This window comes from Sebastes fasciatus, chromosome 22 (genome assembly GCF_043250625.1).
Source record: "Sebastes fasciatus isolate fSebFas1 chromosome 22, fSebFas1.pri, whole genome shotgun sequence".
Lineage (NCBI taxonomy): Eukaryota > Metazoa > Chordata > Actinopteri > Perciformes > Sebastidae > Sebastes > Sebastes fasciatus.
The window spans coordinates 8,841,469-8,963,364 of record NC_133816.1 but is presented as its reverse complement, the minus strand read 5'-3'; the positions used below and the strand labels follow the sequence as shown (position 1 = coordinate 8,963,364).

The window sequence follows — 121,896 nt, the reverse complement described above, 5'->3', positions numbered from 1 at the left end:
TTAAACCAATTGAATGCTGTCAAAATACTCCTCCCGTCGCACGGATACCATAAAAAGAATATAATTTCCATGTGCTTCTTTTAATAAAAGCAGCAGATAATGGAGGCTTCATAATCTCCTTGAATGGCCGTATCAGGCCTTATCAGCCCCCATGTAAATGATATTTGCATCCACATTGCTGTCAGAGATGGTGCGATAACTTCCCAGACTGGGGGATGTTGCTATGGGAACATGACTCATCACAAGTCCGTCCTGCTTTACCTGTGGCAGCTGCACAGTACTCATGAAAGCTATTTCATGCTCCTTTTGTTTGCCAACCAGCAGTGCCGAGTCTCAATTTTCAATAACATCTCAGAGCAGATGTCAGGGAAGACACAGTGACACACACAGAGCTACTAAAAAGGTTGTTTCTTTTTTTAATGCACAGGAGGTACTGTATATTTAGGAGCACTTTTTATGTGAGGCTGTGATTGAATGAAAATCAGTCAATCACAGCCTCACATAAAAAGTCACATTAAACCCTGATTGTGTGAGGACGACATTGCATGTGGTTGCTGTATGTATCGATGCTAATTCACATGAAAATCATATGAGAACTCGTTGACCTTAATGTGGTGCGTTATAGATGCAAATGGAGGCTTTAGTGTATTATGATAATAAAACTCATAAACTGTCCTCATATTGATCCTAAATACAGTTTATCAATGTGCAGGAGGGAGTATTTTTTTGTTTGAATGTAGTTTGCACTCGTGTTATACTAAATACAGTGGGAGTGAATGGGCCGCCATAGATTTTAATGCATTATCTAACTCATAATAACTTATAACTTATACTGTACATGTCATCGTAACAGCTTAAGTACAGTTAATCAGTGGGTGATAGAGAGCATTTTGAAATGTGGGTGAAGTTTGTACTGTATACAGTTGTTGAGTTATAAATACAATGGGAGTGAATGGGCCACCACAGATTTTACTGCATTATCTAACTCAAAATAACTCATAACCTATACATGTCACCATAATCAGCTTAAGAACAGTTAATCAGTGTTTAATAAAGAGCATTTTTAAATTAGGGTCAAGTTTGTACTGTATACAGTTGTTGGGTTGTAAATACAATGGGAGTGAATGGGCCTCCATAGACTTTAATGCATTCTCTAACTTACAATAACTCATAACCTATACATGTCATCATAACGAGCTTAAATACAGTTGATCAGTGTGTGATAGAGAACATTACAAAATTCGAGTGAAGTTTGTATTGTATACAGTTGTTGAGTTAGAAATACAATGGGAGTGAATGGGCCTCCATAGACTTTAATGCATTATTTAACTTACAATAACTCAAAACCTATACATGTCATCATAACGAGCTTAAATACAGTTGATCGGTGTGTGATAGAGAGCATTACGAAATTTGGGTGAAGTTTGTATTGTATACAGTTAGTTGAGTTATAAACACAATGGAAGTGAATGGGCTGCCATAGACATTAATGCATGCAAAACATTAAAAAATTTATTAAATATGCAAATGTATGCAAATACTACTACTAATACAGAAGAAGAAGAAGAATCATGCATGACAACATGATTCACCTTAAATGTGAGGTGAGATAAACAGGGTTTAATCTCATATTTTTAGTTGCCAGTCTTTTCTAATTGTGCGTCATATAACACACACACACACACACACACACACACACACACACACACACACACACACACACACACACACACACACACAGCGTAAAGTGTGCGGCAGATGTTTGAGCCCAGTTTTGTCTCTGTGTGGTGCTTCAGGTCTGTTGTCACACACTGAGATGTGTGGAGGAGGCCATCTGTCACACCACTACTAACCCTGTAAACAGAATCCTGAGCTGTCATTCACGACGGGCCCACGTCTTTTCATCCTCACTGGTTACCGGGAAAATATATATCCGCAATAAAAACAAAATATAACTCAGGCAGTATGTCTGTTTTGGAATATGTCTTCATTATGATGTGCAAGCTGGGAGACTTCAGGTGGGGCTTGTTGTTGTAAGATGGATTGGTTGCTGCTGTTGACTGTTTTTCACAAATATCACTAAGATCAGATATTGATCTGTACATGATGGATCATTGGGGTATGAGTATGAGCTCAGCACGTTCGAAAGGTTAATGACTTCTGACCTTGTTTCTAACCCTTAGTGTATCTCAATCCTTATACTGACTCAATATGAGCTGACCTGGTCAACATGAACACAGTCTCACATAATTGGTTCCTTTCACAACCTGCTTGCAGTGACATTATTTTTACCTTGATTATTTTACCCTCTGATTCCTGTATGTTTTGTGTCTTTTGTGTCTGTGTTTAGGTATGTTTTTAGTTGTGATGTTATCTGTCCCTTCTTACTTTCTGTCCATCTTGACCCTGTCTGGTTAAATAAAGGATAAATAATTACAAAAAAGTAGATAACATTATATTTATGTGAGAATCTAGACAGACTGTATTAGTGTCCTTAATATTATAAGTAAAATCTCTTTTGAAAACGAAATGTCAGCGCAATATTTGAAGTTGCTGATGTATAATTAACATGAAGCATCACATTTAACTTTTAGTGCTATCACTATATTCACTGTGAATACGAAGATATCACATGTTTGCAAAGCTATTTATATGCAAGCTGACGAAGTGTGTGCTGAATTAGGAACATACTGGTGGTTTTTGCATGTTTTAGTTCATTTTCCAAAGCATTACGAATAGATTTTAGTGGTTAATTAATGTCAATATAATATGAAAATGAACTTGCAGAGTAGTGGAACTTGCTTGAAATAGATGATCCATCACATTTAGCTACCTTTATTATTTTAGTAAAGTTGTGTTATCCAAAACATTGTAATGTAGTTGCAAGCAGAAACTATTCTTAGCGGTGTAATTTTATATTTCTTATTGTCCACAAACCCACCATCAGTGCGACGGTCCTTTTGTCAATACTTTGGCACCCAGCTCCAAAGCCCATTTTGTTCCGACTTTAGAAGTAAGTCTTAAAAAAACATATCGCAAATATAGTTTCATTTTTCTTTTACACAAAGTCCACACTTGCTTTGTGTATCTTAGTTATTATTTCTCCGCGCTGGTGACAGGCATTATGTTTTTGGGTTGTCCGTCCGTACGTATGTATCATTATCGTGAACGCAATATCTCTGGAACACCTGGAGCAAATTGACTTCACATTTGTCACAAACGTCCACTTGGACTCAAGGATCAACTGATTTGATTTTGGTGGTCAAAGGTCAAGGTCACTGTGACCTCTCAAAACACGTTTTTGGCCATAACTCAAGAATTCATATGCTAATTATGACAATTTAACACAAATGTCTAACAGGATAAAATGATGAAGTGATGGCATTTTGGACAGACATGGACTTCAACTTGACTGGTTGGCGAAGGGATACAAACATGAGGTGGTAATTCTAGTTTAGAAATATTATGAATTGCATTATCACCCAATTTTGCTGTCACCCAATAATAACATAACTTATAAATACAGGAAGAAGTCAAACTAAACTAGGATTGACCAAAAAATATACATCAGTTCAGTTGGAAAATGGTTTGACAGTAACACAAATGACACACAATCAGTAGTAAATGGGCTACAATATGCAAAATAACTAGTGTAATCTATGAATGATTTAGTGGTTGAATAGCTCATGATAGAGTAGTAAGGATCTGTGCACTGCTTCAGAGTCTTTATTACACAAAGCTGTCCAAAGGCATCATGTTACCCACTACTGTATCTTGTGTTGTGACTCCGAGACAACCGCCAAGTTACCTAATGCATGACCTGAGACCTTCCTGGCCTCAGGCTGTACTGACCCTCAGGACACTGTAAAGGCAACGCAACGCAGGTACAAGCTCCAAGTGACATCCCAGGTACCTGGAGGGCCGCGGGGGCATTTCGCTACTGTGCTGAGATCACACTTTTCTTTCTGAACATCTGTCTCTTGCTGCCCGAAGGTGATCAGGATGTTGGTTTGTATGAAGGTCAGATGCTGTTATGTAAGATCATTGGTTAGAATGGACAGTTGAAAGCTTTCAGAGGAATCTTTGTTATGATGTTGAGGTCGTGAGGTGGCCACAAAGATCCATTTTGCTCTCAGTGTGCTCTGTTCCAGTCTCGTTCTCCCTGCAAAAACACCACATTTATTGTGTTGCTCTGTTTGTGCACACTGTACTCTCCTCAAGATTTAATTTGATCTAACAATCTGAGCCTGCTAGGACTGCAACTAACCATTATTTTCATTGTCGAGTACAACAGGACATTTTCAAATTGCTTATTTTAGCCAACCAACAGTCTAAAACTAAAGATATTCTGTTTACAATCATATAGAGCAACGCTGTAAATCCTCACATTTGAGAAGCTGGCGAATGATTGGCATTTTTCTTTGGTAATAACTTACAGTTTTCGTTGATGAACTAAGACAATGGTTCCCTGCCAAAACAAACACAAGACTTTCATCCAGGAGACCGCTGTTTGTGTACCGTGCGTTAAGTTTCACTTTCACTTTATCAGCTGTCAAATCACATTTTCACTGTACAAATGCAGTAATTTTAAGCCCAACCATGTTGTTTTCTCCTAAACCTAACTATAGCGGTTTTATTGCCTGAACCTAAGCAAGTATTTTTGTTTAATTCACAAAATGAATCACGTGTTTACTGTAACCGAAAATTGACGGCGAGGGGTCTGACAAAGCATCAGTATATGACGAGTTGGGATGAGAACATGTTGAATGTTGGTCTGACATTAAAGGAACAGTGTGTAGCATTTTGGGGGGCTCTATTGGCAGAAATGGAATATGTTATTATTAAGTATGTTTTCATTAGTGTATAACCACCTGAAACTAAGAATTGTTGTGTTTTCGTTAGCTTAGAATGAGCCCTTCACATATAGGGAGCGGGTCCTCTTCATGGAGTCCGCCATGTTGCTGCGCCATGTTTCTACAGTAGCCCAGAACGGACAAACCAAACACTGTCTCTAGAGAGAGCCTTTCATGTTTTCACGTTACCTGAAGGCCACCGTAGTTCTCTGACACACTTGTGAAACTGCGGAAACGTGAGCCGCAGAGTGCAAAACCATGGTACCATCAGCCACTGTCTGACTCTGCCGTCTGACTTCCGTTGCTCCTAAAGTAGTGTTATTATGGTAAGGATGGCCTCTGAGCGAGGTGAACGGCGTTACCGCAGTTTTGCACACGGCGGCTCACGTTACCGCAGTCTTGGAAAGGGAGGAGTGAGCGGATGGGTACTCTGTTGGTTGCAATCTGCAACCACACCATTAGATGCTGCCAAATCCTACACACTGCACCTTTAAATACAAATGTAATATGATTTTTGGCTACCTTTCACTATTTTCGGGACATGTTATGAACAGATAAGTCAAAATAACCGTTAGTTGCATCCCTAATGTGAATTGGTGGGGCATCTTACGATCACATTTAGGGCATTTATTCCAGCTATACTGCGCATCTCTGGCTCTTACCTCTAAAGATCTGCTTCCTTACTTTCCCTCTGTGTTTGACTCTGACTCATAATGAATTGGCATATTTTACCCAAACTCAGAGGTCCTTGAGGCATTTTAGATGGAAACCTAAAACTGCGGCGGCTGATTACTCAACACACATAAAAGCATCCCCTAAAAGCAATCTCATTTGCCGTTCTGATGCTGCTTCGCTCTGATACCTCGGTTAGGTAACACACCGGCGCTGAGAGTTATATTGGAGGTGACACCCCATCACGCCTATAAATAGCTTTGCACGTGTCCCCCGGGGCCCCAGCTGTAGCTTTCTCCCAGGCATTTGATCACTTAATTGTAGGGGACTGACATCATCACCCACTGCTGCTTTGTCTCTCTGACTTTCTGACTCCTAAACACACACTGGCACACATTGCACACCTTCCATAGCTTCGCAGTATGTGAGACTTTCATCAGCTGCTGTGAATATGATGCTTTAAAGAGGCAGTCACTTCACGTGCAGTTTACCTCATGGGTTTCCCTAAACTACATTTAATGATGACTCACCTAATCACTGTAAATACTCAACTATCATCGCCACAAGCTCTGAGCAAAGTGAATTCTCTGACGCTGTATCACTCTTACATAAATAAAACACTTAATTGGAGGGGATGGTGGATTCAGGCACAAGCCCATAAGCTTCATAACAAGTGGGAGTAGGAAGCGAATGAAAACGAGAATATATACAAAACCCCTGCAGGCTGCGTCTGACCCCAGTGAGTCACTGTCTACACAGGCTTCTCCAGAACTGGACATGACTCAGTAACGAGCACAAACATTTTCTGAAGAGCACTTCTGCTGCCGGCTGCAGTGTGTTACTCCAGTTTGGATTTTAATGCTCAGTGTTTTGTGCCATGAATTAAAACAAACACTGGTGCTTTTCAATTCCTGAGCTAATTAGTTTTATAATGTAGTCCTTTTTTTTTTTTAGACTTTTGTTTATTCCACAAGGATGCGTCAAGGTATGGACATATAAACAAGAGAAACATAAGGAGCTAATTTTGGGGGACTGTGGTGAACATAATGGTTACCTTGTAAGAGCTGCCATTAAATAGGCGTTATCAGTCACTATAAGCACCGTAGATGTGGGTCAGTAGGGGCCTACTACACCCACTAGTAGGTTTTATCATCTATTCACGTGGTTGATCACAGAAAAAAGGTATAAAAGAAGACAACAGTGATTTCTACCAGATGTAGTAATTATGACAGGAGCAGAAGCGGAAGTCAGGCACTGTAGTGCAGCGTGAAAATCAATGTAGGGTGGAGGTCAGGGGCAATGGATATGACACAAAACACAGGGTTTTCACCCACAAGGCTGGGATTTACATCCTGTGTGAAAGCCAACAACAACAACGTAGTAGGCCCCTACTGACCCACATCTATGGTGCTTATAGCGACTGATAACGCCTATTTAATAGCCTGATAAGAGTCGAATAGGGTGCAATATCGGTGTGGGGGTCTACCTACTGCTAAATCAGAAATAAAAGTGGGTTTTGCAAACTTATTTTCTACTCTTTTGAACACTTGTAAATTATGGCTGGTATATCTGATGCCAAGAAATGATGTCTATTATTCGATATATATAATTAATAATGCTAATGATGCTAATGCTAATTAGTCAAATTCACCTTTAACTTTATTTACTGTGCGTTTTCCCTATATTTGGCAAATGAATTACACTTAAATTATGAGTGTAGGGAGGCGAAGAGAGAGTCTGGAACCATAACTGTATATATAAAATTATTTTATATAGGCGCTGGATTATTTATACGATATTATCATATGTGTATTATTAACATGATATCAATATTTAATTTTTTAAATATCACGGTTATAGTCAATACCAGTATATCGCGACACACCTATTTCAGAAGATGAAATAGTAGATGTGAAAGACTTTGCACTCACATTTTCTCTTTATGAGCACCTTTAAAAACAAACTTTCCATGCAGGGGTAGAGGGGATTGACTGTTGCGATGGGATTTTTGTTTTTGTTTTATTGATTGATGAGTTGCTTGATTAAACGGGATTTGGTTGGCAGTGGCACCGTTCAGTGTCCTTCCCAGTGGAGAAACTGAAGTAGAATACAACATAAGACATAGATAGATAGTAACTTTATTGATTCCGAGGGAAATTCAAGTTTCCAGCATCACAGTTCCATAGTGCAAAACATGTTAGTAAAAAGGCAGTAAAAAAGTTAGTAGTGCAAAGTACAAAAAAAATATACCAGATATAAAAATACAAGGAGATGAAGAAAACTTTTAAAAGTGATCATAGTGCAGAAGAGACTGTTAAAAGTGAATATAGTGCATTATTATCTGTCTAAGTTTCCTTATTAGTAATATATTTCTGTTGTCTGTAATTCACATTCCAGTCTTCATAACCACAAAATCAAATTACCCCAAAGATGAAAAAAAACAAAACTGTGATTTGAGGTCATAGTTTACCAACATCAATCTTGTTTATTTTTTGCTTACCAGACACAAATTATGATCGTGCACAGTGAATCTACAGTAACCACACGGTGGCTATAAATAATTCACTTCAGGAAAAAGGATCTATTTGCCCCCGCGTGCCTCTCTCCTTTGCGCGTGTGCACCTGGTGCCATTTGGTCACAGACAGACAGACGCGTATCTCCAATAATCCAGGAGGAGCACATCACTGGATTTCTCTGCGCACTCTTCTTTTTGCCTCCAGATCCAACATTGATTTTGCAAGAAACTGATTGATTTGTATTTTACGCACACAGTTTGCGCGCAGAAACCAAACAGCTGGGCAAAATCTCTAGAAGTTCTCCAAATATGTAGGAAAGAAGAAAATGTGAGTTTGGATGTTTTGTGACTTACTAGGACAAGCTGTTCCCGTGCGTGTGTCTCTGGGTGTGTGTGTGATTCTTCACGTGATTATGTAAAAGAGATCATTCATTTCAGTACACTGTAAAAAAGAAAAGAAAAAAAAAAGTGTAAAATAACGGAAACTTTCCGGGAGCAGGGGCGCCAGAAAATGTCTGTTAAAAAACGGAAAAATACTGTCCGTTAATTAACATAAATAAACTGTAAAAAATTATCTTTATATAATTAGCCTTTATTACTGTAATTTTACAAGAAATATTTTACTTTTAACATATATTTATTGTTAGAATAGAGTAATACACCGTAAATCTAAGACCATTTACCTATAAATCACAAATGAAACGTGTAATTTTACGTTGCAAAAGCCCAAATTTACATTAACTCTCAGAGTCAACATAACCCTTCTAACATAAATTAATTGTTAAAATAGAGTCATAAACATCTAAAAATATTAATTATACTTGTGATTGTGATTACAAAAAATATTGTAAATCCAAGACCATTTACACATAAATCACAAATGAAAATTTGTTTCTGTCATTTTGAAATACAGACAAAAAATTTAAAATTTCTTAAAAAAAATAATTTTTAAATGGTTTTTTTTACAGTGTAGGCATGCTGGTCCTCCTCAGTCCACATCCAGATCTGTGTGATGATGAGTGGGTCGCCTGCAGCACTTTAAAGCTCTGCACCTGTCGGATGTTAATGGGAAATAATCGGCAAGTTTGAGAAGAGAGAGAGAGAGAGAGAGAGAGATGATGGTGATGGTGAGGATCAGCACGCTGGACAGCGCTCGTGGAAGTTGGAGAAGCGCACGGACGCATGGAGGATTTTAATTGAAATATAATTTTGGGGTTGAAACTGCAGCAGGAGGATTTTAATTGATCATTTTTGTGTGTGAAACTGCATCAGGAGGATTTTAATTGATCATTTTTGTGTGAAACTGCATCAGGAGGTGAGATGAGCGACCATGGTTGATTATAAATGCTTTTTATGACCAACAACAGGCTTATCATCCTCTCTGAAGTGAGACATGGACTTTGCTGAAACCATCTTCGCTCTGTTCATCATCGTGGTTGCAATCGTCTCCCTGTTGTCCAACTTGTTGGTGCTGCTATGCTTCATCCACAGCACCGAGATCCGCAGACAGGTGCCCGGCGTCTTCACCATGAACTTGTCCTTCTGCAACATCCTCATCACCGTCCTCAACATGCCGGCCACTCTGTTTGGGATCATCAGAGACCAGCAGCCCTTTGCGGACTGCGTGTGCCACACGGTGAGCTTCCTGGAGACCTTCCTGACAGCCAACACCATGTTGAGCATGGCTGCTCTGAGCATCGACCGCTGGATAGCTGTGGTTTTCCCTCTCAGCTACTCCACCAAGATGCGCTACAAAGACGCGCTGATCATGGTGTGCTACTCGTGGCTCCACTCTTTCACCTTCTCGCTGACGGCGCTGCTCTTCTCCTGGGTGGACTACAGCCAGGTGTACGCGTCCTGCACCCTGCAGCCGAGTGGAGAGGCAGGAGACCGGATTAAGTTCACCGTGTTCACCGTGGTGTTCCACAGCACCAGCTTCATGCTCTCTCTGCTCACTTTGTGCTTCACCTACCTGAAAGTGCTCAAAGTGGCCAGGTTCCACTGCAAGAGGATTGATATCATCACCATGCAGACTCTTTTCCTGCTGGTCGACATTCACCCAAGGTATAGTTCATCTAATTGCATTTCTCATTTATGTGTTTTTTTCATACATTTATAATCTTAAAGTCTTTTTGTGTCATTTGTTGGTGCATGCACATATGGCCAAGGTATAGTTCACCCTAATGCATCCCTCATTTATGTGTTTTCCTCATGCATTTATAATCTGAAAGTCGTTTTGTGTCATTTGTGGTGCATGCACATATGGCCAAGGGGGAAGAGGAGGAGGACACATTAACAAGGGGGAAAAGTATCTGAGATATTGGAGTATAACCTCCTGACCTCTATACCCACTGGAGTAACTGGTGAAACCAAAAACATCTAATTACAATAATTCATGGATCTGTTCTGCATTTGCTGTTTTTTAGCGTGAAACAAAGATGTTTAGCAGAGCAAAAGAGGAGAAAGCAGAGAGCCACAAAGAAGATCAGCATCTTCATCGGCTCGTTCATCATCTGCTTTGCTCCTTATGTTATCACAAGGTAAGTTGATCATTTCATTTACTGCAAAGACTCCTGCTCAACAATTTAAAAAAGACCAATATAACATATGCAACCCTCATCTCTGCATCCAGACCCATTACAGTTGTTGTCCTAGAAGATGCACATCTGTCACACCCTCAGATCACATTAGACACAATTCAACACTTGGGAGTCACATTATAGTCTCTCTGAACCATGAGACGGCTCATTAGTCACCTCCATCATCGCCCTGTAAACAGGTGGCTTGCCATGCTGCTTCCACTGAAACACACACACAATACAATACAGTACAGTACAGACAACAAACAGTGGCTCCCAGAGAAAAGAGGAAATCCTTCCGAGGCCCACAAACCAGTTGTCAGCCAGATGTGGTGCCGATGATCCATCTCTTCTTTGACAGTTGTGGTGCATGCACATATGGGTGGGAAGAGGGAGGACACACTGAGGGGGAAAAAGCGTCTGAGATATTGGAGTATAACTCCCTGACCCCTATACCCACTGGAGTAACTGGTGAAAAATCGAATTACGATAATTCCTGGATCTGTTGTGCATTTAAATTAGCATTTATACACATTTACTGAAGGTAAAAGTGATAATATTGCTATTTTTGTTTTGTAACGTTACCTTAATTGGCTGAACATAAGGTACTGTACGTATATTATTATGAACCGTATGGTTAAATTTTTAAAAAGCCAAGGCTCTCTCCAGTGGTATTAAAAATTCAATGGATCTTCCCCTTGACATAAAAACAGTACATTATATAACATTATACTGTATATAGTATAAAACAGCGTTGAATTGGTATAATACTGAAATGTGCACATAAAACAAATCAAACAAAGAAATAAAGTAAAATACAATACACATTGTTATATATATTTCCTTTTTATGTATACTCTATGGAAGATTTAAAATGCCATTTCAAAAAAAGAAAAAGCTCCCCTGCACCTCCTCATGAAAACTAATGATATAGTGCTTTACATGTAATACTTGCAGGTTTGAGCTGTCTGCATTGAAATGCAATACGCCTCTTCACTTCTTTCTGTGTTGTGAACAGAAAATTCCCGTCACAATGAAAAACAATTAATTCAGTTATTAAAGACAAAAGCTCAATACTTATAGTTATGTTATGTTTAATTATGACATAAATGTACACAACGAAAGGAAATAGCCTACATATTAGAATGTGTGTTGTATTTAAATTTTTTAAAATTTGTTTTTAAGTTGGCATTTTGAATCTTCCATAACATTTGTTTAATTGTAAAAACTTAAGGGGCGTTCAAAATTTAATATAGTTTCAAATCCATTTTAAAAACTCATGTTAGTGGAGCACACAATATCCACATGAATGCATAACATTGCACATAAGAAATGATGATGAACATAGAATAGTGAGTCCTGTTTACTGGGGCTGTGTATTGGCAAGAATCTGGCGATACGATACGTATCATGATACAGGGGTTACCATTCAATATATTGCGATACTGTAAGCAGGGCGATATATTGCAATTTTTTAAAACCTAATTTGAGGAAAAAAGCCATAGTATAAATAACACATCGCCATGTGCTTAAAATCGGAGTAAAAAAAAGTCGCTAAAAAAATGTATACTGTGTTTTTGAGAATCGTTACAGTATCACGAAACATAATATCGCGATACTCGATATTTTCGATATTTTCTTACTGTTTACCAAATATTCCTGAACAATTATTACTACTGTCATTGACTGAATGAAGGCACATGCGACAACTTTGTGCAGCTCAAAGGAACAAATTAAATTCGGAAAAATTTCAGACTACCCTCCCTTCTAAAAAAAAGCACTTAAGCACCGCCCCCCTTTTTGACCTCCCCTTATAATTTCCTAATGTGTTAAAGTCTCTATAGGTTAGGTCTTACCTAATCATCTAACAACATGAACATATAGAAAAAAAAGATCTCTGACGTACTTTGCTTATTTATGTTTCTGCTGCCGCCCTTTCAGGTTGGCCGAGCTTCTACCCTTTGTGGACATCAACCGCCACTGGGGAATCATCAGTAAGTGCCTAACATACAGCAAGGCTGCATCCGACCCCTTTGCCTACTCCCTCCTACGTCAGCAGTACAAGAAAGTCTTGGTTACTGTCGTCAACAGGCTCCTCCGCCGTGACCTATACCCCTCGTCTGGCCATAACAGCTCTTTAGACACGGAGAACGACTACTGTCTCCAGAGGATCAGCTAATGGCAAACGCGCGGACATGGGCAGAATCACACCACGGGCCAAAATAAAGGTTGCCTCTTGGAAGGAGGTGGGAGGAGGAAAAGAATGAGACAGAGCGGACAGGATATTGTTATGAAGGGAACAGATTGTGGGTGGGGGGCGAAGAGAGAGCAAAAATAAGAAAGATGGTGGGTGGTGGAAAACGAGAAGACAGTAATGAGGGGGAGGATGAAGGGGTGAAGGAGAAGACGGACAGGGAGCGACGGGGACGATGTGGAGACGTTGGCCTCAGACAGTATCGGTAAACAGGAGATCTGTGATTCATCGGCGACGGCAAAACACACACGACCACGCAGATGCACACATGGATCAGACAAATCAATTTTATCGAATAAGTCCTGGGTTCAGATTAATCTCAAACTGAGGGACCACACAGCTGGACGCCGGCCCCCTCTTCTCTCGGAGCGACATGTATAAAGTGGCCTTTTGTACTGTACCGACCACTTTGTAATGATTTCGGCAAATCCACATGTCGTGACCTTTTCCTCTGCCACGAAATGCAGCGACAGAGATAAAAGCTGATGGTCGATAGGTGCTGGAGCAACGATGTGAAAAGAAGGAGAGACAGTGTTGCTCCTGCTTCTGGATTAATGTACTTTTAAGGTGTGGAGACTCAACTTGCTGCACATTATTGCCATGTTCTGTATTGACCTTGTTAGACTACTTTGTCAGTCACTGAATATTGATGCACTTTGTCTAATTCTCTCAGAGCTACAATAGTTACAGGAGCCAAAGGCAAATAACATTTACACCATGATATTAAAAGATAAGACTGGTGGTATTCTATATTTCTGTTATTGTCAACAAGTACGATGAGAAGACCAAAATCAACAATGTGTTACTCCCTCACTCAGCTCTTTCTTATGAAGATTTTGTTTTTTTATATATTGCCATCATTTTTGCCTTTATTGGAGGGGTATGACATGCAACACATGGGAACATTGGGAACATCATACCGCATGCATCTGAACTAGACGTAAATCTTAAACTACAATTACCGCCTCACAGTTGTATACCTCCTCCAACCAGTCAAGTTGCAGTTTACATCCATGTCCGTTCAAAATGTCATCATTTTAGCCCATAACATTTGTGTGAAATTATCATAATGAATTCTTGAGTTATGGCCAAAAACATGTTTTGTGAGGTCACAGTGACCTTTAACCTTTGACCACCAAAATCAAATCAGTTCATCCTTGAGTCTAAGTGGACGTTTGTGTCAAATTTGAAGAAATTCCCTGCTGGCGTTCCTGAGATATCGCATTCATGAGAATGGGAGGGACGTGAGGTCACATTGACCTTGACCTTTGACCTCTGATCACCAAAATTGAATCAGTTCATCCTTGAGTCCAAGTGGACGTTTGTGCCAAATTTTATGAAATTCCCTCTAGGCGTTCCGGAGATATAACGCTCACGAGAATGGACTGGACGGACGTACAACCTGAAAACATAATGCCCCATGGGCATTGTAGTTTTTAGCAAATGTTACTCAAACAGGAGAAAATTGTGCATTTTTTGGGACTATTTTCACACGTGGATTAATACACGTTTGGCGCATTGATGGGTATTTATGGCAGCAGTGCTGGGATGTTTGTTTGACCAAAAAGAAACTACAGTGCCCTGGTTCATGGTAATGAAGAAACATGTCACCCAGTGCAACAACGTGACTCATTGATGTGTTTTTAATAAGGACCACCCTAACTAAGTAAGCAAATTTGAATGCTATCTGTACTGTAATGTCCGTTTTACCATGCTCCAAGTTACTACACCACTTAGTCTGCAAAGCATCTCTCTTTTGGTGCGTGTTCCATTTAATTAAATCCAACTCTCTCGTGAATTAAACAAGGCCAGGAGGCAGAGATAATGTGATCACTGACTACACAGACAACACTTGTTAGCAGGATCAATTCATTATTGGTTTTGGTCTCGTCATGGGATTTGTTGACAACATAGAACATCACCAGACTTATCCTTTTAAAGGTGCAGTGTGAAGGATTTGGCGGCATCTAGCGGTGAGGTTGCAGATTGCAACCAAGTGAAACTTCTCCCGTGTGCCAGGTGTGTAGGAGAACTTGAAACGTGAATACACGAATGGCCCTCTCTAGAACCAGTGTTTGGTTTGTCTGTTCTGGGCTACTGTAAAAACATGGCGGCCGGCTCCGTGAAGAGAACCCGCTCCGTATATAGATATAAACGGCTCATTCTAAGCTAACGAAAACACACCGATTCATATTTTCAGGTGATTATACGCTACAGAAAACATACTTATTAATATTATATATTGCCAATAGATTCCCCAAAATGCTACACACTGTTCCTTTAAGTGTGAGTTTGTAACTGAATGTACTAGAGATAGCCCACTTTTGACTGAAATGCGTTTCTATGGATATTTACATGATGTTATTATATATTTTGCACTGTACAGGAACAACTTTTTTTGTCTAGATAAAAAGGGAAGCAATGTGATGTAGCATAGGAACGCTTTCAAAGTGCTTTAAACACACTGTTTTGTGTTTGTGCCAGATTTGAATATGTGACTTTTTCAGCGGTTCTATACTTTAACCAGAATAGCTTTATTATTATTAAAAAAATCTGTTTCTTTGGATGTACTTCATGCACATGTATTTTTCCTCCTGTAAGCCACTTGCTGTTCTTTGGCAGTGTGATTAGCTATTAGTGGAATATGTGCAATAAAAGCTGTCAATTATAAAGCTATTAGAAATATTAATGTTTTCACATTAATGTTATTGAATTTAGATAATGCCCTTGTAAGTTTGTAAATCAAATTCAAGCAGTTCGGTTAAAAGTCTTGGACACTAAATGACAAATAGGGCTTTTAATCAAACGATAGATGACGATAATGGGGAAATGATCTATTGAATATTAGATTGATGGATACAGGTAGACATGAAAGGAAACATAATTTGTTTTTCTCAAATAAAAGCTCTTTTGGTTCCTTGTTCACCACCAGCTAGTCGTCTGTTTCTGCATCGCATTGTTCCGTATCCATCTGCCTCGTGGCCCTCATTATATCATAGATGATATATGGTGTAAATGTCTCTGCAGCAGCATTATTGCCAAGTGTAATTAAAGAGACGGGTCAAAGATCATTTTTGCCAATTACTGATTCTGATTTATTCTGACTCAGACTTAATTTGATGCATGGAAACAGACCAACGGTAATTATTTGCAGCATGTTAAGTGGAGGAATCTCCATTGTTTTGTGGCTAACTCAACCACCGGCACCTCTTAATTTGAGCAGTTCACACTAAAAGCAGCTCAAGGTCGTACCGAAGCCGGGGTTATGGCTACATTAACAAATCATCTAATTAACCCCAATCATCAGAAAGTGCTAAAGGAGAAAGTGGTGATTAAAACTGCTCAAATGGAAAATGTATGCATAGAAAAATGTGTCACGGCTGCTGAAGTTTAAAAGGACAACAACTGAGTCAACTGAGTGAGTTTAAAGAGTGTCAACCAACTCTTCAAAGTATATTCTCAAGTATATATTGCCATTCACGCAATAATGTGCACAATAAATCACCATGTTAAGGATCTAATTCATATTCCTGATTTAGGATACAGTAGTATTTCTTGCTGGCACCACCCTCGACTCACTCCACTCATTACAGCCAGAGGGCCGAGCTCGCAATCGAGACGCTCTATCCAGTGTTGAACCCAGGGGTCCTGCGCCCGCCCGCCCGCCTGCGTGATGAATAATCATGCTTCCCATTATGCTAATTCAGATCAGCTCAGCTTGAAGGAGAGAAGACCCTATAATTAGGTGAATGGGTAAAACAAGCTCAATGTAATGAAGCCCTATGTAGGTAGCATGACAAAATGTTCTCTGTGTGTGTGAATAATTGTCTCCCGGCACATCAAATTAGGCTGTAGAGCGGTTCACTCGACGATGAAGTTTAGAAATCAGGTCAGGTGGCAATCACCTCGGCTGAGTCTTGAAGCAAATTAAGTGTTCTTTTGAGACAATCAAAGGTTTTGTTGTTTCACGACTATCTTGGTGGTAATTTTTTAGATTCATTGTTCTATTGTGTTTCATTTTAAGGCTTGTTTGCTTGATTGCCAGGTAGCCTATCAGAGCTAGTGGGATTATGGCTGCAGCTTCCACCCCCTCAGCTGCACCCAAGCTTCCTCCCTTTTGCTTAAATGTTGATTTTCTGTCTCTAAGATGGAGTTTAATGGCAAAGCTTGACCCAAAAAGAATCCAGACTTAGGTTATGCTCCAAATTGCATACTTTTTCATTTTACTTTTACATATTGAAGCTGCCCTTACAAAGTAGCCCACGTATTGTTGCATGCAGTATGCATACAATTGTGACATACTACTTTGCGCCATGAACTTTGACCCTCTTACTCATATATCTGGTGTTCAGAGGATTGTGGTTCAGAATAGCCAGAAACGCATTTTGGCTTGAATAAATGCGACCAGATGTAATAAGACATCCTGGTATTTATGGCATACTGCATTTGATATGCTATGCTACGTCGGAGTATTAGGGCCACATTGAGGAAAATAAATAAATCTTAGATTTCGAGAATAAAGTCAGAAGTTTACGAGAAAAATAGTAGTATTATTAGAATAAAGTCATTGTAAAGTTGTAATTTTACGTGTTATTTTAGAGGGGAAATAGAGCAACGTGCCGCCTGTGTGAAAAAGATTGTGCAAGAAACTGTGTTTATTCCGAAGAAAGAACCAAACGGACCTGGGGGAAATTGCCTCTTTTGTGGAGGAGGAAATTACTTTTTTCCTCCTAAAGTTATGACTTTATTCTCGTAATATTACAACTTTTTTCTTGTAACGTTATGACTTTATTCTCGTAATATTACAACTTTTTTCTCGTAAAGTTATGACTTTATTCTCGTAATATTACAACTTTTTTTCTCCTAAAGTTATGACTTTATTCTCGTAATATTACAACTTTTTTCTCGTAAAGTTATGACTTTATTCTCGTAATATTACGACTTTTTTTCTCCTAAAGTTATGACTTTATTCTCGTAATATTACGACTTTTTTCTCCTAAAGTTATGACTTTATTCATGTAATATTATAACTTTTTTCTTGTAACGTTATGACTTTATTCTCATAATATTACGACTTTTTTCTCGTTAAAATTATGACTTTATTCTCGTAATATTACGACTTTTTTCTCGTAAGGTTATGACTTTATTCTCGTAATATTACGACTTTTTTCTCCTAAAGTTATGACTTTATTCTCCTAATATTACAACTTTTTTCTCGTTAAGTTATGACTTTATTCTTGTAATATTACGACTTTTTCTTGAAATAGTAGGACTTTATCTCATAATATTACAACGTTTTTTTTCTTAAAATAGTATGACTTTATTCTCATAATATTACGACTTTATTCTCGAAATCTCTGATTTATTTTCTTTCCTCAATGTGGCCATATTAATCCGTCATAGGTTTTAACACTAACATACATCTAATTTTCAAAATTAAGCTAAGTAGCCCAAAGAGAGATAAAATGGGTGCAACAAAATTGCTAATATGAATTGAATAATGTTATCTTCATATAGCGGCCCCAAACAGGCATCTTTAATGACAATCATTTTCCCTCCCGCCAATTAAGGACCTGTTTGCCAAACAAGGTCACGTAACTCAAGAGGGCGACTATTGGAGGAAGGACGTCACTCCAATTAAGCCATGCAATTAAGACAGGTGAGAATATTAAATGAACATATCTAAGGGGACACTTTAATTAATTTTAAGTCAGAGTCAGAAATTCTTCTGGAGCAAAAAGTCAACAACTAAACTTAAAAGTGTGGAAAAAAACAAGAAATATGTCTGCATGCTGCCTTTTTTAATTTAACAAAACCTCCGTCGTTCTTATTTTCATTTCACAATGTCCCTACCTCACCTCGGAGCCACTTCCTCTGTAACTTGATAGTTGACCGTAATACGTGTAATAAAGTGGGAGAAGTTCAGGGGGAATTTGTGCTGCAGACTTTGGGACATTGACGCACACACACCCTCTGGCTGGCTGCTGCTGCTGCAGACTGTCTGTATGTGTGTGTGTGTGTGAGAGGTGCCACATCGAAACGGAATAGAATAAACTCTGGAAAATGCGCATCATGCTGCTGATCCTGCTGCAGATGTTGGTCCTTGTGTCGTCTGCTCCTCCACGGTGTGACCCAGGATTTAGAGGTAAAGTTATTTTTTTTAACTTTATATGATGATTTTATTATTATTATTATGCGTGCATCTGGAACCTGCTGCTGCAGGAGTTGGGACATATTTTCCTGTGCAGACTGTAGTTTTCTAGATCTATACTTTCATGCAGTAAATCTTATGAAAAATGCTTGTTTGTAACTTTTTTAAAGACACAAAATGATAGTGATTAGTTGGCCTATAGCTTGTCAAATGGTACTTCCAGATGAAAGCATGCTTTTCAACCTTAATGATGCATAATCCTGTATAATATGTTGAACTTAATGAAACTATTGTAGACAGATTTTAGAAAGTTGCTGAAGTATAACCAGAAGAAACAACATGGTATTTTTGTAGGCCACATTGAAGCATTTGCATTTGAGACCACTCTGCCATCTAGTGTCTGCTTTATTATGACTTGCTGATGTGTCTTTGCAGGACTGTGCAAGCCAATGGAAGTGGAAGAAAAAAAACGTAAGTACTCTTGGAGCTTGGAGGAAGAGTGAGTGATTACTTGCATTAGCTTTTTTGCCTCATATTGTGTATAGCGGCTGATCATCTCTCTGGACTCTTTAACTCCATAAATGGGAGCTTTTCCTTGACATTTGAGGTTATACTTTTTCCAACTGGAGAATGATCAGGCTCTAAATCTCCCTCTGACAGGTCAAGTGTTTTTACGGTTACATCCCTGTGAGTCAGTGTTTTTAACAACAACAAAAAAAAAGGATGAGATCATAAGTCTCACTGGGTGTAGTCTTAATGGAATCAGGCCCGAAAGCCATAAGAAAGACCATCATGTGTATTTTTAGATGATCAATTGCAGTATGAAATATTCAAATTCTAATTTCCAGAGATAATAGAAATATTTGGAGCAAGATGATTGAAGACAGCACAGTGAGGCTCATCATTAAGTGTGTGACAGATGGAGATACATGTCTTGATCCCTTAGAAATGAGATTGATAAAGTTAAAGCTACACTTTTTCATGTTTCTAAGTTTACTTTTAAAATGTTCCTCATTTCTACCTCAGCCAAATGCACAGATATGCTACTGTCCTACTGCGACGACATGTCCTACACTCAGACCATGTTCCCGAACATCCTCGGCCACAAGACCCGCGAGGACGCCGAGGCCGGCGCCGAGTACCTCCTCATGAGCGTGGTCGAGTCTCTCCTCGGCGGAGAGTGCAACCCGGAGATCCGCATGCTGGGCTGCTCCGTGTTGACGCCTCGCTGCGAGATGGGGAAGGTGCTGAAGCCCTGCCGCACCACCTGCGAGACGGTGCAGAAAAGATGCAGCCACGCTTTCGACGCGATAGAGATGGCGTGGCCCTACTTCCTGGACTGCGATCGCTTCTTCGTCGGAGAACAAGAGGGGTGTTATGATCCGCTGGAGGACCTCCGAGGTGAGAACTAACATCATTGGTATTGTGACCTTAGTTTTGTTCTGTTACTGTAATGCCTATTTGTCGCCTCAAATGTTTCCAGAAACATCTTGTAGTGCACGGTTTAGCTGTAAAATGAGAACGTTTTTGACCCGGCAACCATGTTGAGATCTCTTGAGGAAATACCAAGCAACGCCCACATGTCGAGAGCACAGCCAATAGGAACGCTCTCTCTCTGAAATGACCTGTGATTGGTCAAAGTCTCCCAATCACGGGCTAGATTTTTTAAAACCTGAAAACAGAGCCAAGAGGAGGTGCAGAAGTCTCTCAGAACACTTGAATTACAATATGCTAAAAGGTTATTATGGAATTTTTGCCCAATTATGCCAAAATAATTGTTGCCTACTGAAGCTTTAATATTTAATTTTTTTTTTTTTTTTAGCTTTTTATCTTCTTCTGCAAGAGAAAAGACAAGCCCTTGGAGTTTCAGTAGAGCATCTGGCATCTGGTTCGCACACACACATGCTCATGTGGCTCACCTCAAAATAAACTCCCCACTGCAACGCCTTATTTCTCCACATAAACCCTCACTCACACTGGGTCTCGTGGCTACTGTCATATGTGTTTATTAGCAGCCTATCCATATAAACGGCGCCTCAATGCACCACAGAAAAACAAACGTTGTCTGACGGTATTTCTTTAAAAAACTAATGTAAAGTCCAAAACTGGTTTCTAAAGATAAAAAAAAAGATACTCTGCTGCCACTCGCAGCAGAAATCATGTGTGAGCCATGTGAGAGAGCGAACAGCAGGAACTTATGCAGGACAGAAGGAACTCATTTTAGCATTTAGTCATATAATATGTGCGTTTTTGTACAGTAAAATTCGTACACGGAGTCTTAAAGTCGACCAATGAAATTAACTACTCTGTCTTAACCCGCTAGTGTTTCAATTTTTATTGTAGTGCAAAACCTTTTCAGCCGTGTCGAATTTAGTTCAGATGTCTGGCAGCAGGTTGGACCTGTGATTATTCCCATATTCACATTAATTTCAAACTGATGTCCTTGTTCCTGTTTTGATATCATGTGACCTGAATTTCTTCACACAGTAATCCTTTACAGTTCTGTATGCACCTAACTTTGCATGCTACACACAATACACACAAAAGTGGGTGTAATATTTCGCCTCACTTTATGTAAATGTTGTCATTTTTTAACATCTTAGATTAAGTGCGTCTGAACCTACAATTATATACTTATAATAATAGTTTTACAGCGTGCCAATCATTGCATTGAAACCAGTTGTTGTCTTCGAGGTCATTTGAATCTGGCAGCACGAAGGTTTAATGTGCTCCATGTGGTTTTATTGGTTTCTGCTAAGTGTGAATAAAGAAATAAGGGCAGACATCAGCCGGTTTACCAGTTGAACACGTCAGCTGAAATAAGCACATTTTGGTCTTACTGTATATCGTCTTTCCACTCTCTCTTTTTTGTCTCTGCCGTACATACCAGACTCTTCAAACGCTCTATTTATAGCCTGGCAGCCTCACAAGAATGTCGACAGCTTTTATAGATCTCGAACGTGGCCGGTCACGGTCAGATCCGTTGATCAAAACTGATAAGACTATGTTGTGTTTTTCTTTACAGCGGAGCAGGATGCCGAGGCCGTTGACAGCATGGAATTTCTTCCTGCCGAGGAGCCCGCCACCGCGATAAAGTTCACCTTTCACTCCAACGCTCAGATGAACAGCATCTTGAAGAAAACTGAGGAGCAATGCTCCGACATCGCGAGAACCTACAGCATCGGCCGCAGCATGGAGGGCAGGGAGCTGCTCGTGATCGAGTTCTCCAACAACCCCGGCCAACATGAACTGCGTGAGTAAAACTCGTCAATGTCTGCGTAAATCTTTTTCCTTATGAAGGAAGTTAAGACCAGTTCCTGTAAATGTGACCCTCTATAGTCGAGCCAGAGGTGAAGTACATCGGCAACATGCACGGAAATGAAGTCCTGGGCCGCCAGCTGCTGATCTACCTGGCTCAGTACATGTGCTCAGAGTATCTGCTGGGGAGCGAGCGCATCCAGACGCTCATCAACACCACCCGCATCCACATCCTGCCCTCCATGAACCCTGACGGATACGAGGTGGCAGTTTCTGGACTCGAGGACAATAACTACAATGATGATGAGGAGGAGGTCAGTTCTCCACAGTTACATCCATTTATCGCTGTGCAGTTTGAGCCATGTTTGTTTTTTTAATACATTTGGAAAAAGCAACCTAACACCCTAATAATCCACTCATCCTTGTTAACTGTTACAGTTAAACAGCACAGGGCTCCAGACCAACTTTTTACATTGGTTGCACTGGTGCGCCTAACTTTTTCATTTAGGTGTACCCAAAATTTTCCACCCTCCCTTTTGGCGCCGCAATTATACATTTTAAGCGTTACTTTTCTGTCAATTCCCATTGGTAATTTCTCAACACATTATGTAAAAATGATTGTAAACAGGAATAAAGGTGCAGATAAATGTTTTGGAGTCAGATGAGGCAACCACCGCCAAAGATGTTGGGTCAAAAGGGCACTGTAAGTAAGGGGTCCAAGAGGGTCCGCTTTATGCCTCTGTCCCACATTGCGAATGAGAGTACATGGAGAAAATGTGTAAAACCCCACGCCAGGCTTTGATGCTCGCAGTACAACTGTGTGAAAATGCCCCAAGGCCGGGTTTCAGTGCAATCCACATGTTTACATACCTTTGTTGGTATAAGAGTAGCAGTACTAGTAGTAGTAGTGTTATTAAATGTACACAGTGTCACACACACACTTTTTGCCCTCCCCATTTGTGACATGATTCCGGCGCCTCTAATCAGGATTAGGCATCTTACTGTGGACCGGGGAGACAGGTGGTGGAGCAGTTACCTCCACCGATGATGTCGGGTCTGGGCTTGGCCGTTCAGGGCTGGGTGGGGACAGGTGTAACGGGCCCCGCAGCATTTTTCTTGGTGAAAAAACAACCAATAGTTATTTTCATTTTGAATTACCGGTATGTTTTATGGTTGCTCGAGGAGGAGATCAGGGTGTTGTTTCACACATACACACACAGCAGACTGACCTGCTAAATGTCAGACACGACCAATGAAAATGTTTAGTCACACATGAAAAATATTTGGTCGCATGTGTGACTAAAGTGGTCGCACTCTGGAGCCCTAGATCATGTGGAACTTGTCAATATTTTCTCAGTTTTCTCAGAGTTTATAGACTAAACAATTCACTAATTGAAAAAAAAAATGGTTGTCTTGTAAGTGTTGTAAATATTCTCAAGCAGCAAGCGAGACAGTGTTGAAATTAATCCAGATATACATTGAAATCATTGAATAATATTTTTCTAATTTTCTAAAACACACATTTGTAACTTCCCTCAGGGTCCCAGATATGATACTTGGAACATCGGCCGAAGCAACGCTCAAAACCTCGACCTGAACAGAAACTTCCCCGATCTGACATCCGTCGCTTACGGCCGCCGCAGACAGAAGCGCTACCGCACCGACCACATCCCAATCCCAGACTATTACTGGTTTGGTAAGGTACAGTATGAATCCTTATCCATATTTGTCATGATGTCAGTGAATGATCTTTTATAGCCTGATGGGCTATAAAAGCTGAGGAACCGCTCTACCACTTTAAATAAACCTGATTTGTTTCATTTCTCGGTCCGAATAAGTCTTAATGCTGCAATCCAGGTTGCACCAGAGACTTACGCTGTCATGAAATGGATCCGCTCCATCCCGTTCGTGCTCTCTGCTAACTTCCACGGCGGGGACCTGGTGGCGTCCTACCCCTACGATCTGTCCAAGCACCCGCTGGAGCACAACATGTTCTCCGCAACACCGGACGACAAGGTGAATGGGCTCCTCGGAACACGTCACGAGTCAAAACTGCACAAAATAAAGGAAGAAAAACATGACATAAGTTTGATAATCTTTAAATGAATAACTTAAAATATGATGAAAGGGAATATGGCTTTTGACATACATCCAAATAATCTTGGACATATTTCAGAACTTAATGTTAGTATCTTCTCATCATCTGTAAAGAACTTTAAAGAAGAGAAAAATAACCCTCAGGTTTTTTGTTCTGTAGGTATTCAAGCTTCTTGCAAGAACATATGCAAACGCCCACGAGACAATGTCCAATGAAAACGCCCAGTGTGGACCGGCTCGTAGGCACAGTAAAAAAGGAACCGTCAATGGAGCCGAGTGGGCCAGCATCGCAGGTGGTGAGTTGAAAAACTGAACATTATTCCTCAGTAACAAGTGTTATTAATGTCTGACTCTGAAATGAAATGTTCGATGAAGCCACTAGAGGTCGCTGTAAGATCAGGGAAGCGGGTGAGGAGGAACCTCTGAGAGGTGTAGGGCAAAGGTCAGCACGCTTTCTCATGGCTTTCTGGGTAAAGAGGTTTTGTTTTTGTTTTTTGTCTCCGGTCAGGCATGCAAGACTTCAACTATCTTCACACCAACTGTTTTGAGATAACCGTGGAGCTGGGTTGTGATAAATTCCCCGCTGAAGAGGAACTGTTTATCGGCTGGCATGAAAACCACGAGGCTTTAATCGCATTCATTGAAGCGGTAAGAACATGATCAATGTTCCATTTTTCAGTTTTCTTATTTTTGTTGATATCGTGGTGTTTGGCTTAGGGATGCATCGATCCATCACCAATGTATTGGATCTTTTTCAAAAACACTTGGAGGCTATGAGCTACTATGTAGTAACATGAGCTCCTAGTAATGGGGCTTTTATGCTGTGAGAATTGAAATACAGAATATTAACTGCTGGCAAATATTGCTGAACAAGCAGTATTGTGGAGGGGGATTCAGCAGCCTGAAGCAGCTGGATAAATGTGTCACCACTGATTTTTTTTCATGACAGGGACTAAGAAACAGTTTCTAATGTCGGCGCCGACACCAATCCAACGTGTCAGATCGATGGATTCCTAAGTTTGGCTGCACAGATGTTAACAAAACCACGAGTAGATGATGATCTGTCATTATTTAATATAGTAAACTTGCATTTTAAAATGATGTTCCTCAGGCCCATCGAGGTATCAAAGGACTCGTAAAAGACGAGGAGGGAAATGTGGTCCAAGGTGCACGAATATCAGTCGGAGGAATACGGCACGACGTTACTACAGGTAATAAATATCAGCTGCTAACATGATGCACCATTTTTCCACAGATGAATTAGCCAAAGCTATGACAATAGATTTGTTTCCTTGGACATTTTCCAAGTTGTTGTGGCCAACATGACACAAATTTGTTCTGTTAAGGGGCACTCCCGCCATTTAGTATCACACTTCCATAACTCTGTAAACATGCAGCTGTTTTAGAGATATCCAATGAACACTTTGCAAGTTTCAAAAATGGGAGTCTTTCCCATTTCTACCATCCATCCTATTTAACATGAATGCTGCACTAGACCCTCCCTGCCTGGTATTACACCCGTGTCTGTCACATTTTGTAGCACAGGCTTTCCCAGTGATGAGTATATAGTGTCAAATTGGTGCAGTGCCCTTTCAAAAAAACAAACGCAGTCCTACTCAACTATAAGCATGTAAATGAAAGTCCCAAACACTCCGCCTCCTTCTTCCTGCCCAGCTCAAAACGGAGACTACTGGCGCCTCCTCACCCCTGGCATCCACATCGTCAGCGCCTCGGCCCCGGGCTACACCAAAGCCGTGAAGAAAGTCCATCTGCCTCGTAGCATGCAGGCAGCAGGCCGGGTGGACTTTGTGCTGCAGAAAGCTGCGTTTGAGCTCGACACGCAAGAGGAGGACGACGCCATCCTGGCAATGGGCACCTACGACCGCTTCGACCCTTATAACCAGTACGAGCGCTACACCCTGATGGCTGATTTGAGCCAAGACCGCGAGGAGAGAGCGGAGAAGCCCTGGTGGTGGAACTACTTTAACCTGCCGGGAGGCCTTGCGCCAACATGGCTGCTCAAGCACTATTAGAGCTTTCATGGTATCTCTTTCTACAGTATACACACAAACCGAGCTATATCGTCTAATGAATGTGCTGCTTTTTATTGATGTTACACCGCAGGAAAGTGTAAAAGCTCGCTGGCTGGCCTTCGTGTTAGCTTTTACACTTTTACCTACGTGTGCTCTGTTTTGGTCCCAAGTCAATTAACTTCACCATGATGTTTTATAACAATTTTACAGCAGAAATAAAGAACTTTTATGTCAATTATTGTATATAGTCACAATGTGAATCCTTCACACTCTTCTTTTAAATATCTTGAGGAAGTAAGTTTATTTGTACTGCTACTTTCAAACAAGAACAACCTAAAAAAAAGGAAAATAAATATGTTGAAAAAGCGTACTCTGATAATTTATTTTCCCCAAATAACCCATCTTCATTCAAGCATTAGACTTTTAGTATGTGATTAAACCAGGTGGCCACTAGGGGGCATGCTGAGTCAACGTCTGGCCCGAGTTACTGCAAACCATGAAGTCTGGTTATTCTTCCACACAGTGTGTACTATTTGTAAAATTAACTGAACTAGTTCTGTGTCTTGAGCGTTGTGCTGAGTCAGAGTTTTGTATTAAAGACTCCTGATTTCTTTTGCATTCCTTCTGGTCATTTGTTTCCCGTACCGTATAGGTTACACATCTTGAATGTATTTGAATTGAATGTATAACAACAAATAAGACCGTACAAAAGTTATACCTATTTTTAAGTATTTAAAAACCTTATGACCCCTTAAATTGAACCATTGTCAACTTGGAGTCCTTATTACATTAGACCTAGGTCAATAAGCGGTGAGCGGTTCCACTAAGGAATGATTATCTATCCCCTCTCTGGATGTTCTATTTGTAAAAAGTTTTAAGAGGTAAAAACGTCCAGTTGTTCGACAAAAAGCAGGCAAAGCAAAAAAAAAAAAATACAATTATATGTAACAGAAATATGTTTTGTCTTGTGACCCCTCAGCTTTATCTTCTGACTCCACTCTTATCTAAACTTTTAAAACTCTCTTTAAAACAATCTGCCCTCAACATTAATCCTTTTATGACCTGAATCATCTGTCGATATATAATTACATATCGTCCTCCCACACACCTGAGCAGGAAGGATGTTTTGTAAACTTTCAGCTAATTTCTGTTTGTGTATATTTCCAACCTTCAGCTGCATGGGGGAGCTAATCCACACCTTAAATACTTCCTGCTGTAGGAATCTCATCCGGCATGTTTTGACTTGTACAAGTTCCTATGATAACTTCTATAGCCTTAAAACCACTAGATCTACAAAATAATGACAGACAAGAAAGGAAACAACTAACTAAACACGGGGATATCGTTTATGATTGCCAAATAGAATAGGTCTATTTGCGGGATCTATTAAAAAAGGAAAGTAGCACGCTAAGTACCAAGTCGAGAACTGACAAAAAGCCCCTTTTCCACCGCAGGAACTTTCCCCCAGAACCAGGAACCTTTTGAGGAACTCATTGTGTTTCGACCACAGGGACCAGGGTCTAAATTAAGCTCCAGGGACATTTTCTGGGGACTTTTTGCCCCCCCAAAAAGGACCTGGTCGGGGGGGGGGGGGGTAGTATTTTCTGAAAGTACAGGAACTTTCAGGATGGAGTTTGCATCCAACGTGCATCAGTAAATACTATGCAGCAGTTAATGTCGTCGCAGTACGATTAAACCTATTTTTTTCAACCGCTATGGAAACGCAGAAAACATTGGGCTGAAGGAATCTTTTAGTTCCTTGAAAAGTAGTCCTGGGACTAAAATTACCAGGAACTTCTTGGTGAAACGGGGCTCAAGAGGCAGAAAAAGAGGGTGTGAGTGTGTTGTACTGCAACCACACTGGAGGATCTGCTTGATAGAATTGAGAATATAAGAAAAAGATAAAGAGCAAAGCCACATTTGTCACATGCAGCTAAAAATCAACCACCACAACAACAACAACGCAAGTTCACCTTAGTAAAGCCAAGCGGACACAAGATCGCCACAATGAAAAGTAGTACAAAATGGAGTGTAAGTGTGCAAGAGCGTTGCCAGCCTCGGGGTCCAGTGAAGTCCCAAATCTTATAAACAAACCAGCTTTTTCTGTAAGGTCATGAAAGAAGCATGGGAAAAGGAAATTGCCCCCGCACAAAGGTCGAGGAATACTATTGCACAATCGTAGAGAGAAAAGTCTGCTCGGTGAACTAGTTGATCCATGACGAGTCAGTGAAAAAAATACCAGGCTTCTCAGGGGATTTACAAAACACAAACACATGATTTGGCATCAAACCCGCTCAGCCAAACAGCAGAGGAGAGACCTCCATCTACATTAGAGCTGGATAATACTGTACATTGCCCCACTAACACATAAAGAGACTGTCAGATGGCATCAACAATGGCTTTTTCCATAACATACAAGCATTCATTATATACTGTAAAGGCATTACGGTGCCTGGAAATTGGTATTGTCATGGCTGGGAGGACAATCTCCCTCATGGTATAGTAGCGGAGGTAATATTAAAGGTACAACAGAGTCCTTTCAGCCTCATCTTGTAACCTTCCTCAGCTGACAGTGTTGCTCAGTTGCCATAGAGATTGTTTAGGCATTTCGCTCACGTGATAACAGGTGGTTGTACATACAGTATATAGGGCGAGTAAGTGTTGTAAGCCTTGTGTTGAGATTTTTTTTATTTTGCCGAACTGTTGCTTCCGAGCTCAAGAATGAACCTCAACTGTGCCAAAGTGGTTCTACCGGTGAGGACTGATGAGGTGTGGTTTTAAGTTTGGACTGTTTGAAGAGGCCAGATTGTGTAACAGGCTAGCAACTGACAGTGTTTGTATACATAGGCATCTTATCGTAATACCAGAGATAGATGTTTTTACCATCATGGCACAGGGCTGGAGTACTTGGGTCCGGTCTTGGTCTCTCAAGTCCACTTTTTTGAAGTCTTGAACTCGTCTTGGTCTCGTGTCTTGTTGAACTCGTAATAGTCTTGGTCTCGACTATCGAGAACTGGTCACGCTGTTGTTCTACAATTGTAGATTCGGCGTTTCTTTAACATTAAACTTGGTGAAATTACAGTTGAGTTCGACCAAAGCACACTTGGTGATTGTTGGAAAGAGTAACAACGACGGTTTAGGTGAATTTTATTTAGTTTCTGTCAAGTTTGAATGAAATGTTTTACGATGCTCCGCTACGTACAGCTGATCTCAACATAAAAAAAAATCTGTCTGCGCTCTCCGAGTGCCATTCTAGTTCTATATGTATATACAATATACGTTTTTGTACTGGAATTTTAATCCCTCTTTAAGTTTTGACCAATTTGTTGCTGCTTTTAAAAGGTTTATACTTGAACTGTAATTCCTGTTCATTTTGAAGATTTTTTACCAAGTTGCTGGTGTACAATTTATTATTTTAAGCCAAAGCCCAGATATTGCTATCGGTATCGGGACTGAAATATTCAGACCGGTGCATCCCTAATTGGCCCCCCCCACTTTACACCCCTGGCCCGATTTGGCGGCTGGTAAGACGCAAGATGGTCTCTAGTTCTTTCTGTTTCTAGGTCCATTGTTTTGCATTTTCTTTCCCTGTAGTGTCTGTATAAAGATCTTGAGAACAACAGGACACGATACAGAGTCTGCACTGGTTAGCTGGTTGAAAACTTAAGTAGAAATTTACTTTCTCCTGTTTTTCTTTGCACATAGTAATTTTATGAATCAGCCATACACTCACTTTAGAGTTACTTTACAATGTTTCTTTATGTCTTTTGTTGCTACAGTACGTTAGGGGTGTAAGAAAATATCAATACTCTCGAGTATGGCGATATTATGTTTTGTGATACTGTAGAGATCTCAAAAAACTGTATCCAGTTTTTAATTATTAGATTACATGCAAAGATTTGTGGCAGACAGTGGCTCAGATTGCACAAAAAGTGCTGCTACAGTATGATGTTGGATGTTACAGGGATTGTGACAAATGCAGATCAGGATCAGGTGTGATCTGTATACTACGACAGTTTTCCTCACAACATATTGAATCGTAACCATTGTATCATGATACGTATCGTATAGTAAATGTATAGTAAGTATGTGCACATTGACTCAATGCTTACAGATTACATTTAATCACATTATATGAGAGGAACAAAATGGGTTTACTCCTGATTCAAAAGCCATTTACTTCGATGTAGAGAATGCACTTAAGAATCAAATGAATATATGATGAGCTGTGTAATGCTGCGAGCATACATCTGGCATGAAGAGAGCCATAAGACTTTAAAGTTGCACATCAAGTGCCTGTCTAAAGATATCTGATATGCTCTTTTCGAATCTCACAGGTGGATCTTTTGTGACATTCTGAGATTTTATTAGAAAAATTGCACATTTAGGTGCAGGTGCAGGAAGTGTATATGTCAGTTAGCTAAGAAAAGGTTGCTCTATTGCTCCACAAATTAGCCTCTTTAAGGAATGTTGAAACTTGACGTTAGTGCCGCCACAATCCCTCCCACAGACGGTGGAGAGTGATGGGTCTGAAGTCGAACCCAAACCAAACACGGTGTCAAACAGGCCGGTGCCTCTCTCTCTGTATGAATGACTGGTTTTACTTGTCACATGCTTTTTTAGTGAACATACGACAATCCCCGCGTAGGATTGACCCTGTTTGCTTTTCTGGGACCGGTTCCTCGAGCCGCCCATGTCAGGTGGGGTGCCAGCTGGGTCACCAATTACTTGTTGAGGCTGAGAAAGTAGCATAGAGCCGCCCTGAGCTGCCATGTTGTATTAGCTTCATGCTGCTGGCAAGTAGGTAAGAAACGCCTCGTTTCAGTTCAGTGAAGCTGTTCTCAAAGGAGCTTTAATACGCTTATGTCCTACTCAAGATCAGTTTGTAACTATGACTATTTATGAACGCTTAGTCCACCATGTTAATATAGTGCCACCATATCACAGCAGTGGCTACTTTTATTTCATTCATTTTTTATTCTCTCATTAGCTGATTTGAATGTATGACCGACGTGTGCAAGTGTTAAATGCATGAAACTATTTTTCATTATTTTGAATATTTGTAAACAAAATTGGATGGTTTACCATAATTTGAACCAAGCAAACTTTATTTATATAGCACTCAGCACTTGTGAACAGAAGTTACAAAGTGCTTTAAATGAGGAAGAAAAGTGGAGAGAGGGCGATAGAAGAGACAGAGTGGACAATATACTGTATTGAAGATGAGAAAAAGTTATAAAATCTAGATAGAGACAAATATTAATGCATTAATTTCTGTCCGCAAATCTTGCGAATCACAAATTAACAACTAGCTTTACTGTAAATGGACAATATGCTGATTGGTTTGTGTTGAGGTTTAGGCGTTAAAACACTTCCCTCATGAATTCAATATAATCTAAAATAGTAATTAAAGGAACAGTGTGGAACATTTAAGGGAATCTATTGACAGAAATTGAATATAATATTAACTAGAATGGCACTCGGAGAGCGCAGACCTCTGCCAAGGTGCCCGAATACGATTGCCCCCCCTCTCCGTTCAGCTTGCGCCATCATCCACGTGTATTTTTGTTTATGTTGATATCAGCTGTACGTAGCGGAGCATTGTAGAACACTTCATTCAAACTGGACAGAAACAAAATAAAACTCACCTAAACTGTCGTTGTTACTCTTTCCAGCAATCACCAAGTGTGCTTTGGTCAAACTCAACTATAACTTCACAGAGATATATTTGAAAAAATGCCGAATCTACAGTTGTCCCCCCCCTCACCCGCTCTCTCTCTGTCTCTCTCTCTCTGAAGGAAAAAGGCGGGGTCATGTGTCATCAACGTGCCATCAGTTACACTGCGCCTGTGTTATACCCAGAGGTCTTAATGTTCTGGCTTATCCGAATCCTTAAAAAAATTCGCCACCAAAATCTAATGCATTGTTCATTGTGCCACACCCCACCCCTCCAAAACATTTCATTCAAATCCATTGAGAACTTTTGGAGTAATCCTGCTAACAGACAGACAAACAAACAAACAAACAAACAAACAAACAAACAAACAAACAAACAAACCAACGCCGGTGAAAACATAACCTTCAAGACCCTTGGCCTTGGCGGAGGTAATAAGTATGTTTTCTTTAGTGTATTTTCACCTGAAAATAAGAATCGAAGTGGTTTCGTTTATATCTACATACGGAGCGGGTCCTCTTCACGGAGCCGGTCGCCATGTTTCTACAGTAGCCCAGAAAGGACAAACCAAACACTGGCTCTAGATAGAGACATTCATGTTTTTGCGTTGGCCACCGTAGTTCTCCTACACACTTGGCACACGGGAGAAGTTTCAGTTGGTTGCAATCTGCAACCACACTGCACCTTTAAGAGGCTTAGAAATAAAAAAAAATGGGTGCCACCAAACCTGGTGGCACATGCCATCAACCAGCAATGTCTTTCAGTTTTTGTTGTTAAGTTTACGTCTTTCCTGTCAGCACTGTAAGACAATTATAAAACTGATATTTGAAGAATTTTATCATTATGCATAAATATGCCACAGAACAGTGAACACAGAGCAGTGTTTTCAGTGGGGTCAGGACCCCTCCAAGTCGCAAGATAGACCAACTTGAGGGAGATAAAGTATATAGTGCAGATTCAGTCACTCCATTCAAACATAAAACAACAAATGTATTTTCCCTCCACCCAACAACAGCACTTCAAATAAAGTTGTGCACAGATACAGAGTTTGTTCTTACAAATGCAAGCGGTAGAAATGAATTAGCAGTAGAAGCTGACTCTGCGGGGAACAGTATTTAAGACGATTTCAAAGACAAATTGTATTCCTTGTTAACAGCTGCAGGCTTTCTAACAGTATAAAATATAGATTGCAGTCTTCCTTCAGTTCTTTCTACTTTTGAGTTCCGCAAAGGAGCTTTCCATGTTAGCAAGTGCAAACTGGATCACTGTAGTAAATGTAATATTTAATAAGTATTTTACCTGCCAGCAAAGCGAGAATGCAAAAGTTTTGATACATGCTTATTATTTTGCTGTATGAGGACACTAATTAGCTCAGTTGATATCTCCATGTAGAACTGATTTGTAAGGTTGCACCTTCTTCTTTGTTTCTTTACAGCAGCCACAAGAACCAATTCCCTGCAACAGGTGTACACTTTAGAAAAGGCTATAACATCTTGCCATGAAGACAGGATTGTACTAATGCTGTCACTGATTCTGTGTAGCTAACAGCGATGTTTGAACATCAGCAAGTCTTCTTGATCCTCTAGCAGACAAAGTAGCAAGAGTCAGTCTGGTTTGAGTAACTCTTCCAGAAAAAAAGACCATGTCAGTGGAAAAAAACATCTCATAATCTCCTTTAATTCATAAATAACACCCAGGTTTATTGAACATCATCTTGTAATTTACTCTCAAACATCACACAGCACTTCTGCATCTTTGTGGATTGTAATTGAATTCTCTTTTTACGATCCTTAAAGGGGAGATTCCCTGGGCCCTGCCAAACTCCCATAATTGCAAAAACAGCATTTCATTTCCTAATAATGGCTCAATGTCAAGTCCAATTCAGTCTGCTTGTTAAGCGGCAGCAATTACCGAATCGTACATGTGCAGACAACTCCTCCGGTGGGTGATAATAAGCCACTTTCTTTGTTACAGACCCTGAACAAACTTGGAGGGGGAACACGTGAAGCAAAGATAATGCGACCAGTCGAGCGTGAGTGTATACAAAACCCCACCAATCGTTCTTGTAGAAAACCCCTCAGCTATGACAAAAGCTGGTCCAACTGGGTTAAGGTGATTCCACTTTAATAGTGCTGGGATCCCTAACCACAACAGAATATAACAATAGAAAATACAGCTGCCGGTTGGTGAAAGTCACTTCCTTTTGAAAGTAAAAGACTGCGTCCGGGTTGATTGACTACTGGTGTTTATGAACTTGGGAGGCACGTCGAGGATTGGAGAGTTTCTTTGTTGCGTTGCACTGTTGGTATATTTGGGGTTTCTCCTTCAGCGTGACGGTCAGAGGTCACCGTACAACAAGGCCACACAGGCTTTAATTTGACCTGCAGGCTCAGATGAAGAATCGTGTTTGTTGACATGTTCCTCCTGAGTTTGATTGTGTTCATTTGTTTTGATTTATTTTCCACAACGCTCGGATACTCTCTTATACTGAGGGATCAAAGGGGAGATCGGTACGGAGATGGAATCTGCTGGTTCAGTCCTTGTCAAGTCATAGGCCTTTGCTTGGTGGAATAGGGGCGGCACAGGCCCTCTGATTTTCAAAGAGTAAGCATGTTTCTTAACAGTGAACTTTGGCATACCATTTTGATAGTTGTAGCCTGGAATGTTAGAGAAGAAATGGTTAATAAAGTCGAAGACTCCTCTCATTTATTTGTGCGTGAAATGTCTTTCTGGGTATGACCCATAGACATTGTATATAAGACGTGGACGTAGTCACCGTGACGTCGCCCATTGGTTTGTGGACTACCGTTTTGAAGCCTCAAGTGACACGAGAAGGTGGAGCTAAATAAAACCGAACGCTGAATAAGACATTTTTAGGTGACCAAAATGTTAAAATTAACTTTCATGTACTGAAAACACATTGTGAAAGAGTTAAAGTTCTAAGACGAAAACACGGACCAGACAACGGCGAAGTAGCGACCTGTCAATCACAACGTAGCCACGCCCTAAAGCATACCCTGCTTTATGGTCTATTTGACTCTAAATGGATCCATAATTTACTAAAATGAACATCTTGCTGTTTTGAAGAAGACTTGAAACTAGCGATTGAGACCCTAAAGTCATGTTTACAATGTTTCCTGAGGGAATAAATCAAGTGAGAAGTAGGCTCATTTTCTCATAGACGTATTAGTTTTGCAGGTATTATGGCCATAAACCAAAGAAAATTTGACTGGGTGGTGGAGTGAAATGAAAAGTCAGGGGATCACCAGAGTTATTACAAATAATCCCGAGATGGACATGAATGTGTGCACCAAATTAATAATTTTAAAAATACAACATATGAGTATATGGATCAGTTGCATCAGACGCTTTGTATTTCAGTGTATCTACCAAACATATCTTCCCCGTCTCTAGCATAACTGAGTAAAAATGATTTGTACTCATATGATTTATTAGTTTAGTGATGATGATGTATTAGTTTTAATTAGTTAGTTATAGTGGTTAATCTGAGCCCATACAATATAATGATTTATTGCAAGGTCTTAATTCACCATCTTGTCTCATCTCGTACTTCTAGAGTGAACAGAAACAGGCCAGGTTCACACAATAGAGATGCACTGAAACATTAGACTGCTTTAAAAAAAATCCAAATATGAAAACAAATGAAACACCATCACTTTGGATAATACCAAACAAAGTTGTATTCTTTTATTATTATTTTTTGTGTTTAAAAAAAAAAAGAAGAAAAACAAGATGTGATATTGCCATTTTGGCTTTATAATACCTGGTTCACCATATTATATTTTAAATTTAACCATATTCCTGTTATAAGTTTTTTTTTTTTTTAAAAGAGCAAAGATTGTTTGAGAAACCATTTTTACATCACGTATTTTCTGTTAAAACAGGATTTTAAGGTAGGACATGGCACTGAATTGTAAGGTTAGATGGGTGTAATGGCTTCATTGGTTGGAGTTCCTGTTCACGCCCACCTGGGCATGACTATCCAGGAAGTAGTAGCTTTCCATGTGTTGAGGGTTGATCTCTTGAGGTCTTCAAACTTCTTTCAAAGAAAAAAAAGGGTCTTACTTTGGGAGTGCATGCACATGTCTCCTTACATTACAGGTAAGATAGTGTTGTCTTGAACAGCTTGGTGATATTCCAGTGCTCTGTTTGGAAGCACATGGGCCTGTATGGATGGCAGCATGGCTCAATTGTTTGTACAGATAACTCAAGTATGGTTTGGTGTAAAGCTGACAGTAGCAACAAGACAAATCTAGATGATTTTTGTCTATCAGTCTAATCATCAAACAATGTGTTGCTCTGATGAGATTTGAAATGAGAAGATTCCCGGGCTGTGGGATTGATTGATCAAGTTTGAAGGTGTGTGTGTTAGGTAATGTACCTAATACTGGAGCCTTTCCATGAATGTATGAATATTAATAGATATACTTTCCTACATGGAGTTAAATTCATTGTGTCAGAGAGTAGGAATATTTTTGGCACATTATTAGGTGTTGTATTACACTGCTTTTATATTCTGTGGTTCTTGTTGTTGGAACGACTTTGAAATGATGTTGGATGTTCTTGTGTGTTTCTTATTGTTGCATTACTGTAATTTTGAGATGGACTTTAATTGATGTCATCATCGTTAGTGTCTGAGTGCAGGAGTGTGTGAGGGCTCCAAACGCTGTAGAGGAGTAACACACTAAGCCTCCTCACCACATACTAAATGTATGTAGGTTTTGAGTTTATAGTGTGTTCACACTGGACAAGTGACAAAATTAAATGTACTCAACACTCAGTATGCATAGTAAAAAAAAAAAAAATTCATCTTTGAGTGGGCTGTTGATGTACACAATGTTCCCACAATGCAATGCATAAGGTAAATGTAGGAGCTACTCAACACTGCAAAAAAACTTGAAACAGGAATTTCGCCAAAAGTTAAGGAAAGGTGTTTCAATGCTTCTTTTATTATCTCATTTAGCATAGTGCCTGGAACATTCTTTACCAAAGGAAAGGAGATAATGCCATCCTACAGTATCTATAGCGACGAACCATTCGGTCGTCAATAACATCAGCCATCGCTGTTTGATTGTACACTATGGCACAATGGAAGTTGCCTTTAAAAAAAACAACCATCTAGTGTAAATGCAGTCAGAGTTCTCCTTCACATCTTCCCTTGACCTCATGAAGTTTTCCATCTCGGTCAAGGAAAAGTGGTTTGGAAAAGACATAGGATGGTTTTTTTTTACTATTCGACCGCAGCCCCCGTCTAGGAGACTATTCAAGCCACCATTTTACCATTTCGTCCGGAATTCGAACCTTCGAGAGTCTACCACAGCCTTTAAGAATACAGTACATGTACATTTTATAGCCTGAATAGATTTCACTCATGATTGGTTTTCAGGTTTATACAGTATGTACTCTACATTTTAGTTGTTGGTGTTTTAATATCAGAACCAGGTGTTCCAGGAAACCCAGACAGCCTTTTAGTGGTTTCCACAGGATCAGGATTTAAGTTGTATTGCATAGTTTAAGCAATGCTGTAGTAGTATAGTTTCCTTTGTGGCTGTAATAGTATCTTTTTTTTCCCCCTAGTGGTCGTTCAGAATCAACAGCATTACCTGTTGTCTGTGTGGCCAAACCCTGATACAGCTTATTCCTCTGAGCTCCATTATTCTCCAAAACACATCAGTGGGCCACATTGTTACACTGGGTGACATGTTACCTTCATTACAATACCATAGTTTATCTTGAGTTGATTCCACATACACTGCCCTGCTGCTGTAAATACTCATTAGAGCATCAAATCTATTTAATCCTGTATGAGTAACCTAGAGTGCCCAGTTATTTTAGGAAAGGATTTAGCATTTTATATATACTTGTGATCCGTTTTTAAATATTTACGTCTTAAGTAGAACCAATGGGCTTGGGGATGAGAGACACAGACAGGTTGGGGACGTTGAAAAGTGAATAACACCAGCCTTATCCTTTAAACCACTGACACACAATATGTCATTGATCAGTATACATATCTGTGTCAAGAGACTGAGTGAAGGATAATTCCTCTCTATAGTGTATATTCATACTATTAACATATGTTTATGGAATGAAATCATTTGGCTCTGCTTGTGCCTTTTTAACAGCTTAAAAAACAAATTCCTTCTTGCCAACAAAATGATGATAGCGAAGACAAATTTTAGCATACTTCCAGTCATGCGATCCTCCCCATGTGAGCTATTCTCAGCAAAGCACAGTCTAGACACTGCCGAATTTAAGGCCGGAATAAAACATAAAGCACAATTGAAATAAGTGTTCTTGATCTTAATGCACATTATCGCTGTGTCCCAGGGATAAAACACTTAAAAGTCAGTCATGAAGAAGAGAAAGCCCGAGGGCTCTTTAGGCTGGGTACATGTCCGTGATGCACCCAGCTACTTTAGCTGTCATGCGGCAATATCTCGGAGCCTTCGCCGGGTGCACTGATGCTTGGCTTAAGCCATTTAGCAGCGCCCTGGTTAACTGAAACCGACAAAACTTCTGATTCCAGCCTGATCTTAGAATAACACCCCTGGCGACTGTGAAGCTGTCTTTGCCCATTTCATCCAGCGCTCTCCCACAACTGCGTTTGTGGCTGACAGAGACGCAGAAGAAGATGCTTCGTGATGGTACAACTGTTACTCGGAGAATTAAATTAAATGGAAAACATTGCAATAAAAAAAGACAGATCTGGCTGACAGTTGCAGAGAGGAAAAGGGCTGAGACTATTGCTCCAAGAGAGTGCCAGGCTAAAGGGCGCAGAAGTGCCGTAACATGAATAAAATAAGATGGCCACTTAAAGCCAATGGGTGCTCCAAAGGGTAAAGTGTTGGATGATTCAAGTCGAATATTTGCCAAGGGTTGCTCTTTGCACATAGTGGTCGCCCAAAATCATGCAGAGCGAAAACACCGGGTGATGAGATGTTTACAGCTGAGTAGAAATGTGAACGCCGGGCATGTGAGGAGTCAAATTTGCTCATGACACTGGACGAAATTTCACTGAACATCACAATCACAACAACAAGAGCGTATATAGAGCTTAAAGATGGCTGCTTGTGCAACACAAAATTTTGAGCTGACAGTTTCACTTTTCCGTAGTAGTTTATGGCTTTTTCGGGAGTGGGGCTTAAAGAGACGGAGCGTTTCAGACAGAGGGTGAATACAGGTATATTCAGACAGACACTGTGAGAAAAATAATGTGTTTTTTAAACATTAACGCATGTAAACATGTTCTAGGAGAAATCCAAAATACAAGTATGAACCTGGAAATGAGCATGATAGGTCCCCTTTAAGGTCCACTTACTTGATGTTTCAGAGCTTTTAACTTAATCTCATGGTCTTTTTCAACAGGTGCAGTTTGCTCAGTTGTCATCACCTGACCAAAGACCTAAATGTTCATCACAGCACGATGCCAGAGTTATGGACCAGGAGCCAATGTTGGGTCGGACAAAGACCAAGGGGGCCATCATCCACTATCGGAACTCCGAGGAAGACCATGAGATGCCGTTGAAATTGAAGAAGAAACTTGTAAGTAAACCATTGAATTGAGATTTGTTTTTATTGTCGAACTACTGTACAATTAGTTTGTTCTATTAGTGCAATGTTGTACTATAATGTGCACCGACAAATGTGATCAATCTTTAGAAGGCCACCGTCAATAAAACATCTTTTTTATAAAAAATACTTTTTATTTTTTCTTATTGCCGTTACATTTGCAATTACTTTAAATGTAATGAATTGGCTTGCAAATTTTAAAGGGATAGTTTGGGTGTTTTAAAGTGGGGTTGTATGAGATACTTATCCATATTCGGTGTATAACCTACAGTAGATGATGCCCCCAGTTTGGGAAAACCAAAGCAATGTACTGCTGTGGACGGGGCCGGCAGCGAAATGTATTTTAGCCACCTAAAAGAAAGGTCCATCTAAAAAAAAAAAAATCAATATTAGCTCAAGTGTACGCTATATTTAGAATATTTTCACAGCTTTACCTTGCCGTGAGAGAGCTATACAGTCTATGTGTCAGACAGGGAACTGAAGACGTTATATATGCTCTCGTCAAAGCAACCAGACTCAGAACACGGGGGCTTGCTGTTCTACCGCTGCCTCGATCGGTTAGTGTTATTTTGTGACTTTGGTTAGTTCGGATTCACCACGCTGACTATAGATAAGAACCTCATACAACCGCACTTCAAAACACCCAAACTACCCCTCTAATTTGTGCGTTGCGTTGTGCAACAGCAGTGTCCCTCAACAACCCTGTCTCCTACATTTATATACAACAAATCAAAAAATGTTTTTAACTAATCCGGTCTGTATTATGTTTCCTATTAACATAATGAGGATTGTCATATTGAATGCATCAGTAAAATGTTCACTGACGATGTATTTCATTTGTTTTCCACCAAAATATCCAATCTTGCAATACAATAAACGCTCATAAGCAACTACAGCATTATTAAACTCTTTATGATTATATACAGTAGGCATTGGCAAGCACTTGGTTGAGGTAATGTATATTTCTGTACTGATGTATCAGTGTTGTCTGCAGCATCCAGCAGATATCCGACCCACTATACAGCACCCAGACAATTTGTAAAACAAATGCAGTTTCTAAAGGCCAGCGTTTCGTCACAGCATGCTCATGCTAACAAGTTAATTAAGCATAGTCCTCTGCACATGAACTTTAAGCTCGTATTAGCAGTCAAAAGAGATCTGCCGTTAGGTGCACCGAGCTAATTACGTGATGATAAGTCTTCTGTGGCATGAGGTAATTTCTCAGTGCTCTTTAAAGATAGTAGAGAATATGGCAGATAACTGCTTGAAGCCTTTGCGAGTCAGCAGCGGCGAAGCTAAATGTGGCAGCAAGTGTCAGGCCAAATCAATACACGCTTCCCAGGATTCCTTTGGTGCCATAATCCCGGCTGCGGTGGGCACTGACCCCGGGGAGGCTTGGCCTCTTGTTTTCTTGCCCTGTTTTTTCAAAAGCAGCTGCACTTATGGACATGACAGCGTTGAGCAGAAGCTAATTACCTAAAAAAAAAGAGTAGAATTTGTGCTATAAACCGCTTAGCTCGTATCTGAGACTAGTCGAGTCCTCGCTTCCCGACAGTGGGAAGCTGGCTAGCCCTTAGGAAGTGCAGAATTTACATGGAGGTGTTTCCAAAAATTGCTCAAAAGCTGTGTAATTTCCACTAGCTGTGAACTCCTAATGTGCGGTTGCACGGATGATTTATGTGTCAAATATTCCCTTTGGATATAGAGATTGTGGTCAACTATTTCACCTCACCAATTCTTTCTGTTTGACTAGCATGAACTGCATTTTGCAGATCTGTCTTTGAGAGAGGCCCCCCGGTGTTTTCTAGCTGATTTCACAGATCCCATTAAGTCATAATCTTGTATTATCTGCCTTAAAATAACAAGAGATAATCTTGGCATCAGGCTAATCAGCCATGAGATTGAGGAATCTCCTTGTATGGATTCCACTGCAGCAAGTTAGTGTGTGCAACAATGACATAATTATATAAAATGTAACATTTTTGAGTCACATCTCCGTCCTTCACTCAGCAGGAGAGATCGTCTTATCCAGGACGAGGAGTTGGAGGTGTGTGGAGGAGGATTTCCAGAACATCACATCTTCCCTTGTAAGCGGCACTCACTTACTTAAGCCATCAGCCCGGTCATTAAAAATGCAAAATTATCATCTTTTAAAGTGGAACATGATTCGGCTCTGTGCTCAGGAGGCAGTGGAGCGCGACGCTTGCATATGAAATGCATTCGGTCATCCCCCTGGCAACAGGGAAGGAAAAAGGTGCATTGAGTGAAAGGAGAGCAGATTGCTTTTATTCTTTATTTAGAGAGTTATTCTAGACGCCGAGTCACAGATGCCCCTGCCATCATAAAAATCCTTCCTGCTCAATTGAGGCTGAGGCAAAAATGTTGAAGGCTCAGGTCTCTGTGGGGAAAGTATGAAAAGCAATCATGTTTTTTTATTTGTCTCAAACATGTTTTTTTATTCGTAAATATGTCACAGATTTGGGCTACTGACATTATATTCCTCCTGAGACAGTCGGCGAGCAGGAAACAGACAAACTATAACATAAACAGGCCGCTTTGAGTGTGAATTTCTTCCTTTTCTTTCGATGTAAGCAATGAAAGTGTGTGAACTTTAATGCATCTGCTAACAGGCAGGATCCTTTATGAAATGTGCTCTCGTTCACACTAATGTTTGGCCATGGGGCTTGGCCATAACCCTAAATGTACTTGTATTAATGTGTTTCAGATGTGCGTCGGGGTGTAATGTGCTCCATATTGTCAATTTCCTGCACAAACAGTGTATCCAGTTTCCTTCATGTAGTTTAAATTGCCCTCTGTGTACTGGAGCTCGACCCACCATTAGCTGATATTAATGGCCAATATGAGCTATATCGGTATCTGCTCATAAGTAACTGGCATTTCTGTACTGCAATATCTTAAGATATGTTTGTCCACCAGAGAGGGTTTATCTTTAGCCAAAGTTATACTTTGCGCATCTGCAAGGGTCCGCTATAGGGTCCGTGTGACGTAAATTTCTTCATCAGAGGGTGTAAGCCTAGGCTCTGTGCGGATGGCAATTTGTTGTGCCACTAAGCTACAAGTGGTAGCGTAGCGATCTACTGCACATGTGGAGCGGGTCCTCCAAGCGGACAGTATAAACAGAACTACCATGTATCCGTGATGTCCGCAGCTGTCCGTGAACGCGTCTGTTCTGGAGTATAATCAAGGCTTCAGTCTTGCTCAATATATATCTTGGTCACAGTTCTTTAGATTAGAAAATTTGACAAAAAATTCCCTTTAGTGCTTGTAGGAAACGCACCAGGCTTTCAATTAACAAATGTAAACCCATCCGCGGCAATCATAAACACTTAGAGGAAGTACTCAGAGAGTGTGACGAAGTAGTTTAAAGATCAAAAAAGAAAAACCCACACTGGGTGGGTGGGAGGAAGGGGTGGTGGATGGGTCCAACAAACACAGGTCTTTCATCCAGGAGACCGCTGTTCGTGTCCCGTGCGTAAAGTTTCACTTTCACTTTACAATCAGCTGTTCGTTCGTGTCATTTTCACAATCATTTTAAGTCTAACCATGTTGTTTTTTTCCTAAACATAACTGGTTTAGTGGGTTTTGTTGCCTAAACCTAAGCAAGTGTTTTTGTTTAATTAACATTAACCACGGGGTTTACTGCGACGCCGAGGGGTCTGACAAAGCATGAGTATGCGACGAGTTGGGATGAGAACGGCTATTTTCAAGCTCAACTTCAAAAAACAATTTTTAATGATCTTTATCAACAGTGTTTATTATTAATGATTAAAAAAAAATCCTCCAGTGTTTTATGACCGTGTCTTTTAAACTCATATCAATTAACATATCGAAGCATCAGCGTCAAAAGTCCACTATCGGTTGGACTGTAGTGTGCACAAAATGTTCTACGAAGCTATAGATCTAAGCAACAGAAATGCTTATTGCCAGCCAGGAAGTTCACCACCCTCTCACTTTAAAAACACTACAGTAATTGTGACCTAAATAATAATAATGATAAAAGAAATGTTTAACTATTCATCAGCTGAATCTTCACATTTCATTACAGCTTCCTAAAGTTCCTACTGTGGACTTCTAACTAAGGAACAACTTCCTCTGAGAATTTAAAGGCACAGATCATTTCCCCTTTTTGTCATCATCAATCATAATTACGCCACAATTTCTTCACCTTGGATCAATTTGTGCCACTGAGATCAAACAGCGGTGTTAATAGGTGCCCAGATTTCTCTAAAGGTAATCTATATCATGTGGTGTGAGCAGTGGCCTTTCAAGCCTCAAGTTCGCTCACGCTCTATATTGTTTGTCACTGAAACCCTGCAGCTAACATGTAAATTCTTGGGTCGAGTCGATCCCCCTTTTGGTCAGCCTGTTAGATGATTATGGCTATTTGAAATGTGCTAAATAAACCAAATATGATTAACTATGATGATTAGATATGATGAGCTAATATTTAATATGGGATACTGAGTTTTGCACAATAGAAAGTTCTGCTTTTTGAATGTGATCGTTCTCCTGTTTGCCGTTGACAAGTGAACAAGCTCTAATCATCATTGTTTCAGTCACAAAGCAAACTGGGTCTTCAAAGGTTTCACCCGTGGTGCAATTACACCAAATTACTCTCATTTGGAGAGTCAGTCAGGGGCTCCGTTTTCAGCCCACGCTGCCTGTAAACAGGATGTTTCAAAATGTTATGAATGGATTTCGATTGAAACATTGTGGAAACAGTAGTTATATGAGCAAGGCGGAAAAAAATAAGATACAGTCGTTCCAGTTGGATTTTAGGGGACGTCTCAGCGGGCATGGCTTCACACAAAAAGGCAAACAATATTCCAAATAACAAAGTCACTGAAGAAGCTTCTTACAGCGATAGAAGGCAGCCTCGAAATTATTATTGTCCATGACAACTTAAACTATAATTATTAGCTTTTTCTTTGTTTTCTTCTTCAGGGCTTGAAATTTGTTCTCCCAGGAGAAAAGAGAAGAAGCGTATAACAGCAGAGAAGCATTGTTTTCACAGTAAAACAATAAAGCTACTCAAACAAAATCTAAAACAGAAGTAGTCAAATAGAAGACTACAATCTTGAAACAGTATATAAATAATTGTGGTTTGAAAAGTGGAACTAAAATGAACTTTGGAAGTCCTGATTTACTCTCAATAAATACTACTGTAAAAAGAAATCTGACAAATATTTAAAGGAACAGAGTGTAACATTAAGTGCAGGCCTATTCAATTACAATTTTTTTTTCGAAGAGCTAGATTTGAAAAACTGTGACGTTCCAAGGAGCCAGACATTTACATTTCCTGTTAACGTTGGTGAACCGGAATAAACTCATTAAGAAGAAATTATTATTATTATTTTAAATCCATTTTTCATATTTATAAATGATCAAAAGGCTGGCTTGAGGATGTTAAAGGGCCGGTTTCACATTATAGAAAATAGGTCTTTTTGCATTCTTTCTGAGAGTTTGAGAAGATTGATTCTCATGTTAGTACATTAAAGGGCCATATCAGGGTATCTATTGGCAGAAATGGAACATAATATTCATAACTATGTTTTCTTTAGTGTATAATCACCTGAAACTAAGAATCAATGTGTTTTTGTTAGCTTAGAATGAGTCCTTCTTATAGGGAGCGGGTCCTCTTCTGGGAGTTCACCATGCTGCTCCGCCATGTTTCTACAGTAGCCCAGAACAGACAAACCAAACACTGGCTCTAGAGAGAGCCTTTCGCCTTTTTATGTTACTCGAAGGCCACCGTAGTTCTCTGACACACTTGTGAAACTGCGGTAACGTGAGCCGCAGAGTGCAAAACCGTGGTACCGCCACTTCCGTCGCTCCTAAAGTAGTGTTATTATGGTAATTGGTAAGGATTAGACAAACGGCGTTACCATGGTTTTGCGCTCGGCGGCTCACGTTACAGCAGTCTTGGAAAGAGAGGAGTGAGCGGAGGGGTACTCAGTTGGTTGCAATCTGCAACCACACCATTAGATGCCGCCAAATCCTACACGCTGTACCTTTTAAAAGTGGCTTCAGTTTGAACAAATATGCAAATATGAACACTTCCACATAGAGCCGGCATATCCTGCATAGCACTGGTGAATTAATGTGCATGTGTGCGCATGATCTAAGTTGTTTTTCAGGCAGAGTAAGGCTTTAATAATAATAAAAGTGACTGTTTTCCATCAGACGAATTTGAATGGAAACAAGCCGAATGTACAGATACACGGCCAGCTTGAGTTAAACACTGGATCTTTACTTATCTTTGTTTTGCCCGAGTTAGACAAAACACTTGGACAATGAGTTAAAGATCAATTGTTGGACTCCTCGGCCATTCCATCACAGTATGCCGATCGCATAGAACCACATCATAAACTCACAGTGCTTAAAAGGCATTAATGCATGTCCATACCCAGGAGACGTAACACTATAGTGTTGGGAAATACTGTAAGAAACAGACTGTGCAGATGAAAGGGCACGAGCCTATCACTGCTCCTTACATAATGTGTTTGCAGTTAGCATGCGGCGGTTGTTTCTCACCCCCATCTACTGTAGTTTAAGCACCCTGTCACTTCAAACTAGTGTGATCTGAAATTTTTTTGGGTGACTGCTGAGAATGCTAATGCCTTGGAAGTTGTATCCTGTGGCTCTTTTGGCTCAAATCAAACCCAGAGAGGCACAAGGAAGAGCCAAAGCAGCAGCTATGCCCACTTGAGAAAGGCCGGTAATCGAATCCTTCAACAATTCGTTTGGTATCACAGAGTGGGTAATACAGGCCTGACACTCCAAACACTATTCATTTTTTCATCGCTAACTATAGTCATTAAGGAGTCTGTATCAAAGAGATGAGGATTGTTGAGGTCGGGGACTACAAACCGCAGAGTATTAGTGGTCGATTTGTACTTGTTTACATGCTGCCGAAATAGGGTGTCGACTTTTTGAAGCCCACAGAGCGCCTTGAAGCTGCAAGTTCTTCCTTTTTGTTTTCATTAATTCTTATCTGCTCTGAAATATTCTAACGCATCCTGACTGTTGAGCCGATTATGAATATTATTTGTGCGTGACTAATGGGGCCACGTTGCACCGGGTCTGTTCCAGTCTGGGTCAGTTGTTTCAGATAAAATCGTACAGCGTGTGATACAGTATGTTCAGATTCTTCAGATCCAGTGGCTGCCAGTCATTCTTATAAAGATTTCAACATGCACATGTTTGATATTTGCGACTAACGGGGACGACAGATGGCGTCACTTGTGTGTCGCCCAAGGGGGACAGACTATACAGTCTGAACTCCTCCTTTTTTGGCCGTGTTGCGCTGCATATAAACAGTGCAAGCTGCTGGTTGCCATCCTTGTTTGTCTTGGTGCAACAATTGGCGTCCTCACAGGATGTGCACGGATAGTTGCATAATTAGTACTATGATTCTTTTTTTTTTAAAGATGAAAAATTTGGGTCATCTAATTGCTTTTCAATTGTCCATGACATGAAATTTGAATAATGCCACATTGACTGATGCATTTGTGTCTTGCAAAATACAAATTCAATTCAGTTTTTTGTACTTAGATAATCCACGCTTTTCATAGAGTATAGTCTGTTAATCAAGTGCACTGCTTTCTGTTTGAAGGCCTGCATTTTGTTGCTGTGTAGACCCGTCCAGGTGGTTCCAGATACTTGCACCATAATACTGAAGGCTGCTCTTGAATGCAGCATTTTTGGCTGCAGGGATTTTTGAGGAGATATGGATCCCACCTCGTGAAACCTTTACATGCTTACCTTGTGTGACCATTAGGGGGTCTATAGCTATGAACATTAAGCTTTGAGATAAACCTTCATAGACGACATGTGTGCTGGCATTTTATGACAACATACACAGGTCTTTCAACCTTGTTTTGTAAGTTACTTTAGTGACGATTTCACATGATTTCGTATGTATTTTACTCAGTTTATGTACTTATTGTAAGTCCAACCATGATGTTTTTCCTAAACCTAACTTAGTGGTTTTGTTGCCTAAACCTAAGTGAGTGGTTTTGTTGCCCCCTACTGGTACTGCACCTTCATACTCATGTAATATTCCCGCCTCGCGAGACAAACGTGACACTGACACACTATCCTTTGGTGGACTGGCGGGTCTACTACATGTTTTAATGTGATATCGGGTAGTCCAGTGAGGTAGTTTGATTAAGTTAAGTATTTAACATGATTAATTTTCTCTTAGATTTCACAAATTTATTGTAAGATAAAGATTTTCAACCCTCACGCAGCAGACAGAGAGGACATTTTCCACATAACGACGGTTGCTGCCTTATAATTTACTAGCTGACAATGAAGAATTTGTTATTAATTCAGCAACTGGTCAAATATTCATGAGCAGCCACGCAAACTTTGGGCCACATATTCAGGAAACCACTTCTAAATATATGAAGAACATTAACATGACAGCATGCTCTTTTATAGCACGTTCACATGTACAGCAGAAAACATTATTGTTCTGTTTGCATCGGCTCCTGGCAAAGAAATATCTGTCAGAACAGCTTTAGTGTTTTACAGCTCAGAGGAAACACAATGAATTTTATGCACTTGATTGTCACTGTTTATCAGTATCAGAATCATTTCCAGTTTTGCTCTCAACACTATGACACATGCAAGCGATGCTCGTGAATCTGGCACCAGGGTGCAACAAAAAAAGGAAACCTATAGGACATGTTTTCTGTATTATTTTAGCTTGCAGTTATTTAAAAGCACCACACAAGCACATTCTATTTTTAAAGTTTAATTTGCCCTTTCACTGTTGATTTATGGGGAGTTTATAGCAAAGGTTTGCTCGTTATCACACAGCATTTTCATTAACAGCCCATCTCCTTGTAGCTTGTAAATAAACCACTTAATTTTGATATCCCTATTCCCATCCCAATGATGAATAACTGGTCTCTAATTTCCAAATGTGTGGGCGTTTAATGAGGCCTAAGATATTTTATTCTCCTGCTATAACGCTGTCTACAAAATTGTGCGCTGCTGAGTGTAATCATGCAACGCTATCTGGCACAGACACTCTCTGGCAGCAGCGAGGCAAAACCTGCAGCCCAGAACTGCTCCACTTAAGGGAGGCTGATGTGAGAGGAGCAGACAGGCGAGAGTGGAAGGCCCTCCAGTCATGCAAAATGCAAAAGAAATATGACTTTATTACAGCTCCCTAATGGTGACATAACAATCTGTTCAGCCACTTCCCTCTAAATCTCAAAGCATTTTTTGGAGAGTACTCCGGTCTACAGGAGAGGATGGGTTTGGAAATCTCTCAGTATGAATGAGTTTAAACACAATTGAGTTTGAAATAGGGCTTTGACCGGCTCTCATCTCTGACAGCTTTTATTTATTTATTATTTTGGCTTGTTCCTCATGTCAGAGTGGTAAATGTCCTGAGAGAGAGAAAAAAAACAATACACAAGATGATGTCATTGACCACTGAAAGGGTTCCTATTATACATCATGTGCTGACTTTTTAATATTAATTCTGTAACTGATTAAAGAAATACATTTTGTGAAAAATTTAATTTGTTTTCCAAGAGTGAGATGAGAAGATTTTCCACAAGCCTCGTGTCTGTGCGTTAGAGCCGGGAGGTGATTAGCCTAGCTTAGCATAAAGACAAGACAAAGAAAATGGCAACAAGTGTAAATAAGATCAACGCCGCTGTACAGGATGTTGTTGTTGTAAGGTGACTTACAGAAATAAAATGTCTTTGATCAATACGAGCATATTTAAGCTAACCAATCCTTGCAACCACTACTGCAGCTTCAGTGTCAACTGAGAATGATGTAGGGAGACGTCTAGGCTAGTTGTTTGTCAAGAAATAGTTTAGAGAGAGTTAGTTGTTTCCTCCTGCCTCCAGTTTTTATGCTAAGCTAGGTTAATTGCCTCCTGACTCCACAGTATGTAGGATTTGGTTGCAACTAGTGGTGTGGTTGCAGATTGCAACCAACTGAATACCCCTCCACTCACTCCTCCCTTTCCAAGACTGTGGTAACGTGAGCCGCCGAGCCGAGTGCACAACCGTGGTAACGCTGTTCGCCTCGCTCAGAGGCCGTCCTTACCATAATAATGCTACTTTAGGAGCAGCTGAAGACAGACGGCGGCTGGCGGTACCATGGTTTTGCACTCAGCGGTTCACGGTACTGTAGTTTCACAAGCATGTCGGAGGATTACGGTGGCCTTTAGGTAACGTAAAAATGTGAAAGGCTCTCTCTAGAGCCAGTGTTTGGTTTGTCTGTTCTGGGCTACTGTAGAAACGTGGCGGAGTAACATGGCGGAGTCTGAATTTTTGAACTTTAGAGAAAGTTAGGCTAGCTGTTTCCCCTTGCCTCCAGTGTTTATGCTAAGCTAGGCTAATCGCCTCCGGTCTCCAGCTCTGTACTATGAGAATGGTATCAATATTCTCATCGAACTCTCAGAAAGAGCGCAAATAAACCTATTTTCCAAAATGCGAAACTCCTTCCTTTTAATACTGAAATAAATTTGTGGATAGGAGTTGGTGGTTAATATTATCATATGTTCATCTCTATAGTGATATATGTACACCTATAATGAATTTCCTCTGAGGGGAGCAGATGCTTTGAAACTTAGACGCCAAACTATTAGTAAGTATGTTGGTATAAAAATACAACGGATATTTTATTTTAGGATTTCTTTCAGTTAAATTTAATTTTACCCTGAAAAAGTTTAAATATGAAAAAGATTTTTAGTTTAATTTCTCTTCATTGGCCGAGAGTTGTGACTTCTGATGAACAGAAACACTACAGATTTTGGTCATAACCCTTTCAGCGCAACACTAGCAGAGATTCACTATTTGATGCCTGTTCATAAATCTTTAACAAGCAACATTTTGCAGCTATCTATTTGTGGATTTAAGAGATGAATAAAATAAACACAATCTCCTCTGTTTTCTCTTTTGTAGGGTTGTGGAATTAAAGTGGTGAATAATGCATGGCTGAAAGCATCTGTCTCTCTGAGTTGCCTCTTCTGGACAGCAGGGGACCTGAAGGCAAGTAAGCACGGATATTTATGAAGTGTTGTTTGATTTCAGAACAAACCGATGCTATCAAATCACAACTCACCTGTTTTTAAAAGCACTGTAGACAAAATAACCCCGGAAATCAACTGACTTTGTAGTTTCCAACTGATGGCAAGACTTTGAATGACCCGCTGTTACAGTAAAAAACATATATAAAGAGTTACAATAGCAAAACTTTGACAGACTTTAATAGAAGCACTATTAGGATGGATAAGATCACACTGAATACCAGCGAGGTTGTACAAAATTGAATGAGGGCTCAGTAACTACCTTTTAGCTTTAGCTAGACAGTGAATGCACCACTCGTACTGTAGCTCTTGCCCTAAAATCCTAATTATTAAAGGAGCGCTGCACTGTTTTTACACATAAAGGTCAGTTTGCATGTCATGTTGAGAACTACTAAGTCTGTGAAAACAGTGTCTTCTGTGGCTGTGGAGGAGCATAACATCTGTACTTTACTAATGCCAGTTACAGTACGTAAACAAGCGTAGTTATTTTACGTAAGAGACATACTTATTTTAACCCAAACCACGATCTTTCCTATAAACCTAACCAAGTAGGTTGGTTGCGTAAGTAAACCTTAAAACTAAGTAAACCTATGTTGGAGGTTTATTTTGAAAATAGACTGTACGCATATAAGGGCCGGAAAATGGTTTCCTATGAACACGGAAGTTTATTTTGAAATGACACTATGCATGCTATGACTTTCAAATACATGGGCGTTCGCCAGGCACAGAGGCTCTAACAAAAAGATGCTATTAAGTTGCATTATGGGAAATGTAGGATCCAAGTCCTCTCACTTTAATAGCAGGTGGATGATGAAGTGAATGCACACTATTATCAGTTCTTGTTGTGCTTGCCTAAAATTAATATTATCTGAGAAAACCATTTTAAGTGCAATATGAAATACCGACTATCGATTCTCTGACTTTGCGCACATGTAAAGTATGTACCAGTGGCAATAATGTACGTGCCTAGAAAGTTAAATTCTATGATATTTTAAAAATCTGTTTGTTTCTGAGCTTTTGATTTATGAGAAAATAATCTCATAAAACGCACATAATAGATTGTTCATAATAGATTTGCAGGGCAAAAGTGAAATGTTTTAACATGAAATTCTGTGTCTTTTGACATCCAGCTGAATTGATTTAGACGTTTGTTGACAGTCTGAAGTGGCCGTGAACTGTGGCCTTTGCTGCACATCATTTATCTGAGCTGATGAGTAATGTCGACAGCCGTGTTAATAGCGGCTTGGATAGCAGATGACAGGATGTATGAGAGTCTTTTGAGCGTCCGATCATGATGAGAGTTCAACCTCGGGCTGCTGTCACGCTGGATCCATTTGTCGGCTGAGATGTACTGTGGAGAGGAGCTTCAAGCCTTCGTCACCAGCAGATATAGTAGTTCTGTATTATTTTTGTTGACATTTTCATAGTGTAGATGGTTGTTTTTCTACACACGCCATAGCTGAATGAATTAACAGAACAGTTAGTCGTGTTGCACCATCTGTATCTGCGTATCACCCAGAGCTACTGGATTTGTTTCAGATGAGTGGCTGAAACAGAAATAGCTGGACTGTTACAAATTATGTTTCACTTGGGATTGCAGCGAGGGCCAAAGAGCTGGTGAACAGGTCAGAGCTCTGGCACATCGCTGTTTAAGCTCTGATGTGACCAGTGCTGCTCCAGAGACCCGCCTTAGAGGGCAAGTGGAGCGGGAAACTGTTGATTAACTACTCACTCTGGGAAAAATCATATTGTAGCATCATGTCTCGATTATTGTCAAACAGTGCGACACATTCATGTTTGATCGAGTGTGATGCTTTTAACCCAGAGTGGCTTTCAGTGGGTGAACAGGTAGGAGTTCATGTCAGTCGATAGAATCAGACATCACTGGCTTTTTGTGTCACACACAGTTGAGATAAAAGCTACTAGATTTAAATTGTTGATAGTAATCAACAATGATCTCTTCATAAGAAATTAGTTTGAAGACTTACTAGTGCAATTGCTCCCAAAGTGGGTGCTGCAGGTCATGGGATAGACTAAGGGGACTGTATTTTTTTCTTCTTTTTAATAACATTTCAACACAGTATATGCTCAAAACAAGTCAACGTCTACATCGACTACATTTAATATGACCCTTTTCAAAAAATACATAACTAAAAAGCATTAAATATCAAAAACCACCTCATTATAAACCCCATAAAATATGCACTTGTGCCGCAGCTAATGGCATGAAAGCCCATGGTTGCTAGTTGTCATAGTAACGCGACACGCTTTCTGGCTTGTTCGTTTTTCAGGTGCAAAATATTGTCGGAGCAAGCGAGGCATCATTCCTATGAAGAGTTGCAGTTATTCAAAAAAGTATAGAATCCACTGGACAAACGTCATCACCATTTAAATAATATGGAGGAAGGATGTCATATCCTAGTCAGTGGGGACCAGGCAGCAACCTCCGGGTCTGAGAAGTGAAGGCAATGCTGAAGTGCTTTAAACTTGCATTCTTTCTAACAGCCAGCAGGGGGCGACTCCTCTGGTTGCAAAAAGAAATCTCATTGTATAGAAGTCTATGAGAAAATGAGCCTACTTCTCATTTGATTTATTACCTCAGTAAACATTGTAAACATGAGTTTATGGTCTCAATCACTAGTTTCAAGTCTTCTTCAATAGAGTATGATGTTCATTTAATAAATTATGGTTCCATTTAGAGTCAAATAGACCATAAATCATGGCTACATTGGATTGACATGTCGCTACCACAGCGTTGTCCGGCCTGGGAGTTGTCTTTGTGTTTTAGTCTTACAACTTTAACCCTTTCACAGTGTGTTTTCAGTTCATGTAAGTTAATTATTTTGGTCGCCTAAACATGTCTAATTCAGCGTTCAGTTGTACTTAGCTCCACCCTCTCGTGTTACTTCTGGTTTAAAAAAAAAAACAAGACGGCGACAGCCAAAAACCAAATGGCTTCAACAGCCAAATGTTGACACAAGGCTTCAAAACGGCACTCAAACACACACAAACCAATGGATGACATCACGGTGACTACGTCCACTTCTTATATACAGTCTATGGATGAAATCAAAGGGGTACGGTTAGTGTATCATAACTATATGGCTACAGGACGAACAATGTGTTGATATGGAACACTGTAAGAATAGATGAAATTGTTGTGGTTGTTTCTCAGCAGCTGTGAGTTAATGGTTCTCTTGGTACTCTTAAGCCATATGTAATGGTTTAACTGCAGTGATGGCACAGCCTGTTTAAGAGCCGCAGGTGCATCTACCTGGCAGGCTGCCACTCGGGCTATTAGCCCACAATCCAACGATCCCTATTCGGGGAGTAGTTGTCTTTTTCACTGCATCAACCACAGCTCGACTTGTATTCCACTCAGCCGCCGATTGCTCAGTGATATGTGTGTTTACCGATGATGAATTCCCACGACTGGGCTGTTGCACTTGTGATTTCGGGCTGTCACACTGGATGAGCTGAGCGATGCGCAGCTGCTCAGCCCTCGGGGAGCGGCGAGCCGGGAGCACATGCCGCCAATTCAGAAGGAAGCAAAATGGTTACAGAGCAGATTATGACATTTTAGTGGTGAGGAGATGAGGGTCAGGTTACCGTCCTGCCGCCAATTGCCTGTAAGAGGAGGTTAAATCGGCAGGAAATACACCAGCTGTCAATTAACTGTCACTTTCACACTGCAATTTCATATGGAGTCAGCAGTTATTTTCTGCAAACTGAAGCACACGCTTTCTTTTTTTTTTAGCCTTTTGCTCAATCATAATTGGACGATATGGGTGCAAACTGCTTGACATAAAGAATATATGGAATGGTGACCTAGAAAAATAAACTGCTCAGTATGTTTCTCCATTAACTTTGTGCTCCATGTGGTCATGAGCTACGGTCGAACGCGCTGCACTAGTATTTAAGAAGTACACTAAAACAGTGGTTCCTAGCCTTGGGGTCCGGACCCTGCCACTCAGTGACAAGATAAATCTGAGGGCTCATGAGATGATTGATTAATCAGAAAAGAAGACTAAAGACATTTCTGTTCTTATGTTAAACTTTTTTTCTTGTGGGATTTTGTATAGTTTATAGCCTGTAAAAGGTTTGGGTTTCTGCATCGCTCACTTATAAACATTCGTGTTGCAGTTAGGGATGCACTGATCCAACTTTTTTCATTCCTGTTACCGATAGCGATACCTGGGCTTTGGTTGTTTGCCGATACCGAGTACCGATCCGATACCAGTGTTTAATTAATAAGCGGTATGCCTCACTGTGGGGAAGTGACTGGGATCATTATTTTATATGTAAGACAACATCAGGCCTGACTTAAACACTGCTTTCCCAATAAATACATAGATATAATGTATTAAAATAATAACTTGTACACCAGCAACTTGGTAAAAAAATCTTCAAAATTAACATAAATTACAGTTGAAGTGTAAACCTTTTTAATACAGCAACAAATTGGTCAAAACTTAAACAGGAATTGGAACAGTGTAAAACTTGACAATTCTCCGAATTGGAAAGCTTCCTTTGCAGCTACATTATGACTGAGGAGCCTGCATATCATGCTGAGAAACATTAAACAGAGAGATTGTCATTTTCATATTTCAACATGTACACCATCCAGATCCTGAGCCGAAAAAGGTATTATTGAGCGACTAAGAACCTCAGGACTGTCAAGAAACTGATATGTCTGCATTCACACACATATAAGGTGCACATGTACTCATACAGACACATTTATTCTAGTGCAGCCACACGCAGACTCTGTGCCTCCCAGTTAGTCACAGTAGCTTCTTCCCAATTCAGTCGATAGGCCTCCATTAGGAGGGGGTAGGCTGTCAAAGCAACCTGTGACCTCCTCTCGCCCCCTTGGAGCCCACTGGCCTGTGATGTCCGTATCAATATGAATTTCAGCCCTTTGCGCCCATCAGCCGCAATTCCCAGTGTCCATTAGTCTCAAGTATCTGTTTCCTCCAACTTGTACTATTGATTTCGGTGTGTCTTTTGTAACAGAGCATGTACGCTGATCTTAAAGACGAGGACGGCTTGATAGGCCGGGTGGAGTCTGTCATCTGGGGCGTCGGAGTTCCTCCGTTTTCTACTTATTAAATGATTTTCATAACTTCTGTCACTCTGAATGGCACTGCCGCTCGTTTTTTTCTCTGCTCATACTCGCCTTACCGCCGTGTGGTTGTGTGAAGCAGCGGACCATCTGATCCTGGATCAAATGTCATCTAGTTTAAAGTTGACCGGTGCCCTCGAAGGTCAAGGCTTTTCATCTCAGAGGCCACAATGAAATGACCTGTTGTTGCCGTACACAGAGGGATATCACAGCAAACACTGAGGGCACAATATGGTCTCATGTCTCCGGAGACGGCGTTTTTTTTCTTTTTCTAACACTCGCCTACATCTGTTACTGAAAGGTGTCACGCCAGTGTGATGTTAGTCATATCAAAATTATAAGAGTTATGGCTAAATTAGATGTGTTTTATTGATTCTCAGAAGGGAAATTAATGTGAAATGAGTCAAATAAATGAGTTAATGATAAAATAAAATAAGAAATTAAGGAAGTTACATCGAAAAGATGTATATGCTTGTCATATACAAGATTTGTTCATTGTGCAAACAGCTTTCCAAATATATATGTATGTATAGAGTGTGAGTGCAGCCTTATTGAGGTTGTGACTCATTAAGAGTCGAGTTTATTATTGCAATATCTATAGAAAAAAAAAATAAAAAATTGGTCAAATTCATCTTGTACTTTTTGTCTCTTTTTGGCAAATGAATTACACTCAAAATACAAGTGTAGGGAGGTGGAGAGAGAAACATGACTGGAACCATAACTATATATATATATTTAAAATGATTTTAAGAGGCGCTGGATTATTTACACGATATTATCATTTGTGTATTATTAACACAATATCAATATTTAATTTTAAAATATCCTGACAATCGTCAAAACCAGTATATTGTGACACTAATTTATATACATGCAACTTTAGTGGATTAAAGGGTTTTTGCCTGGTTTGGTTAGAAAAGTAACCAACTAGTGGATATAGGATTTAAGGAATATGTCTAGAAATGATTAAAGTGAGTGAAGCTATCTGAATGTAAATGTGACTCAAAGAAAACGGGCTCCAAAACACAAAGTTGTTTGTGAATTATTATTCATTGTTCATCTTATTGTATTAGTCAAATGTGTCGTTTGTGAGCATTTTCTTTCCAAACGCACCATGGAAAAATTATTGTGTTAGCCCTTATACACCACAGGATGTGACATACTGGTGGTGATGATCTCACCACTTTTGATTTGATCACACATAATCTCCTGCAGCAGATGAAGTTTGTGGTGAGATTATTATTTTTGTTGTTTCCAAGGTCAAGAATGAACTTTCGATCTCAATTTTTAAGACCACATAGACAAAGACATTAGCTATTTGCTCACCCAATTTCCACCAAAATTGAAAGTTACTCAGGCTTATTCCTCAGACATGACCTCAGTGTCCTCACTGGTAGCTTTGGCTCGATTTGATATAAAAGGGAGTAACATTTATTGGTGGAAATAGCCTGGTGCAGTTAGTATTAATCACAGTAATAACATATTTTTACAACCGTTAACCTTAATTAGTGGAAATAATACAAACATAAATGCATAAATAGCCTCCCCGAGGTGTCTTCCTCCCCACTGTGCATCTCCAAAGTGTGAAGAGCATATGCTGACATTTGGCCGCTCTTCACCGCTGTGGCATATTTGCCACTAGGGGGCCTTCGGGGCTGAGATGAGATCCCCCCCTCGACACAGCAGAGCGGCTCCTGAGAGAGGAAGATGGATGACCTTTGGCTTTATTTATGTCGTCGCCACTCATGCAGGACCTTTTCATCAGATACGGTCATTGTAATCCCTCAGCCCCCATTCAATTTACAGAGGCACTCTGTCACTGCAGACCACTAAAGTCGACCAAATTAATGGATCAATAAGCCCTCTGAAAGCCTGGCGGGAGGATCCAGATCACCCCCCGGTCGCTATCAAGTTACGGGTCATAATGAATGGGGTGTTGTTTATGTTGTAAAGTGCAGCGTCACCGAGTCCTTTGAACAAACCAGCCTCTTGGCCGGAGCTTTGCACACCACTGCAGAGAGTTTTCAGAGATGTGATGAGAAAATGTGTAAAAATGGTACCACTTTTTGATGATGCAACCATTATAAAAAGTTGTAACGGTCGTTATTAATAGTTAATACATCTTTATACATGATTTATAAGCCATTAATCAGTACTTTTTTTTTCTGTTGCCAGGTTGGTGTTGATCCTCCTGCATGACATGATGTAAAACCCTTTTATTAATGACTTACTAGGCATATATTTACAGTTTTATCATCAACATTTATGAGGATTAACACCAGACAAAGGGATATTTTTTACAATTTGGCATCCCAAATGGCGTTTTTATTAATCGCTTATAACTAACCTACAGTATATATCATTAGAAAATGATTTATTAGAAATACTAAAACCATTTTTTACAACTTTTAAACCATTTATGAAGGGTGCCTTTGTTGTAATGTGGTTCCACAAAGATGAGAGAAAACCTCTAATAATTTATCAGTATGTTGGTGAAAGTCTAAAACAGGTACGCAAACTTCACATTTCACAGAATTAATTGATTGTTTTAAAAAATGCATAAAAACCTGATAAACCTTTGATACCCTAAGAAATATAACTGAAAAAATGCGGCAGCAGAACAACAAATCCCTCTGGGTGTCGTCTCAAAATGTGTCATGTTTTCCATCTTTACCAGTTAATTCACTTCCTGTTGAGTTTTGTATTAGTGGGAAAGCACAGCATTTGGTTTGGAGCAAGTTATTCTTTGTTCTGCTTTTATTGCTCATTATTTGCAAATTTCAGCAGAATTGTTCTGAGGCACCTGAAATTTAATTTCACTTTAGGATGATGTCACAACTATTGAACATTTTGCTTTGGGTGAGAATGAAATTAAGGATAAAAATCCGACTATTTCCTGGTGGATTAGTGGGTCAAGTGAAACCATCTAAACACCACGATGGGTTTGATTCCAGTTCATGCGCTGCGTGTTGTTCATTCTAGTTGTGGTTGGCCAGCAGCAGTCTGGAGGAGGTTAGAGAGATGATTTTGTGACCTGATGCTGTTCTCTAATGTGATTTTAGGTTGTTTCCCTGGAGTCTTTCAGGTGTCATGTATCAAAAAAAAATTCACTCCTTAATAGGGCGGTTCTCCATCAAAGAAACTTGACTACTCATACGATTTTATCGACTAATCGCTTTGTTGATTTAATCGACAGATCTGTGAAACTGAGTTTCTCCACAAAGAATCACATAAAAGCACCACTTTAAATCTTGTGTTTACCAGAGATGTGCTCATAAGTTTCTTGTAAATAAGTCATTCAGAATGAAAAAAGTATAAAAAACTACTAGTCGACTAAAGAAATCTTAGTAGACTAGGACCAAAGCGACCGATCAGTCGACTAATGGACTAAGAGGGGGCAGCCCTAGTGACAGCTGAGCGGTGGGATGAAAGAAAAGATCATTAAATGTAGTGATGCGTCCTTGTATTCAAATTATTCAATAACTACAAAGCCTGACTAAAACTGAAACTGATATAAAGTAGCCTCTACTGTATACATCAAAATACGTTAGTTTCAGCGTCTAAACATTTGACTATTTTTTTTTTAAATTCCGACATATAAAGTTACAAACCGGGAGAATCTATTTCGAGGTGCTCACTTCTATGGATTATTAGATGGGTGTAAAAATCTCCCAATTGTATCTTCAGTACAAAAGATTAACAACAGCTTCAGCTAAATATCTTGCTCTTCGATAAGCCTGAGTACACAAAAACATAAATGTGAGAACTACGACTCCAAGGTGCATTTTGGGTAAAGGCCTTTACACACACGGGATTATTTGTCGCACCTCAACACATTTTTATCGAACTGTTGTTTTTGTCATGAATACTTTCATACAGAACGCAGATAAACGCCGCGAAAAAGCAAACCTTTTTTCCGGAACAACGTTGACTTTCTGAGCTTTCGCACCGCGAATAAAGGCATCAACCAATCACGTTATTGTTTCTTAGAAATAAGTTATCAGCATGAAAAAGCATAAACAAAATGACTAATCGACTAAAGAAATCTTAGTCAACTAAGACAAAAACGTCCGATTAGTTGACTAAGAGAAGGCAGCCCATTAACCTTGAAATATTTCAGTAATTACAGTAAGTATGTGACACGTGTTCACTGCAGCTGTTGTGAGGCTGGATTAGCTAAACCCTAAACTAGGCCTGACAAAAAACTACTTAAAGCAGCTCTAATCAATGTTTTTATATTAACAATGGGTCAAATGACTACTTCTAACGTAAAAGGAGGCACTTGTAGTGATGAACCCATCGAAAATCACCCGACTCTGTAGTTCACCTCAGCTCTACGGAGCTCTACAAAGCAAAGTGTTTGCTCATACACTTCTACAACAGGGTTTATACATGAACAAACCACTGTTATGGCTGTATCTTGTCTTCTGGCAGCTTTTAAAATACTGATTCTCCGGCTCATTTGCCAACTCTCCACTGTTAACTATCTGCTACTAGTATTTCCCAGCTGTTCCAGCTCACTTCTAATGCATCATGTTAAGAAAATGAAGCTCAGCCTTCACAGTTAGTGGCTTCTCCAGAACCAGCCTGCCTCGAGGCAGCTCTAGAGGTAATTGGCAGTAATTATAAATCCCATCTGAGAATGCACAAAGAACGCTCACGGCAAAACAGGCCTGTTTTTCAGCGTAGAGCGCCAAGTAGTGTGAACAAAGATTTAATGGCTCCTTAAACAACTATTCAGACGTTCGGGTCTAGTTACGAACAAGGCCAGTGGTGAATGATCGATGTGGAAATCTCAATCAAAGTTGTCACTCTGTGCTAAGGAGATGAAATGAGACATGACAACCTGTCAACCTCTTTGAGACGAAGACGAGATGATGATGATCCTTTAGCTAACACGTGCTCAAGTGTAGAACACATAATACAAAGCAGTGATATGCAGTGCCGGGCTCAGGCTGTCTGAGCGGCAGGGGCGGAAAATATAAAAAGGGGTACCAGCTGCACACTTTGTGGCACTATAGCGCGCAAAAAGTTTTCTAACAGCCTTTATGGCTTTAAGGACACCCTAGAGTGGACTTTGTCACATTTTCTCTATTGGAGGGCACTCTAGTGGGCACTTAATCACGTTTTCTCCATTTAAGGGCGCCCTAGAAGGCATTTCATCACATTTTTCTCTACTGGAAGGGCACTCTAGAGGGCACTTGATTATGTTTTCTCCATTTAAGGGCACCCTAGTGGGCACTTGATTATGTTTTCTCCATCTAAGGGCACCCCTAAAGGGCACTTTATCACGTTTTCTCCATTTAATGGCATCCTAGAGGGCACTTTGTCATGTTTTCTCCATTTAAGGGCACCCTAGAGGGCACTTGATCATGTTTTCTCCATTTAAGGGCACTCTAGAAGGCACTTTGTCATGTCTTCTCTACTGGAAGAGCACTCTAGAGGACACTTTGTCATGTTTTCTCTACTGGAAGAGCACTCTAGAGGACACTTTGTCATGTTTTCTCTACTGGAAGAGCACTCTAGAGGGCACTTTGTCATGTTTTCTCCATTTAAGGGCACTCTAGAAGGCACTTTGTCATGTTTTCTCCATTTAAGGGCACTCTAGAAGGCACTTTGTCATGTTTTCTCTACTGGAAGAGCACTCTAGAGGGCACTTTGTCATGTTTTCTCCATTTAAGGGCACCCAAGAGGGCACAGCATCATGTTTTATCTATCATAGGGGCATCCAACAAGACACTTTTGCGGCGTTATTTCCAACATGGAGGCACCAAGGGGGGGCGGTAGGACCCCCACCCACTGAGCCCACCAGTGCTAATATGATTGCAGTATGTACAAACATTGGTCTCCATTCACTCTCTGTGATCTAAAATGACTTCACAGGGACGTCTGATGGTAAAACGAAGCCATAGCAGTCGGGTCACATCTCCATATTTGCATGCTAATGGCATGAGAGAAACTCCCACCACAATCATTCAGTGGGACCACATCATCACTTGCAATTTGGGGATCAATGATTTCAAACAATAGCGCTCGGCATTCATGCATTTAACACAGAATGGAAACCATGTGCCGTGTGGTTCACTGATGGTCAAACTGGAGGAACGTGCTGACAGCTCTGGATGGCCTTGAGGTGCACATCAGCCCGGAATAACTCTGCCAGACTCGCAGCTCTATTTCTTTGTAGAAAAACAGTCTTTGTTGCCACTGTTGGCAGTAAGTCAATCGCATGTATTAAGCTACCCCACAATGCTCGCCAGTCATCGATAGCCCTAAATGAGTGCATATGGTGTCTTGGCTTTGGGCGTCTTTTTGATCAGGTTGAGATTTTAATGGATTTTTCTTCGCCTCTGACAGACGAGGGTGGGGGGGCAGCCCAGCCCGGGGCAGACTGCAGGCAGCCGGTGGGGTCACTTGAACCTTGTGGTTGCAGAGCAAAGTGCTGAGACACAAAGAGCCAACGCTGCGCTCACAAGTGTCCGACAGCGGGAGAGTCAGGAAGTCTGGCGACTGTAAACCCCACCCGACCCCACCACACCCCCCCGCCCATCTCAGACACACTCCAAGACACGCCAAGCGGGCACTTCTGCACACGAACCTGTACTACTGCACTTGTGAGGACATTTGTATTGACTTACACTCATCCTCTGCAGACTAATTTTAACTATAACGGCTCGATGTACAACCGCGACCTTTAACCCTTAATCCATAATTTAGAATTTAAAGGCACAATCTGTGATCCAACAAAAGTGTTACCCCACCACCCGAAAAAACACAGAATTATCACGAGAAGGAATCTGAATTATTGGTGTTTTATTATTAACTATTAGTGTTACATCATTAATGTTTGTAAAGGTCATTACACACCGGTGGTGTTTTTTTTCGTGCAATTAATTCACACGTCAACATAGTTTTTGGAACTGCTGTTTATATCATGAATTTCTTTTGGAACTCAGCCGGTTTTCTGAGTTTCGCACCACAAATAAAGGCGTCAACCAATCACGTTGTGCGGAACGGGTTGAGTTACGCCGATATTTATTAAACAACAACACGGAGGCTCCGTAGTTTGATCAAAGACGGCAGACTCCTTTCAACCTTGACAAATGATGCGCAGACTAGATCCACTCCTTCCGTTCTCTCCTTTCACAATAAAAGCCCTACAGACATGTAGTATTCACAGGCGACTTTTGCATTTTTGTGACGTTAATCATCACGCCCCAAAGCCTTAAAATTAGCCTTTATTTTAAAATATAATCAGATTAGAAATGCACAAAATGTTGATTTTCCCATCAATGATTAAAACTATAATTATTTAGGTGAAAATACTTTAAATCTATATGGTTGAAAAAAATACCGATCGGCCCTTTAACCCTAAAACCAAAAACACTATATTATGCACTAATATATCAGATTTAGTGATGTGCTTGAAAATAAAGTTTTTATAGTTTCTACATTATAAATCTGTAAACACAGGCACGCGCGCACACACACACACACACACACACACACACGCACATTCATACCTATAAACTAACTATTCTTTTCTGTGCTTGAAGGCTCAATTTTTGAAGTTGGAACATTTAAGTTTTTGCGTGTAAAACATTTTGTAAGTTTTTGCATTCATAATAAATTTACATGCAGAAACTTCAATACTTAAACTTTAACCAATTTAAGATCAGACATGCCAGCTTACAACACAGAGTTTGCAAGTAGAAACTTAATTGTGCAAACTCACTAAACTTAGATTACAGGTACAAAACTCTATTTTCAAGCACTACAACTTTGACTGCATTTTTGTCCCAGATGTGACGATGGAAACAGGTTTTTGTCTCTACAACGTGATGAATGTACACCACATAGTATATTCACAGATCTCCCAGTACACTCTCTATGAGGTCTCAGTGCATTATGGAAAAAAATATTTGACTTAAGACTTAAATTGTATCATGTTACTACCAAGAAGTCAACAATAATTGGCATGGTTCAAAATACATCTCACAATTAACACTATTATAGAGTTTCTGTAATTTTAATTGACAGTATATTCTACACCAGTTTTACTATATATCACTTATTTAAATACACTGTTTATTTCATGTCCTCAGTTATTCAGTATAAAGTGACTACAGTATAATAAATGCTATAAATCTAAATAGGATTAATGTGAATGGTGGTAAAGCCGGGAGATAATCGCTGTCCGAGTTGGATTATTGACATTTTAAAGGGCGTCCTGCGTGTCTGTTGGACAATAAGACGCTACAATCCAATTTAACTGTGTAGCATTAAAGGCTTAGAGGGATCTGCAATAGTTTACAGTTGGTACCATGCTATTAAATATGTAAAAATATATACTGCTAATTAGATATTATAGCTCTGTAATTACAAGGTTGCTCTCACTTAAATGTCACTTTGATTTGTTGAAATACACTGGTGCAAAAAAAATAGTATTAAAAAGAGAATTGCCCATGTTTAAACTTTTTTTTTTACTAGTTTTTTTATTTAAAAAGTGTCACTATTATTCTTCTTTTCTTTTAATATTTCAGATTTTTAGACAGACAAGATGAAATCAATATCATATCAATGCGTAAAAGATCCAAAGTGTTAAAGAGTAACTCCTTTCTTTCAATTTTTTGCATTTTATACTACAACATATTCAACAACAACTCATTTCCTTCTGAGTGTAATAATGTAGATACAGTAGAAACTCACCGTGCACTGCGAAGGTGGACAGGAATTTAGTAGAGAAAACAACAGATTTGCAGGCAGACTAAGTGGTTGAGTGAACAGGTTAACAGCGACGGGGCCTTGAATGGCTGTGACAGGGAGAAAGCAGCGAGAGGCTCCAGCTCTGAAGGGGGAAGTGACCCGGAAACGGTGTGTAAGTGCAGCTTGCTGGGCCCTTTAGGAGAAATCTCTCCAGAAGCACTGATGCAGGTCCACCTAAACACACATTTCTCTTATTTCTCTCACTTTTCTCTGCAGAGATGCATTACTCAGCTACACTCCTGCACGCTCATGCTCTCTAAAGAAAACCAGATAGTGGTTGAGCCTCTGACTGTTCATCACCAGACCTGTAACAAAAACGTGTAATTCTCTGATGAGAGCAGATTTTCAGCACTCGGTTGAGGAGAAAGAAAGAAAGAGCTTCTTGATGGTCAAGAACTGAAGTTGTCAGTCTAAACAGTGTGAATGCAAGTGACATTAGTCACATTGTAAATCTTGCTACACAAAGCTGATGATGTGTAAACTGTTCGACAATCAGTGCTCAGTGTTACGCAGTAGCCTGGTCTGTCATTGGTTGTTTCTGTTTTTCTACTCGTGTTAAGAAGCATTTTGCAACTTTATTTGTTCTTTGATTTAAATTGTGATTCAAGTAACGAAGTTTCCACGATATATAAAAGACTCACCAAGAGACTCACAGTCCAGTGGACCCAAAGACTGTGATTTTTGGTGTTGTTGTTGTTATAATAATATACTTATTGTCACGTTGAACAGAACATTTACAAGCAGTTGGCCGAACTTTGTCCCGTATAGCCTGACCTTTCTTTTATCTTATGATATCTTATCATCCATCCAGTCCAAATTATAAACGTATTGTGTTTCATATCAATTAGTTGTCCATATGTTTAAAAGCAGTAACTCAGGGTGTGATGGGAACTTTCTGTGACCGGCATATAAATGTTGATTTTCTACCACTTTTCTTTCTCATCCAGTGTTTTCTTTAATGCACTAAAGATTAACTACTGTCCAAAACATACCAGTAGATAATCTTAAGGGAACAAACCTTAACATATATCTATTTTTTCAATGTTAAATTTAATTTTAGAGGGGTAGATGTTCTTAAAGAATATGTCGTGAAGTTCTTCATTGGTCGAATGAAACACTACAAACATTAACCAACCTGATATGGTACATTTTACTACATTCTGTTAATTAATACAGTCATAAATTGTTGTGGACATTTTTTCTTTTCTTTTGTTTCTCCCCTCACTTGCGTAAAAAAAAGTCCCTCTGCTGTCTTTATAGATGTTGATCTGAAATTAGGCTATTTGTACCTGTTTTTAGCAGAAATGCCTTCAGTGGTAAAAACTAAAACTAAAAAAATCTTCTGTCCCACCACATGATATTTCACCTCACACTGCTGCTGCAATACTTTTAACAATCCAAACTGTATTCACTATATGTGTATAGGTATATCATTTAAGAATAGTCATATTTTAGTTTAGTTAAAGGCGAGATTTTGCCCCATTGTTTCCAGTTTTATTAACGTTAAGGGCAGTTTCTAATGAAATGAATGTCAGAGTAGAAAATGCTGAACAAAGTTACTTATGAAGCTACATGTAAATGGTTTCAACAGATTTGGTCTTTCGATAGATGGAGCAGGAAAATACAGACAAAAATGTCTAAATGCAGTTTTAAGAGATAAATGATCCAGTTTGCAAGTATTTGATTTTAAAAACACAGTTCAGGATGGAAACAATAATCAGACAGGCAGCAAAAAGGGACCATTGTGAGTTATTAAAAGTGAACATTTTACGCTTTGGTGACGACGAAGATGCTGATCACTAAAACAAAAAGTTTTATAAAGTTCTCTGTTTATGCAAGTAGGCTGAAGTACACTAAGTACATTTACTCAAGTAGTGTGATTCAGTCCAATTTTGAGGTACTTTACTTGAATATTTCCATTGTATTCCATTTTTTACTACACATTTCTGAGGCAAATATATTGTACTTTTTACTTAATTTATTTGATAGATTGAGTTACTTTGCATTTTTAGATTATTAACACAAAATATAAATCAACTAATAGATTATGATATATTATTATAGGTTAAACTACACAGCAATTTATAAAGTAGTTAAAAAATAGCCCGAACCTTTATACCAGCTGCAACATTAAAGTGCACATTAATGCATCAATAATCCATTAATCCAATATTCTGAAATTGACTATTCTGCATAATAAGTACTTTTACTTTTGGTACTTTAAGTATATTTTGATGCTAATACTTTTGTACTTTTAGTTAAGTAATATTTAGGATGCAGGACTTTTACTTGTAATACAGTATTTTTTCTACAGTGTGGTATTGCTACTTTTATTTAAGTAAAATATCTGAATACGTCATCCACCACTGTTTAGACACTATGATGCAATTAGCCTACAAGGTAAAAGTGAATAAATTAAAACTCAGAGAAGTGAACTATTGCTGTAATTTATATTCTGTGATAAAAAGCTAGGATTATTTCACAATGCACTTCATGACTCTCGACTTTGGCTCTGCAGAGGAAAAATCTTAACTTGAACTTTGTTGTTGCCTCTGATGACAGAATTGTATGCTTTCTAAACTGTCTTTGATTTATTACTCCCGACCAAATGCACAAAAAAAGGGGAAAAAATATCATGAAACACAATGAAAAGTCCAATGCGGAAATCGATTTGTTACTTTTGTCCAAATTCAGCTCGAGTCGACACACTGTCATTGCAAATATTACACTTTTTATTGCAAAATTCGTCATCATGATATACTAATAACTGTATTCACAGTTTAACAGTCCGTCATATGAAAAGGTCACGTGAAAACAAACGATAAGTGTTTAGATCATTAAAAACAACAACACCAATAATAAGGCCATATAAATACAAATGAAGTGTTGCCCCAAAGAAACTAATTTTTGTTTGAAAATTATTATTATTGCGTAGTAATAAAGTTGATGCAACATTAAGGTACATTCATTCAGATGACATTATACTGCGCGAAATAAAAAAAAAACTGCTCGGAGGAACTTTAATGCATGCACGTTTTTTCTTTCTATTCAAAATGCCCTAAGGAATAATAATGATAATGATAATGATAATAATTACAATAATAATAATAATAATGGTAATAACAATAATAATAATTATTATAATAATAATAATGATAATACAAATAATGATGATAATATAATAATAATAATAATAATAATAATAATAATAATAATAATAATATAAAAACAATTTGGAGAAGGACAAAAAGTGGCACATGCATGTCTTGGATTAGTTGATATGTTGACATCAAAATTGGGAGGATTTTTATGAAGTTAAAAAAACAAAACAAGAGAGAGTGTTTGTGTCCGACACTGTCATCTGATCCCAAAAAACCTCAGTCTGCGTCAAACAGGCCAAAGTATTTGCCAGTGTTGGAGAAGTAGATGTAAGGCGCTGCGGTCGCAGTCGGGTACACCACGGGGAAATGCATGGGTAACAAACATCCGCCCTGCAGCAGGCTGCTGCTGTCTTTGTAAAAAGTCTGTAATTGCACGTTTTTGCCCTGCTCTGAGAGCTGCTGCTCCTCCATGTCCGTGGACAGCAGCTGCCTCTTCAGCTTGTTGCGCCGGTTCTGGAACCAGATCTTCACCTGCGTCTCGGTGAGCTGCAGCGAGCCGGCGAGGCACGCTCTCTCCGAGCTGCTCAGGTAGCGCTTCAGGTCAAACGTGGCCTCCAGCTGGAAGATCTGTCTCTTGGAGAAGATGGTGCGCGTTTTCTTCTTCACCATGGCTTTAGAGTCCTCCACGGTGTTGGTTTGCTGCTGCTGCTGCTGCTGCTGCTGCTGGGACTTGTCCTCCTCGGCGGTGTGCTGCGCGCTTTGCACCCCGGGACAGGAGCCTCTGGTGTCGGTCAGAGGCGGGCTGTTCTCCCGATGCACTCTGCTGGGCTTCGTTTGCGCTGTGAAAGAAGTCATAGTATAGTAATTGAAAAAAAGTCAGTATAGTTTGTCGAACAAATATCATAAAAAAAGTCATAGTAAAGTATGGAAAAATAAAACGGCATAGTATAATATGTCGGAAAAAAAGTCATAGTATAGTATGTTGGAAAAGAGTCATAGTATAGTATGTCGAAAAAAAGAGAGCTTTGATGCAACGAAAAAAAAAGTCAAACTTGTTTTCTTTTCTGCGTGCAAACACATACACAAATAAAAATATAATCAGCGACTTATGATCCTCGATCTTCACCCCTATAATTTGATCCATCTTCATCTTTACGCACAACTCATGCAGGACACAAGTCATCCAGCATATAGTCTTTTCTCTTATCTCCCTTCAGGGTATGTTTATAGGCAAAGTTGTTTCAAGTTTCAAGTTTATTTGTCATATGCATTGAAAAGTACAGTGTACAGTGAAATGCAATGAAATGCAATGAAATGCCAATTTTACCCTGGCTCTCTCTCACAGCCCTTAAAATCTATAAATAGTACACTAGATAAATACTACAGTTAATAAGACAATACCTGAGAATAAAATTATAAAACAACCTAAAAACATCCATAAAACAATCCACAGCTCGGCATTCATTTAGTGCTACTGTTCAGTAGTCTGACCGCCTGTCTGAGGGTAAAAACTGTCTCTGAGGCGAGAGGTCCGAGCTCTAATGCTCTGTAGGCGCTTCCATAAAGGGAGATAAGAGAAAAGAGTATATATAGAATGAAACGACAAAACGAGCTTTGATGCAACGAAAAAAAAAGTCTAACTTGTTTTCTTTTCTGCGTGCAAACACATGCACAAATAAAAATAATCAGCTACTTATGATCCGCGATCTACACCCCTACAGTGTAATAAATCATGATCCATCTTCATCGTATTTATTGTCATCGTATTAAATACAACGAGGTTCACAGTTGACACTTCTGGTCAGTGCTTTAAAACAAATACTTGACAAGACTAAACGAGGCAGATAAAAAACATAAAACAGGTAAAAACACAAACACAGTTATAAAGCAAATAAAACAGCTAAAGTAGATGTAATAAATAAATATAAACCGAAGTGTCACACTAGAGGTATACAAATAGATGTAATGTAAACAGAGGTAATTGCACTTGTAAAATAGGTAGTTAATAAATAAAATGTAAACAAAGTTGCATTTGAGGTGTATATTGCATCAAAGGATATATTGCACAGATAAATTATGCACAATATTGCACAGAACTTTACGCACAGTTCTGCCTTCAAACATATCAGCCTAAAATTAAATAGTAAATACTTTCTTTATGTGTATAAATTCCCAGTTACCTGTCTCATCCCTCCTCCGGACGTCCCACACCTCCTCACATTGTAAATCCCCCTTCCATCCTCGGTCTCTCCGCTCCTCCTTGGACGCGTCGCGGTCCTTCAGGTTCAGGATGCTGTCAATAGTGAAGGTCAAAGAAGCGCTCCGACCCGGACCCGGACCCGGACCCGGGGCGTCCTCCTTGTTCATGCTCCCCGGCATTTCATCCGCTCGACCTCCGAGATATCCCCGAAACACCGACGCGCTCGTCTCCGTACGCTCCGAGCAGCATCGCGCCTCAGCTGCGACTATTGCGCGCAAGAGGAAGAGGTTGGAGAGCGAGGAGCGACCCGGAAGACTGCGGTTTCGCAGCTTGTGATTGGAGAGGGTTGTGGGGCAGGATGAGGGCGGGATGCAGATTTATACGTCTGGCTGCCATATTGGAGCTTTAAAGGTCCCATATCGTGCTCATTTTCAGGTTCATACTTGTATTTTGTGTTTCTACTAGAACATACATTCATGCTGTAATGTTAAAAAAACAACTTTATTTTCCTCATACTGTCGACCTGAATATGCCTGTATTTACCCTCTGTCTGAAACGCTCAGTTTTAGTGCATTTCAACGGAATTGCAACAGAATTGCTTTGCCCGGTAACAGTTTGGGTCCATGTTTACTTCCTGTCAGCTGATGTCATTCATATACACTGCAACAGGAATTAAACTGGGACACATTTAGAATGTTTATGTTTAAAACCGTGTAATGGTCTAAATATTGTATATTTGTGACATCACAAATGGACAGAAATCCTAACGGCTTGTTTCAAACGCACAATTACTGAATACGGGTTGTGTGTATTTCTCTGTATATTGAGCACTTCGATACTTTCACAGTATTTATATATCACTTAAACCTGTCTCACTTTTTACAATATGGGATCTTTAAACACTTTTCTGTCAGCGGAATTCACGCCTGCTGGTTTCATGCAGCCATACTGAGCAAACTGGAGACGTTTGAGCTGCTTTTATTTAGAGTTGGAGTCAGTAACACTACAGGGCTGCTTGATATCCATCTTTTTTCACATGACAAGCTTGACAACTCTTCAGGTCATGAGAATTAAAGGACCTAAAATATGTCTTTAAAACATTGTTTAACTTCCTCAAGTTCTCTAATGCTTCTATATTTCTTGAGACATGTAAACTTTCTTTATTCCAACATCTGAATTGGTTCATAGCCCTTTCTTAACTTATACAAGCTACCTTTCTTTGCAAATAAGGGCAGAAAACACTTTTAAAAAAGTTGCCTCGAAACCACCAAACACTTTGTGCATACATTTTTATTCACACGTGAACATATCGGTGTACAAAGCTCTGTATTAAAATCCTCTTAAATAAGAAATATGTGTCAAAGAATATTGCTTGTTTGTGACTTTTGATAGCTTCGAGCATGGGTACTGTACGTACCCATGCTCGAAGCTATCAAAAGTCACAAACGCATCTTTCAAAAACAATGTTGTAGATCAGTCCGAGGACACGGTGCTTAATATTCCCAAATTATGTGTGTATTGGGCTCAAATAAGTGTCACAAAGATTCAGGGCTTCTGTTATCATGTTGAGCCCTCATCCTCATCCTCATCTGCAACCGCTTATCCCGTTAGGGGTCGCGGGGGGGCTGGAGCCGATCCCAGCCGACATTGGGCGAAGGCGGGGTACACCCTGGACAGGTCGCCAGTCCATCACAGGGTTATCATGTTGAGGAAGAATTTAAATACCTCTGACTGTATATCACCCTGTGTAGCGACGACCTGAAGTACACATTAAAAGCAGAAATATACATTGTACACATTTACAATTTGAAAATGGAAATTTTGGCCCAGATTTTGACTGTAAAGCACACACACACACACACACACACACACACACACACACACACACACACACACACACACACTGAATTTGTGCTCAGATGTTCACGAACATCCGTTTTCTTGGTGTTGAACATTGAAATAGTTTGTGCACTAATTCTTATTTTTACGTTCTCAATTATTTTTTTACAACTAAAACGATTAGTTGTCAACTATTAAATTAATCGCCAACAATTTTGATAATCGATTCATCGGTTTGAGTAATTTTTTTTAAGAAAACAAAAGTCAAAATTCTCTGATTCCAGCTTCTTAAATGTGAATATTTTCTGGTTTCTTTTCTCCTCTATGACAGTAAACTGAATATCTTTGAGTCGTGGACAAAACAAGACATTTGAGGACGTCATCTTGGGCTTTGGGTAACACTGATCGACATTTTTCAGCATTTTCTGACATTTTATAGACCAAACAACTAATCGATTAATTGAGAAGATAATCGACAGATGAATTGACAATGGCAGATTGTTAGTTGCAGCCCTGGCTGATATACAGTACGTCATAGGTTTGCTTCACAAGCTCAAAATCTCATTGACCCTTATTTGACCCCACATGTGTGGGTCATCCATACAATATCTGTGAAAAATAATCACATAATAGAGCTCTGCTTGAAAGCTGTGTGACCTGGTGTGACACGTCCTCCATGTAGGCCGGAGGACTGCAGGACTGTGGGCAGCTCAAACAGCCAAAAACATCCGTCATAGTCACTACACTGAATGCCCAAATCACTTAAGGGGAAAACAACAGTGGGGGAGAAATAGTCTTGTTTTCAGGGTTTTAAAGCAGCCATTCAAGGATCTTTATGACCCACATCATGATCGTGATCCACCTTTAGTTGCTTCTAACTTGAACACAGGATAAATTGAGTTTATTTTCTGACTTTACAGGATCTGAAACTGAACTAAAATCGATATTTTTGCAGCATCTTTATTTGATTCATTGGTGTTTAAAGAGTCACAAGTAGGCTCGGCCTCCGCCCTTAAAGTCACACCAGTCCGGTCATCTGTGGCGTTATGAACGACACCGGGTGGCTGAAGTGGGAAGTCAATGGATAGCTAATAGAGCTGGAGAAGCCCACCACCGGTGACGTCACTTGAGGCAGGCCGGAAAGCGTCACGGCCGAGGCGACGTTTTCGCGATACAACACGGGAACTCTGACGACCCTCTGGGTGGCGGCGTAGGGGATGGCGTTGGCGCCACTGCCGCTGGCCTCCATGTCTGCGGTGATCTGCCTCTTCCACTTGTTCCTGCGGTTCTGGAACCAGATCTTGACCTGGGTCTCGGTGAGCTGCAGCGAGGCGGCCAGCCCCGCTCGCTCTGAGCTGCTCAGGTAGCGCTTCAGGTCGAAAGTGGACTCCAGCTGGAACACCTGACTCCGGCTGAACACGGTGCGGGTCTTCTTCTTTCGTGACGCTTTAATGTCACCTGAGAGGAGGAAGAGATTTGACTCAGTGGAACTGGATACAACTCCTCTAACAGTGCAGCTTTAAGGGTGTATCGATATCTGTATATATTGTGATAAAGTCTAAACTGTAACGTTTCTGGAAAGTCAATTGAGTATTGATAAAAAGATCAGTTTTGGGCCAATCCAGGGAATCAAATACCTGAAAAAATGAAGGTGTATACTGATTAATATTACCCACAATGCCTCTGTGATCCCAGGAACTCTTAGCTACACCCCTGCAATTTATATCCTCCTGAGACCCAGCCCATTGACATGTGTCCTCTGTAGTGGACATTTTGTGCACATGCATATCCTCTTACTCTTTTGACCTACTCCATCAACCCCTGGTGTATTGTAAAGAGGACATCCCAGGCTTTCCAGTGATATGGCATGTGTTTTTTGTTTTTTTTAATCAATTTGAAAGTATTCTTGGTTTAATATCACTCTACAGCCATAATCTGTTCATTTTTTTAGTCTTTCCACACTGAAATAGTCCTGTAGTCCACTACAGTGGACAATAAAAATAAAGTTTAACAACCCTAAATAGGAAGGAAATCATAAAAAAAGTAATTGGAAGACACTTTTTAACTCGGTTCCCAGGAGGATATATAAAACTTATATGGACTTTTGTTGCTGATATCCTGTGTAAAACGAATCAAACTCCATCAAACTAAAAAGTTCTGGAAACCTAAATCTTATATTTTTGGATGAGAACAACTATTATGCACAAGGAAGCGTTTCAGGAGGAGAGCGCATGCGTAGTGGACTATATTTTAGTGGACTATATTTGGTGTTGGATGTTTTTCATTCTAGATTTTTAACTGAAGACATGAGAGCCAAAGTGCATTAAGTGAAATTACCAGCACACTGTAGTGATGATCATTGTTGGATAACTTCAGGAACTGCACAGTACCAAAAAGGCAGGAGGCTTCTTGTTAAACGTCAGATTATATTTTAGATGGTGATTGATAAATGGGTTTTATGAAGAGCTTGAATTTGAGTAAACAGGCTAAAAACAACCAGATAGCACAGTATTTTACAAAAATGATGCTGCAGTTGACAATTTCAAAGATCCCCAGGAGAAGAGACCTGTTTTCAACATGAGAACTTACTATCAAAAGTGTAATTAAAGCAAAAAGTCAAACCTCAAACCAAAACGCTAATCTTTAATGTACTTTTTGACATTGAATACAGTTGTTGAACATTTTGCTCAGTGACAATAAACTAAGATACTGACATTTACAGTCACAATAGGACTATTGTTTGAATAATGCTTAAGTCAACATGTAGTGTGCTCTGACCTCACCTGTATCACAGCTGTCTTCTCGCGAGAAGCAGGAGGAGCGCGCGTCGTCCTCCTCTCTGTCATCCGTCAGACTCTCGTCCTCCTTCTCCTTGTCCGTGTGTTCATCCTTGTACGGTGGACCTACAAGGAACGTGGAGAAAATGTCCAGTAGCACATTCTGCACCGAAATGTGCACTTCCACGCTCCAAGATGATAAATAGGCATCAGAATGAGATTGCTGTGTGGATGCCCAACACTGTTGGTTCACTCTATAGGCTGATAATTGAAGTTGTCTGGGTGTTTTACGCACTGAGTAAGGGACAGTAAAACGTGCCACAGCCCATGTGTCATGTCCTCTTGTGGCCTATAAGAACCAGAGTGAGATGTTTTTTTATGAAAATTATAAATAAATGCTGGATTCTGATGTGTAGCCTCATTCTGGTTCAGGTGGTCAATTTAGACCTTTTACGCACGGATAGGTACAAGTTTTATATATACATTTGAGATAATTGTTGTCACGATCTTTATATCCAACCCTGTAAAACAGGTTATCATAAATTATCAGGCGAAATGAGAGCAATGATATACTCTTTTCACATTTTTTTTGTGGTAATTTAAGTGCTCTTTATTTATTTTTTTCACTAATATGTTTATTGGATTTACTTATTTTCACAATAACAATAAAAAACAAACAAAACAACAAACACTGGTAAAGCTCAGATGAAAAAAAAATGAATATAGGAGGTCATAGGAAATAGTCCATATAGTACAGGGAAGTCACAGGATATATGAATTCATGTTCAAGAGACTCCTTGTGAGATAATAAGGAAGAGAGTTCAGGTCCAATATAATTCAGATAAGGCTGCCAACATATTGTGGAACTGATCTACTTTGGCATGTAGAATATTTGTGAGATATTCCAAAGGGACCATCTCAAATATCACTTTTCGCCAGCCTTGGACAGAGGGTTTCTTATCACTGATCCACTGTTGGAATATATTTTTTCTAGCATATTTTTTCATCTGATGAGGACAAAAATAGAAATCTGAACAGGTGCACTCACTTCCTGAGTTGTCGTCCTCTGTGTTTGGTGATGTCCCTCTCCAGTTCAACACTTCACCGCCGTCCAGTCGGTGTGTCTCCGGTACCGGACAGACCACCGAGCTGTGGACGGTAACTTTGTCCTCAGATGGAGTCCTTCTGTGCACAGTCCTCAGCAGGTTCTCTATGAAAAAAGACGAACCTCTCGTCTCCAGCTTGGATCTCGGTGCTTCATCGTCAAGCATGTTTACTTTTTCTCTCCTTCTCCAAGCATGCAGCTTTCACCTTTTAAAAAAACAAACAAAAAAAAGTAAAATTCCCTGATCTGGATTTTTATAAAATCCTCATCCTCATCAATGCGTCTCGTTGTTTCCATCCAGATGTGTCTTCTTCTTCTGCTGCGCGTGAAACATCCCGACGCATTCCATGCGTTCCACCGAGAGCTCGAGCCTCCGCTGTATAAAAGAGATCCAGACTAAAATATAAGGAATTAACTCCAGAAGAGGAACTGTCTCGTTGTCCGGATCTTGTGGTGTCTGCTGTGTGATAGTCTGCCTGCAGGGACCGGAGAGATGCTGTCTGTATTTAGGTCAATTAGAGGAGCAGAGATGCAGCTCTGTGCTCGGGGCTGGAGATGGAGATGGAGGAGAAAAGCTTCATGGAGAATGGCACAGTACCGCCTATTGGTTACATCTGTCCATGCACACTTTACATTCACTATGCGCACTGTAAAAACCTCTTATTCTCTCACTTCTGACTCTTATTTCTAGCCACAAAAATCATTCAAATCCATATTTGTTCATAAAAATGCACTTGCTTTACTTACTTTTAATTAATTATTAATATAAGCTTGATTATTTCCATTATAGAGGAAAAAAGTATTTTTCTTTATCGTAATGAAAATGTAACGAAAACTGATTCTGATTCCTTTTTTTCATCTGCTCAATTGACAAAGACGAGCACAAAAATAGCGTGAATAAAAATAAATTATATAAAAAGAAGTGAAAACATTAAGGAAAAAAAGCTTGGTTTGTGCTACAAATTATTATTATTATAAATATTATTTTTGTTGGACTTTAGAATATGCCTTTTAAAAAAGAGCAACTGTGCATTATGAAGCATTATATGGCCAGTCACATTTTAACCCTTTACAGCTGAATATATTTTTTTATTTAATATCTGTTATATTGATTCTATAAGCCTAAGTTGTTTAATTTGTATTATTTTATTTTTGTTAAGTTAGTCAGCTCTATAAGGTCTATAAATCTGCTGTAGGGTGTGATTTAATATCTACCTCTTGCATAAAAAAAAAAAAAAAGATTAGGCCTACATTGTTTAAAGATCCCCTAAAGACATGCTTTAAGAAGTGTAAAAATAGGCTACTAATTAATCATTTGTGTCTGGAATTTTTTTAAAATTTTTAATTAAATCACATCTGCTCCTATCTATCAACATGCAAATATTAAGTACTATACACCAGATGTCTTCTATTTCCATATCATGTTTACGTTGCATACCGGATCATGATTGGCTTACAAACTAGTTGTGATGTCACAAATTATGCTCTTATGACTCATCTAAAACTCAGATTTAAGGTGAGCACACAGAAACTTTACACCTTTTTAGCAGTTGTATGTAAAAAAAACAATGGTTTTCTACTGTTAAATGCTGCACAAAGTCAATATAACAATAAACAAAACACATTTTTGAGTAGGCTTTAATAGTTCATCACTTGCACAAAGACATTCTCCTGTAAAAAAAACAACATACTAGTTCACAAAATAATTTATGTTTATGAGCGATTTGTTTGTTTGCAACACGCATCAACACTGGGAACATGTTATATTTCCCTCCCAGGCCTCAAAATACTGTCACTTTCACACTGACTGGCAGGCTGAGACAGAAATCTTTATAAAGCCTAATATGAACACTCAAGTTTAGCTTATCCTTGAAAAATAAATGTCTTTTTCTTTTCTTGGAAAGAGCCTCTGCCACCTTAAATGTCCGTAGATGGACTGCCAGCGTGTTCCAGCTTAACATGAGTTAATTAATGCTGAAGGTGGAGAATGCTTGGTCAGCTCCGAAGCTGTGAATGCTGGAGTGAAACACCACTTCCTTTGGAGTTGTAATAGGATTTAAACACTGCGAAAAGCTTACTTTCATCTGTAAGTAGCCTTGAACAAAATGCTCAGAACATTCCAGGACAACATGTTGATCAACCTTCATTGAATCAAACTCTTTTCCTACTTCTCTTTTGTGAAGAAAACATCTCACAACACTGCAAGAAACACAAATTAAAGTATCATAAAAGAGGAAAGTGAACAGAGTGTTAATCTGTCAGTGGATGAAATCCCTGTACAGCTGACCAGAGAACAACAAACCGTTTGTTTTCTCAGAGGAGAGTTAGTGGCACAATCGTTCTCCATTGTGCCACTAAATTGACTTTATTTAAGCCTCTTTTGCAAGTAATAGCCCATCAACCTAATACTCTGGGTGTAACACACACACACACACACACACACGCGTTTTTACACAAATTCCCAAATTACAAGAGGACTGAACATAAACGTTTAAGACATAAACTCATTAGTCAACATGCTTTATGTATATGTATCATTGTCTGTTCTATGTAGCCTGAAGTATAAATGCAGTATGGTGCTTAGTTATAGCTGTTTGTAATTCATAATAAGGGTTATTTATAGTATTATATTGTGGAAATTGTATCCTAATCTGGTGTTTGTGCTCACTGTTTTGAGGCTGTTTTTTGTTAAAGTTGAAAGAATTTGGTTTATAATGAAAACACTCCAGCAAAACTATTTAATTATTTAAAGCAATGTACACACAGGATAAATAACATAAAGATTAAGACAATAATCTCCAACCTTTTTGGTTTTTGACCCCTTAAAGCCTCTGAAAACGTGGTTTCAAATATTAAGAATTTCTCTATAAAATTAGATATTCATAACTGAATAAGTAACAATTAAGTTTTTAAAAAAAAGAGTTTAACACTCACAAGCTAATCAGCTTCGTCAGGGCTGTGTTGGTGTGTTTTTTATCAGATTTGATTGACGGTAACCAAACAACCTCCAACTGTTGTCAATTTCTGGTTCAAACGTTGCTGAATCCTGATTGGTGCATGGAAGTACGTGACATCACATTCTTCCCAAATGAAGCCCCGCCCACCTCACACCAGTGTTTAAAAGCACAGAGACCAAATGAAATGTGTTAATCTCTCGTGTGAAATATCCAAAACCGTTGTAACTTTTGCATAAAACAGCGTGTTCGTGTAGGAACCATCACTCGTAGCGAGAAGCTGATGGAGGTAAATATAGTTTTCAGGGCCTTTAAAGTAAAACGGTGTCCATTTTCAACCCCTCATCATAGGTTGTGATTTCTGATTTCTTGACGTTTTTCATTTTAATAATTTTTATTGGCTTCAAGAGCTACACCTATCCAATATTTAAAAAGAAAAGAACAAAGATAAGAGAAAAGCCTGAGGAAACTAAATAGACTTTTTTTGTGTATGTGTAGCAGAAATGCAACTTTTCTTCTTCTTTCCTATCTTCACGTGACCCCTCAGATTTATTTGATGACCCCATTGGGGTATCGTGACCCCCAGGTTGGGAACCACTGGTTTAAGATGATCCAGATGTGATTTCCAGCCATGTTGACAACTTTTTTTATTTAGTATTCAGATGTTGGTTGGAAATAAGTCCCAAAATGATTTGATATCTGGTTGTTTGATTGGTCTCTGATGAAGTTCACTACTTTTTTTTGCAGTGTTTTTCACTGATTTTGTGCACTTTTGTAACTGAAGTGTTTTTCGCCTGCTTTTTAAGTGCACAGTAATTTGTCTGTGGTCTTTCTATCTGGCTTTAGTGGAAGTATATTGTGTCATTACACAGTTATTGGTCAGCAGTTCATAAAGTCATACAGAGAGAGAAATGTTATCAAAGGCAACAATCACTTCAACTGACCTCACATCCTATTAATCTGGAACTATTTTGCAGGCTGTAAAAAAAATAGTGGCGAGCCCCATGTTACAGATGCTTGCATGCAGTTGAGGTGTATTTAAAATATGCAGAATGATGGAAAATGTTGCTTTCTGCTGCAACAATAATTCAGACTGACATGTTTTTGTGTCACTTTTGAAGCAAAGACGATCTCGTGCCACAATAACAGAACACTTCCTCTCCTGTCTGGCCTCGTTGTGCAGCATTGCATGGAGGCATGTTCAGGATCTCTTAATTAATGGTGGCAGTGCAGCTTCACAAGGGTAGATATGATGCAATGAAGGACTTAACCTCAACATTTCCTGCCGCACAAACGATCAGGATAAGGACTCTTTTCTAGTACTTATTGTTTAGAAATGCAGTCAAACTTCTAATTCATTTGATTTAAAAATAAACTCACAGTTGAGGAAGGAAAAGCAGGTTTGTTTACTAAATGTTCACCTAGACTCACTTCATGCATTTTTACCTACTTTTAGGGTTGTACGATATGGCCGAAATCTTCTATCCCGATATAGGTCATTTTATATCTCGATACCGATATATATCGCAATACAGAGTGTTTTCTGTAATTCAATAAATAAATAGTCTACATGAAATAAACCCACGGTAAAGCCTATTTTTGTATACTCCTGTGGGAATTAAATACTTGACAATTGAAAAGTATTTTCTCATTTTAAGAACTTTTGTGCAAAATGAACATAACCGTTTCAAGTGTAATTATAGAGGAAAAAAAATATTTCCAGATATACACTGACTATGTTTACATGCATGCACACAAATACAGAGTTATCAGATCAAAACAATAGTTTGATTTAACGGAGTTTGATCAGATGTTCTGAGAGATTTCAGTTAGTGTGTGCTTGTTATTATCAATTTCGACGGAGTAATCTTGTATCACGATATCTCGATATTTGATTTCATCACGATACGATTCCAATGAAAGATGATAAATTATCATATTGAATTATCGCACAGCCCTACCTACTTTGTTAAGAATTATTTCTTGTGATGGAAGAAGAAAGTAGATCCTTTTCATAAGTAAAAAATAGCACAATGTTAAAAATACTTTATTTTACTTTGTTAAAAGTACAAAAGTGTCATCTGCAAAATGCACTTAATGTATAAAAGGTGAAAGCACTCATAAAGCAGAGAATATATTATTATTATATATATAAAATTATTATATTATCATTGCTGATGCATTAACATGTAAGCAGCATATTAATGTTGTAGCTTGAGGTGCACTATTTTATTTTTATTGGGTATTTAATAAAAATGCATGATATTTTATAGACTATATGTTTTGTCGGTAAAAGTATAGTTGTACAATATTTCCTTCTAAAATGTAGTGGAGTGCAAGTTTAAAATGCATTTTAAATGCAAACTGCACATTATTTAAATACTTTTTTCTTTCCACCACTGACTATTTAACTATTTTTGACTCTTTGAACAACATAAATAGTTAATTAAACATTAGCTCTATAATGAAATAAGGACAGAAAATCTCATCCCGGTCCTTCTCGCTGATTACTTTGATTTCCTGACGACAACTCGTCCAAAACAAAAGCATCATGACTCCAATACATATGGGATCATTATCAGTGTGTATATATGTTTGTCTTCCTGCAGGATGGGAATCACTGTATTAATGGGGGAATCCCCCACATCATTACTGATGGCACTATAATGGGCCTCTGTGGCGACGCGAGCTGTAGAGGTTAAAGCCATGGCCTACAATGCAATAGTGTATATGAGGTCAGCGAGGGCCAGACATCTTAGGTCGGCCCTAAACAGAGCCAGTCAACCAGAAGGCCCCTTTAAGCCACATCAAGCGTGGAGCTATTGACGAATCGGTCTGAGCTCTCCTGCAAACTCACCGTCTCTGTTGTTGTTTTTACTTCACCACTAGCACTCCCTTTTTTAATTTTTCTTACTCTAAATGCTGAACTAGTTCCCATCAGATGAGATGTGTTTCCCTGGCTGTTTGTGTCAAATAGGTCAACATTGGACCCTGCGTGAAAACAGACCTCCAGGCTCCTGCTGTCACTTATCAGAAATGCCTTTTAATCTGCGTTTTATACCTGCTCACAAACTCCAAAAAGAACACTCCACATTACGAGCATTGAAACTGACACATACTTCTCCTGCTTAATCCCTATTAGCCCTCACCTTACTGCATCCGGAGCCCTAACTCATCTGGACGAACCAAAAAGGCATTCTGGGAGTGTTTGGTTTATTGTAAAAAAAAAAAAAAGCCTCTGCGGCATTTTAACAAAACTAATGTTGTTTTTCGGTTGTTTTTCTGTTAGAATTTTATCTCTCAAGCCTGGAAAGAAAACACATTAGAGCCTTGGCTGGAATAAACTATTAATGCCTGTTTGTTTAACCCTTGAACGGCAAATTAACCCCTGTTAGAGCCACCTTGTCAGCTCAGCACAAAGGAGGGAAAAGGCTTGATATTTTAACCACATTATGGCCTAATGCCACACATCCCCACCCCTTTCTTTGTGCCTGCAAAACATTTTCCCCCTTTTTAAAAGCTAAAAACCCTTCATTATAACACAATTTAAAAGGGTTTTGCTTAATTTCCATGCACTTATTTACCTTTATTATCAGGAAAAAAGTCAATCTTTGGCTCTTTCCCATGCATGTTAAAGTGATCAAGGTTAATCACATAAGATAAGTGCAGCCGCCAGCAGGTATACCTACACAGGAAACATGTTTTATCCCTGTGGGTGCGGGGTGGGAACTAAGGAGCACTTCTGATGGATTACAGGCCCACCACAAATACCGGGGCTTATGGGACATCAGATCAATGAGAACACATCAGCAGCTTCCCTGTAATACCACTAATGTCTTTAGCTGTGCCAGGAACTGGGGTCAAATGTTAACATATAGCACTTGATTCTTTGGGATAATTTCAGTTGAATAACAATAATTGAAGGTTATTGATAATGCTCAAACTTTAAAGGCTTTTTCTTGATGTCTAATAATAGAGCCTTTTTTCCTCCCTGGTGTCCCGAGCACACACTATCTGACCCCCCGAGGTTCAGATCGTTCTTACATGCAAACTTAAATAAATCTGCAGAAAAAGATGCTCAAATAGAGGAATCGCGTGAGAAAGAAGCACGCTGAAAGGTAGCAGCTGACTGCCGAGGAGAGTGCACTGCCCCCCAAGGTCAAAGCACTTCTGTCATATTAGCTTATACATAGGGTCCATATTTTTTAATAAATCATGGCCCTGAAGATGTAGCTGGGAGCACACGACGGGCTATTAGAGCTGTAGTAAAGCATGCCTGTGGGCTTCCTCCTGTATTACTGCTGAATTACACCTAATGAGGGAAGTTAAAGTGTCTCATTTGGATCATATGCAGTTTGGAGATGCAGTATATTATTGTCAACCTCTTGAAATTAAAATTACTCAATTTTATAAAGTTATAAATCTACTGAAAGAGCTATACTATTACTGTTAATTAAGCAAACTTATAAAATTATGTAGGCCTAATGTTTACTAGATAAGGGTTTGTATAAAAAAAAAAAGTATTTATAATAATATTTATAATGATGATTTAGACCTATAGGAAACAAAGCCTATATAGGTTATAAATAACCATTTTTTTCTCCACTGAAAACATAAAAAAAAGATTGTATATGTCCATTTATTCTCTTTGATTATGGGCATTTGATATGATTAAACATAAATGCAGAGGGGCAGGGCCAGAAAAAGAGTCCACTTTAATGTTTGCCTGCAGGACACAGTCGTGTTTTCACTCCTCTTGTCACGCGAGTCCTCCGCGCACTGAATGCGGCTGCATCGAGAGTCACTGTCGAGTCACTGTGGCACGTTGTAGTATGCAAAAGAAGCTTTTTTTTTAACTCCTTATCCATTAAACTTCAACAAAAGTTTTTGAGCAGATTTAAAATGCGCCTGTTGTGCAAGTTTTTGTTGCGTTATACTGGAATAAAATCTATATACACCCTTAAAAACACTGAACCTATAGGGACTATATTTCGAGGAAAGTATATACCTATAGTAAAATTAGATTTATTTTTGTGAAGATTTATTTAGTAGATTCTCTATTTATTTTATATAATAAAATAATTCACATGATTTAATTAATGTATAAATATATATATAAAGTCTATTGTATTCTTTATGTTCTTTAAATTAGATTGGTAACTATATAACATGGTGGCTGTAATTTTAGTAATTAACGTCGGCGGAATGATATGATAATGAGGTGATGTGTCACGTTCGTTGTAAAAAGTTATCGTCAAGAAGCTTAATTCGGTAACTACAAGTTTATAGTTAGCACTATGAGTAACCAGCGTTACACCATTTATTTTATTATTATTATTATTTATTTTTTAAATATATATTTTTAAATATATATTTAATTTATATATTTTTTAATTTTAATTAGAGTATATATCACGTAATTTTTTATTAAAAACAACTTTTTTTTTTTAGGGATGAGGCCTACAGGCTATTTTAACATAAACTCTGATCCCTATAACCAGCAGTCGGTCCACCTTCACAAACTTATCTTTTGCGGCCAAACTTTTCTCAAACTCAAACTCAAACCTCACTTTAAAAGTGCAGTGAAGTTGAGATGAAGTGTCAGAGTTATTATCCTACATTATAGCAGCCCAGTATACTATTACAGCTTACTGAACACACCAGTAACTCTTAAGGTAAAGTTGCTCTGATTTAAATACTTTATTTATTCATTTATTTTATTATTTATTCTCCAAAAAATGTGATAAACTCATGCAGCGTTAAATTAACAGGTTGATGTGAATCATAAACAGACTGTGGTTCTGCTCTGTTCTGATTGGCTGAGCTGAAAACACGTTAAAATAGCGGATAAACAGAAAACGACCACATTTAAAACTTTACAAAAAAATAAATGAAAATAACTTAGAAAGAGGTGAGAATTTTAAATTGTCGGAAAAACTTATATATATATAAATATATATATATATAAAAAAATATATATATTTTTGACAAAAATAAATAAACACGTTTCTCTGCAGGAGGCTGTAGACAATACTTTTTTTGCACATGCTCTTTTGGAAATTAGACAACATTTTGAATCTATTCTGCATCTTAACGCAGTTTACACACATTTTGTTCCCTAATTTCTGTTGAGCTACTAATTTTTAAAGACAAATAATTTTTAAATTTTTTTAATTACATTTTTTAAAACTTTTTTTTATTTTTACTTTTTGAGGAAAAAATAAAAAACAACACTTAACTGGTCTAATATGAAAAACAAGGAACTTGTAATTATGAGATTTATTTAGGTTATATCTAAACATCTGTATTGGATGTTTACTTCCATGGCTTTAGGGTTTATAACACTGCTCACTCACACTGTAACTTTGGATGGTGAAAATCTCTATTTGTATTGAAAATTATTTTTGAAACAGTTACTTTTTGATGAAAAAACATTAAAAAAAAACAACCCTTAACTGGTCTGTTATGGAAAAACAAGGCAAAAAATTGTAATTATGAGATTTATTTAGGCTATTTCTAAACAGATTAATTGAATGTTTACCTCCATGGCCTTAGGTTTACAACACTGCTCACTCACACTGTAACTTTAGATGGTGAAAATGAGCTCTAGATATGAAAAAAACACTCATGCAGTTTATCATTCGCTCACATCTGAGTTAAATTTCTGTATAAATGCTCACTTTTGTTGACACGTAATATAATTATATCAAATCCTGGGAAACAGGCCCACTATTATGGCACATTTTAACATATTATATCAAAATAAAAGCAGAATGTGTCCCACATACAGTAAACAGGCCAAGTTGTAAAGTTCATCACATTTAAAGCATAAAACAACACGTGTTTCTAGTTAGAACAAAACGAACCAACAAATAGATGAGAGACATTTTCTGGAAATGGCCAACACACACGTTTAGTTTAAACACATGCTGCAGTGTGTGTGTGCTAATAATCTGGATGGTGTGACATGAAAGAATCGGGCTAATTTGAAGTTGTTTCAGAGGGAGTCGGAGAGGGAGGTCAGGTCACCACTGTCACAGCCTGAAGCTGTTTTCAAGGCTGGGAGGCCTAAAACTCGACGTATTGTAAAATCTGTTGTTTGAATTCAGTGTGTGGAAACTGAGAAAAGGGCGCTTTCATCTGCTGCCTGTTCGTGATTAATGTTACTCTGCTTTATATCACTTAATGTGAGGAAGACAAACAGAAAGAGGAAAGATGTCACACTGTGTCAGGATTTGATTGGTGTGAAAGTTTTATTTGCGATAATATACAGCTGAAATCATTTATGCAAACAAAAGGGAGTCCTTGTTCCATAAACATCATATGGACACTTCTAAAATCCAAGTTTGGAAAATGTATCTGTAAAACAAAGCTAATTTTATCGGTCATAACAACAATACAGTATTTTACTCCTACAGTCTGCCAGCTGAGGGCAGCAAAGCTCAATTTGTACAAATCAATAAGTGTATTAATAGAATAAGATAGTTGTTTTTGGTATGGATTATATGGAGAGCCACTGTCAATAATATGGAATGATTAATATGTATTCATCTATATTATTTTTTCTTTATTTCAATTTTTTTCCTGAACCCATAAACCAAAAGTATCTCTTGTAAAGATCCTAATGAAACCAACATGATAAAATAAGTTGCTTTTGTGTTCATAATTACATCCACTGTGAGGAACTGAGGAAAAATACATCAGATTACAGCAATGATGGTATTTATCTCTTTGATAAATTTGAGTTATAACACATTTAGAAATTAGTTTTGAAAGTTCATTGTGCTGCCACACAGTCCAGTCAACTGCAGACATCTACATGACTCCTGCATAGTGAACTTATCTCATGTTTGTAACACTATACCTCTGTCACTAGATGGCAGCGTTATACTTTAGTCCGTCACGGCTCTTTTGCTCAAATGTCTCAATTATTGTGAACCGTTGCTTCTGAGGGATTCAGTTCAATCAGCCCTCGCCCAGCACAAGGGGAGAGACACAAGATGAAGCTTGATAGACAGGAAACACTTCAAAAGACATCACAGGATCACAATCTGCTGCAAGTCACTGACTCCAATGAGTGCAGTGTGATGGGGATTTAAAAAAATGCATTATTGTTAAAAGTCTGGATTTTTTGGCAAATTGTAATGACAAGTAATTAAAGTTATTCGACCAGTGTTTATGTTGAATTATTATATTATTTTTAACTTATATAATTACATTCCCAAATATAAAATGTAATATAAACCAACCAACCAACCAACATGCTATTAATCCTGAAATATCTTTGACATTTTAGATTTTTTTTTTTTTTATATTGGAGTATAATGTCTTTGTTACAAAACAAAAAATTCAGCTAATTGGATCCATCATCACAAGACTGTAATTCAACATAATCACTCATTAGTGGCCCAGTAAATTATTGCTGGTCATCGCAATTTACCAAAGAAGCTTAACTTTTAGTATCACATTCAATCTGTTATCATTGTTAAAATCATTAACAAGCCTCATATTCAGGACATGAATCAAGCCATACAATGGTGACTCAGTGGGCTGAGCAACATGGTCGGATTAACCTTTTCGGGGACCCCTGGGCAAACATTTGTTGTCGGCCCCTTGCGGACACCCCAATTCCACCCATAGCTACGCAACAGTCTGCACATAGCACCTTCATTATACATCCAACACTCATAAAACCTCAGGGCCAGGTAGTCTTATTCCACTTCTGTTTGGTCAATTCACTTCAACGTGGCTTTATTGGCATGAAAGTTTAAAAAAAACAGTGTTGCCAAATCATCAGAATACAAAAATATAGTAAGTAAGTTTTCTGTTTCAAACACAACTTTATTTACGCAGACAATATAAATGTTTTAAAACTACATTTTGACCGAGACAGGGCCCTGTCATTAGTTTATAATGGTGGAAGCAGCTTAGCTGATATTATATTTTAGTGGTATAATTAAATTATTAAAAAAAATTCACATGTACTGAACCTGGGACTTTTAGGCACTTGTATTGATTAGTCATTTTGTACAGTATTAATACTAAATTTCATAGTGAATATTTTGGTTTAACTGCAGTTTATACATTGATGGGATTGTAGAAAAATAGTGGTTTGCTTTGCTAGATTAAAAATGAAAGTTCACCTAAAAGTGCTCATGAGTAAAAGCTTGGCTCTACAATGTACTGATTATAAAACCCAGAGTCTGAACAATTATTCCTCTCAAAAATGTTATATTATTAAGCATTTATCTTCAAGTATAATCATGTCGTAGGTAGTCTAATAATGTATATTTACATTTAAAATTACATAAAGTTGAAGTACAGTCATCGTGAAATTTCCCTTTTGAATGTAAAAGAGGTGAAAGAATAATGTACAATACTTTATTTTCTTACCTACTACTCTGAGTTTAAGTGTTGTAATACAGCATATTGAAATGTATTCTACCGTAGGCACAGTTAGTATGCACGGTACAGTAGCTATATTTCTTTCCCCGCAGTGCACCGGGAGGCTATAAATCTCCAGCACCGGCCTGAAGACAATCAATGGGAAGCTCATTAATAGATCATTTGCTTGATAAAAAATGGGAAAGCCATCGTCATCCATCACGAAGAGTGTGTGAGCTGCTCCAGAACCAAATTACATTATCAGGTGTTATCTGAGATTATTATGTCTCTGAGCGAGAAAATGTCCTCATAAAGTCAGAGATATCTGGCGTTAGAGATGAGACACATCTTCATCTGATGAATAATGGACATCATTCATCACATTAACTTCTCTCATATTTATGATGGCTCTTTAGGTAAATGTGCAGCTGATTTAATAGACTTCATTTGGACTTTCGGGATGTACTGCATTGCAACAGTTTGTCCTGTGACTGACTGTAGATCAGCTACATCTACTATGACAACAGTTTAGCCGGATTACCACTTTATTTGGATGTAAAATTGAAAGTGAGCACACCTGAAATGTCAGGAATAATCCCTCATTGCACAGGAAAGGTCAAACTTGAACACGGAAGTCGGTTGAGATAAATGTTTACAGTTTGGTACTAATTTTACAGTCTGTCTTTGCTTTCTTTTCCAAATAAGAGACACGTTGTAAACAAAAGCTTTTAAACAAAACCCGTTACGTCAAGCCACATTTACGGCCACAATAACAAGAACACCATGTAATTCAATCTAATGCAATAACTCTCTCAACAATAAACACTTTCATGAGGAACATAATGTTCAGTTTTTGTTGTGACTGTGTGAGGCATTATACTGTTATATAATGTTGTTTGGTAACATTTTGCTCGTTTACAGTTAGAAAACATGCAGTAGCTTAATCACCTTATATCATCATTTATTCCAGTTTCAAGGCCATCTATTCAAAAGTTGTCAATTCATTTCTTAGAGCTTTGAAACTGGAATAATTATGATATAAGGTGCTTTAAGCTACTGCATAATGTCTAGCTGGTGGACCTAACTATTGGGTTGTGGACAAAAATATCATCAACACCTCATAAAATAATGCCTCACACAGTTGCGGCAAAAGTTAAACATTGTAATGCTAATTATTGGTTCAAATGTTTTTTATCATGAAACATCAAAACATAGTATTGCCATGCTTATTTTCCATATAAACATGTAAACAAACATAATGTCAAAGACACAAGAAGAACACTCTTCAAAAATAAATAAATACATAATTGAAAAAAATGAAAAGAATACAGTATATATATATATATACATACTGTTCACTTTCTGGAGCTTTCAACAGCATCTCACTGTCTTCATCAGAAGATTGAGTTTGCTCCGTTGTCATCATGTGACCTGAAAGTTAACCCTCTGATGAAAATGTCACTGGTTGAAAGCTCCAGAAAAAGAAAGTAAGTGGACCCTGAGTCAAGATTTTTCTTTAATTACTCAAATATGCTAGATTGGGTTTTTATTATATATAATTGTACGTCATAAATCTTTTAAATCAGTGTGTAAAAGGACAGATTGCTCTGAATTTAGAGATTTTAGAGACTCTTTGACTGTTTCTGAGTCATCCATCACTTGAGGTCAGTGTTGTCCACTCAGAGTTGGACATGAACCTGTTAGAGTTACACATTACCCAGCAGCGCCATGACAGGATTAAGTGAACGGCCGGCGCTAAAGGCCCTGAGCTGTCGCTGGAATCTACAAACGAAGACAGATACAGCAGTTTAGTTATCGACTGTATTTTGCTCAGTGGAATTAACACCTGAAAATTAAGACCAGCACCCGTCTGGCAATTATGCATGGCTGGCTGGAGACACCGGGAGTGCACATCTGAGGCAGCGTCTAGGCCCCTGTGCATAATGTACAGCCTTAATTCATTACATGGAGACAGAGGGCTCCTTTTGCATGCACTCTGCATGCCTTTTCTTTCCACAGCCGATCAAATGAAATTAGTCCTTCGGAGGGGCTTAGACCGAGAATACCCCCTGTCATGAGGTTCTTTGAATAGAGAAGAAACTAAGGTTATCTGTCGTAAGAGAAAACCACTTCCATCATGATGCAAATTAGTGTCACTGGGCTTTCATATCAGCAGGATTTTAAAAAATCAGTGTGCGGGTGGCATTGGCTCTGCCAGGAGGCAGTTCCTGGGAGTCCAGTTAGACGCGGTCATTTGCATCGCCTCCAGCTGTCCGTCTTCTTCAGCAGCCCGGGCACCACCATGTATTAGCAAATCATTCAATTCTCCAACGCAAATTTAACACTGCACAGAGGCAGAAAGCACAGAACAAAGCAGAGCTCTGCAGAGTCAGCAACCTTGGTACAGAATGTGCTGTAAGACATGACTTTGCATACCAAAAAATAATTGAATTTTGATGAGGAGTTAACCGCCGGAGCTGGATGTTGCCTCATTTTTCTAGCGTTACACATGTACCATCACTCAGAGTTGTAAGAAACAGCTGCATTTGGCTGCTTAAAAAGACATATCTTGTGAAATGATGGCCTCAATGTTGCGTAATTAATTTATTTGCCTGCATCTGTGTGCATGCGTCATTGCTGCCAACAACCTGTTGCTCTTTTAGTGTTTAAATTGATTTGGATTACTAATATATTCTTATCACCATTTTTATTTAATCAAATGGAAACTGAATGAATACACCTTTTAAATGCTTATAAAGAGGCACAAGGATTCATCATAAGGAACCATAAAGAAATGTTATAAAATGTTTAATATTGAATTATTTAGGGGTGCCATACAGATACTGTTATTATACTGGATTATTCATAATCCTCCTTGTGCATTATTAGCATCTTGCGCCGGTAAATTGGAGACTTGTCACGATACATCACAGCAGTTCACTTTCCTCCACCTTTGCACAATACCACGGTGCCCTTTACCTCCTTATCATCCTCCCAGATGGTGCTCTGTCTCCTAGCGCTCCCCTGCTAATGGAGAGTGTAGGTGTGCCAGCTGCAGAGGCGCGTTCCCTTCCACCTGAGTCTGACAGTGCTGGGAGGCCGCAGGTGGCCGGCGTTACCTGTCACAGACCTAAAACTTAATCACAGGCGCCCACTAATCCAACAGGAGGCTTCTGTTTCCAGTCTGCGGGGCAGCACCTGTGACTGTGCTGTGTTGCATACCAACACACACTGCAGTCACATTCAGATAAAAAGAGCAGGAAAATAGATGATGAGTCACTGTAATTCATATTAATGTGTAAATTGTTTTCCTGGTGCTCTTGTACTACAATGTTATGAGTATAATCTCCAGTATGATCCAGCAATGAATTCCTTACTTGTGGCTGCATTGTACTTCGGTGGTACACATCGGTATCTGTGTGTCTTCTCTAATGGATTTGTCCCTGTGTGATTGTTCACTTGTTTGTTAGTCCAGTCTAGAGAGACAGCCTCGCTCTTTTATTTTGAAGGACTGATACTAATAGCTTGATGTTTACCATTTATGTTGTTGATAAATGGAATATTTCCCACTAACTTCATTATATCTTTGCTGGAAATATTTGAATGTACTGTTACGTCATCTGTACTGACATCTTTGGTTCAGTAAATATCTTGAAAGGATAGATTATCATGAAATCAGGTTCATATATTCATGTCCCCCTCAGGATGAATTGTAGCAACTTGTGATGTGACGCGTGATGTTTAACTTTTAGCATTTAACACCAACATCAGATCAGTTTTAAAAAAATAAATTATAATACTTTAGTTTATGACAAAATACATACAAAATAATGACTTTCAATCTCAACTTTTTTGGGCTAATTAGCAAATGTTAGCATGCAATTTCTTTACCTGAAACTAAGAATCGTTTTTTCGTTAGCTTAAAATTAGCCTTTCATATCTACATAGGGAGCGGGTCCTCTTCACGGAGTCCGCCATGTTGCTCCACCATGTTTCTACAGTAGCCCAGAACGGACAAACCAAACACTGACTCTAGAGAGAGCTTTTTATGTTTTTATGTTACCTGAAGGCCACCGTAGTTTCCGACAGGCTTGTGAAACTGCGGTAACGCGAGCCGCCGTGTGACTTCCGTTATCATGGTAAAAAATGGCCTCTGAGCGAGGCGAATGGCGTTACCACGGTTTTGCACTCTGTGGCTCACGTTACCGCAGTCTTGGAAAGGGAGGAGTGAGCGGAGGGGGTACTCGGTTGGTTGCAATCTGCAACCACACCACTAGATGCCGCAAAATCCTACACACTGTACATTTTAAGGTTGAAAAAAGACCTTGACTCGTTCTTACCCATGCTGCTGAATTATTTACCAGTGCCCTCTTATCCTGACACGGACTGTGTGAGTGTGGGCATTATATTATGCATGAGGTAAAGAAATACACGAGGGTTTCTGGAGAAACGATGACATTGTGGATAAAAACGGGACCAAAGTCGAATGCAAATCCAAATCTCTGAGCATCAAGAAGAGTTCAGTAGGTGTCAAAAGCTGTGGCAAATGTATTCTCGTTTCGGATGGTGAATCTGTATTTTTATCAACCATCTCTTTTGGTTAAACTTCCCCTGTCTTGCTTTAGCTGACCTTTGCAGGAAGCACTCAGCGAGGAGTGAGGATTTGCAGAGATAACAGCCACAGCTGAGGCACATGTCGAAATAATAGGAGCTCTCCAAAGGCTATGAGCAACATAAAATCCCTGACGATGAGCTTTCCATACAGTGAACAGCAACAAAGCTCCTACAGAACTGTGAAACACTTTGATTGCACATAGAAAACCGGGTTACGTTACAGAGAGATTGACATTAAAGTTTACTGCTGATTGACAAGTCAATCTCTTTAATTAATCATCCGGAGCAGTTGTAGCCGCGGCCTCTCGACTCTTAACTCCGCCGTGATGAGAAATGGCGGATAATCAACGGCCAGACAAACCTTCTGTTTCGGTGCCGTCTTCAGGTGAATTAGCTGGCAGCAGGAGCAAACTGACATTCACTTTATTGACTCAGAAAACAGCGCAATCAGCTGATGACATTGACGATAACGGCAACGCTATGTTGCCATTAACGGCCGCATTGATCAGTATAATGAAGACAGCTGAGAGGGAGTGATAAATCAGATGGCCGAGCAGTAAACACACTGAAATCTTGCTGAATCAGTTCCTCTAAAAACGAAATAAATATGGTGGAAAGTACTTGTGTTATATTTAATTAACAAGGAGTAACTGTATTATTAAAGTCAAAGCTGCTGAGCAACAGGACGCCTTTTATTATTCAACAATCCAGTTGGGAATTTCCATTACGTCTCGGCACTGTAATAGTGTTTCATCATCTGTTTATGGCTCTTGTCAACATTTATGTGGATTATTATTATGTTGTAATGGTTTCTAGTTTAGACGCTGTCAGAGGTTTTTGAAATGTAATTTCAGTTGTTGTAAATTATTTCTATACCAGGTGATATCAAGGTCGAAGTTCACTGTAGCCAGATTAATCCGCCCTCTGACCTAAACTCCACCTCATCAGACTTCTGCCTGTTCGTTTTTTACATTGAATTGAATATATGATGTGGCTATTCTGATTATTCCAGGACTGTGTTTACTTAAAGCTGATGATGCATCCATAGCCAGTGCACCTTGTTTAACAGTGTGTTCTGGCAGTCCAGCCTTCTATACTTGTATATTCTTTTTTTTGCACAATGCCTGAGGCATAAACAGTGTCCCCAAAACGTTACGATGTCATTTGTGGTTTTGTAAATTTCAGTGTTCAGACTCAATTGTAGTTTTTAGTCGTATTCCGTCCAGCAACTGGACCCATGTTTTATCAAGCATGTCAGAGTGCCTCCTAGGAGTTGTATTTAAAGTTACATTTAAAACTTTTTTACCTCAGAATAGGTTATTTATGTTTAAAACATCCTACATCAGCAAAGAGAGAATCACTCCTAGAAGAAAACATGATGTCGCTGTTTTATGACACTTACAAAGTCACATAGTAGAAATTATGATCACGATTTGTAGTTTCTCTGATAGGTGTGGTTTTATGTATCAACTCTTTTCAATTTATATTTAATGTGTGTCTGTCCAAGTAAGTAAGTTGGAAATATATGCAGAAATATGTAGCCAATATCAATACGTATCTTAAAGGTGCAATGTGTAGTATTTATTTATTGGCAGAAATTGGAATATAGTGTATGTTTTCTTTGGTGTATAATCACCTGAAAGTACGAACCGTTTTCGTTACCTTAGAATGAGCTGTTTTTATCTACATAGGGAGCCGGTCCTCTTCACGGAGCCGGTCGCCATGTTTCTACAGTAGCCCAGAACGGACAAACCAAACACCGGCTCTAGATAGGGCCAGTCACTTTCTCACATTATTGCGTTGGCCACCATAGTTCTCCTACTTGCTTGGCACAAGGGAGACATTTCAGTTGGTTGCAATCAGTGGACAACTCCGGGTCTGAAAAGTGAAGCCAATGCTGAAGAGCCTTAAACTTGTATTCTTTCTAACAGCCAGCAGGGGGCGACTCCTCTGGTTGCAAAACGAAGTCTGATTATATAGAAGTATATGAGAAAATGAGCCTACTTCTCTCTTGATTTATTACCTCAGTAAACATTGTAAACCTGAGTTTATGGTCTCAATCGCTAGTTTCAAGTCTTCTTCAATACAGCATGATGTTCATTTAGTAAATTATGGTCCCATTTAGAGTCAAATAGACCATAAAGCAGGGTATGCTTTAGGGCGTGGCTACGTTGTGATTGACAGGTCGCTACCACGGCATTGTTCGGTATGGTAGTTGTCTGTGTTTTCTTCTTACAATTTTAACACTTTCACAGTGTGTTTTGTGACCCTATTTGTTTTTTGACCCTCTTGTGTCACCTCTGGCTGCAAAAAAAACAAAATGGCGGCGGCCAAAATATCAAACTGAAGACTTAAAAATGCCATTCCACAAACCAATGGGTGACGTCACGGTGGCTATGTCCACTTCTTATATACAGTCTATGGTTGCAATCTGAAACCTCATCGCTAGATCCCCCTAAATCCTACACACTGCACCTTTAAGTCTCACATTGATATTTACCAAGATGCCATTTTGCATAGTATGCTGTAAGTTACCATTGGCATGCCACTCTCGTAGCTTAAAAAATACCTGTACTGTACAAATTAAAAGAGCAGGAAATTAATTCAGCTGTGTTAAATTACCCAAAAGAGCTCTATCCAATCGCGTTTGTAGCACTTTTTTGCCCACAACCTTACACTGAGGGGTGTAGAAATTAATCAATCTGAGCATTATGTGAGGAGCTGTAAAGTTTATTTTTTATTTCTACCAGATGTGTTGCCTTTCCTCCCGCGGACTGCTATCTGCGATCTTTTTGTAGCTGTTAACAGGTTAAGACCCCTCTGGAGCTCTCCTAAATGTTAATAGAGATGGGAGTCATTAAAAAAAAAAGTTACTAAAACGTTTCGACTCATAAACCCTAAAAGTAGACCCAAATGTGCTGAACTCTAATGTTACCATGTTGCCTGATATTCTGGGTCACTTTTAATGGCTCCGCTTCCAACATCACATGACACGTCTACGAGGTTCTCCTGCCGATAAACAGAGCTCTGTAGGTCATGATTAAGGGACTCATTTGTCTCGCCCACTCCGTCTGCTAAGTTTCAGCCTTCCAAGTAATTAAAGAGCTGTGGAACAGCGAACACTGGATGGCCTCGGGGGGTTTCGCTCTTACTTTCATGCATCCATTAACAACATGGCCAATGGCTTCCAGATGTACGCTCACGCTTGGGGATTTGTTCCTTTCTTCACGGGAGTCCTCCGATAAATTGCAATTGATGTTGTAATTATTCTTTGAGATTTATTTAAAGAAGAGGCTCCGGAGAATGGAAATGATATAAAATTATTACCTGATGTAGATTTCTTTCTTGTTTATAATGGCTCGTGATAACCTGTATCTTAGGGTATCACATTACCAGTGCTCAGTCATACAGATGCAAGGTAGATAAAGGCTATTATAGAATACAGAAGGTATTATTCAGTCTAATGAAATCTTACAGCACATTTATCACAAGAATATCCAGGCAAGGTCGTTTTAATCTCATTACCTTTCAGCTGAAATCCCATTTCTGTCACCTTGGCTCTGGCAGAATTTGTATAAAAATTGGGTCTCAGACATCAAAAGCGCCCTGCAATGAACACAGATGTCACAAACATGGATATTTGGCTATTCATTCAATGATTCATCGCAGTGTGCAGGTGGAGCCCGCAGTGTGAACACACAAGAACTCACAAAGCAGCAGGATGTGCATCAAATTTGGGACTGAGACTACAAAAGCTGGATAGGGATTCAATGAAAAAGACGCAGCGGGAACCTTCTGATTTGTTCACTGACAACAAATCAGAAGTCTTAAAACTATACATACATGAGGCAGATGTCAGAAATGCAGTTGCTATCTCCTCTGCCTTCTGCGGCAGCATGGGGGGGGGTGGGGTGGAGATGAGATGCTGCACGTGGAGAGATTGCTTTTTAATGTGCAATTGAATTGTAAAAATACCTCCATGCACAGAATACAGTCTGGTATGAAAGAGGTTAGGTTAGGTCAGACATACTTAATCCCTGGGGGACATTTGAATAGCATGAATATAACATGACCATAAATATCATTAATGACTTGACACATGCAGGTACGACCATTTTTAACCACACAGCGACTCAGCCTTTGAAAAAGGCAGATAGCAGCAGGTTTCCTCTTCATCTTCTTTAGCATTTGTACATCTCCCTTTAGTTCACCAAGAAACTGAACACTGGCAACAATACTACAGAAAGATGTTGGCAGTATTCCATTGAAAACGTTCAAACTTTTGTGCTTCTTTGTCTTTGTCTAACAGAAAAAGCTCCACTTCTCTTTGTTAAAATACACATATTACTTCCCTCCGGACATCTACAGTAGAAAATAGAAGTGAACATTTTAGCAGCGCTGCGACTGCATTATTGCAAATTCAGCTTTGCAGAAAATGTTGCGTGAGAACTTCCTTGTTGTAGGCTAAATACACCATCTAGCTGAATAAATGTGTTTGTGTCTGTATGCAATTTGCATATTTAAAGGCTCAACAAAATTTGTCAGTAATTCCCACTTTGAATTTCACCCAGTGGGGCAACCTCCGGGTCTTAAAAGTGAAGCCAATGCAGAAGTGCCTTAAACTTGCATTCTTTCTAATAGCCAGCAGGGGGCGACTCCTCTGGTTGCAAAAAGAAGTCTGATTGTATAGAAGTCTATGAGAAAATGAGCCTACTTCTCACTTGATTTATTACCTCAGTAAACATTGTAAACATGAGTTTATGGTCTCAATCGCTAGTTTCAAGTCTTCTTCAATACAGCATGATGTTCATTTAGTAAATTATGGTCCCATTTAGAGTCAAATAGACCATAAAGCAGGGTTTGCTTTAGGGCGTGGCTACCTTGTGGTTGACAGGTCGCTACCACGGCGTTGTCCGGTCTGGGAGTTGTTTGTGTTTTCATCTTACAACTTTAACCCTTTCACAGTGTGTTTTCAGTTCATGAAAGGTAATTGTTACGTATTGGTTGTCTAAAAATATTTTATTCAGCGTTCGGTTGTACTTAGCTCCACCCTCTTGTGTCACTTCTGGTTGCAAAAAAACAAGATGGCCACGGCCGAAATGCTGAACTTGAGGCCTCAAAGCGGCAGTCCACAAACCAATGGGTGACGTTACTTCTTATATACAGTCTATGATTTTACCTGATGAAGGTCTAAGGGTCAAAATGTTGCTTGTGATAATTAACATCTCAGGCGCTTTTTTCTGAAATGTTTTATATGACAGATTTCACATTCAAGTGCTGTGTCAACTTTAACATGAATTTGAATACTTAGTCATTGTGTACTGTATAAGTTTCACATATTTACAGAAAAACAGTAACAAAATCAATTAAAGCAGCCCTGCACTGACACTGTAGCAGTGTTGAACTGCAGTAGACAATTGTAGACCAATAAACCCCAACTAAAGCTCTTTACTTGCTTGTTATGCAGCTTTCGACCCCATCACACAGTCTTCATCAGCAGGGGAAGTTTGTTCAGTTGCCATGGAGCTGTGGATGCATATCTAGGATTTCTTGTCCATGTTCGCTTAAAAGTTGAAAGATTTTTCTGTCAACTGCTGCCAAAATCAAGAATGAACTGTCGACCTCTGTCGAATACTGAATACTGCATCTTTTACCAATAATGTTTAGTACTCAAAATGCAAAACATGAGCTAGAGCTCTGCAGCAACACTTATTTTAGTCAGACAGTTTTGTTGTAGTGTCTCATTGGAAAGGAGACCACTCTGATTTCAGTATTCACAACTGTGCCAGTCAGGGAAGTGGACAATTATACCTATTTTCCACTAAAATTAGCGCATCTATGTGGGTTTTTTAAACGTGGTGAAACCCACTAAGAATAGACTCCTTTCCCATTGCCAGTAGACGAGTATGCCTTTGTGTTTTATTTTCTAGTGTGTCACATTTGACGTCTCAAACGCGCCGGAAAACAGGGTTAGTAAACAGTGAAAATGTTACAGTGTATACGTCTTTTTTATATCTGTTACTTATTCAGACTCTCTTTCAAATTCTCAAACCAGAGTTGGTGATTGTTGGAACAGTGGAAAGACTGACAAAAACTTTTAATGAGTTTTATTTTGTTTCTGTCGAGTTTGAATGAAGTGGGTTTTACAGTGATCAGTGAGGTAAAATTACTGTTTCTGTTAATGGAGTCTGGTGGCTTTGAGGAGCGCATATAATGGCCGTTTATTTTCACATCTAACTCGATGAATTAAAGGTTTATTTCAACCAAACCAGAGTTGGTGATTGTTGGAACAGTGGAAAGACTAAACAAGATGGTTTTGATGAGTTTTATTTTTTTTCTGTCGAGTTTGAATGAAGTTTGTTTCAGTTAGTGAGGTAAAATTACTGTTGCCTCACTGGAGTCTGGTGGCCTTGAGGAGAACATATTAATTGCATGTTTTGTACGTTAATAATTTATAATAATTCTCCAAATCCCCATTGATTTTATTTATTTTATATTCAAGTCAACGCACGTCACATGGAAAATTATCGTGTCCACCCGGGTGTCATGTTTCCATCACTGGCGATCGGAGCTGGAGCCGTTAAATACCCGTGAATACTGCAGTCATTTGTCCCGAGAATGAATGCCGATTGTAACGTTTCCCAACAAAGACAAAAGCCTGATATTAATCGGTATTTGTTCAGTGGGAGATGGGTTTTAGGGGGCTCAGGGGTTGAGGGTGTGAGGGCTATCCCAGCATGCGTTGGGTATAAGTATCCACTGGGATATGGTGAACAGTATTGCTCAAAATTGCCATGTAATGACAAACTAGTGTTCCATAACTCTCCTCAATCAGGTTGCATATACTTTATGTCTTTATTGTAAAAACTTGACTTGAGTTGCAAATAAGGTTCTCTGTTAAATCACATGAATCAAGCCTGAGCAATGCTATAAATAAAGACTGCTTTCCATCATAGATGGATCAAAAGTGTAATCTTGTTTAGGTGGATAATTCTGTGAAGGATGATGGTGAAAGTGACTTTGAGTGAAATATATTGAGCTGTTTACAATCATTTGCTCACATTTAGCAAGCGCATTTGTGGACGCACGAATAAGAATCAGAGTTAAATCACAAATGATGGCAGGTGAATGGTAAATATGACCCAGTGGATGTTGATTGATACCAGTTAAAGCATGTTTTCTTTTCCTCCATTGAGCTTCAGGAACCCAGCGTCTGTGGGAGCAGCTAGAATGTAATTAAAACAAGAATCTCTCTTATGAATGTAAACCAGGCATCTAGAAGTAAACTAAAACAAGTTTTAAGTGGTTTTGTTGTCATTTCAGCCTTCAAGCCAGAAACTAGCAATATCAAGCGAGGCTTCCGTTGATTTCCCCGATGTCCTGGCCTGTAATATCCAACATGATATTCAATTTGGGGTGGAGCAGTTGTTTCAGCGGCGATAAATCTTAATGGAAGATGAACACGCAGACACCTGTGTGGATGAGGCATGAGGCATATTAACTGAAAATCCCAGACCTGCCCCGAGCTCAGTTCCCATTAATGGAGAAAGCGATGAATGAGGAAAAACTGCTATATCAATAATTCCTCTGTACTCCCAGCTGACTTCCGACCTCGCCTGCTGTCTAAACTCATCTACAGTTTATTTGCCGCTAGCAGAATGATGCTGTGAGAAAATTAAAAGCATAGGCTCTTGTCAACGCGCTTTCTTTGACGCAACATGCTGGAAATAATGTTGGATTAACGGAGAGTACACGGAAGTCAAAAGTAAACAAGGAAACTGATACGATGATGTAATTGGGTGTTTTAACAATCATTAAGTTAAAGTAATTTCATTTGGCTGAGATTTTAAAAAACAATTTCAGGGCCTTGTGTTTTTCTTCAGTTCTCACCCTTTTTGGACACGCTGACACCAAAAGCCAAATCGCTGGGCCTGCAGGTGCCGAAACAAATCCAGTGATCAAACGGCAAACAGTGTGTGCCAGCCGCAGTTCGACTCAGTCAGCTGTGGGAGGATGAGGCGTCACTCTATGCGGGTGACGGGGAGAAAGAGGCCCGGCAGGAACAACAGTGGGAAGAACATAAAACACTGTTGAAACACTTTTTTGCAGATAACGTCTCTGAAGGAGGCCACCGCGGCTCATCTCTGAAAGTTTCTTGTGTCTCTTGTTCACATGACAAAGAGGTCATGTCACCGTCTTGTAATGCTGTTATAAAGCTGTTAAAAACTTGAAAACAAGCTACTTCTGAAAGCTGACAACTTTGTTAAATACTGTAATCTTGTACTGCGTCTCATTTATCTTCTCCCCCTCGCATTTGAGATTGCACAAGACTTTTAGCAACCACACTTGGCATCTATACATGTAGGGCTACTCATACACCCTCTCTAACAAGTGCTTGAGTAGACGCCAGAAGTTTTGGACTGAAAGTTAAATTAGTTTCACATAATAATTACTCATTGAACTGTACATGTTGTGTAACCTAATGCTGTTCCAAAGAATTCACCACATTCCCAGCAATGTAATTCTGGAGGAGAAATACTAAATCACTTCATTTTATTTTATTATAACTTCAGTGTTTTGCCTAAAAACAGTCAGATTTCAAGATATTTACCAGAGTCATGTGTTCTGTAACTGAAAATGGAAACTTCTCAGCTGACTAAATACCTGCAAAACTAGGGACATTCCCATCAGCCTCAGTTGTGTTTGCATTGTCATTGTGATTATGCTAGCATGTTAGCATTTAGCTCAAATCCTCAAACAGCTGCTAGCATAGCTGTACACTTATAGTACAATAATACCTATGGAACATTGTTTTTCCATATTTTCTGTCAGTATAAAATTGATCTGTGACATTCAATTGTCTAAAATATGTGTTACTTTTTAAAAAAGATTTCTAGTTCCTGTTCCTGGCTCCTTGTCGTATTTCAGGCTGTTCTCATACACCGTTCATAGCTACCTACGAAAAGTAATGCACTGTAATTTGTATATATCCCACAAAATCAGTTTGTATGTAATCCACATAATTGTGAACCAGGGCAACAAACGCAGTGTACGGAGGAGATCGGGGTGGATGGGTGGGGCAGTAAACACCGGACTTGCGCCCAGGAGACCAGCGTTCGTACCCCGCACGAAACCAGAAGTTAACGTTGATTTATTTGTCATGTAAATTCCGTACTTGAGTTACCCCACTTCCGGAGATGTTTTAACCCAAACCACAATCTTTTCCTAAACCTAACCAAGTTGTTTTGTTGCCTAAACCTAACAAAGTTGTTTCCTGTAAAGATGGAAGTTTATTTTGAAAAGACTGGAGTGGAATTTGACACGTGTGTCATGTGGTGCTAGACATTCGTAGGAAAATGAGGAATAACTTTTCGTAAGATATCATATGAACCGTAGGGGAATACATTGCGTATTAACAATATATCTTTGTGCTAATATGTTGTAATCATCTTTTTGAAGTTCATTTTGAGTGTTGTCTTGCTCAACTTGTTTGATGATTGTTCTAATTCGTCTCCCAACCGTTTGACAGCCACTGTTATCAATGAGTTGCAGACACTACTATTTTCAGTCTTCTTAGCTAGGGGTTACCTAAACTGCCTGCAGTGTTTATGAATGAACTTGGATTTCGCGGCTGTAAAGGAGCGACTTGAGAATTGCAGCTTGCGTGCGATGCTTTTAAGCCCCCTGTGTCCTTGGAAGAGAGGTCTGAGAATGGTGATCATCCCTAAACTCTCAAGAGTTTGTCTCTTAAATGGTTCTTTCGATCACACACAAGTACAATCCTGATTCAGCTGAGGGTGTCTGAGGAGGGAGACGATCATTTCACTGACTCAGAACTTGACTGATACTACAGATGCTATTGAAATAAGAAAAGTTCCCAAGTGTCATATTGCAAACTGTGACAAAATGAATACAACTATTTGAAACGATCATTTGTCAGTAAATCAACACAAACACACTGTTAATCATCCTAAATTATACCCAACAGATCTGCAATTGTGCATCGCTTGGAACTAAGCTCAGCTGGGCAATAAAGTCTTCATTATCTGACTTTGTAATCCATTTTAAAGGGTGCAGGTTGAATTTAGTTTTGGCATTTATAAACCTGTTCATCATTCTGACAAAGGCTTGTTTTGCTGCAAACATAATGGATCCTGTGGGGCCTTATGTTTACAGACATTTTCATTTTAAACTCTTTATTACCCTTCCAAGTTAATGTTTTGGAGATTTGGGACATGTTTCTTAAAATTTCTGACCACAACGGTACGCCAGTAGGTGCATGTTATCCTCACACAACTCTTATCTTCACATAATCTATTTCAGAGTCAAGTGCTCATTTCATCACATTTTAAGAGACGGTGTTGCCGCTGAGGAAACTCATGTAAAATCCTTAATGTGACACGTATTCTAATGTACTGCTGTAGGCTACACTGCGGGGTTAATCACTTCACAACAGATACAGAAGCATCATGAGACCCTGCGGCAGATACGGGATGTTTGATGGTTGGTGGGACTGTGTAGGACTTTCTATACTGCAGCAAACAGTACAAGTAGAACTAATGACATCCCTTATTCCCACCGTTAACAATACCTTATTATGCTAGTTATTGGTCAGTAAGTGACCTCCATCTTATCGGAGGTTCCTCTCTGACCACATTATTTACATAAAACCCAACTGTAAAGCCTTCAATGGCATTTAATTTTCTTTGTACTTTTCTCGGGATTCAGCTTTTTCATAATAATAATTTTCATAATAAGATTTTAACAACCAACACAGGATCTTAACATGTTTTTGTTGTGTGAATTAAAGCTGCGATAAGCAAATTTTTTTACATTGGATGGAGGTCTGCCTGGCGTCTCCGATCGATTCGATTTGTCCTCTGCACGGCTTCATTCCAAAAGTTGACAGATTGCCTCATTAACATTATCAGGTTTTCTATTAGCATTGGGTTTACAGTAAATCCCAAATTTTGCCACATAGGTGCTTTTTCATCTTGTCGATCGACGGCCCTCCCTCTCATCACGTGATAAGTGAAATCTGACTCCTGCTACTTTCAGTTTATAATTGCAGCGTCCATCATCAAAAAGAAGAAGAAGAAAAAAAAGGGACATACTCACCATCAATAAAGGCATTGAAAAAGCCCATAAATAATCTTTAAAAAAAAAAAAAAGGTAAACGAAGTTGGGGCAGTGGGCAAGTAATGTAAACGCCCGAACACTGTAACACCAGTAACACCAACTACCACTTCAAACCTACCCAACAGTTGCACCCAGTTCCTCTCAGCTGTATGGAGATCTGTAGTGTATTTAAGCACATTGTTTCGATTTTATGGCCCACAACACCGATACTTGTTACTTGTTACTTGTTTTTCTACAGATACCGTAGGTAGCAGCGGGGCTCGAGACTGACGCCGTCTGAAATCCCAAAGAACGCAGCAAACTCACTATCGACGCGTCCCCTCTTTTTTCCCTGGTAATGCTACATTGTGAGCAACAAATCCGGGTTGAAATCGGCAGGAAGAGAGCTAGTTAACGTCAGCTGTTAGCAGCCAGTGCGCAGCACAGTCCTGCACAACAGCTAACCTTGCATTGAGTTTCATTATGATGCGTTCAAGCTCTATTCAGCAAATGAGCATTGGGCAAAGGTGAATTATAAGGTAATCATGATGTGTTCAAATGTAATCTTGTAAAATGTAGTTTTTGGCAAGAAACTTGAATAAATCCAGTTGTTTGAAGGAGATGTTTTCACAGCAATATACAATAAATATTAGAGAGGGAATAATGAACTTCTTAACACTAGCTCCAAATCGTTTTGTTTTTTACCGTGGTATCGAGAATTGTGGAATTTCACTCATATTGATATCGACCCCTAAATTTCTCGTATGGTGACATCCCTAATCATAGCATCACCTTATGCAGCTTTAAAGACATGTAATACTGCCAAAAATCTGAATGATAACTCTGGCTAATGGTAACTCTAGTTTAACAGCACAAACACAACACCCACGCTTATTTACTTAATATTCCTCGTTGGATTTACAGCATTACTCTCCAGTGTAAAAGCGCTAACTTTGACACATGGAACGGCGGCATTATGAGATAATAAATGACATCTTGTTCTGTGCCCTCTCACACCCTGCACCAGTAATTATCACCAAATTCACACTGTGCCTCCGGCTATGAGTTCCAGGCGATAATTATAATTGTGAATTTGGTTTGACGGAAAGGTCTTGCCACGTTGTTGGACACTGTTGACAAGGGAGAATTACTCATTATAGTATATGATTGGATTTGAACAGTTGTGACTGTGTGGTTCTGCAGTAGACTCGGTGATGCAGAGGAGTCAACCTCAACCATGCTGTTTGCCTTTATGTCTTCCCCGAGGCTGGATGAGCTTACTGGAGCAAACAGAACAATAAAAGTGACTTATGGGGTGTTTAAGGGTCCGCTTGTTCTCCTGCATCTCTGTGTTGTTTTTATACGAGCACAAGATAATAAAAACAGTGCCGCCTAAATGTAGAGATAAATAACCTTCTATTATAAGATAGCTGGGAGTGTTACCGCTACAACTTTACAGTTTAACAAGTTAATGAAACGCTTCTACAAACCTTTTCTTGATTTTTCTACTGATTCTATATTACATTTTAGAGAGATTTATTACACTTTATACTCTTATGAAGCATTGTTATAGATTAAACTACCCAACAGTATATAAAACAATTCAAATTAACTCCCCCTCAACCAGCTACAACAGTAAAATGCTACTTACACATTAATGCATCAGCAATAGTGATCAAATATATAATAGTATGACAGTCGCAAAACACTTGTACTACTACTGTACGTCCTGATTTACTCCCATCCCAGTATGTTTGACAAATAAATATAGATTACAGTCCATGTTTACCTTCAAGTTGTTATACTTAGTTAAGTTTATATCTATGTTTTGACAAGTATAATATAGATGCCATAGACTATACTGTATAAGAAGTGGACGTAGTCACCATGACGTCACCCATTGGTTTGTGGTCTGCCGTTTTGAAGCCTCGAATTCGCCATTTTGGCCATCGCCATCTTGGTTTCTGGTTGTTGCCATCTTGGCTTTTTGCAACCAGGAGCGACACGAGAAGGTGGAGCTACGTACAACCGAACTCTGTATAAGACATTTTTAGGCGACCAAAATGTTACAATAACTTTCATGAACTGAAAACACACTGTGAAAGGGTTAAAGTTGTAAGACTAAAACACGGACAACTCCCAGACGGACAACACCGTGGTAGCAACCTGTCAATCCAATGTAGCCGCGCCCTAAATCATACCCTGATTTATGGTCTATTTAACACTAAATGGGACCATAATTTACTAAATGAACATCATGCTGTATTGAAGAAGACTTGAAACTAGCAATTGAGACCATAAACTCATGTTTACAATGTTTACTGTGGTAATAAATCAAGTGAGAAGTAGGCTCATTTTCTCAGAGACTTCTATACAATCAGACTTCTTTTTGCAACCAGATGAGTCGCCCCCTGCTGGCTATTAGAAAGAATGCAAGTTTAAGGCACTTCTGCATTGGCTTCACCTTTCAGACCCGGAGGTTGCCCACTGATGGATACAGTACCATGTGTGTGCTTGTTTTCCATTTGTTGTATGCAATATGCCATATACTGTATACAGTACCAAGCTGTTTTAGTAATTTAATCAGCCTTTTTAAAAATTACACTCTAAATTTGTGACCTGTTTTTAAAGATTTATGTCTTTAGTTCTGTACAGTAGGATCAAACAGACTTGGGGCTGGTGCCACAGACAGGGTAGGGAGGTTGGAAAGTATTGAGAGACGGACTAACACGCTGTTGGTTTTGGTCAGTTCATTAATTTGGTTGAAAACAACAAAAATATATTATCACACTAAAATCAATTGCACATTTTCTTTTGCTTTTGGTTTCTCGTGTCTGGTTGGGTCAAATACACGTCTGTTATTTAATACAGTCAAGCTCTCTGTACAATAAACATCACTGTGTGAGGAACACAATGATTACTATCTTCAATCTTTAAGTCCACTGTGTATATGGAGAAAACGAAACAGAAAACCAGGGTTTTTGACTCAAGCTCCTTTTTTTTTAAAAGTTGAAAAAGTTAAATTGAAGAGAAAAATCTGAGGCAGGTGTTGTTCAGTCTTTTCCCAGTCGAGTCGTTCACACTTTGTCGTATCCGAGCCGTTTGGCAGGCCGGCTTTCTGCTCAGGCGGAGAATTGTGAGCTCAGCTGTGAGCGAGTTAGTGAACAGCGACTGAGGTGCTCTCCATCATTATGTGCGACAGCTACACTGATGTATGAAGTCAACAGATGGGATAATTCATCACACACCGAAATGTAGATTTAGGCATCATAATACTTTAATGCTGGTTCAGCAAACTCAACCTCAATACATCAAATACTAATCAAATGTTGAATAAGGAGCGAAGCATCAGCTAATATTATAATGTTAAAAGACTAACTTAAAGTTCAGTGCATTGCTAACATTTTAAAAGGTGGAAGGACTCATTTTTATTATAGTCTAAAATGGTTTTTTTTATCAGTTTATAATGGTTAAAAACCGCTCCACCTGTACACCCTCAGTGTATCTTCTTTCCTTCATGATTTAAGAATCTATATATCCTATAGCTGCGAAAGTCGAGGACAAACCAAGTGTGCATTTGTGAATTTTGTGCATTCTTGGTTCAAAGAGTGAAAACTCGGAGGGAAACTTTGAAATGTGCTTTCAAAGGTGAACTCATAAATTTAGATTCAACGTTTTGAAGGACTCAGCCACCAAATAGCTCTTTTGGGATGGGTTTTGTGGTTGCAATCTCATGATGGCCGGCTCCGTTTTTCCCCACCGCCAGGGTCTGATGTCTGGCAGAAAATTGAAGGCGGTCAGGTGTGGCAGTGTCATAGCCACAGGACTACGAGGCCTTTCATCTGTCACAAAATTTGCCAGGATTGATGGCATGTGAAACCTCATCCGCTTTTGAGTGAAGTCTATTGAGGAGAGGAGAGCATCAGTGCGATGTTTACCCTCAAGCACGGATGTCATTTTCAACAATCCTATCTGAAAAACACTCAATATGCTAATTGCTCAGACTAGACCTCTTGATTTGTTTTAAAATGTGTATTTTAGGATATTCCCTATTAAAAGTTTAACATCTAATACTGCATGCCACCCAATAAAGCTATATGTCAAATGCACATAAAAGCTTTCACACAGGAAATTTCCCATTTGCTATTCATAGTAGTTATCAGAGAGACAGTCTTCATGTCCAAAATTCATGGCTGTTTAATATTTTAAAGACATGTGCAAGACCAAAGAAATGTCCGTTTCTGTTCAAACATATTTACCATATGATTATCTTAAAGGTGCAGTGTGTAGGATTTGGTGGCATCTAGTGGTGAGGTTGCAGATTGCAACCAACTGAAACTTCGTGTAGGAGAATTACGGTGGCTGAGGTGAAAACGTGAAGGGCCCTATCTAGAGCCAGTGTTTGGTTTGTCTGTTCTGGGCTTCTGTAGAAACATGGCTACCGGCTCCGTATGTAGATATAAACGGCTCATTCTAAGATAACGAAAACACAACAATTAGGAATGCACCAATTTGTCAGCCGATATTCGCCTTGTTGTCTCGGTATGACATTTGCCGATTGCAGTGGCCAATGTTTATCTGTTGTGTTGCATCAATTTTGCACCGGCTAAATATTGTGTTGGTTATTAGAAATTTTAAAAATAATCTTTTTCATGTGAAAGAAGGCTATATCAAAGGTTGATTCATACATTTGTGTGATTGAATTTGTGCTCATTCAAAGACAGTGTAATGAAATGCTGAATGACTTTAAAACAGCTCAGTTATTTTTTCACAATGAAGAGGTCTTTGTTTCCCTGGCACAAAACAGGAAGAAATAAAAACAAAAACATTGGTATCGACATTGGCTATCGGCCAAATTGTTATTTTAAACATCAATATCGGCCCAGAATTTCCCAATCGCATCTCTAACAACAATTCTTATTTTCAGGTGATTATACACTAAAGAAAACATACTCATTAATATTCCAATATCTGTCAATAGATTTTCCTAAATGCTACACACTGTTCCTTTAAATAAGCTTAGAGGCAGGTTTTATGGAAGCAATAACATACCACTATGGATCTGGTACTGTATGTTTCTAGCTCCAACATAAATGAGTCGTTCGAAGTAAAAATTAAAGCCGCACCAATCAAAAACATTTATATCAATAACAATGACAAATGAGTGCTGAAATACCCACAGAGAATCATCAGCTGACTGCAGTTCCCCTCAACTCTTTGGAGATTTTTTAGCATCTTTCAGCTCATTGTTTTGATTTTACAGCCCATAACTTCACAGTTTGGTTCACTCTCACCGCTCTCATCATTTTACAGAAGCAGTAGGCAGCTTTTTTCAGTGAAAAAAATTCCGATAAGACAAAATGAGTGACTAGCATGTGATTGTAGTGGAGCATTTAGCAGCTAAAAGGCAGCCTCAGGAGTTTTGCTCAAAGCAGTTGAAGGTTTTTGAGGCTCCATCTAGTGTCCATCAGTGGAATAGCTCTGGCTCTAAAGGGGAGACGAACAGCTCTCATGTCAAACAACTGTAGATTTCTTGTAGATTCAAGTGAGAAGCTTTGTATTCTGTTGGTTACTTTCTATAAATCATGTGGAATGCTTTTTAAAACTCAGTTTTACCAAGAGAAACTGTGATTCAATCTAAAAAGAAAGCCGTTTCCCCTGGTGACGCCTTCACCTTAAAGCCAGAAAAGAAATGAACCACTTTCCATTTTCATGAATTGCTCTCTCAGCGCTGACTGTTCAAACAAAGTGCAGAATGGAGAGTTTTTGAAAGCACCTGGTGAAGTTATCGTTGAGTCACTGTACTCGATCAAGAACCCTGTTGAATCACTGTTTGTTTTCTGACTCATGAGAGACCCAGGGGATAATGTGCAGCCAAGTACGTTTTATTTATCCCAGTGAATAAGGCAGCGTCCTCACCACACCTATAAATCTGTAGAAGAACAGCATGTTTAATCTGATTCATCTTTCTTTGAGCTTATAAGGAAAGCCATTTAGCTTTGGTTCAAAATTGTGCAGCACAATTTGACAATAACTCTTTTTGTTTTTGACAGTGAGAAAAACAAATTTTTGGCCGGCTAAATACAATATACACAGACTGGTGACACAGATATTTCCCTGCTGTTTTCCATCAGCCACTTTACACCTACCTGTTTATTCTCGTTATTCAAACAATTAAACAGACTGGGATCCGTTTTTTTCTTTCATTTTTTGGAGGCATAAATCTCTGGTGGCTGCAAACAGCAGTTGGAACAGCAGCAGATGGACCCGTAACACGTTACTAATGGCTTTTGGCTGTGCACTCTCGGCCAAGGCAGAAAAAAGTAGGAGGAAAACAACAAGAGTTTGGTGTGGGGGATTTGTTTCACCTCAGTCCTGCTCACAGGGGCTCAGGGGAATATTACATTATGAGGCAGCCAGACCCAACATCAAACCTGTTGTGCTGAAAGGTCACAAACACCCTGAAACAGACATGGCCTCTGTCCATTAGAGGGACTGAACCCTTTCTCTTTTTTTGTGACCCCGTCATGGCATCCTGATTTATTTCAAAGACCAAACTCTCTCCGCTGAGAGTGTAATATTGTTTGGGCTTAAAAATGTGTTAAGCGTTCCATGATAGAGATAATAAGCAGTTATAGTTGCTCGTGATTGTTTAATTTTTCCACCAAATTAAGACAAATAACTGCACAACACAGCGAAACCAAATATCCAGCTTTGAATAAAAGTTTTTTTTTCTGCTACAGCTGAACAGTAAACTGCTGAATTGGGTTTAATTAACGTGTCGAATTCAAATTTGATGAACGGTAATTAATCCACAATCACAGAAACCACTGTACAATTAATTTAAAAGCGAAAGAAAAGTGGTAAACCACCAGATTACAATGATTGCCTCATAATTAAAACTGTCTTTCCATTCAAATATAAAGCTGCAACAATATTTGATAGGATTGCATCTATTGATGTGCATGACCATTAAAGGGGCTCCATATCGCAACATCACACCAGGAGTTCACACCATGAGTTCACATAAGACGTCTTCATCTTTTATTTTTGCACGACAGCAGACAGCTTAAGCAGAGGAAAAATGTGTACTGCACTTTGCAAAATGTAAATCTGAAAACAAACGACAAAAAACTAAACAAACAGAGAGGTAGTTTCTTGAAAAAAATAAATGCAAAATAAATGCATTTTGTTCCTTAATACTCAGTAGTTTATGGCCATTGTGAAAATAACATCATAAAAATAATTAGCTTATAGTCAGGAGCGTCAGGCCTTCTCAGTGCCGTCTCAAATCGTTAAGGTCCAGTAGTCAGAGAGCAGAACGAAGGCTCTGTAGTGATTCAGTCTGCTGTTGTGCTTTGCCGTTTCTCAGCTGTGTTATGAATTACCATAATGACGCTTTGGTGGCACAGTTACCCTCAAAGCACCCAGGTACTCAAAGAAAAATGCATTATCCCTTCACTCTTACTGTTTTAGAGTCTGTATTTACAGCAGAGACGGTCAAAAGAAGCTGTAAAAGCTGACATGGCCAACAACATCATGGCAAACAGACGAAAAAAGAACATGGTTCAATTTTATCCAGCGGTTTCCTACCTGAGGGTCACACCCCCCAAAGAGGTTGCAAAATAAATCTGAGGGGTCATTTATTCATTTATACTTCTCTCCAATAATTCCCTTTTTTGTGAAGTACAACATAGTTTTAGCCTTTCAGGCTTCTAAAAAATACTGAAATTAAATAATTTGAGAAGGTAAAATGACCATAGACATATTAAACGTGTAACGAGGGGTCACATGTAAACATTTTCAGGGGAAACAAGTGTAAAGGGCTGGAAGCCACTGCTCTCTGTGTGTGCGTGTGTGTGTGTGTGTGTGTGTGTGTGTGTGTATGCAGGATTATCAACCCCAAAACCCCAGAAGTCCAGACTCACTGTGTGTAAACTGGTTTGTGCAAACTGAATTTAAACGTTTTCACAAATATGCAGAATTAAAGCACAACACTGACATGATAAGGGGCCTTAAAATGGATTCTGCTTCATCACCTAATCTCAAAGTTTGAGTTAAATGAGAAGATTGATACCCCTAAAGTACTGTGATGGAGCTGGAGGCAGCAGTCGGTCAGTTTAGCTTAGTATAAAGACTGTAAACAGGGAAACAGTTAGCCAGGCTCTGTTTGAAGGCATCACAATCCACCTACCAAAACCTCTAAAGCTCACTAATTAACACGTTATATCTTGTTTGTTCAATCAGTACAAAATCAGCAGTTTAAAAACGACATTTCGCGGTTTTACAAAAACAATACTTCATGGAGTCTTCACTGGTTGCCTAGCAACTACTCCCGTTTTTACACTTAAAGGGGACCTATAAGTATTTTGGGTTACTACTAGAACATGTTTACATGCTTTAATGTTACAAAAACACATTATTTTTCTCATACTGTCTGCCTGAATATACCTGTATTCATGCTCTGTCTGAAACACAGCGCATTTCAATAGAATGGCAGCGGAATTGCATTGCTAGGAAACAGCTTGGGTCCATGTTTACATCCTGTCAGCTGATGTCATTCACATACACTGCAACAGGAAATAAACTGGGACACATTTAGAATTTTACTTAGTTTACCTACTTAGTTTAAGCCCAACCATGATGTTTTTTCCTCAAGCTAACTAAGTGGTTTTGTTGCCTAAACCTAACTGCGGCCGTTACCGTAGTTTTTTTGCATGGCGTAAAAATTACGCGCGGAAAGAGGCGTGCAGATGACAAGCGAAAAGGCTAAAATGCGTACTCTTGACACGTAGAATGTGCTTGTAATGTCGAGCTATTTATACGCCTTCCCATGAGATCGGGTTGGCTTTAGACATGAGGCAGATTTTGTTACCTTTGGAGAGAGTCAGACTAGCTGTTTCCACTGGTTTCCAGTCTTTATGCTAAGCTGGGCTTACCAGCCGCTTGCTCCAGCTACATATTTACCGCACATACATACATAATAGGGTTATCTTCTCATTTCTCATAAGCATTTTTCCCCAAATGTCAAATATTCAGTTAAGGCTTTGTCTGGAAAACGATCCCTGTGTCAAAATCAAGTTTTAATACCTTCATTATTTCAGTTTTGTGCTTATGTGTGTTGCATATTTCTAAATCAATATGTTACCACAAATCTGTGGCCAAGTAGTATTCTATCAGAAAAATGATAGAAAAATTGCACACATTGCACAGGAGGAATTAAGTGGGGTTAAAGGGGGGGGGGCCCAGAAGCTAATTTTCACCCCCGGGGCCCCCAAGCAGATAGATCCGGCCATGTGTATCTTCTCTGGATGTATAAAGAGCTTGATCAATGATGATACACTATAAAGCATTACAGCACACTTCAGTAGGAAGAAAAGAACGGTGGTTCTCACTAATCAGACTGGGAAAGCCTGTAATGGACACACCGCCCAGTAGGTGTTGATGGTGTGCACTGCCGTGACTGAATTACAACAGGACAATGAGACGTAACAGTGAGTAAAGGAGTGGCAGTAATAGACAAAACAAGCTTCTTAATTTTTTTAAAATCACTTTGATATATCCTTTAAGAGATTGTCACGGTGGTGCAGCAGCTCTGCTACAGATCTTAAAAGGACTTTTTCCACGATTTGCAAAGGATCTTCTGGAAGGCGCGCCTGAAGTCCCGGTTGAAGATGGTGTAGATGGCTGGGTTGAGGGAGCTGTTACAGTAGCCAATCCAGAAGAAGAACTTAAAGAGCGGGTCAGGGATCTTACAGGAGTCCCTGCACATGCCGTACAGGCTGTAGCTGAAGAAAAAGGGGAACCAGCACACGACAAACACCCCCATGACCACGGCCAGGACGAATGTAAACCTCTTCTCCCTGGCTTGGGACACCTTTTTCAAGGCCACGGAGCTCCGGCGACGTTTCCTCCTGGAGGCGAAGAGGTCCATGGATTTGTTGCTGACTCTGGAGATGCGAGCAGACTGTTTGGAGATGGAGCATCTCTTTTTGTTGGCGGCTCGCTTGGCTTTCTGGGCGTCCTCCTGCTGCTGGGGTTTGTTGTGACCTTTGCCCTCTGAGGAGGAGCTCTCCATGTCTCCATCCTCTGTCTGTTGTGCCATGGTGACTGTGCGTTGTGAGGGCGTGGCTGGACACTGACAGTGACCATTCTCCCTTTCACCACCAGCATGGAAAGGAGAGGTGGCTTTGCTCATTCCATTCTCAGTTTGTGTGACACCATCTGGCCTGGGATGATTTTTTTTTTCCGACATGGTTCTGGTTCTGGTTTTGGCCACCTGGTATATCCTGATGTACACCAGCACCATGATTACGCACGGTGCAAAAAAGGAGGCAATGCTGGAGGAGAGGATGTACCAAGTGTCATCATTGAGCTCGCACTGAGGCTGAAGGCTCACATCACTTTTGCCATCAATAGATATGAGCGGTGGAGATGAGATGAAAGCAGAAATGAGCCACACTATCAAGATGATGCACTTGACGCGCTTTGGAGTGCGCTTCAGGTTGTACTCGACCGCCTGCGTAACGGACCAGTAGCGGTCCAGGCTTATTGCGCACAGGTGCACAATAGACGAGGTGCAGAAGAGAACATCCAGAGCCAGATAAATACCGCACCAAACTTTCCCAAAATACCAGTAGCCCATGAGTTCATTCGCCAGAGAGAAAGGCATCACCAAAGTGGCCACCAGGATGTCCGCGGTGGCCAGAGACACCAGGAAAAGGTTCTGCGGAGCTTTCAGCGCTCTGCTCGTCAGGACAGCGATAACCACCAGGATATTCCCAACCACGGTGAAGAGGATGAGGAAACTCACAAGGGCTGCGATGCTGGCTATCGCTGCTAGAGAATATCCACTGGAGGAGTTCAGGTGGATGACCGTGAACGCGTCCATCCCGCTGGCGTTGAACGAATCCATCCTTTATGGATTATCCTGAACCTTGGCATGAATTCAGCCCCCTATAATAAAGACTGAGGAGTGCATCAAAAAAGGCGCAATGGGGAAAGATTCCCACTTAATGGAGTCTTTGCAGCGAGTTGATCATATCTCATGGTAGTTAAATAAAAAAAGAAAAATCATCTCCCATGCGCCCCTCTCATCCTCTCATAGTCGTGTCACGCGTCTCCTGGTCGTCAGGAGTTGAGTGCCGTCCAGCAGCCGCCGCTCTGCTTCCTCTCCTCCAGCATGGTGCGCTCTCTCAGCTCCTGATGATGCTCCATCCATGTGTTGTTCTCTCATCAAACTCACCCACTGCTGCCCCGCCCACGACACACAGCATTATTATTCTCACATTGTGAGGATGTGATGAGGCCATGGACAAGACAGTATTTCAGCCCAAATGATCTCAATTTCCACATTTATTTATATGAAATTATTTTGTGTTGTAACCCTAAACCAGATTTTATGAGCCAAAATAAGATCAGATTTTTTTTTTGTTATGTGTGTTTTGTTTTTTGTTTTTTTTAACTCTACTCTTTCTTTTTGGCATTATTATTATTATTTCTTTTCCTGGTTTTGTTTAGGTTTTGAATGTTGAGGTTGTTTTCACTAGTGTCCTTGATGGGTTTGTCTGTAAGCTCATTAACTTAAAAGTTGGTTTATAGACTGTTGTAATTACAAACAGTGGATTGCATATATGAAAACAGCCTTGAAAAAAAGGGAAAAAATAAAGTATATAAAAAAAAATAATAAGATAACATAAGATGAACCTTTATTAATCCCCGGAGGGAAATTCAGGTGTCAAAGCAGCAACATCAGCAAACAGAGTGAAACACAGGAGAGGTAAAGGTATACAAAAATTATAAAAACAATAAATAGAGATATAAAAGATACAGAGTAAATGGGTGAACATAGTGTGTACAGTCTGTGAATAAATAAATGTAGTATGTACATATGTGCAGTCTATAAAGTGGTATATAGGATGTATACTGTAAAGTAAGTGTAAAGTGCGCCAGTGGTTAGAGTCCAAGATGGTTGCAGATAGTGCATGTTAAAAGGCAGATAGTGCATGTTTAAAGGTAGATGGTGCGTGTTTAAAGTTCTTAAAGTCCTCCTAGTTCTGTGTTTTTAGTGTCATGACAGATTGTCTTTCATCTTTTCTTTTTTTTTTTAATTAAACCTCCTGGAGGTCAGTATTGTTGCTCACAAATGAAGTCTTTTACAATGTAAAGATGCTCAACATTGTCCATAACCATAAATCAAAGAGGATGTCAGTCAGGCTGTTCGAGGTAAAACACAGAAATATATGACCAAACACATTTCATTTTTGGAGTTCTGTGTGTGTTTACGTGGTAGCTGTTTTTGAGGAGGAGAGCACGATGTGATGGGAGAGTGTGCTGGGGGTGAGTTGAGGGGGAAGTTGAAGATGTGAGGCTTTTTGGAGTTGAGCTCATCAGGCGAGAGGCAGGCTGCTCATTCAAACACACCGCTGTGTAAATCAGATAGAGAAGATGGACTGGATTTTCAACAGTCCTCTTCTTACACACATTCACGTCCACATTTCACACACACACATACACATATACACACATACATTCACTGGTTTGGGTTGGACTCAACATCAGGCAGCAGAGTTAATAATAATTAATAATAATTTTATTTATAGAGCGCTTTTCAAGCCATAAGCACAAAGTGCACAACATAAAGAATAGAATTGGTAGGGAATATTAGGGCTGTCAAAGTTAACGCAATCAATCTTCCGGGGAGTTGCACTGGCCTCACTTTTAAAGCCAGAGTGATGATACTGGTATCATATGAAAACCCTAACCTAATCCATTGATACCAACCATGTCATACTAGCTTGTCACGAAGGAGGTTAAATAACACTCCAATATTACGCTAAATGTCTGCGAGGAAAAACTGGCATGGCCATTTTCAAAGGGGTCCCTTGACCTCTGACCTCAAGATATGTGAATGAAAATGGGTTCTATGGTTACCCACGAGGCTCCCCTTTACAGACATGCCCACTTTATGATAATCACATGCAGTTTGGGTCAAGTCATAGTCAAGTCAGCACACTGACACACTGACAGCTGTTGTTGCCTGTTGGGCTGCAGTTTGCCATGTTATGATTTGAGCATATTTTTTATGCTAAATTCAGTACCTGTGAGGGTTTCTGGACAATATTTGTCATTGTTTTGTGTTATTAATTGATTTCCAGTAATAAATATATACATACATTTGCATAAAGCAGCATATTTGCCCACTCCCATGCTGATAAGAGTATTAAATACTTGACAAATCTCCTATTCTGAACAGATAAAAAATGTGAGATTAATTTGTGATTAATTGCAATTGAATATTTTAATCAACTGACAGCCCTAGTAAATAATGAAACATGCATATACATATTGATACATTTACATATGTACATACATACACATATACATCAACACACAAGCATACAAAATGACTCAGAGTCAGCTGTTCGGAAAAAGTAACCGAGTCGGCCGATCTGATGCTCAGTGGACCATGTATATGTGACCGCTGCGATGTGTTTTATTGTGTCTACAAGTTGTATAAGATGCCTGCTGATGTGTCAGTGTTATAACGTCTCTGTTAGAGCTAATATAAAGGCATGGGCCCCTCAAGGTGGAACTGATTTGAATGGATAGGAACAAAATGCTGTGCAATATTTTTCAGCTAAACATTTTTTCCTCATAAAATTTTTTGTTTTTTCTCTGTAAAACAGTAATAGGAGTGTTATGAGAGGCTTTGATAATCAGAATTTTCACACTACTGTTCTCCACTCTGCAGAACAGCACAGTGCACTGTACGGGCCTGTGATGGAGGTCAAGTAGCCACCCTTATGTTTTCAAGAGTCACAAGCCAAAAAATGTTCCCACTAATAGTACAGATTGTTGCATTTCACATCTACTTCATAACAGAAATGTTCAAAATGGCATCTACGCTTAGCAAAATGTTTAAAACCAAGAGATTAAACAGCTACAATTTACACAATAAACTAACAAGGTTGAAAGTGCATGTGCATTAAAGCGTATATTTGAGTAATATAAAGTGACTCTTCAATGGATGATCTTTCACCATTCCTGCAAATCTCAATGAATAACATTCATCGTTCAAAAGATAGTTGTTAATATTGAAGGTTATACGAGGTGAATTCGAGAAGACGTAATACAGTATATTAAATGTGATCCTTAAAAATCCAACAGAAATGTGCATTTGGTTAGCCTTAGCTTGTAACACAGTAATGTGAGAAAGATGGTGAAAATGTATAAAAAGAAAAAGGTTATCCCAGTTCAACATTTTCAAACTAAATAAAATGATTAATGCTTTTGGGGGAAAATCCAGTGTTAATATCCACATAAACAACATGACAAAATAACCATTGGCAGTTTGGGGTCAGATTTGACTGTTTGGTTTAGGTTACATGTTATCTTCTACAATATAATACACAATATCATCACAGTAAAAAGTTGAGGCAAGTTGTTGCTTTGTACTTTAAATTAAGACTGATGCAGTTAAATAATACCTAAAGTAAGATGAAACATAGAACAAAGTTCCAACAAAAAAGGGAGAAATCACCTTGTTTTTTCCAAAAGCTTGACCCACTGATCTATTCTTTTGCATTTATACTGGGGCTGTCAATCAATTCAATTATTGTTATTATTATTATTATTATTATTATTATTATTATTATTATTATTATTATTATTATTATTATTATATTAATAATAATAATTTGTATCTGTACAAGGTGTAACCTCAAGGGAGATTTCTCAAGAATTTAATACTCTTATCAACATGGTAATGGGCAAATATTCTTGCTTTATGCAAATGTATGTATATATTTATTATTGAAAATCAATTAACAACACAAAACAATGACAAATATTGTCCAGAAACCCTCACAGGTACTGCATTTAGCATAAAAAAAATTATGACTTGCCCCAAACTGCATGTGATTATTATTATATTATTATTAACGCTTTGTGTTGTTATTGAAAGTCAGCATATCCGACTTGAGAAGTTGTGGGATTGAAAACAGAAAAGGACTCTGTGTCAATTTTTTTCAACTCAATATGCTTAATTGGCACGAATGTAACAAGGACGATATTGCCGAAGCGTTAAATAATGAGATTTTAAAGGGAAAATTCTATTTGTTTTGACATCTTTCAAAATAGTGAATAGTGATTCTGTATGAAAGACACAAATGATCAACATGTAGTACGTCCGCCCTTGAAGAGCTTATTCCTTTCATTTTCTTGTTCATAAATGAACTTGACTTAGTGCTGTAAATACAGTCCGATTAATAATTAAAAAAGAAGGTTAGTGTTGACTTTTAGATCTAATTGCGCAGCTTTAGTAAGCAGTGATGGCTTAGTGTCTTCTTCAGCAGTTCGGTATCTGTTGCAGAGGGAGGTGAGAGGATGAATCACCGTCTTACCTCATCTTGGTGGCTTGTCCGGGGAGTTGAACCGGTGACCTTTCAGCTACAAGCCTGCCTCACTCAGCTGCTCTCTCACAGCTCCCATCAGTAGACGTGCTCCACAAATTCACAGTTGCAGCTAAATGAGAAACAGAAAGGATATTATTCATTCTCTTTATTGCTACACTCGTGTTGTGATGTGTGTTCTTCAATTATTGAAGCTCAATGTATGCGTATCCTCTTGTGATATGCTGTGACGCACAAAAAACAAACCTAGCAACACTGAAGAGTTCTGTATAAGAGGAGATGAGAGGAGAGGGATCAGGTAGTGTTGATCTGAAGAGTTTAAGATGTGTCGAGTGAGCCGGAGTGGCGATGAGCCGTCACAGACAATTCATGTTTGTTTAAAGAGCTCAGTGATCGGAAATGAGGCTTTCAGCCATAATTACTGCTCTTCTTTTGTGCTTTTCATATTCCTTTAAAACGGTCGTCTGCTGTTTCTTTGACTTTAGGTGTAATTTCCGTTTGGTTTAACTAGTTTGGACAGTTTGCTGTTTGGACAGAAATGTCAGTGAACTGGTGTGAAAATGAGCGCAGGTCGGGCATGTTTGTTTTGTCTTTTGTCTGGACACATTACATCTTGGTTTTCTTAAAGGGGAACTCCACTGATTTCACCCACCAAGGTCTGTTTATAGGTCCTATACCACACGTGAAAAGACTTATATAACCCGTGAGAGCTGCACAGAGGGAGCCGTGTGAAATAAATACATTGTGTGATATCCTTGAGGTCTAACAAATGTGTCGAATGCATTCATTCCTCAGAAAATATTCGCAAATCCGACTTTCTCTTCAAAAGTATTTTAAATCCAGCATTGTTTGCCTCTATGTTTACTTGCTGTCTTCCTTCGCTGGTGTTTGTTACTGCCACCTGTAGATTAGTGGAATAGTGTGAAACCAGGACTGTGTATTGAGTCACCTGTGTGTACACGTGCATCCTCACGAGTGCACAAAAGATGAACAAAACGTGGACCCACTCATAGAAAAAAAAGCTCTCTGTAGCACTGCTATAGATCAAAAGTGTTGTTAAAGGTTCCCTCAGGTCAAGTGTTTGCACTCGGTTCTGCTGTGTCCTTTATGTGCGAGTGAATGAGTAAAGATCTGTGACTGTAGTGCATATGTTAATAGTGAAAACTAGGGCTGTCAATCGATTCAAATATTTAATTGCGATTAATAAATTCATAGTAGATTAATCACACATTTTTTCTCTGTTCAGAGTGTACCTTAAAGGGAGATTTGTCAAGTATTTAATACTCTTATCAACATGGGAGTGGGCAAATATGTTTGCTTTATGCAAATGTATGTATATATTTATTATTGTAAATCCGTTAACAACACAAAACAATGACAAATATTGTCCAGAAACCCTCACAGGTACTGCATTTAGCATAGAAAATATGCTCAAATCATAACATGGCAAACTGCAGCCCAACAGGCAGCAAACAGCTGTCAGTGTGTCAGTGTGCTGACTTGACTATGACTTGCCCCAAACCGATGTGATTATCATAAAGTGGGCATATCTGTAAAGGGGAGACTCGTGGGTTCCCATAGAACCCATTTTCATTCACATATCTTGAGGTCAGAGGTCAAGGGACGCCTTTGAAAATGGCCATAACAGTTTTCCCTCGTCAAAATTTAGCATACGTTTGGAGCGTTATTTAGCCTCCTTCAAGACAAGCTAGTATGACATGGTTGGTACCAATGGATTCCTTAGGTTTTAAGTTTCATATGATACCGGTATCTTCACTCTAGTTTTAAAACTGAGCACGCTACAACCTAAAAATCACAAGTTGCACTAATGCGTTAAAGAAATGAATGGCGTTAAAACAAATTTGCGTTAACGTGTCATTATCGTGTTAACTTTGACAGCTCTAATGAAAACAAGTACAGTATATACAGGATTTGACCTGAAATATAGGAGACAAAGAGAAATCCCTATCACTCAATTGACTTTTAATCTTTAGAAACAAGATGACAAATTACAAAGCGTTTTTTAAACTTTTGAAAAAATGGCAGTGTTTCTTCACCGTGACCACCGTGGAGAGAGTGGAGTTGGAAAGAGGTGGAACTTGCTCCTTGTACAGAAGGTAAGATTTATATACATGGCAGCGGTGTCGAGTGCCACCCAGCCAGTCGAGGAGAGCTGAATGAACAAACGGTCTCTGCAGAGCACCGCTGAGTGAGGAGTGAGTGGCGTATTGTTAATTGAGCACAAAAAGCACTTGTGAGGCATGACAAGGAACTGTGAGGGAGAGAGCCGTCTGAGTGCTCAGCATGAACCCTTTTGTTGGCCGATCATTCTGAGCGGCATGCCTTACAACTCTCATTAGACATTTATTTGCAGGTAATAACTCAGAATTATTTATTTGATTAACATATTTGGTGTCAGGAAAATGTTTTTTTTTTACAATGTTAATGCGTCTGCGTCATCCACATGAATGAAAAGAACCTTTTTGGTTGATCTGTAGGACAAATCCTCAGCTGATCTCCTTCAAGCAGAGTATTGCCATTAATACAATTACTTGACTCTTTTGAACACCAAATCACAGGTTTGTTAGTTTTATGTCTGCACTTTCATATTTCTGCACGCCCACCGACTGGAGCAAAGTAGACAAAAAAAAACTCCCCTCAGACTGAGGTCTATTTAGTGGCTGTTCTGGAACTTTCAATCACATCTCATTGAGCATTTGAAGTTTGCTTCGTTGTA

The 121,896-nt window shown here is 39.2% G+C and overlaps 5 protein-coding genes and 1 long non-coding RNA gene across 6 annotated transcripts; 3 read left to right on the top strand and 3 right to left on the bottom strand.

The window, feature by feature from the left end:
- The first annotated feature begins 8,177 nt into the window (after positions 1–8,177).
- On the top strand, positions 8,178–13,713 carry LOC141760362 (G-protein coupled receptor 26-like). The gene is made up of 4 exons (XM_074623075.1): positions 8,178–8,369; positions 9,010–10,105; positions 10,468–10,581; positions 12,562–13,713. Exons 2-4 carry the CDS (start codon positions 9,435–9,437, stop codon positions 12,797–12,799), a joined length of 1,023 nt encoding a protein of 340 aa, XP_074479176.1. The 5' UTR covers positions 8,178–8,369; positions 9,010–9,434; the 3' UTR covers positions 12,800–13,713.
- A 5,087-nt stretch (positions 13,714–18,800) lies between these two features.
- On the top strand, positions 18,801–27,027 carry LOC141760734 (carboxypeptidase Z-like). Its single transcript, XM_074623795.1, has 11 exons — positions 18,801–19,019; positions 19,461–19,496; positions 20,052–20,426; positions 22,051–22,278; positions 22,365–22,597; positions 23,823–23,984; positions 24,141–24,299; positions 24,541–24,676; positions 24,889–25,028; positions 25,492–25,591; positions 26,055–27,027. Exons 1-11 carry the CDS (start codon positions 18,938–18,940, stop codon positions 26,411–26,413), a joined length of 2,010 nt encoding a protein of 669 aa, XP_074479896.1. The 5' UTR covers positions 18,801–18,937; the 3' UTR covers positions 26,414–27,027.
- A 9,031-nt stretch (positions 27,028–36,058) lies between these two features.
- Positions 36,059–76,559, top strand: LOC141760327 (uncharacterized). The gene is made up of 5 exons (XR_012592331.1): positions 36,059–36,209; positions 39,477–39,653; positions 41,691–41,767; positions 50,639–50,729; positions 75,978–76,559. It is a non-coding gene; the product is annotated as an uncharacterized LOC141760327 (long non-coding RNA).
- LOC141760909 (homeobox protein Nkx-2.6-like) lies at positions 67,911–70,626 on the bottom strand. Its single transcript, XM_074624018.1, has 2 exons — positions 69,936–70,626; positions 67,911–68,594 (listed from the first exon to the last, which is right to left on the bottom strand). The coding sequence occupies exons 1-2, from the start codon at positions 70,132–70,134 to the stop codon at positions 68,032–68,034; spliced, it is 762 nt and encodes a 253-aa protein (XP_074480119.1). The 5' UTR covers positions 70,135–70,626; the 3' UTR covers positions 67,911–68,031.
- Positions 72,813–75,946, bottom strand: LOC141760323 (homeobox protein HMX1-like). Its single transcript, XM_074623004.1, has 3 exons — positions 75,620–75,946; positions 74,578–74,697; positions 72,813–73,252 (listed from the first exon to the last, which is right to left on the bottom strand). Exons 1-3 carry the CDS (start codon positions 75,840–75,842, stop codon positions 72,813–72,815), a joined length of 783 nt encoding a protein of 260 aa, XP_074479105.1. The 5' UTR covers positions 75,843–75,946.
- A 34,128-nt stretch (positions 76,560–110,687) lies between the features above and the next one.
- On the bottom strand, positions 110,688–115,172 carry LOC141760870 (alpha-2 adrenergic receptor-like). Its single transcript, XM_074623968.1, has one exon. It carries the CDS (start codon positions 114,659–114,661, stop codon positions 113,354–113,356), a length of 1,308 nt encoding a protein of 435 aa, XP_074480069.1. The 5' UTR covers positions 114,662–115,172; the 3' UTR covers positions 110,688–113,353.
- Between the last annotated feature and the right edge of the window lie 6,724 nt (positions 115,173–121,896).

Coding starts and splice junctions, on each gene's coding strand:
- LOC141760323 (XM_074623004.1), bottom strand. CDS start 75,842: ATGCTTGACGATGAAGCACCGAGATCCAAGCTGGAGACGAGAGGTTCG. Junction 74,698..75,619: donor AGAGGACGACAACTCAGGAA/GTGAGTGCACCT, acceptor CGTTCCTTGTAG/GTCCACCGTACAAGGATGAA. Junction 73,253..74,577: donor AGAAGACAGCTGTGATACAG/GTGAGGTCAGAG, acceptor TCCTCCTCTCAG/GTGACATTAAAGCGTCACGA.
- LOC141760909 (XM_074624018.1), bottom strand. CDS start 70,134: ATGCCGGGGAGCATGAACAAGGAGGACGCCCCGGGTCCGGGTCCGGGT. Junction 68,595..69,935: donor CCGGAGGAGGGATGAGACAG/GTAACTGGGAAT, acceptor CTTCTTTCACAG/CGCAAACGAAGCCCAGCAGA.
- LOC141760870 (XM_074623968.1), bottom strand. CDS start 114,661: ATGGATTCGTTCAACGCCAGCGGGATGGACGCGTTCACGGTCATCCAC.
- LOC141760734 (XM_074623795.1), top strand. CDS start 18,938: ATGCGCATCATGCTGCTGATCCTGCTGCAGATGTTGGTCCTTGTGTCG. Junction 20,427..22,050: donor TCCGCTGGAGGACCTCCGAG/GTGAGAACTAAC, acceptor TTTTCTTTACAG/CGGAGCAGGATGCCGAGGCC. Junction 25,592..26,054: donor ACGGCACGACGTTACTACAG/GTAATAAATATC, acceptor CTTCCTGCCCAG/CTCAAAACGGAGACTACTGG.
- LOC141760362 (XM_074623075.1), top strand. CDS start 9,435: ATGGACTTTGCTGAAACCATCTTCGCTCTGTTCATCATCGTGGTTGCA. Junction 10,106..10,467: donor CTGGTCGACATTCACCCAAG/GTATAGTTCATC, acceptor GCTGTTTTTTAG/CGTGAAACAAAGATGTTTAG. Junction 10,582..12,561: donor GCTCCTTATGTTATCACAAG/GTAAGTTGATCA, acceptor CCGCCCTTTCAG/GTTGGCCGAGCTTCTACCCT.